Genomic DNA, 144,179 nt, shown 5'->3' on the forward strand with positions numbered 1-144,179 from the left:
CGAAGAAGGGATTTAATGTTTCTACTCCAAACAGGAGTGTGAATGTTTCGGATCCGATATGGTGTGAAGCCGTCACGGTTCTGAAGTGGAAGTCTCCATCTTTCTACTCAATTCCGAAACAGGAGTAGCAGTCTGTCTGTGGGCATGAGTCTTGGCCTTTTTCGGTGCCCAACCTGAGGGTCAGTAGATGATCTGTTGTTTTTGGGTCAAACCATGGTCATCGAGCAGTGGTCAACCCAAGGCCTTCTCTGATGTTTTATATTGTTTCGGATGAGAAGGGGCTGGTGTACTCACGTACTGCGCCACATGGAGTATGTGGCTGTCCTCATCTGAATCTCAGTCAGAGTCTCGGATGGAGACTGCAGTCTGTGCCTGTCCCTCACCAAAGTTGTTGGCCATTTGTTCAGTGGACTTCGATGCCATCTCTACCACCTTGCTCTTCGATCCTATAAGGTCTTCTTTGTTCAAAAAGACTGACATGCCTTGCAGGTCTCTTCTTTGTGGTCGGGAGAAAGGCAGAGGTTGTACACTGAATGCTGGTCGGTGTAGGGGAACTTGGAGTGGCACCAAAGACAGAATCTAAATGGAGTCCGATCCAGGAGCCTGTGATGCAGTAGGCCCGAGGAGAGCACGGGCGCTAGAAAGGGCATTTAATCAATCCAGGTGCTACAATCGGATCAAGTGTAGTCAGAAACACGTTTGAAAAAGATACAAACACTGAGGAAAAGGAAAGAAAAGTTTAGATAGTACCGAATCGAAAACTAACCAGAGCGAGAGGGAACTAGACAGCAGAAAGAAAACAATCGAACAAAGGACTCATGCGCACTATCACCGAGAGGAGTCACTCGACCTGGAGACTCGAAAAAAGCTTCTTCGAAGAAAAACAACTTGTAACACTTCGAGTCCAACACTAGATGGCGATATATGCACAGCATGTGTATCTGCAGCTACACATGCCATCTAACACACACACACACACACACACACACACACACACACACACACACATATATATATATATATATATATATATATTTTCCCTCAAAAACCTTGCTTTCCTCTTTTGATGGCATCTGTGTTCGAGCTGTTCTCGCCTGTTTCACTGGCATTGTTTATGACAGAAAAACATCTTTGTCTTACCCTCAGCTGGAGTGTGGACTTTCTTCAGAGTTGAAAGTGTTCTTTTAAGGTTTTTGATTTACTGATGCCAATGGGTATCTAGATTCCGAATGGCTTGATGAGGAGCTTTTCTTCAGACCAAATGACTTTTTCTCCCTTGAAGCCAGTTTGGTCTTTTTCTGCGTCAATGTATGTGTTGTTGCAAACTTGTGTTTTGGCATCGAAGTGGTGTTGGTGCCATTCCCAGATTTTGGACTTGTTGCCCGATTGAGATCATTCTCGTCTCTTCTCAGTTCCGGTGCACTTAACAGAGGAACTGCTGAAATAGCAAGGTTTAGGTTTCATTTTTTTTTTTTTTTTTTTTTTAAAGAGGACAGTAGGCAAAGAAATCTCTGACAAGGTTTTGAAGTGTGCTGGAAAATAGATTAGCAGTGAACTATTTAAACGAGGGTAAAAGCTAAGTGTATTTTCAGAGCTTGCTAGAAAAGACAGAGGCACAGATATGGATCTTGGAATGATCTTGAAGAAATAAGCTGAAATACTATCACCGGGTACAGTCAATGGCATCTTACCTGGGACAGTGACACGCCGTTTTGATACAACAAATGGCATTCCTGTACTGAACAGGGAACAATACGTAACATTTGTGCAGAGAAGCACCAACACTGGGGAAGTGGGGATCACAATAAGATACCATGAGACCTAGGGCAGACCTGGATAAACACATCAAGGATTGCAGGATGGGGAGAGGTGGGAAACATCAGATAGTAAAAGCTCACAACCTGAGTTTATCATTTGCAGTGACTTCCTTGGCATCTCACGTTTGACAGCGACACAAACAAAACACACCTAAAAATCTACACACAGATATCCAAGACCGTATAACTGGCCGACGTTACACAATTTAACATAATCTGCAGTCTCAGAGGTCTGCGTGTTTCTGACCCATGTCCAGCCCTGCTTTAAGATTACATTTCAGAGGCTGAAGGCGAATAAACCCAACTTGAAGGAAAACGTAAGAGAAAAAAAAAAGAGGACTATTATTTTATGAGACCTCAAAACAGCACTGAGCAGGTTAGGGAACTTTGAATGTTTGTAACGCTGATTGTTGACTGAAATATAAACAGGGAGGTCCAGTTGTACTTAACAGTTGTACCTTAAGATACGTAAATTGCAAACAAATGATTTTACACCGTGCATTTTTGCCCTGTGTGTGAAATTCTAAAAAAGAATGTACGCTCGCGTCGAAAAAAATAGACTAGCCACAAGGCGGCAGCAGGGACGCGTGAACTGCTAGGAAATAGGAACTTTGCCTTGCGGTGCTCCTATTTCATGCACACAAGCAAATACAAGTTTCTCCTCCCCCCAGAATCTTGTCCCCGAGGCACTGCCACTTTCTTGAGGCCCCGGAAACACTGCATAGTTTTCAAACAACCAAAGGACAGGCCAGGCTTCTTAACAGCCTCGCCCTTTTTACCCCACCTGAGCTGGTTTCACCAGTGTAACAGGAAAAACCGCAGCTGTCTCCCTCACTCTGACTCACCCCGGACAATGACAGCTGGCAATGTGATGTTTGCACATCAGCCATTCATCCGCCTCACCCATTTACAAACAAGCTCCGCCTTCCAAAGTCCTTAGCAATGCTGTCTTTACAATTCCAGCCTAACCCTGACAGGAAAACCAGCAACAAGAGCTGCGGATTTAAAATCAGCACCAGTTCTACCATATTAACCCCTCGACTACCATGCTGTCTGCGCAGGATACGCTCTCCAATGAGCCTCACATGGGCACTTTCCTCCAGTAACAAACACACACACACACACACGAGGTAATTTCACAAAATGCACCAATAAAAATGAAGATTTAAAACAAGCACAACAATGAGCGAATAGCAAGAGCGGGCATGGTCAAAAGCCCACAGAGAGATTACAACAGACCACAGCGCTTGCACGCTAGACCCTAAAGAAGTGGGGAGATTAAGTTAGGCAGCATGCAAGTGACATCATGGTTGTGGACATTATGGTACGTGGCATAGCATGTGGCATCATAGAAGTGGCACCGCAAACCATAACCTCAGAGGAAGTGACATCACAAGAAGTTACATCAGATCTTAAGACCTCACACATATGCTTAACAGAGCTGCCATGAGTATATCTGAGTGCGGTAGAAGATTTAACTAAATGATATTTTGCATCAGCCTTTTGCCAAAGAAGTGACACACCCGAACCCAAAATCTGGGCCTCAACTTATAAATGTTTATTTTATTTTTTTAAACTCTTATCACAAAGAAATTGTCTACAAGGAGAAATAAGGCAGTACATCTGTTGTAATTAATTGGTTGCAAAGTCTGCATTTTAAAATCTTATGGGATTAAGCTCCTGCTACACAGATCTTTGTGTGCCCAATAAATCTCAGGGAAAAGTAATAGTGGTAAGATAGTTCTGAAGGTTAACACATTTGCTGAAGAGATCTGGGTCGTGTCTAGTCTCAGTTTTGAACCAAAGTATCATACAGGGTTAATATGTCTCCCACAAAGAACATCATGCAAAAGACAGATCTTTATTTTACGTGGCTAGGTAAGTGGGTTACTGCTATAACCACAGAGATCCTTGTTACTTTCAGTTCATAAATTGTAATCCTAAAATAGCACAGTGAGCTAAAAAGGGCATGTGACTCCTTTAACTTGTAACCCTCACTGTCATTTGCATGTAACATATCCTGTACATAAATTTACACAAAAGATTTATTGTCAATGTATAGTGTATGTGCGTGTGATGTGAAGCGCTCTGAAACCCTGCACTGGGATGAGTAGCGCTATAAAAGAAATAACAAAATCGTGGTATTTAAGCTGTTATTTGTGTAAATACTCGGAATGCAAACAAATAACATGCAGGCGCTGATGACTGTCCTAATGTCTGAAAATTACACCGGGACGAGCTCAGCATATTTCAGTGGGGCCCAGCTTCTTGGCTGGGCAGACGGTGTCCACCCTGGGGGGGAAAAAAGCAGGTAGACACCCGTCCAACCACGTGCACCCAGGACATGCGTCCTACATACAGGGTATTTTTATTGTATATATTTTTTGTTAATATCAACATTTACATGGTCTGGTAGAGCCCGCAACTGGAATTCGCAGGAATACATACAGCGCTTTAGCATTTAGTAATGCCGGAAGGAGTAACGTGTTTACTCCGGATTTGTTAGAGGATTTCTCTTAAGGGGGAAAAAAAATCCAAAAACATGCACGTAACAAAGCTGTCCAAAAGAACAAACAAGCAAGACATCATTGAATAACAAGTGTTTGAAACTCTAATTTTATTATAATAGGAACATTACAGTTGTCTTTAGAAAACTATGGAGTGCCGAAGTGCTGCATACCAGTCTGCAAAAACTCAAGGCACATCTCAACCCCGTAAGGTGGAGTAGCGGGCGTGTGTGTGCTTAATCATCACAGTTCAAATGCACCAGTAATGAAAATGAGGTGTAGTGGTCTTTAAAGAGAGGCTGATGTGGAGGATGAAATGAGAGGAAGAAAAGGGTCGATAAGCCTCTATAACGCAGCAGCATTTTTCCTCCTATGCGCTACACGGTAAGCGTGGAGTATTTCAGAGAGTTTAACCAAAGCGGGAACGTGCGTTTTCTGACACGAATGTTGATACATAAACAAATGTCTGTATAAAAATATTCAGATATAGTCCTCTATCACTGGGAAATACAAAGAAAAGAAAAATAACTCAAAAGTAGTAAGCAGTGTGTAGGAGCAGAGGGGCACGTTCCCCTCGGAGAAAATGCGGAGCAGGAGTTACAAGCTGGCATCCGTCTCTAATCCGGGATCTGCGGGAACTCCGATATGTGAGGTCAGCTCCTTAGGAGTACATTGTCAGCTGCAGCCACTGTAATGACAGTGCAGAAAGTCAGTCATTTGTGCATACTAGGCCGGATGTGAACAAGATCACTCCCTCCCGACCCCCCTGCCCTCAATGAGCTGGAAGCTGAGAAAACCCATGTGTTAGATCTTAAAAATCACTTGTGTTCTTTTATTCACTGTTGATCACGTGCATGCGGCTGGGATGGAAGGTCCCATCCTCACAATTTATAGAACTCCAGATGCAATAAACAATATTGTACATCAAGTACCACCACCTACCTCTTGCATGGTGACCTTGATTTTACCATCCCCATCTTTATCCAAGGCTTTGAAGGCACCTACAGGGAGAGAGGACATTAGGTTATTAGGGGGCACATTGGTTATTTGAACTGTTCACTTGGACAGAAGTGCAGCTCAGAAACGAGGCTGCAATTGTCAGTTACATTCTAGTTTAAAATATGCCAACATGCTGCTTTGTGGCCACTTAGCTGCGCTAGATCCATCGAGGCTCTGGGAGATATGACCTTTTGTTGGGACTGGGAGGGGGAAAACCATCCATCTGGACAGCCATTAAAGACCATAAACCATCAAACTGGACATTAAAAAAGGGGCGGATTTGGTGCCACAACACATTCAACTGTTTATGTTCACGGTGCTCTCGTCTCCCTCTGCATGCAGCCAACTGGAACAGACCACCACAGGAACTGATACTTGCTGAAAGGGAGGGCAATCTGCAAAGTCCAAAAAGGAAGTTGTTTCGGCAATACTGACAGGAGGCCCTTCAACTGATCACAATAGGGCGCTATTTAGAACATACTGCTTCGAAAATTGTAGCTTTTTAGAACCACAACGGGCACTGCATGACTGACTTGGCGTTTACGCTGATAATCTTGGGGTGGTCTGTGGTTGGTGCTGGGTACTGCCTGCCGTTCCCGCATTCTTTTCCCTAGCTGCAGAAGCAGATCCCTGCAAAGGTAGATTCTCCATGGCATCCCCTTACCGCTTGGGTGTGCGGTGGTGTTCATGTGTCCTAGTCAAACTGCAGACAGCCTTCACTAGAGTGTATCACTTCTACAGAGGCTGTGGACCCAAGATAATGCAGTCAGGAACACATCAATGCTCTTGTGAATTCATCATGGTGCCAGTCTGCTGGAGTGTGAACACCACTTATCACAAGCTATTCTTTTTACAGTTATGAGCTATGGTAGTTAGAGAACAGAAGTGAAATGAACCATACACCATATTTGTTTTCATGAGTCTTCAGTGGTGTCCCCAGTTCCCATGGCAACACGAAAGGGTGGGGGCGCTGCTCAAACGTGGTTGGACTTATTAGTCTCTTGGGCTGGCAACATAGAGACAACTTAACTCTTCAGAGGAGAAAGGCTAGAAGTGTTGCTGCAAGTCTGCCATTCACATGCAAATGCCCACGTGTACGTGTCTGTGTAAAGCTACCCAGCCATTGGGAATGGTACAAAGACGTTGGCAAGTTAGTGGAGAACCAAGCCTCCACTGTCCTACAAGGTGGCTTTTCTCTTCTTCTAGGATTCTGTGTACCAGAAATGAGGGTTTAGCAGCAAACTGAGCATTGACCAGACTTGAAAACTGCACGGGACTCCTCTTCATGGACTTCCAGCCAAGGGGTAGTCTGATAGTAGGAGACTTTAATATTGAAGGGGACACTGAGGTGGCCTGTGATGCAATAGGCGACGGCTGGGTAAGTGAGCCCCATCACAATGCGTGTGCTGGTCCCAGAACAGACGTGAACTCCCCAATGACCTGAGGGCGGTACATTACTGAAAGATGGGCTAGCTACCCGAAGCCGCTCCACTATGTTAGCGGAAAACCGCCTGCACGTCAGCGGGCGCCAGTGAATAACTAACCACCTGCAGAGGGTTGTCCGCGGAGATTCATGGGATCTCCTTTTCTGCTTTTGAGAGGTCCCCTCCGAGGACACCACGACTGACTGCCGCCTCAACGTGGTGGACAATCAGTCTGTCCCCTGAAATCTCCCTTACCTCTGCACTAACATCTGTAGTAAGGCACGGGCAAAAAAGTAAACAATTCATCATTCGCATGTGGCCACAACCCATGCAAATCTGGGAAAAGCCCCTCGATATCACGTCACTGCAAATATAGAGTCGACCTCCTCTTTATTACACACGGGATTACCTAAGCATTCGCGGCCATATCTGTAACTAAGAGGCCAGATGTTGCAGAAAGTGGGCATACACGCCTGTTGCACCCCAAGGTAATGAAGGTAATACCGCTTTTGGTGTAATAGGTTGTGTTACTTGATCGAGAGATGGCGAAATGGTCATGGCAGTTCTGGGTGTTGTGCTATTTTGAAACCTTTCGGCTGACGGCCTCTGCTGGGTTAGAGGTTATTGTGCTGGAGTCACAGTGCAACCAGTCACTCACTCATGGCAGACGAGGGTATTGTGGTGCTTTCAGAAGGATGCTCGTTCTTCCCCACTATTGCTATTGTTTTGGAAGCTGAGCATTAGTGCCGATTACGTTGGTTGCTCTTTTGAGCACTCACTGCTGGCAACTGAATCTGCTGTGGGCGGCTCCAGCAAGCCTGTAAACTGGTGATGAAAAGTGGAACAGAAGGTGGTCAACGTATTTGAGGGCAGCTTGAAACGCAACCACATCGTTGTCCTAGGATCGTGGGAACTCTTGGCTGTGTTCTAACCTCCCCATGAATTTTGCTCTCACAGAATATGGACGCGGAGCGTATTTCTTTGAGGAGTTGAAAGCTCCTGTTCATGGCTATGGTGAACAGTAAGTTACTGTTGGTTTTCCTTACTCTATTAGTATGAGAATACTCAAGTTAGAGGGTTGGTGGATTTTCTATCGAACTGAGTTTTTGCTTTCCACTTCACATTTTGTGGTTTGAAAATACCATTTACAGACAGCCATACAGATCATAACCCATGGGCAAAGATTGCTGAGGAAGGACATAATGCTCTGGAGGTCAGTGCGCTGCAGCTACTCTAGCTGTCGTATTTAGACGATGAAAGAGTGCCTGGATTGCCACATCTGGCCCTTTGCATCATTTACTTCAGTTGTTGGTTTGCTGTGTAGTTTTCCATGTGTTGAAAATACACGCCAGAGTGGCAGGGTGGGTTGCTTCTCTGAGCTCAAAGTGTTGTGTATGGACTATGACAGAAGAACATTCATCTGGAATTGTGAGAGTAAATTTAGAGGTAAGGGGGGGTGGAGTGGTCTCCTGACTGCACCCGTATATTTTTCCGGTTCCACATTTGTCCTGGTTTTCTCAAAGTTCCTTTTGATAAGTGGTACCGTTTGCTTACCCAACCAGAAAGATGCATATTTATATTTTCTCAATCCTTAAGCTCAGCCCTCAGTTAGTGGTTGCTTCTTGTCCAACCACAGTGTAACTATATCCGCAGCGTCCACTGTAAGTCTTGGTGGTCCAGATCCATGCCAGATTATCACAATATTCACAGACGAGACACTTGCATACTGGGAATCTCAAGTAAGAGACTTAGTGAGTGTTTATCCTGATAATATGACATGGATTTGTCCGCCCTGGACCTACGATGTACATGCCCGATCTAGATCGCCTACTTCGCAATTTATCTTTCACCTTCCTTAACAGGATTGTGCATGTTTGATATTACTGTTATTACTCCTCCTTTTGCCTGTGGTGCTCCCTTCTGATCCTCACTTTTTTCCTCCAATAAGGGTCACTCCAATTTTACTGTCAATGTCTTTCTTTTCAATATAACCTACTTGGGACTGACTGTGTGGAGGTCTATCCTTCCTGCTGTGTGTTCAGCCTATCCAAGGCCGCAGCCCTGCAATACCCTGGGGTCAGGAACGTCAGAGCTAAAAATGCAAATGCTTCTACGAAGGTGTTCCGGAATGAAAATAGGCAATTTCCACGGAAGAAAATATATTACTTGAGCAGAGGACAGAGTCTGTCATCAGTTAAGGTGTGATAGAGTTTGAGCTCTAATGAAATAGACATTGCAAGAATACATACGGAACATGGCGTCCAGTCGCACGAGGCAGCTGATATAGTTGTCAAAGTCCATGTTTCCACTTTCATCAGAGTATCTACGAACAATCATATTGTAGAGCTGGTCATTCAGCCGAAACCCTGCAATTGAGACAGAAAAGGAGCCAGAAGAATTAGGGTTGGAAAATACAAACTAGTTTAGTTTAGAGAGTTGTGGTATAAACAAGAATGACAAGTGGTAGAGCAAAACACAAAAATAAAATAGGACAGACGGATAGCATTCAACCTGCCAGTTTCTGCCAGCTGCCTTTTCATGGAAGAAAAGCAAAAACTCCTTAAAAGAAAACGTGCAGACTTCCCAATGACTGCTAAGAGCTAACTTCACGACCAACGTTTTCTTTCACCATTTCAGACTCCCCCCCCCCCCCCCCCACCCCCGACCAAAAGGAGATTGAGCAATTGTATTGCCTGGCTAAGCAAATTCTACGTGTTATGGAACTTCCCCCAGACAGCAGTGACAATTGGAACAGCTTCACTTCTGTAAGTGTCCATCACACTGCCTGCCCATATTTTCAAACACCAAACCCTTTCTAGAGACTTTAATACATGTGATTCCTAAGCCCTACTCCTATAATCTAGTTTCCACACACAGCATTATGCAATACATTTATTCTAGCTCATTCGTTCCCAGTAAGTATTGTGCAATTTGATTTTTCCGACTGAAATGCAATGGTTGTAACTTACCTGCAGCTTCGAAGGCCCCCGGCAGCTCTGACCTGCCAATGGTCCCAGACCTGTCAGCATCATATCGTTTGTAAACAGCCTACAAGAGAAGGCGGAATTGAGCATTATAAACTAACAGAGAACCCACAAATGTGGATTCTATTTTCACAAGCGGAGCTCAAAATGAAGCTGGTCTCCTAGATCAAGGCATGCATCATAACTAGGAGAGAAACGCTGCTTCGTTCAGCCTCAGGAGAACAGGATAATAGAGGGTACAAAATGGCTGCCATAGAAACAGCAAGGGGGAAGGCAAAATGGAGTTTGCAGAATACAAGGAAGAACAGCTCAGGCTTGTTGTCGTGTAAATACATAGGTGTGCCCTGAAGGTGGGAACTTTGGTCCCAGAGAGTTCGGAGAAGCAGGTACACATGTTTTTGAGTGGTAAGCAGCAATGGGTTGGTAGACGTGTGTAACTTAGTTTAAGCTTAGGGAGTGTTTGATCAGGGTGGGTGGGTGGATTTACTCTTATATGAGCTGTTGAGTCAATTTAGATCAATATACCACAAGGGGCCTGTTTTGATGCACGCTTGTGCCAAAGCGTGCCTTATGGTGCAATAATGCCAATGTCTAAATACCTGCCACTTCTTGATATTGTCCCATAAATACTTGAATTCACCGAATCCCAGTTTTCCAGTGCTGTCGCTCTGTTAACGGCATGATTAAGGAAAAATAACTGTCGTCAAAATGCCGATACAGAAGGAAAATGTCACTTACCCAGTGTACATCTGTTCGTGGCATTAGTCGCTGCAGATTCACATGCTGTGCATAGTCCGCCGTCTGGTGTTGGGTCGGAGTGTTACAAGTTGTTTTTCTTCGAAGAAGTCTTTTCGAGTGACGAGACCGAGGGACTCCTCCCACTTCGGTTCCATTGCGCATGGGCGTCGACTCCATCTTAGATTGTTTTCCCCGCAGAGTGTGAGGTAGGAGTTGTGTATGCTAATAATAGTGCCCATGCAATGGAATAAATACGTATGTACAAAATGAAGGTTTAATGTAATATATTTACAAATGTACAAATGTTCAAGATCTACTTCTAAACGGCTATAGGCTCCCGGGGAGGAGGGTGGGCGCATGTGAATCTGCAGCGACTAATGCCACGAACAGATGTACACTGGGTAAGTGACATTTTCCGTTCGGTGGCATGTGTAGCTGCAGATACACATGCTGTGCATAGACTAGTAAGCAGTTATCTCCCAAAAAGCGGTGGTTCAGCCTGTAGGAGTGGAAGTAGTTTGAAATAAAGTTCTTAGTACGGCTTGACCTACTGTGGCCTGTTGTGCAGATAACACATCTACACAGTAGTGTTTAGTAAATGTATGAGGCGTAGACCATGTTGCTGCCTTACATATTTCGGTCATTGGAATATTTCCTAGAAAGGCCATAGTAGCACCTTTCTTTCTGGTTGAGTGTGCCTTTGGTGTAATAGGCAGTTCTCTCTTTGCTTTAAGATAGCAGGTTTGGATGCACTTTACTATCCATCTGGCGATACCTTGTTTTGAAATTGGATTTCCTGTATGAGGTTTTTGGAAGGCAATAAATAGTTGTTTTGTCTTCCTAATTTCTTTTGTCCTGTCAATGTAGTACATTAGCGCTCTCTTGATGTCTAATGTATGTAGTGCTCTTTCAGCTATTGAATCTGGCTGTGGGAAGAACACTGGTAATTCCACTGTTTGGTTTAAGTGGAACGGTGAGATAACCTTTGGTAAGAATTTTGGATTTGTTCTTAGAACGACCTTATTTTTGTGTATTTGAATAAATGGTTCTTGTATGGTAAACACCTGTATTTCACTTACTCTTCTTAGAGATGTGATGGCAATGAGAAATGTAACTTTCCACGTTAAGTATTGCATTTCACAAGAATGCATGGGTTCGAAAGGTGGACCCATGAGCCTTGTTAAGACAATGTTGAGGTTCCATGAAGGAACAGGTGGTGTCCTTGGTGGTATAATTCTCTTTAGGCCCTCCATAAACGCTTTAATGACAGGTATTCTAAATAGGGAAGTTGAATGGGTAATCTGCAGGTAAGCAGATATTGCTGCGAGATGTATTTTTATGGAAGAGAAAGCTAGATTTGATTTTTGTAAATGTAGTAAATATCCTACTACATCTTTTGGAGATGCATGCAATGGTTGGACTTGATTATTATGGCAGTACCAAACAAATCTTTTCCATTTACTTGCATAGCAGTGTCTAGTGGATGGTCTAGCTTGTTTTATGACCTCAATACACTCTTGTGTGAGGTTTAAGTGTCCAAATTCTAGGATTTCAGGAGCCAAATTGCTAGATTCAGCGATGCTGGGTTTGGATGCCTGATCTGTTTGTGTTGTGTTAACAGATCTGGCCTGTTGGGTAGTTTGACATGAGGTACTACTGACAGGTCTAGTAGTGTGGTATACCAAGGTTGTCTTGCCCATGTTGGTGCTATTAGTATGAGTTTGAGTTTGTTTTGACTCAATCTGTTTACTAGATATGGAAGGAGAGGGAGAGGGGGGGAAAAGCGTACGCAAATATCCCTGACCAATTCATCCATAGAGCATTGCCTTGAGATTGCCGGTGTGGGAACCTGGATGCGAAGTTTTGGCATTTTGCGTTTTCTTTTGTTGCAAATAGATCCATTTGAGGTGTTCCCTAAATTTGGAAGTAAGTGTTCAGGATTTGGGAGTGAATTTCCCATTGGTGGACCTGTTGATGATCCCGAGAGATTGTCTGCTAGCCGGTTCTGGATCCCTGGAATAAACTGTGCTATTAGGCGAATGTGGTTGTGAATTGCCCAATGCCATATTTTTTGTGTTAGGAGACAATTGTGTCGAGTGTGTTCCCCCCTGTTTGTTTAAATAATACATTGTCGTCATGTTGTCTGTTTTGACAAGAATGTATTTGTGGGTTATCATTGGTTGGAATGCTTTCAACGCTAGAAATACTGCTAACAATTCTAGGTGATTTATATGAAACTTTCTTTGATGTACGTCCCATTGTCCTTGGATGCTGTGTTGATTGAGGTGTGCTCCCCACCCTGTCATGGAAGCATCTGTTATCACGTATTGTGGCACTGGGTCTTGGAAAGGCTGCCCTTTGTTTAAATTTGTACTGTTCCACCATAGAAGCGAGATGTATGTTTGGCGGTCTATCAACACCAGATTTAGAAGTTGACCCTGTGCATGTGACCATTGTGATGCTAGGCACTGTTGTAAGGGCCGCATGTGCAATCTTGCGTTTTGGACAATGGCTATGAATGAGGATATCATGCCTAGGAGTTTTAATACCATCTTTGCGTGTATCTATTGTGTTGGATACATAGCTTGTATCACCTTGTGAACATTTTGAACCCTTTGTGGACTTGGAGTGGCTATTCCTTTTGTTGTGTTGATTGTCGCTCCTAAGTATTACTGTGTTTGACACGGCAAAAGGTGTGACTTTGCATAGTTGATGGAGAAACCCAGTTTGTAAAGGGTTTGTATAACATAATCTGTGTGGTGTGAACACTTTGTTAGCGAGTTGGTTTTGATTAACCAATCGTCTAGGTACGGGAACACTTGTATTTGCTGCCTCCTGATATGTGCAGCTACTACTGCTAGACATTTTGTAAAGACTCTTGGTGCTGATGTTATTCCGAATGGCAACACTTTGAATTGGTAATGTATTCCTTTGAATACGAACCTTAGGTATTTCCTGTGCGAGGGATGTATCGGTATATGGAAATACGCGCCTTTTAGATCTAACGTTGTCATGTAGTCTTGCTGTTTCAGTAGTGGTATTACGTCTTGTAACGTGACCATGTGAAAGTGGTCTGATTTGATGTAGGTGTTTAGTGTTCTGAGATGAAATATTGGTCTCAGACTTTTGTCCTTTTTCGGTATTAGAAAGTACAGTGAGTAAACTCCTGTGTTCTTTTGTGTTTTTGGTACTAATTCTATTGCGTCTTTTTGCAGTAATGCTTGAACTTCTAGTCCTAGAAGGTCTATATGCTGTTTTGACATATTGTGTGTTTTCGGTGGGACGTTTGGAGGGAGTTGGAGAAATTCTATGCAATAACCATGTTGGATAATTGCTAAGACCCAAGTGTCTGTTGTTATTTCCTCCCATGATTTGTGGAACTGGCTTAGTCTTCCCCCCACTGGTGTTGTGTGAAGGGGTTGTGTGACCTGTGAGTCACTGTTTATTTTGAGGGGTTTTGGGACCTTGAAACTTTCCCCGGTTTCTTGGGAATTGGCCCCCTCTGTATTGGCCTCGAAAGCCACCCCTTTGATATTGTCCCTGGTAGGTAGGTGGTCTTGTTTGTGAGGTGCTGGCTTCTGTGGCTTGACCTCGAAACCCTCCTCTGAAAGTTGTTTTGCGAAATGTGCCAAATGTGCCTCTGCCCTGCGGGGAATAGAGTGCGCCCATGGCTTTGGCTGTGTCAGTGTCCTTCTTTAATTTTTCAATTGCAGTGTCCACTTCTGGGCCAAACAATTGCTGTTCATTGAACGGCATATTGAGCACTGCCTGTTGTATCTCAGGTTTGAAGCCAGATGTGCGCAGCCATGCGTGCCTCCTTATTGTCACAGCAGTATTTATTGTTCTTGCAGCTGTATCTGCTGCATCCATAGAAGAACGTATTTGGTTGTTGGAGATATTTTGCCACTCTTCAACCACTTGTTTGGCTCGTTTCTGGAATTCTTTGGGGAGGTGCTCGATGAGATGCTGCATCTCGTCCCAATGGGCCCTGTCGTATCGCGCTAGGAGTGCTTGCGAGTTGGCGATGCGTCACTGATTTGCAGCTTGTGCTGCAACCCTTTTCCCAGCTGCATCAAACTTGCGGCTCTCCTTGTCCGGAGGTGGTGCGTCGCCTGATGTATGCGAGTTGGCTCTTTTACGAGCTGCTCCTACGACTACTGAATCTGGTGTCAGTTGTGATGTAATAAAAGCAGGGTCTGTGGGCGGTGCCTTGTATTTTTTCTCCACCCTTGGAGTTATTGCTCTGCTTTTAACAGGCTCCTTGAAAATCTGTTTAGAGTTCCTTAGCATTCCCGGGGCCATGGGAAGGCTTTGATAATGGCTGTGGGTGGAGGACAGGGTGTTAAAGAGGAAGTCATCCTCAATAGGCTCCGAATGTAGAGATACATTATGAAATTCGGCTGCCCTAGCTACCACCTGTGCATATGCTGTACTGTCCTCAGGTGGTGAGGGTTTAGTTGGGTACGACTCTGGACTATTGTCCGATACTGGAGCATCATAGAGGTCCCATGCTTCCTGATCATCCTGGCTCATGGTGGTATGAGCTGGTGATTGTGGTGGAGTCTGTGCCGGTGATACATGAGTTGACTGTGGTGGAGAGGGTGGTGGAGTTACCCTCTTTACCACCTTTGCTTGTGGTGGCTTGTCTTGTTGCTGGAAGTCAAGTATCCTTTTCCTTCTGATTGGGGGAAGAGTGCTGATTTTCCCTGTACCCCTTTGGATAAAGATCCGCTTTTGCGTGTGATCTACCTCTGTAGTTTGTAATTCCTCCTCAAATCTGTGTCTTTTTAGTTGGGAGGACAGTGATTGTTCCTCTGAGTAGGAACTGGTTTTTGGTTCGGTTGCCGGGTGTTTTGGCACCAAAACCGTGTCTTTAGTTGTTTTCGGCTCAGACGAGATCTTTCTCTTTTTCGGTGTCTTGGCCTCTCGGTGCCGACCATCTTCGGTGCCGCTATCTCTGTGCCGAGCAGCTTCGGTGCCGCTGTCTCTGTGTCGAGCCTTTTCTGCACCACTCTCTCGGTCCCGAGAGTGTTGCGTGCCTGTGTCTCGACCTGAGTCGGACGACTTCGGCACCAGCTCGCCCTTTTTCGGTGCCGATGGACGGTCACCTACTTTATGGGTTATGCCATGGCCTGTTGGCAATGGCGTCCCCTGGGCTTTGTTTTTTCGTGTGATCTTTCTTTCGACGTCTTACTCACGGTTGGTTGCTCGTCGACGTCGAATTCTTTGGAATCCGATTTGCGGATGGAGAAAGTTTCTTCTTCTTCCTCCTCCTCGAACCCTTGTTGTCCTGTCGGCGTGGAAGCCATCTGCAACCTCCTGGCTCTTCAGTCCCTGAGCGTTTTTCTCGACCGAAACGCGCGACAGGCCTCACACAACTCTTCCTTGTGCTCGGGGGACAGGCACAAGTTACAGACCAAATGTTGGTCTGTATAAGGATATTTACTGTGGCATTTAGGACAGAATCGGAACGGGGTCCGTTCCATCAGTCTCGATGTTGCACGCGGTCGGGCCGACCAGGCCCCGACAGGGGATCGAAAATATCCCGAAGGGCTACCGGAGCTCTTTAAGGCTCGGTGTCGATTTGCCCTAACTATCCCGATACCGAACGAAACAATACCGACAAATTTTCCGTTGATTCTGACTAACTTTCCGACCCGAAACACGGAGCGAAAAGGAACACGTCCGAACCCGATGGCGGAAAAAAAACAATCTAAGATGGAGTCGACGCCCATGCGCAATGGAACCGAAGTGGGAGGAGTCCCTCGGTCTCGTCACTCGAAAAGACTTCTTCGAAGAAAAACAACTTGTAACACTCCGACCCAACACCAGACGGCGGACCAAGCACAGCATGTGTATCTGCAGCTACACATGCCACCGAACAGTCAGAATCATCTACCCTTCTTACCCACTGCCTAAAGCAGAAAGCCACCCTGCATCGCTGCTTCACATACAACGGGACATTTGGGGAAACGCCTTTGCCAAAATAATTGTGCTGATGCTCCTCAAGAGGTTCTAGGCATTTAAACAGAACACATTTTGTTGGCATTTCCCTACTTTCTAGTTGTACAGTGCTCGAAGAAGGGTGCAAGTGCGGATAGTCTTCTAAGTGGAGAAAGGTTTTAAAAGCTTTTGTTGCCAATCGGAGGATTCATATTAAATTGTAGATGCTCCATATGCATTTTTTGTAGTGACCAGTGGCCATTAATCTACGTCCCAGTGAGGCCCTAAAAATGGGGAGATCTCCACACAACGAGACATATGAGGTCCAATTCAGCACTGGAAACGAGTGTAAAAGTTTATCAAGACCCGAGGGTAGAATTATTATTTTTTTTTTTTTAAAAGCAAAAGAGAAGAGAGAACGATTGACAGACTGGGGAGAAATAAGCCCCCAGTCTTTGCACTTAATTCCCATCTTTGGGCAATGATGAAACCATATAAATGTTTTCTTCCACTAAATCATAAAAATACTTATCAAACGCAGCAGTTTAATATAAAATAAATTAACTAAACGAAAACAAAGCAACGTGGATAGCTACAGAATAGCAGTTTTTCTGCAAAAACTCAAACTCAGGAACGAGTAAGGACCTTCATGCCAGGATTGAAAGTTTCAGTGTCAGATCAGAAGAGCCCAGAGTTCAGATCTGGACTCCTATACTCCAAACCAACAGGTAAGAGAAAGTGATGATTAACGGTTAAGGGGGAAGAGCTAAAATCAGAACTCATAGGCATGGGAGACATGAAGACAAGTCAAACCCCAAAGGGATTACATCTGTCGTAGTTTCCATTTCACTGACAATAAACTCACACCCAGAGTCACGTTTCAAAGCTTATTTTGTATTTAACAAAAGGATACATCCATGACAGCCACCATGCTACGACAAGAGTCAATGCTGAATCCATCCGTCTTGAGGTCTGCATCTACAATGTATGATGGGGTAGAAAAAGTTTAGGAAACATCTGCAACAGGAAGCCTTCAGATAAGTACCTTAAAAGCACTATGCCAAGTTTTACTAGAATCTACTTTCGGACAATTCAGTGTTGTAACCTTTCTAATTCCCAAAGTGTTCTACTGTTAGCCCAGAACTTCTATAATAGTAACACTAGCATTACTCATTTAGGATACCAAACTCAAATTGTTGCAGTACTTACGTCGAGTGACAACTTTGTTTAAAATTCCCATCAACTCTGTCGGACTCACTTCCATATCCTAGGAAATACAAACAGAAGACGGGATAGCGGAGCAAACACCAACACATATCAGATTTACATTCTCAGGGCAGATGCTAGGGCCATGCACCATGCAGTTTTAAGGACCTAAACCCAGATGGCTGCTGGAATTTGAGGGTGGTGGTAAGGCAAAGTATGGATACACTACTACAACAAGGTTGATTAGATCGAAACATTGGCAGCAACACTGCCGATGTGGTAGTTGCACAACTAACCTACGTTCACAGAGCAGTACCTGGAGTTTGAGAATGGTTGATATTTGTGCAGGAATAATGTGGTGAAATCGTATGTCCCCCCCCCCCCCCCCCCCTCGAGGTTTTTTTTTGTAAATAGTTATACTTTCCTTCAAGGAATACTGTTAGCCTTCTATGAACCAATATAGATGGCATACTGCCAGACCCAGATTCTTTTATTTCAGAGAAAAATGTCCGTTATGCATGTACAAAAGGTGCAAATAAGTCAATGTAGAGTCGACTTTAGATGTAAGATGAGCCTAAAAAAAAGACAATACTTCTTGTGCCATCCCCCACACTCTTATGGCCATTCTAGGAAAATGTACTTATTCCTGAGAAGAAGGTACCATCACCCCAAAGACTACAAAAATCTACTATCTAGAAAATACAAATACTGTTAAGTATTTCTGCTAAGAGTCAAGTCGTCTGTTTTTTCACAAAGAGATGGTAAAGATATACGTTTAACAGTCAATTGTTCAGGCATTTCCACCCTAAACCTAAAATTTCCTTATAAGATAACCCTGCATTAATTTTTTCCCGTCGAAATACTACATTTATTATTTTATTACAACCAAATCGTTCTGCCTATGTGCCTCAGAGGTTTGTGATCGGGTTCCACAACTGTATCCCTTTGTATCAGAAAAGGCAGAAGTTGAGTTTTCCATCCTTCGAGGCCGCAGAGAACAGCTTACGGTCTCACATGACAGGATGCTGCCGCCCACTGCTCGATGCAGATGGGCCAGATAGCTACAACAGCGGTGTCAGACCTACGAGAGAGGCCCAATCAGGAGGCGCGAGGCTTGCAAGACAACTTCAAGCTCCATTTCCAGCTGGGAAACCAAGCACAGCGACGATTCACAAGGAGAGAGCTACTCCAACTTAAACTTGAGGGCCGGGGGGACAGTAACATTAATATAATAAACAACTAGGATACAGCATGTTCAGCAATAATATTCACAGCATAAGGGGGAAACGGATATGAATCAAGGAGCAAAAGCGGAAAAGACGCAATACACTTATTTTTTAAAGAGGGTGACAAGAAACATTGAATTTGTTTAAAACTAGAAAAGCGGGTGTGTGTTGCAAATACACCAATGGAATATCCACAATTGTAAAGTGAAGAGTTTCAGATTTTCAAATACTCACGTCTCCAGCCAGCTGTGCAAACAGACGCCGAAACTGACGAACCTCTTCACTTTCACTGGCCTCGACAGTGGAAGCATGGCTGCGAGGGGGCTAGAAAAACAACAGCAGCATCACTCGAAAGAGCCACTGACGCATCACAACCACATCAAGACATAGCATTTCTAAAAGTTTATATTGGGGGAGTAGCGAGCGCAAGGACAATATTAAAGGTGAATCATCGGGATTCTTTTTTTCAGTGTCCGCAAGTAAATTTAGCTACACGCAGTTAGCTCAATCTTTCCCCGTCTCACAGTACAATATATCGAATGCAGAAACTATGATGCTGACTGCAGATTTCCCCAGGAAACAAAGGAAATGCTGAATCAATCCCACATGAGTACTTAAAATGTATATTCATTAATCCTTACTCTCCCTTTTCATAGTCCCAACAGTAGAAGTTTTGTGCCCAAACTGTTGGAGACGGGCACCTGGATCATTTTTTCTACCAGAAACCTCAATCCCCTCCACTTCTGGAAAAGGGAAAATAGTGCCAGCCCACTACACACACTTTTTTGGGTCTATCAAACAGAAACCTCAAGCATCAAACACACTCAAAGGCAATGCAGGATTGTGAAGCGATAAAAGACACAACATACTGAACACTGCACATAAACAACACTGGTATTCATTTGTCCGTCTTCCTTTTCCCAGTTCTAAAGTTGTGAGGCTTCAATGCAGTTCAAAATGACATGTTAGTTGAAGATAACCATAGTCTAAGTACTGTAACACCTGTATACTTCATGTTAGAAATGGGATCTCTAGTTGGCAATCAGTTTACTCCCTGTCAAAGTAGGGACCCTCACTCTTGTCAGGGTAAGGGCGACACACAGCTCAGATAACTCTTGCTCACCCCCTTCGTAGCTTGGCACAAGCAGTCACGCTTATCTCAGAGATAATGTGTAAAGTATTTGTACAACCCCACACAGTAAAAACATCACAAAAGGATTCCACACCAGTTTTAACAAATAGCCAATATTTATCTAAATCAAACAAGATCAAAACAACAAAAATCCAACATAAAAATTATATATTTTTACTTGTATAAGTAAAAAATTTTATCCATAAGAATCAATGGATGCATTGTTTTAGAACAAAGTACCTTGGTATGAGTCAAAATTAAAGCGGTAGATAGTACTAATTTTCTAGAGTTGGCCCCCAAAGTAAAACAAAATCTCTGTGGCAGAGGCTCTCAGACCACTAAAGGAAAATCAGTCACATGGCTTCTAATGATGGTCTTCCATTGAAATATTTCCTCCCCACTTGTCTAAAATCACTTCTTATTTGTGGAATCTGGTTTCAGCCAGATATACACATCACCACTCTACGTACATAAACTCAGGCAAGAGAGTATCCTAAGAAAATGATAATCAGAACCACCCACATGCATAGTATTCAAAGAATAAGTCATCACTACAATAGGAAACCTCACCTCCCGCATGTTGAGATATCATGGAGCTGAACAATGCGAGGCAACAGGCATAATGGAGGCCAAAAAACTAGGCAGGAGGAATCCACCTTACAATGGCACATTAAGGATGATTCTACTCTGCTACTGAAAAGATCTAGTTACTGATCTGAAGAAGACTGCTGTAATGAGCCCAAGTAAGCTAAACCTTCACCAGGCGAGACATCACTTTCTATAAGTTCTTCTTGACAACTAATTTAATTTCTTGATTCCTGTGCTCAGAGATCTTTCTTTCTCATCAACTCTGTTGGGAGGAGACTCCATGACACAGGCACCCGTGCATCAGCCTTAGACCTTCAGTACAAGCATCATACTAAAGGTTTATTTAGTCAGGTCCACATGAATGTTGTACATTACACTATTAAGCAAAGAATTGCCCACTAACCCCAACAGGATGGCTTCGTTTACAATTCTACTTGTAGTCATCATTAGGATTTCCGTTCCTTTCCTTATCAGAGGACGATGGGTGCTAATGCAGCTTCTTATTGCGTTTGGCCTAGAGTCGAACTCCACACTGTCCAAAGCTTCACACAACATACAGTGTCACATACAACATGAGAAAACTTAAATTGGCACCTTTTAAAAAAGATTCCCTGCTAGCTGTCAGTGTGTCTGTGCAACAGTCTCGGATAATAACTCTGTGTAGCGCTCAAACACAGACTGATACTGACTAGCTAGGGCGATTCCTGGACTTCCAACATGCCGAAAGCAAGTGAACATCAGGTCTCACAGAACAGTTCAGAATCTCAGGGACGGACAGCCAGCCATGGTGGAAAACATCCACATTGCTGTGCAACAGCTACCTCCTACTAGGAGATCTCTCCAGTCCTTTATAGAAGAGATCACACTACCATTAAGCCTGCTTCTCAGGACATTTTAAAGGTAAGTTGATAAGAAAGCGGGCCTCGCTGAAGGTCAACCTAATTTTTTCTGTTAAGACATAAGGTGCTGCTGCTTTGTCTTACTATAGTCGCAAAAAATTCAAAACTGGGAACAAACAAATGTATTAAGGTAATTGTTGAGGGAAAACAGTACAATGTGTCATGCCTCGCGAAAAGAGAAATACGGTGGATGTGTGACAAACATATGAAGATGGACAAAGGAATAAACAAGACTTCATTGTACAGGCTGCATAATCCACCATGCAACTGTGGTGCCGTCCAGAACGAAGTACAAAACTACAAGTATCTATAGGAAATAAATCTATGACAATCTACACACACATGCGCAAGGCATCATCCCACAACATGTTTTTGAGGCTTCCTGAATGAGTTAGGAAGAGGAATAAATGTAAAGAGGGTGCTGAATACTTACTGGTGGCTCTGGGGTATATTGGGCAGCAGCTTCACTGTAACATAAAGAAGAAAGTTACACATTCACAACGGTACATCACGAGGTGCAATATGAGCATTCCATGTGTGTATTTTGTTTTGTATGAAGTACCACAGTTAATTGGCAGTGTCACTGCTTTACGGTATGAGGTCTCAAGCAACAGGATAGTTTTCCTCTGCCATACAGCGTGCTAAATTGCTATATACTGCATACATTACAGTTGAGTCCTTTTAGGACTTGGAACAGAGTTCAGGGTCAAATACATTGTATTGTTGATGTACAAGAGATAAATAAACCTTACCTTTATTCACCAACCTCTTGGAAGAAGCTGTAGGGACGCACAGCAGGACCCCCCCTCTACCCCTGGCTCTGCACTCTATGAGGCTGGTCTGACCAAATATGCCAGGGCTGCTTTGGGTTCCCAGTCCCGCCCTGCCTCACTCGCCATAGTACATAAACTATAACTCACACCTTCTCAATGCCCTGGTTAATCTTCTCAATGCCTTGCATATGACATCATTTACACTATGCCAAATCATAGCTTTCATAACAAGTTACGACATCTCAAGTGAGATGATTTTTCAGAACACAGTGCATGGTAAAGTCGTTAGTTATAGTTAATATAATATCGCGAGCAAAGCGAGAACATGGTGTACGGAGGTGCACTTCTTATGGTAATTAGAAGGTGGTGTGCATTTCCAGATTTATATAACTTCACCTTTAGCATTTCTAATGTTTGTGTAGGCTAAGCATGGTTTGCATGAAGGAATAAAGTTTTCTTAACTTTAAGTTATCTCTAATCTTTGTTTTTCATAGAATGTCATTGTTCTTTATGCTTTTAATGAAAATGTGTTTCAAAACTTAGTATTGAGCGTTATTAAGGTCTCGTTAATTTGAGTGTCGTACAGTAAAACGAATGAGTCATACAGTGGTGTGTCACAGAGTGGAGTATTGTGTAGTGGTACTGAATGCAGTGCAGCACAATGTAGTGGGTTAAAGTGGGAAACCTTGTAGTAGAGTGTTGTAGTATAGAGTTCTAGTGTGTTGTATACTGGAGCTGTGTAAAGTGGATGACTGGACAATGACAGAGCAAGGTGAAGCCTCATACAGTGGAGTAGAGTTCAGTGGAGTTAAACAAAATTGACCTCACTGAAATGGTCACCAAACCCATGCACAAAGCTGGTCTCTCACACTACTGCATCTTCGCCGCCAGAATACAATTCAGCCACGTCACAGAACTCATCTGGACTGACCACGCCATTGTCAAGTTCCCGTTTTCTGATGCTCAGCGCTCCATCTCCAAGCATCACAGCTCCTACCACTACAGCTCATGCAAGGTAAGGAGACACAGTGGACACAGACCCTCAGCACCACCCACCCAGAAGCATCATCAGACCTTGACCAAGCCATATGAAACTTCTCTGCATGGATCACCAACTGCGCCAACAGAATCGCACCGCTGAAACCAGCATAACTTGAACAATCAAGCGCATCTGCTACTGCCTCGAGAAATGATCATGTGCCACAAGGAACCCCTCTGACAGAGCTGCCCTCAGCAACTACCACCTACACATCAAGGAAGACAAGAAAGCAGCCATTATAGCCCTCATCGACATGGCGACCAACCACACGAAGGAGCTCTTCAAAATAGTTGAGGAATTCTCCACCCAGACAGCCACAGAGAACACCATCCTCCCCTGTCAAGAACTCCGACTCCCTCGCTGAATACTTCAGCATCTATCACAATTTTGACCCCAACCTAAGTCTCTCAACCTCAACCAACCAACGCACACCAGTTGAATTATCACCACACCTGGTCTCCGCTCAATACTCAGGCTACCATGGCCATCATGTATTCCATCCACTCCGGTGCGCCCACTGAAAATTCTCGACTGATTTCCCTGCTCTCCTACCCGCCCAAAGTATTAGAGAAAACCATCAACCAACAACTCACTGAACACTTGTAACAAAACCACCTACATGATGCCTCACAATCAGGTTACCCCTACCAACCACAGCACTGATTGCTGCCACAGACTACATCAAATGTCACTTAGACTGTGGAGAAACTGTGGCCCTGATCCTCCTCAAGCTCTTTGCCACATTCTCCCACCACACCCACAGACAGACCTTACAACATCGGCGTACAGCAAAACACCGTCACGTGGATCACCTCTTTCCTTACAGTCTGCACACCGAGCATCTGGCTGCCTCCCTTCACCTCTCGAACCCAAGGACGTCATATGCGGAATACCCAAAGGATCTTCCCTCAGCTCCAACCTGTTCAACACCTACATGACCCCACCTCACAGACGTCATCAGATCTCATGGACTCAACATAATATCCTACGCTGACAACTCTGACCTACTCTTTTCGCTCAACGAAGGCACCTACAATGCCAAAACGAACTTCTAAGATGCCATGACCAAAGCAGCCAACTAGATGAGACATCTGGCTCAAACTGAACTCCGACTAGACGGAAGTACTAATCTTCGGGAAGAGCACCTCTGTGTTGAACCACAGCTGGCGGCCAGCCGAACTCTGACCAATACCCACAAACCATGCACGCAACCTACCTCGACAACAAACTGACCAGGAAACAGCAAGTCAGCGCAGTCAGCTCACCTGCTTCCACACCCTTCACATGCTCTGCAAAATCTTCATATGGAACCCAGCCTCAAGCAGAAAAATAGTCACCCAGGCTTCGTCACCAGGCACCTCTACTGTGGCAACGCTTTCTATGCATCCATCTCCTCCCAGCTCCTCAAGACTCCAGACCATAAAGAAAGCGGCAGCCAGACTCATTCTGGACCGCCCCAAAGTGACCTACATCACTTCACACCTCAGAAACCTACACTGGCTCCCCATTAAGAAGAGATGAAAGTACAAGATCCTCACACATGCCTAAAAAGCTGTACACAATCGGGGACCATCCTACATGAACCACTGACTGAACTTCCATCTACCCTCAAGACACCTCTCTTGCCCTTGTGCGCGGGCACACGTGTACACACACACACACACACACACACACACACACGTACGTGTTGCAGCAGGGGCAGCTCCTTCTCCCACCTCCGAACAGCACCCTCCCTAGCAGACTTCAGAAAAAAAACTCAAGACCTGGCTGTTCGACGGTGACCTGGCACCATCAGCTCCCAGATACCCCTAGGGATGACAGTGCTGCGCTTTACAAATGCAGACTGATTATAATTTAGTTGCGTATTACATAGAAATACTGGAGTTGTCTTGTAGAGTGGAGAGCTGTATTACAGAGTATTGAAAAGTGTTTAGTGGAATACAGGGCTGTACAATGTACTGTATGGGCATAGATTGGACTGTAGAGTTAGGCAGTAGAGTGTACATATATAGTGAAGTCGAGTCTCGCAAAGGTGACAAAGTGCAGTATACTTTTATAGAATACAGTTCTAGAAAGTGGAGCAGTATCTCATACAGTGGAGCTGTGTAGAGTGCAGTGGTATACACTGTAGGGGTGTGAAGTGGAATAGCGTACAGTGGAGTGTAAAAGAGTAGACTGATAAAGTGGAATAGCACAGACTGGAGCGTAGACAGTGTAGTGAAGTAGTGATGGAGTGTCATACAGTAGATTAGACTACAGTGAAATACTGTATAGTGAAGTAGGGCACAGTGGATTGTGATAAAATGGAATACTACATAGTGGAGTTGCATACTAACCAGTGGCATCCAATTGATTCACGTAGAATGGAGGGTCATACAATGGTCCGACATACATTTGAGTGAGTTACAGTAAAATACCATACAGTGGAATGGTGTAGATTGTTGTGGCATACACGAGAATAGCGTATAGTAGAGTGGGGTACAGTGGAGTAGCATCAACTGAATTGGGGTCCAGTGGAGTGTGTACAGTGGAGTTGCCAATTCTGCAGAGGCATACAGTGGAGTAGGGTAGAGTGGAGTGGAACAGCATATAGTGGAGTGCCACAGAGTGGCGCGTCGTCCAAGGGAATAGTGTAGAATGGCGTGCAATGGAGTGTCATACAGTGAAAGAGGTTAGAGCGGAATGCCACAGATTGAAGTGGCATATAGTGCAACAGAAGAGTGGAGTGGCGTAGAGTGGAATAGCGCATACTGGATTTGCATATATTGGAGTTGCATACTGTGGAGTGGTGTACAGTGTAATAGTGTAGAGTTGAGTGGTATATAGTGTATTACTGTACAGTATAGTGTACTCTAGATGTACTGGAAATTTTGGAGGATTGTAGATTATGGTGTGCAGAGTAACGCAAGTCAGCAACTTTGGTTCCATTGGGTTTCTGTACATGTACCAAGCAAAGCAGGATGACGCATGATGGGTTTGCACAGTTTGGTCAATGTTACATAAGTATTGTGTCCTTGCAACACTATGCATAATGCAAAGGTAAAGCAATAGAATCCCAAATTTGTTCCCCTAGTGATGTACTGTGCCATGGTAAGATAACTGTATACCGTAGTTCATAGTGTTAACACGGCAACGTATAATTGGCAAATATCTGCTGTTGAAAATTGAAAAGGCAGCCATAATCTTTTTATTAGACATTTGGACTGTTGTGGTGTAGGGCTTGAACATAGTTAAGTAGTAAGTTGTATTGCTGTTTTGAAACCATTACCAGTCTCTCAAATGAAATTAGATATGGACATTTAAAAAATAATTTTCTATATACTTATTTAGTTAGTAGATGCAGATCGCAGTAGTACATAGCGGTAATTTGGAGGTATTACCTCTGTAATGCACAGACGTATAAATTATGTAATTAATTGTAAAGACACTCAAGAACACTATTTGTGAAATATTGTGTATTACATTTTTTTTTAAAGGTACTGCAGGGCTACCTTTGTAGTACCTAGGTAGCACCTCAGTACTCCGTAATATTTTTATTTTAATTATATACAAACTTATAATAATATTTCCCTACCAATTACCACTGAAAGCAAGTGCTACTACATAGGGAAAACATATGACACCTAATACTTGCCAATATTTAAAGTAACTAAGCTACAACACTGGCAAAGTGGCCTTAAAAAACAACACAAGTGCCTGCAATAAGATAGTTATTATCCAATTAGATAATGACTTCTCATCTCTATGCACCGCAATAATACCTCGAACTACAGAGCTAACAGATATCATCAAGTTTAAAATGCTAATAACTCTAAAAAATACTTATTTATAGATGCAACCACAAAAAGAATAATCTGCACATCATAATCTTAAATTCTGCCAAATTTCATCAAAATCCGACTGACCGCATTTGCGCTACATGGAATACAAAAGTCTATGTAAATACATTGGAGTCCAAGTGTGTTTTGCACCCCCCCCCCCCCCGCTCAGTGTGTGGTTGTAGTAAGGACCTAATTTCCATAGGAAATACATTTTTTGGTTTGCTAGTAATGTTGGTGCATTTAACGAATCTTCAAGAGCTTTCCAAAAAATAGTTAATTTACCTCAGCTCCATAAGGAACATGTGAAAAAAAGAGAGGTAGGAGACAAATGAAGGCAGGGGAAGCAAAGGACAACTTCAGAAGGCACTAGAGGGATTTCATTCCGGAAGCAGTACAGAAAGGAGAGAGCAAGATAAAGCATGCACTCACAGAGAGTGCTGCAACAAAAAAAATGAAAAAAGTATTTCCCCAAATGCGAGCAGTGAAATGGCACAAGTCAGCCATTCCAAAGGATGGTAATGAAAATGTCACTTACCCAGTGTACATCTGTTCGTGGCATCAGTCGCAGTAGATTCGCATGTTCTGCAATAGCTCGCCATCTGGTGTTGGGCCGGAGTGTTACAAGTTGTTTTTCTTCGAAGAAGTCTTTCGAGTCACGGGACCGAGTGACTCCTCCTTTTGTCTCCATTGCGCATGGGCGTCGACTCCATCTTCAATTGTTTTTCCCCGCAGAGGGTGAGGTAGGAGTTGAATTGTAGTAATAGTGCCCATGCAATGGAGTGACTAAGTATGCACCTATTTAAGGTTGAGATGATACATATATAAATAATTGAAGGTAACTTCCAAACTGCTACAGGCTCCCGGGGAGGCGGGTGGGCACATGCGAATCTACTGCGACTGATGCCACGAACAGATGTACACTGGGTAAGTGACATTTTCAGTTCGATGGCATCTGTCGCTGTAGATACGCATGTTCTGCATAGACTAGTAAGCAGTTATTTCCCCAAAAGCGGTGGATCAGCCTGTAGGAGTGGAAGTAGTGTGAAATAATGTTCTTAATACGGCTTGACCTACTGTGGCTTGTTGTGCGGATAACACGTCTACACAGTAGTGCTTGGTGAATGTGTGAGGCGTAGACCATGTGGCTGCCTTACATATTTCTTGCATTGGGATGTTTCCTAGAAAGGCCATGGTAGCACCTTTCTTTCTGGTTGAGTGTGCCCTTGGTGTAATGGGCAGCTGTCGCTTAGCTTTAAGGTAGCAGATTTGGATGCATTTAACTATCCATCTGGCTATACCTTGTTTTGATATTGGGTTTCCTGCATGAGGTTTTTGAAATGCAATAAATAGTTGTTTAGTCTTTCTGATGTTTTTTGTTCTGTCAATGTAATACATCAATGCTCTTTTGACATCTAATGTATGTAGTGCCCTTTCAGCTACGGTATCTGGCTGTGGAAAAAACACTGGAAGTTCCACTGTTTGATTTAGATGGAACGGTGAAATAACCTTTGGCAAAAATTTAGGATTGGTCCTTAGGACGACTTTATTTTTGTGTAGTTGTATAAAAGGTTCCTGTATTGTAAACGCCTGAATCTCGCTTACTCTTCTTAGGGAAGTAATGGCGATGAGAAATGCCACCTTCCAGGTTAGGAACTGTATGTCGCAGGAGTGCATGGGTTCAAAAGGTGGACCCATAAGTCTAGTTAGGACAACATTTAGGTTCCATGAAGGAACAGGTGGTGTTCTTGGTGGTATAATTCTCCTAAGGCCCTCCATGAATGCTTTAATGACTGGTATCTTATAGAGTGAAGTTGAATAGGTAGTCTGCAGGTATGCAGATATTGCTGCAAGGTGTATTTTAATGGAAGAGAAAGCCAGGTTAGATTTTTGTAAGTGAAGCAAGTAACCCACTACATGTTCTGGAGTTGTGTGTAATGGTTGTATTTGATTAATATGGCAGTAGCAAACAAACCTCTTCCATTTACTTGCATAGCAGTGCCTGGTGGATGGCCTTCTAGCTTGTTTTATGACTTCCATACATTCTTGGGTAAGTTGTAAGTGCCCGAATTCTAGGATTTCAGGAGCCAGATTGCTAGATTCAGCGATGCTGGATCTGGGTGTCTGATCTTTTGGTTGTGCTGTGTCAACAGATCTGGCCTGTTGGGCAGTTTGATGCAGGGTACTACTGATAGGTCTAGCAGCGTTGTGTACCAGGGTTGCCTTGCCCAAGTTGGTGCTATCAATATGAGTTTGAGTTTGCTTTGACTGAGTTTGTTTATCAGGTAAGGAAGGAGAGGGAGAGGAGGAAAAGCGTAAGCAAATATCCCTGACCAGTTCATCCATAGGGCATTGCCTTGGGATTGTTCGTGTGGGTATCTGGATGCGAAGTTTTGGCATTTTGCGTTCTCCTTTGTCGCAAACAAGTCTATCTGAGGTGTTCCCCAGAGTTTGAAATAAGTCTTCAGAATTTGGGGGTGAATCTCCCATTCGTGGACCTGTTGGTGATCTCGAGAGAGATTGTCTGCGAGTTGATTTTGGATCCCTGGTATAAATTGTGCTATTAGGCGAATTTGGTTGTGAATTGCCCAACGCCAAATCTTTTGTGCTAGCAGGCTTAACTGCGTGGAGTGCGTCCCCCCCTGCTTGTTTAGATAATACATTGTTGTCATGTTGTCTGTTTTGACGAGAATGTATTTGTGAACTATTATTGGTTGGAAAGCTTTTAGTGCTTGAAAAACTGCTAGAAGTTCTAGGTGATTTATATGCAGTTTTGATTGATGTACGTTCCATTGTCCTTGTATGCTGTGTTGATCGAGGTGTGCTCCCCACCCTGTCATGGAAGCATCTGTTGTTATTACGTATTGTGGCACTGGGTCTTGGAAAGGCCGCCCCTTGTTTAAATTTATGTTGTTCCACCACAGAAGCGAGAGGTAAGTTTGGCGGTCTATTAACACCAGATCTAGAAGGTGACCCTGTGCTTGAGACCACTGTGATGCTAGGCATTGTTGTAAGGGCCTCATGTGCAGTCTTGCGTTTGGGACAATGGCTATGCATGAAGACATCATGCCTAGGAGTTGTAATACCATCTTTGCTTGTATCTTTTGTGTTGGATACATGCGTTGTATGATGGTGTTGAAATTTAGAATTCTTTGTGGACTTGGAGTGGCTACTCCCTTTGATGTGTCTATTATGGCTCCTAGGTATTGTTGTACCTTGCGCGGCAGAATGTTGGATTTTGTAAAGTTGACGGTGAACCCGAGTTTGAAGAGGGTTTGTATGATCTGATTTGTGTGATTTGAGCACTCTATGAACGAATGGGCCTTGATTAGCCAGTCGTCCAAATATGGGAACACATGTATTTGCTGCCTTCTTATGTGTGCAGCGACTACCGCTAGGCATTTGGTAAAGACTCTTGGTGCGGTTGTTAATCCGAAAGGCAGTACCTTGAATTGGTAATGTATTCCTTTGAATACAAACCTTAGGTATTTCCTGTGCGATGGGTGTATTGGTATATGGAAATAAGCGTCCTTGAGGTCTAAAGTTGCCATGTAGTCGTGTAGTTTTAGCAATGGCAATACTTCTTGTAGTGTGACCATGTGGAAGTGGTCCGATTTGATGAAAGTGTTCACTACTCTGAGGTCTAGGATTGGTCTCAGCGTTTTGTCCTTCTTTGGTATCAGAAAGTACAGTGAGTAAACTCCTGTGTTTAGTTGTGTGTTTGGCACTAATTCGATTGCATTCTTTTGCAATAGTGCCTGCACTTCTATCTCCAGGAGATTGGAATGGTGTGTTGTTAAATTTTGTGCTTTTGGTGGTATGTTTGGAGGGAATTGTAGAAATTCTATGCAATAACCATGCTGGATAATTGCTAGAACCCAAGTGTCTGTAGTGATTTCCTCCCATGCTTTGTAATAATGACCTATTCTTCCCCCCACTGGTGTTGTGTGGAGGGGGTGAGTGACATGTGAGTCACTGTTTAGTAGTAGGGGTTTTGGGGCTTTGAAATCTCCCTCTATTTCTAGGGAATTGCCCTCCTCTATATTGTCCCCGAAAACCTCCTCTATACTGTCCCTGGTAACTGGACGGTGGTGCTTGTGAGGTACTGGCTTGTGTGCTCCGACCCCGAAACCCCCCTCGAAAGGGCGTTTTACGGAATGTGCTGTAATTTCCTCTGCTCTGCGGGGAGTAGAGTGCGCCCATGGCTTTGGCAGTGTCCGTATCTTTTTTGAGTTTCTCAATCGCTGTGTCCACTTCTGGACCGAACAGTTCTTTTTCATTAAAAGGCATATTGAGAACTGCTTGTTGAATCTCTGGTTTAAATCCAGACGTTCGGAGCCATGCATGCCTTCTGATAGTTACAGATGTATTAATTGTCCGTGCAGCTGTATCTGCAGCGTCCATGGAGGAGCGGATCTGGTTGTTGGAAATGGCCTGTCCCTCCTCAACCACTTGTTTTGCCCTATTTTGTAAGTCCTTGGGCAGATGTTCAATGAGATGTTGCATCTCGTCCCAGTGGGCTCTGTCATAGCGCGCAAGTAGTGCCTGGGAGTTCGCGATGCGCCACTGGTTTGCAGCTTGTGCTGCGACTCTTTTACCAGCTGCATCAAACTTGCGGCTTTCTTTATCTGGGGGTGGTGCATCTCCAGATGTGTGAGAGTTGGCCCTCTTCCTAGCTGCTCCTACAACGACAGAGTCTGGTGGCAGCTGTGTAGTGATGAAAGCCAGGTCTGTGGGAGGCGCCTTATACTTTTTTTCCACCCTTGGTGCGATTGCCCTACTTTTGACCGGCTCCTTAAAGATGTCTTTTGCGTGCCGGAGCATACCAGGGAGCATAGGCAGGCTTTGGTACGAGCTGTGGGTGGAGGAGAGAGTGTTGAATAAAAAATCATCCTCGACCTGTTCTGAGTGGAGGCTTACGTTGTGAAATTGTGCTGCTCTAGCCACCACTTGAGAATACGCGGTGCTGTCCTCTGGTGGAGATGGCTTCGTAGGGTATGCCTCCGGACTATTATCTGACACTGGGGCGTCGTATAGGTCCCATGCGTCCTGATCTTGGTCACCCTGGCTCATGGTGGTGTGAGCTGGGGAGAGTGATGGAGTTTGTGCTGGTGAGACGTTAATCACGGGCTGAGGAGAGGGTGGTGGGGTAACTCTTTTCACCACTTTTGGTTGTGGTGTCTGTTCAGTCTGGAACTCCAACCTTCTCTTTCTCCTAATAGGGGGAAGGGTGCTTATTTTTCCTGTCCCCTGCTGTATGAAGATACGCTTTTGCGTATGGTCCACATCAGTTGCTTGTAGCTCTTCCTCAAACCTATGCTTTTGCATTTGGGAGGTTAGCGAGTGCTCTTCTGTATAAGAGCCTGGAGCTGGGTCGCTTGCAGTTTGTTTCGGCATCGAAACCTTGTCTGCGTGTTTTTTCGGCTCAGAGGTGACTTTTTTCTTTTTCGGGGCCGAAACCTCTCGGCGTCGATCTGCTTCGGTGCCGCTGTCTCGGCGTCGAGCCGTGTCCACACCGGCATCTCGGTGTCGAGGCTTGTCTCCAGCACTTTCTCGGTCCCGAGAAGGCTGCGTGCCGGTGTCTCGACCGGAGTCGGACGACCTCGGCACTGTTTGGGCCTTTTTCGGTGCCGACGGTCGGTCACCGAATTTATGGGTGGAGCCATGGCCGGATGGCAGTGGCGTCCCCTGGGCCTTGTAAATGTGTCTCTGTGTGGTTTTCGACGTCTTACTCACGGTTTGTGTATCGTCGAATCCTTCGGAGTCTGAGTCTTGGATCGAGAAGGTACCTTCCTCTTCCTGTTCCTCGAACTCCTGTTGGGCTGTCGGTGCGGACGCCATCTGAAGTCTTCTGGCTCGACGGTCTCGGAGTGTTTTTCGGGACCAGAACGCACGACAGGCCTCGCAGGTGTCTTCGCTGTGCTCAGGTGACAGGCACAGGTTGCAGACCAAGTGTTGGTCTGTGTAGGGGTATTTATTGTGGCATTTGGGGCAGAAACGGAACGGGGTCCGTTCCATCGGCGTTCTTCAGCACGCGGTCGGGCCGACCAGGCCCCGACGGGGGATCGAAAAACTACCCCGAAGGGCACCGGAGCTCTTCGATCTTCGATGCGGTGTGGAATCTAAGTACGCCGATCCCGAACGCAACAATACCGACGAAAATCTTCCGAAATTAGCTAATTTTCCGTTCCGAAACTCGGAGCGACAGGAACACGTCCGAACCCGATGGCGGAAAAAAAACAATCGAAGATGGAGTCGACGCCCATGCGCAATGGAGACAAAAGGAGGAGTCACTCGGTCCCGTGACTCGAAAGACTTCTTCGAAGAAAAACAACTTGTAACACTCCGGCCCAACACCAGATGGCGAGCTATTGCAGAACATGCGTATCTACAGCGACAGATGCCATCGAACATAAGCTTTACTCCAGGGACACTCCAACTAAAACATGGGGAAGGAAAGCAATCATAGAAGAAGTAAACAAATGACATTGACAAGAAGCCAATCAATGGTAAGCAATGACCTGACCCAAAGCCAACTGCAAGCATTGGTGTTGTCCACACAGGTCTTTGACAACTGTCAGCTAAACACGATCTGTAGACCAAATTCAACAAGCACTGGCAAAGCAAATAGGCCCCACCAATGCAAGAGCTATTAGCTTGCCAGCGTCTTATGTTTCAAGCTGGACAGCAGCACCATTGCTATGCAGCATGGTTAAAAATAAAAAAAAAGGGCTATGATGCAGACAGGGTATTATTTTTGTTCTTATGGTGCGTGAGGGTGGATAACAGAAGGGATGATGAGAAGGAACAGGGATCACGGACAACGGGAGGGAGGGAACAAGAAAATATGGGCAAAGGGAGGGTAAAAAAAGCACTGATGAAGCTAGTGCTGGCCTGTTATACCTCTATTTTTCTTCTTCCTGGGGGGTGGGGGTTTGCAATACAGACAACCGACAGTGGAAGAGAAGAAGCAATACAGACAAGGGGGCTGGATGGAAAAAGCAACAGGGACGAGGTGGTTGAAGGTAAGAAGCAACACAGCTGGGGGGGGGGGAAGCAACACAGATAACAATTAACAACAAGTGAAGAGGAAAGAAAAATAGTACCTCAATCAGTACTTAGTATATGCTTCATTGGAAAGAAGGGGAAGTGAAACTGGCACGCACTGGCCTATTAGCAGGCAGACAACATTTTTTAAAAAGTACAATGAAGCCAATAAATGGTAAGCAAATGGTGGGCTACAAGCCCCATGTAGTAAACAAAATATCTCACAAGCAAGAACTAAAAAGGAATGTTAAGTAGAGTTTAAAGGATGACAAGATAAACTGACTGGTTAACATGACCCATAGAAGTTAGACAAATTGCTTAAACCTGTCCCAAGAAGACAGTAAATGGATTTAGAGACTAGATGGCGACCTACGCCGCACTATATATGTGGTATGAATGTATGTGGTATTTGGATAGCAAGAACACAGCCGGGAGGGCTGTCTAATACCAATAACGAATGGAACATTCCTTAGCAGAACTAAGATCTGAAAGGGAACTCTTATACTTTATTCAATATACTAAGGGCAAGCACAGAAAGTGTTAGATGCTTCGCAGAAAAGTTGCTTTTTATTTCTAAGTGAATAAGGAAAAGGAGTGTAGAAATAGGAGTTTCAAACGTCGTAATCCGGAAGCACTTAACCCTCACCTGCTGCTGAGTTTTTTTTTTATGATCCCTCATATACATGCTACTTGGGTATGACAGACTGTGGATAATTCTGTTGAAAGAGTAAGGACTTCTTACATATAATCTTGCCTTTTTTAGAACCCTAAAAATCTTGCTAGGACAACCAGTACTGATCTCAGTATGAGGCTGGTCTGAAAATGATCAGCATTATCCTTCCTGTCCTAGCAAATTCAGTATGACCAGTCATTATTTTTTATAAAGAACAAGTTAGAGCTTAACACGGAGTTGTCTTACAGAAACCAGGTGGCACCTGGGTGTAAACATTTGAGACAAAACAATGAAGAAGCAAGGCATGCACTGCACTATTACATGGTTCAAGTTACTTTGTCCATTGTCTAATTACCAATTCAAATGAAATAGGAAAGTCTAGCTTGATATTGCTGAGATTGCCAAATGACTTGTTTTCTTCATAAAGGACCCTTTCTGAAGGAAAGCCTCACCAGGGTTAGATTTCAATTCTCTGGTGTCTGATAATTTTTTTCTGAAGATTTGGTGGATAAAAATGTACGATTCCCCCCCAGTTCCTTGGAGGAAATAAATGAATTAAGTGCTTCCTAGGAGCCATCTCCTCACTTGGGTGATAAAAATCTCGGACACATTTGTTTAGCATGGCTAAAAGTTAGTGGCATAGAGGGTCACAGAATGAAATGGCAAAGAGACGAGGACAGTGCCGTAGAGTGGGGTGACACAGTGTTGGGTATTGGAGTGGCAAAAATTGGAGTTGCATAAAATGGCGTAGAGTGGAGTAAAGGGGCCTGGTGTAGAGTGCATTGACATAGACTGCTGCGGAATATATTGGCACAGAGTGCAACAGTATAGAATTCTAGAGTGCACAAAGCAGCATTGTAGAATACAGTGATGCGCATTAGAGTGCTGCAGAGTAGAGTGCAGTGGCATAGGATGCAGAGTAGAGTGCAGTGGAGCAGGCGTGGATTGGCAATGAGTGCAGTGGCATGGAGTAGTGCAGAGTAGAGCGGCACAGTATGTGTAGAGTATAGTGGCGTAGAGTGCTGTGGAATGCAGTGACAGAGTGGAGTGATGCAGGGTAGAGTGATGTGCCGTAGAATGCAGTGGTGTAGAGAGTAGTGACAGAATGGCAGAGTGGTTGGGGCAGAGTGGAGTTGAGTGACGTAGAGTAGATTGTTTTAGAGAAGAGTGAAGTGGCGTGGAGTATTGCAGGGCAGAGTGCAGTGACGTAGAGTGTAATGGTATAGAGTACAGTGGTGCAGAGTAGAGTGGCGTACGGTGGATTAGCGTAGAGTGCAGGGGCATAGAGTGGTACAGAGTAGAGTAGCGTGGTGTGGAATGCAGTGTTGATGAGTGGCGTGGAGCGGAATAAAGGGGGGAGGAGCAAGGTACAGTGCAGTGGTGTGAAGTGGTGAAGAGTAGAGTGGAGTAGCACAGTAGAGTAGGCATAGCAGGGAGCACACTGCCATTACAAACACATTCTCAATTGAAATGACTATTACATTTACACAGGCATAGTTCTATTGATAAAACTATACAGACCACAAACAATGTGTGGAAATGGCAACACCTAGTGTATTGATTTGTTTTCATTGTATTAAAGTATTTGTTTCCAACACATTTCAGAATTAACTAAAATGAATGTACTTCATTTGTGCTTTTATAATTCTGATATATTCTGAAATACTTGCACCGTTTATTTTCGTGTGCTAGACAAGAAACCTCCCCCCCCCCAGTATCCAGCAAAACCGTCACATAAATCCCCTCACTTTGAAGTCAGAGAAAGAAAAGTAAACACCAAGTTCCCTCTGAAAACAGAGAAAGACATTTAACCTCGGTCCTTGAATTCACAGCAAATGAGAACAGATAAGAACAAGATTTACAGGCCAATTTACAAAGAAAGGAGTACTAATGGAAGAATACAAGGAGAGGTAGTATGATAAGGCATTGCTTTTTGGCATCGACAAACTCAGACTGGACGGCCTAAAACAAATAAGGCCAGTAAATAGAAAGTCAGAAAAGTTAAGCTACAAGCCACAAAGCCAAAGATAAGCAATGGGCAGAATGCATTTCCAGGGAAGCTTTTGAATGTTCCCAATATGCTGTTTGCAGGTAGGCTTCAACCTAAAATAAAAAAAGGACACCCCAGAAGGCAAAATTCCTCTTGGCAAAAAAATATTTTATTATTTTTCTTTGAGGTTTTAATCTTCTGACCATATGGGTTTTAACTTAGAAGCAGGCAGATAAAATACCAAGCCATGAAAATTGATTATGTATGTTTGTAATGGAACTGCATTTTGTGCAGCATCCTATAGGTGAATAACAGAAATGGAAATAAATGAGCACTGTAAAAAAAAAACTGAGAAATATAAAAAAGAAAAAAAAGGAAAATAGATTTATAAAAATCAAGCATTGGCAAAACCAATAGGTCGCGCCATTAAAAGGGAACTGCCCAAACGTTTGAGGAACTGTGCAAAAATACCCACAGCATCATCATGCTTACGCATGCATTCATCAACACGTGTGCATCATTATGAGGCAGCCATGTGTTTTCTACTTACCACTCCAAGGCGGCAGGCATTAACTGTGAAGAGAAAATAACTTACAAGTAGAAAAGAAGATTTAAGAAAAAGGAAAGAGGAGTGGCCCAGTAGCAAATTTCAGCTGCTGGGCCCTTCAAAAAATGAAAAACAGTTACAAAAAAATATGCACATAACATGGTGGGGAGAGACTGGGTACTACCGGAGGAGACGGTGGGGGCTACAAGTAAATACCATACTGAGGGCAACAACAAGTAGGGTGACTGGGAGGAAAGGGGCAGTTTGTGTGGGCAGGGAGAGGAGGGTGGCAAAAAGGAGGACATGGTGGATGGGGGAATGCAACAGATGAGCTGAATCGAGCAGCACAGAGAACTTGAATCACGACGACTCTCAGAGTGCTTAAAAAAAAATAAAAAATAAAGTTTCCCTGAAGGTAAGCAGTAGGTTCAATCAAAAGCATGCCAAAGAAGCTATGCACCAAGGGAGGGACAAACACAAGCAGACAAAGGAAAAACACTGCATAAGAAGCAATGGGCTGACCCAAAATCAACAAAGTACTGGTACATTACAACAAGCATTTGCAATGCAATGGGTCTCGCGTTTGCTCAAGTTAGAGCTATCAGCGTTGTAAAGTCCTAATTGGACTTTTAAAATCCCCTCGGGCTCTGTGAGGCTTTGTTCACAGCTGTTGCTGTGAACAAAGCGAACATTGGAATGTTGGCGCTGCGGGCTTTTACCGGCCAGTAAAAGCCCGCGGCACTCCATTGTTTTCAATGGAGCTGCCAACGTTTGAATGTTCTAATTCCCTTTAGCCCACACAAGGATTTGAAATTGCCACACACAATGTTGGCAGCAGTTGAACAACAAGTAACGTGGATGAGGGCCCGAGACAGGAGCACCAGACAAAAGGGAGTTTCAGGGGTTGAAAGTGGCGCAACACACAGAGCTGCCGACCTTGGGACTGGGAAACCAGGTTCGAGTCTTGGCATCAGCTCTCTCCGATCGTAACATATAAAAATAAACAATATTAAAACAAATTAGGGAAGGAAACAATGCCATACTACAGCAATGGTTGAACTTCTTTTATGAAGCGTAGGGGAATCGGGTGAACAACGAAGCCCTTTATGAATGCATTCAGGATCAGGTGAAACAAAGAGGGGGAAGGGGGGGAGGGGAAGTGCACCAATAAACCATAAATAAAGGAAAGAGTAGGGGGGCATGTAACAGGGGCAGTTGTCATGAAAGTGAAAAAACACCCAAAGGTGGGACAAATAGCAATGTTTTACGAATGAAAAGAAAGGAATTTAAAAAGACGCACGAAGGAACCAAGGAAAGGCGATGGGCATGGTGAAAACCCATGGAGTAGATACAGCATGTCTCAAAGAGAGTGCATGTGCTGCATAGACTCGACCTAAAAATAATAATAGACATTTAAAAGCAGTTGTAGGCATTATGTGGCCAACATAGTCCATAGATGTCCAGAGATTGCACACTCAGCCTCATCTGAGAAAGTGGAAAAGTAACAGTGGAGAACTGTGAATTAAGATGATACCAGGCATTGCCACAGTGTTTAGTCTACGTGGGTCAGGGCCTTATATTGGCTTCCACTGAGTAGACATCACTGGGTGATGGGAATTATCATTGTAAGTGACAATTTTGGATGGCAACCCTTCTTTGAAAGAACACTCGTAAAACCTGTATTGTGCAGTCAGTGGTATGTTGAGTAATCCATTTTCAGCCCATTAGGAAAAGTAATAAATTAGAACAAATGCATACAACCTTCCCTCTAGACAGATTGTCATATGGTCCTAAAATATCTAACGCTAATTTGTCCCAATGTCTATTGGGAAATTCTGAGGAAACGGAGACCACATTGGTAGTGGTCAGCGTTTTATCATAAGTGCAACAAATAGAACATTGTTTGACAAACCCAAATATTTGCCATTCCATATACGGCCACCAAAATATATATAAGAACGGAAGTGTGCGATTTGTGCTTGACCACTCGTGTTCTCAGCAGTCATCTAATGCTGCACAGGTGTGTCTTGCCAGACAGGCAAATAAAGTCCCTGACTGAGTTCACAAGCCCAATACATTTTGTTAGCACTAGAATACTGCCACAGTCTCCTAAAGCATCCCAAACCCCAGAGGATTAATAATCAATCTACCGTCATCACTCAGGCTGACAGAACTAAAAATACTTGTAGAAGAGAAAATGATTCAATTGAAAACTTTGTACATAAACCAGAAGGCTTCAAAACAAACAAAACCCATACTACCTAACCTTCCTCCTCACATCACCCCAAAGTAAAACCATGGATCGTTCATAGCCAAGTTTCATGTTAAGACCCTTATATATCAACAAGCATTGGCAAAGCCAATAACTTTAACCTATGCAAGATCCATTGGCTGTGTCAACATTCTGCACAGCAGCGCTTGCTGCTGTGCAACATGGCTTAAAGTAAAGGGGGGAAAAAGCAACATGATGTGGCCAGCATTGACTGAGTCACAGTGCAAAAAAAAAAAAGTAGGAGGGGGGCCCACACACGAGGGATGTGTGGGGAGGAGGGAGGGAGCAACAACAAAAAGGGAGGTGAGGGAAAGCAACACAAGGGAGAGGGAAGAAGTAGCAATAACAGAAAGCGGGAGGATGGGGTTAAAGGACAAGCAAAGAGAGGGAGATGCAGGGCAGGAAACATCAGTAATGGACAGTGGGAGGAGGGGGTGGGACAAGCAACATGAAGGAAGTGCAGGGAGGAAGCAGCAACAGAAAGAGAGCGGAATGAGTGTAGAGAGTGGGGGCAAGAGAAGGGAAAGTATGGGTGGAGGGGAGGGACTGGAGACGCACGAACTCCGAGAGCATGTAAAAAAATATAAACAAAAGTAACTACAGGAGCCTGTGGCCAGAGGAAGGGCACTGGCCTCTGACAGGAAACTGTACTTGGTTAATGCTCCATGGCAGGAACACACTGGAAGTGCATGGATGAAGCAGAAAGGAGCAGGAGGCCTGACCAATCAGAAGCAGGGAAATAAGTTGTGTGGAAGCCAACCAATGGTAAGTAAAAGGCAGCCTTTAAGCAAGTTTACATTTTTTTATTTATTATTAAACCTATTTCGCTGAGAGCACATGCGTGCTGTTCAGGTGAAACCTAAAAAGAAGATGGGGCATGAGACACCACAGCCTACACCTCAATATGATAACTTTAACTCTAAACTCATAGTTATTACTTCCTAATCATTGTTCTTACATCATACCTCTAGTACTACTCTTTACCTAGTCAAGGAATCGCACCTCTGGGACAATAATAAGGAACGCTCTTCCTGCTTTGGTGCCTAACTTTCCTTCCAGTAAGCTCATGTGGTTTCTTTCACAGCATGTGAAAAGTTGAGAGCATTACATGTTGCAAAAAATATTAATCTTAACCCAAAAGATGTGTTTTAGCCAGTGCAGAGACATTTTAGTTGCACCAAGGCTTTGCCCGCCTCTACAGCTGTGTTCTAGTCAGTGTTGGGGCGCCTATCAGTCGTGGAGGGGGTGCCTTTCAGTTGAGAAGTCTTACTACCTTGGCCTTTCCGTCTCCTACTACAACTAGCCACTTCTTCCCCCTATTGCTCTAGCTCCTGCAATTGCCGATCCACAGGCTTCAGTTATGGGGCTGCCAGTGGTATTGGTGGGGCTCTTTGAGTCATGCTTTGGTTCAAACACAGGATGTGGGGGCCTTGCTCTCTGGAGTGTAGGCAGGTCAGCTCTTCTCCCCAGATGCCGATTGTGCAGCAGAGGCATCAACAGATTTCACTGTTACACTATTCACGCCTTCTCTGCGGTTCCAGGTTTGCAGATTTCATACCAGCACCATTACTTAGGGGGCAGGTGTTGGTCTGGGATAATGTGGGCTGTTGGCACCTCTATGATCTAGCCCGCTGTAGATACTATCGTTGAACCATAGTAGACCTGCCAAACTAATCATATTTTTCACTGTGTACAGGTTTGCAGGCAGAAAGGGGCATGGCGTTGGGAAGAAAGACAGGCTAGGTTAAGTGCTTCTTTTTAACCCACTGCTGTGCCTGAACAGCCAAAGCTACCCTCCTTCAGAGCAGTGAGTGCCTAATTTGGCACAATTTTGTAGGTCGTTGGAGACTTTTAATTGTAGTCCACTTATGGAGAGCATTCGGAATTAAGCTGGATGCCCCTTCCATGCAGGGTTACCAACTCACCATTTGAGTGTGCTGCTTCACTTTGTGGCTGAGTGATGAGGCTTGCAACATGAAACTGTCACACATAGGCACGGTGTGAGTTGGCAGACCTGCCATTGAGAGGCAGGGTCGTGATAGGCATACATTTAAGTACACTGGCTGTTTTTACTGTACATACTATATAGTGCATTGTACTGTTTTTTTGTGATGTGTCTGACCTTAAACTAAGGTTAATTATACAGGACCAGGTCCTACCACAATCCTGTGATTGCTTAAAAGGTTTGTCTGATCAACTTCGCTTTTAATGATGCCCGTGTGTCTGCACTGGCTTCCAAACAGAAAATTTCCATTTGCTGCTCTATTCGCGTTCATTGGCTGGGATATGGCATGCCTAGGTTTTTCACACCTAAGCCTGTTTCTTCTGCTGCAATGCCTTTCATTGGATATTACCTACTCACCTCACAGCTATGGCTCACAAGTACAAAGCGAGTCTCCTTGAAACGCATTTTCTTTTTAAAACATTATGGTGGTGGACAAACCATTCACATCTCCCACATTTTCTCTGTTGTACAGTGGATGTGAACTTTTCATCCACCGCAGTCAGATTGAAAATCCTTCTGGAGGGAGCACCAGGAAACTAATGTTGGACAAGAGGAAGAGCTTCCCTCGCGCCCAGAGGTCATTTATTGGCTCTGTGTGATATGTAGCCTGCGGACCTTACTCTGACTGAAAGTGAAACTAGTTTGCCCAGTTAGACACCACTTCAAGAGACGTATCTCAGTCGCCCCTACCTCACCCCAGAACACCAGTTCCAGTGGGAGAGGAACTACTGGAAAAGAGAATGTCCTCTTTCCACTAGTACCTCGCAGTAGTGCAAGGCTCTGCCGGCTAGACACCAGGAATTCATCTGAGGGTTAAGCGGGGGTGGGTGTCTCCTCTGAGCAATGGGAAAGTGCTCTCATCCCCTCAAAACTAAAGTCTTTTTGACCCTAGGATACGTCAGTGTTTGACCCCAAATACTCAGTGTGACAATTGTTCATCAGTGGGAGTCTTGCTCAGGACAACAAATTGAGACACCAGGAATTCATGGAGTAGGGCGTTCAGTGGTCTAAACGGATTCATACAGGTCACCATGTAACTCTATTTTGAAACCAAAAGGGGTGAGTTAAATCACTTTTCAAAATTATTCACGTCCAAGTAAAAAAAAAAAAAGTTACTTTTCCCTGATTTTTACTAAAAATTACTCTTCACCATTGAACTGCATTTTTATTAGTTATTAAAATAATTTTCATTTTTTTTTCTAGTTGGTTCTAGTGCCTAGATACAGTATTAGTGTTTTAATTTGTACTCTGGTTTTCTATAAAGGGTAGCTAGCCAGCCACAGTAAGAATACCTTTTGGGTGCTAGTCACTGTTTGGACATGTTAACATTAAACTTCAACATATTGTACTTTTAAATATCATGCAGCCTGCCTTGTGAGCTGCAAGGCATACAAAGAAGTGACTCATTAATATTTAACAGGGAGGTTTGCACCTGTCTAAAGAGTTATTTTGAGAGGTCTGATTGCAGTTAGTTAGGGTACAATGGTAGGCCTGAATCCAAGTTTGCACTGCCATAGCAGCGGACGGCACAACAGGTGCTGCAGTCCACTTGTGGCATTTAACCTCAAGCCCTGGGCACACTTTGTACCATATACTGGGGACTTCTAGGCAAGTTAAATATGCAATTTGGAATATGCCAACTCAACCATATTAAAAGGGGGTAGCACAGGCAATTTACACCTGGTTAGCAGAGAATTATATGGCTCACCACCCACTAGGTAGGCTACCTTCATGTATGAACCCAGTTAGAGCCAAACGGTCAATAGTCATTGATGTGTACTACAACCGCACTTCATGCCAACAAAGGAGGACTCCTCCTAACCTCTTTCTTGCATAGTGCAGTTCTCAGAATCAACGTCCGTCACAACGTAATCAGCATCAGATGTGGGAAAATACATAGTCTGCATGGTTTTGTAAAGCTGACCCACTCAGTCTGATACATTTTGTCTGACATGCCTGATAGAACTCGACAATGTGTGAAAGTTAGAAATTAGAACACTGACTGGAAGCTGCAAATATAATTTGGCTGTTACTGGTGTCATGCTGCATGTGAATTGCTAAACCTTATCCTCCAGATTTAAACCTTCACTGCTCGATTTACTCCCTGCATACTTTCTAGTGGTAGTGATGTGCAATTGGTATGTGATGATACAGGTGGTTTTGGGACATCAGCGGTGAACATCCGACAACTTACAAGAAGAATCTTTTTTTTTTTTTTTAATCTATACACTGTTATAAAGAGTAATCGGTTTGGGGATACACACACAAAACCAGAAGGTGCCAGCATCAAAATATGATCGTAAACATATTTATAGAATTAATATGCTTGATTTGTAAATAACAGTGAACCCACTGGTGAATGTTATCTTATGTGGCAGTGTTTGTATGCAGTGAGTAATCTAGGGACCTGTTGCATTTAAGTCTAACAAACTGAACTGGTCAGTGGCACATAGGTGCCAAAGAGTGGCAAGAGTGTAGTGGCAAGATTGCTATAGGTACGGTCATCTGGTTCAGTATTGTTGACTCCATTTGAAAACTGGAAATCGTGTTCATTTGAGATAGAGTTGTAATCCCCATAACTCACTCTTCCCTCTCTTTTCCAAAGGCAGGGCCTCACAACAGACTTGTTTTAATTGGATCCGTGCTTGCCAGTTTTTTTTTAAGTTACACGGTGTTTTGTGACAAAATAGAGACCCCATTTTATTCCGGCAACTCATCTAAGGCGTACAATTCTCAAGCAGTGGAAAAATAAGTACATGAGTAAAGTGCACGTGTAAATTTCAATGTGTTTTATTAATACAAGATATATAAAAAAAAAAAAAAGCACCCTCAATATTAAAAAGTATCTGATGTTCCAATATGTGTGCATGAAAATGGTTGAAACAATTTCAGATCAGAATTGCACATCAAGTTGTAGGAAAGCATGCACCTCGCAAATCAGGGGAGTTGCTAGCCTGCAAAACATCACAGAAATAAATATGAACAAACCAAGGTGCTCCCGTCATGAGCTTGATTTAGAGCTATTGGAGTCGTAAATACATAACTGGACTTTTCTTGCCACATAAATTGGTCAACCTTGCTTCATAATTTGGTCTTCCTCCAGTTGCAGCCAAAAGTGAAAATGTTGCCATTTAGCATCCTAATTTAAATCTGCCATGCTAATACCAATAGAGTACCACTTTCACCGCCCCACCATCAGAGTTGCTGGGTGGCTAACACATTTCCCAAAAAAAGAGTCACGTAGGACTAACAAGAGAAATAAACTAGGAGGGTCACCCAAACATATCAAGTGTTCAAACAGTCAGTGTAATAAGGATGTTAAGTTGGCATGAATCATGGTCATAACAGCAATAAGGAGAGATTAATAAAACTAATAAAACATATACAATTATCATATAAACCCAATAAAAACCTTTATCAGAAATAAATGTTTGGCATTAGACTGTAATGCTCAGAACAGCCCAGTGTGGACACCACAACGAAAATAGCATTTGCAATAAACATGGTCATGTTACCATACACTTAGCCCCTAGAGAGCATAACCACATAAAAAGACAATGACTGAAAGTACTGCAGTGTAACCATATATTTGGCCCCTAGAGGGTGTAGTGCATTACACATTTTCAGGGCTAGCAAGCCCACTGCAATGATATTACAAACAAGACCCTTAAAACACAAACTACTCTCGGCTGTAAAACAAACGTTCCAGCCATGAGAGAGGTTAAAAAAATAAAATAATTTTAAATAAAAAAAACAAAAGACACTGAATGGAGGGAGGGGTTATTATTTTGGGTCCCCACTAACCTAGTGTGGGGACCCAGAGATGATCTAGACAGAAACAGCAGATTGTGGTGAATGTTTTGAAGGTGGTCCCCATGGTCCTAGGACCACCACAGGCTGAGATATGAGCAAAAATGTTTTGTAAAAGAATGCTCTGCAAAGCATTATGAGATGACCAAGTGCAGCACATAATGTAGTATGTTGACTATAATGCTCAGAACAGCTCCTAGAGAACACCACGATAAAAATATAATTTATAAGAAACATGGTTATGTAACCATATACGTAGCCCTTAGAGGGTATAACCGCATGAAAATAGAATAGCACAAAGTAATGTAGTGCAACCATATATTTAGCCCCTAGAGGGCGTATTGCCTTACACATTTTCAGGCCTAGCAAACCTACTGCAGTACTAAGGCTCTTCGAACACAAACTACTCCAAACTGTAAAACAAAAAAGTTCCAGACATAAGAGATTAAAAAGGGAATGAATGGTAGGAGTGGTTATTATTTTGTGGTCCTCACTAACCTAGACCCACAGATACCTAAACAGAAAGATGTGCCATGCTGAACGTTTTGGTGGTGGTCCCATTGTCTTAGGACCACCACAGGCTGAGTTGTGGGCAAACATGTTTTGAAAAAGAATGCTTGCAAAGCATCACGGGCAACTTTTCTTGAGTTTAGTGAATATTGTATCAGCTCTCCACTGTGCCGGAAGAGCAGCTTTGAAGATTTATGAGGTTTTAAGTAAAGCGTTCATATATTAATTATAAGTGTTTTTGGGGAAGCTATAGAGCGTGAAGGTGAGAGCCAAAAGAAACGATTGATTAGGTAACAGTGTGAACAATGTAACCAGCGCTCCAATACAGATGATGGAGTTTGCACTGTTGGAGCTGTGACCACTGAGGGCAATAGCTGCCAATGAGAACGGGTCTCGCGTTTGCTCATGTTAGAGCTGATTGCGTTGTAATCTCCTAACCTGACTTTTCACCTATCAGCACAAGTGCATTTATGTACGTAACCCGAAAAAGTGCAATTAACTGTGTAAAGCGCTCGACTTCTGCCAAGCGAAATCGCGCTAGGAAAATAGAGAAAAAGTAGTCCACGAGCCGGACAGAAAACCCCGAGCCTCACATGTTTTCTGTACTTGGTTGATGCGCTCGAGGAGGGCTAGCCACCGGAAAAGGCATGACGTATGCATGCCTTCAACTAATGAAAGCAAGCAGATTTTAATAGGCAAGATGACGAACCAATGAAAAACACTGACGTGACGTCAACAGGGCTCCGAGCCCTTTTCTAATACCTAAAGCGTCTTGCTGCGATATGCATGCGCGAGCGCATGCAATGCAGGCTCGACCCTAAAAAAGGGGAGAGAGAAATGAAAAAAAATAGTTCACCCATGCTGAATTATAGCGGCAGTCGTGCAACTATACATTTAACAGGGTCAGTCTAGAACGCGGTAACGCAACTGCCCCAAGGCGGGAAAAACGTAAATTAATTACCAATTACATCAAGGGATTTTTGAAAGGCAAGTCCACGAATGTGTGAAAGTGATGGGCGTGGTTAGCCTACAATACTTACAACAGGTCAAAGCGATTGCGCACTCAACCTAAAAAAATGGCCAGGAAGAGATTCAGGGCTAAGCAGAGCAACAACTAAAAATCCAGGAACCTGGCAGCAGGACCCAACTATATGTTTATGTTGCTTATCAAGCACATTCTGCAAAACTCAATTACTTCTAGGCTCATTGGCACACATGGCAACAAGGTGGGGATACATTGAACCGTTCCACGTGTTAAGGAGAACAAGGAAGGAAACATACACAGAGGAAAAATAACACATCTAGATTAGATACTTAGAGTTAGCTAGTTAGGAATTAATTGAATATAGATTCACAGTGGTTACCTACAATTGAGCTAAAGTTGGTGCCATGACGAGCAGCTGGGGATTGAAACAGGGTCCAGAGGGCATAAGCAAGACCATATAACATACGGGAGAGGCATAATTTGAATGGGGTGGAGACATTATACAGTATGAAATTGACAAACCTGGGGCAAACAAAAACGGGGTCGGAAAGTAAATATATAAATGAGGGGGAGACTTATAAAGAATGGCATGTGGCTTCAGGCAGACAGATCCATGAGCATTAGGAACAAGCAATGGCAAAGCCAGTACGTCTTACATTAGGGACCTTTAAGTTTTGCCAATGCCTTTTGGCCAAAAGACAGGGTGTCTATATGATGTGGCTGCATCATTTTGTAGGTGCTCACACTACTGTAGCAAGACCCTTTTGGACCCACTTTGTCTCCCTATTTTAGCTTTATTTTATACGTTTTATCCACATCACCTTTTAGCAGTGAGATTTTACACACTTCTCTTGCATGATATTATTCTAGGAATATATTGTACGAGTTGCTTGTTTTAGTTAGCCTTTCCTCTACATATAATCAGTATATTCTGTTCAAGGCTAGGAACACCGTACACGATATCCTAGTGCTTGCAATGCCCGTTCAGGAGACAGCTAACACCTGGACATAGAAGCACAGCTCTGATGCAATGCTAACACAGTGTGAATTGTATTACATAAATGGTGCACTGACCCGGAAAGAGCAGAGAAGCACTCTAGCTGCGAACATCCTGGGACGAATGCTGTGTTCGGCATGCAGCTCTGCTGGCGCTAACCTTCCAAACTCCTGAAAGGATTGTTATCCACAATACAGGCTGACTCCTGATGCAGTTTCCAGGTATGTGGCCAAGGCTAATCCCCTAGGTCGGGCAGAGGGTACACCCACTATTCCCTCACTATAGATTTAGGGTTAGGTAGAAACCTTAATCATTTGCCATGGTTGGATTGTTCATTATCTTTGCCATGTTTATGGTACTGGTAACTTTGCTCGGTTTCATCTGCCTAATTATCCCAGTTCATTCTCTCTATGCAAGACTACAATTGTTTCAAACAATGTATTGAAAACCTATCTTGTATCTCCTTTGTGTTTTTGCCTAGCCATGCCTGAGTAATAGGACGAAAGGGTCAGTTCTGTTTCAACAACTTCCTTGGGAGTCAGAGTGCCATGTTTAGGTTGCCAGAATCACCTTCCAACCCGGTAAGGGTAGGGGTTTGGTGAGGCACTATAAGCTAGCCACAAATTGGGCCAACATTCTCTGACGGTGTGTAAAGACCCAGCCTCCCTACATTCTGAAGTTATTTGGTCCTAATTTGCAGTCCTAGTATCTTAGTAGGAACAGTATAACAGTACCTGGTAGGCTCCAACTAATAAAGAACTTCTTGCACAGCAGACAGACAGGATAAAAAGAAGTAGCATAAGACGAAGTGAAGCTAACAGAGAATTGACAACTAGTAATAAGATTTAAAAAAAAAAAAAAAAAAAAAGAGGGAGCAAGCTAACTAATAAAAGAGATGGACAAACAGGAGTAAGGTCAGTGGAAGGTGAAGGAGGCACTTAACCTCTATAAGCACTGTGGATAAAGATCAGACAAAAAGTCAGGAAACATGGGAGAACTAGAAATACACACATATGATGGCTGAAGTGAACAAAAAGGGACGATGGGGAAAAAAAAAAAAAATAGAGGCAGGAAGCAGTGAGCTTGGGGAAAGATGAGGTAAGACCAAATGTTAAAAGTAAATAAAAAACATAAAAGAATCGTGAATGAGATGACAAGGGAGAAAAGTGGAGTAACAGTAAATCTGAGAAAGACAAAGAGGAAAGAGAAGAGGAAGGAAAAAACAAAAGGAGCTAGGAATGTGACCAACAGAGAAAATATTGTCCGAAGAACCCAGAATGGAGAAACAAAAATGGTAAAAGGTTTTAGGAAAATGGCAAAACAAGAAACACACATGTAGGAACCGAGCCACAGGAGAGTAAAACATCCAGGAATAAGCCAAACTAGCAGGATGGAAGAAAGTCTCACAGGCAGACTGGTCACCAGCGATACCTTACTATATTTGTTGGGGTTAATGACCTGCACGAAAAGACAAACCCGGGTCAGTTGATTGATCTGTCATTGGTTACTTCCTAAGCGACGCAATGTCATGGAAGAGCACAAGTGCACGAACACTAGGAGACTGGGTGACAGATTTATGGAAATGGACCCAAGCCGAGGTTGCCAGGATGTATGGCTCCATGGTTGAGGGAGGTGGAGGAGGTTTTAGAGGCGTTTGCTATGTGGAATAGGATACTTACACTGAAAAATAGGGACCTAGATCAGACGAGTGCCTACCCCCGAGCCTCAGGCCCATTGTGGTGGCAGATTAGGCATTGGCATGCGTGCGGGAAGGGGGTGGGGCCTTGAATGGGGACTGCTGTACGAGGAAGGATTCTTGCTTCTGTTAGATTTAATGGTTATTTCGCAGATGCCAATATTGTAAGCAGTATTGCCGCTGCTTTTATAGCTGTACTGCTGTTGTCACATGGAAGCGGAAAGGGACAGAATTGGTCACAGTTGTTAACGAGTGGTCTGAGTGAATTGTGTACTGCTGTCTTATGAAAATAAAGAACTATGGGGGGGGGGAAACAAGCAACAGCAATCGAGAGAGCAAACAGTTACAAAACCAAGGAACAAGAGCATAGAGGAACAGCAAACAAGAAGGAAGGCACATTAACACCACAACTGGAAGCTAGAGCTGCATACGGTAATGGACACTCACCTGATCATGTTCATGAAGGTTCCCATCATGTTTCCTGCTCCTCCACCACTACCGCCTCCCATGCCACCCTTCATAAAGCTATTTATTAGGAACATTATGGCGTCGTAGGAAGCAAGATACAAGAAAGATACAAGCAGGAGCTGAAACAAAGAAGGGGAGAGGAGGGTCATGTTAATTTGGATGTGTATTTGACAAACAACATCAATAAAAACTCGTCACCCACACCGCTAAACCCCACACAAGGAACTGGCATTTGCATTACTGAAGACTGTTTTCCACTTTTTGAGATTCATACTCAATACTGTATAGGTAATTTCTCCATTATATTCACTTAAAAAAATAATCATTTGGAATCATCTGCAGAAACTAAACATTACAGTTCTGCATTGGAAACACATTGTACAGTTTGTAGTGTTGAAATGAATCGTATTTGCCTTTGTAGCAATTGAATTTTCCATTAAACATTTATCGTGATTTTTGTTCGTATTTTAGGATAAATCAAGGGATTTTGTGTGCTCTACAAAGATAATCAGGTGTTAGAGCTGTAGCCTTATATCCAGTGTCTAGGGCAACAGCTACCTAAAGACTGAATCTATTCTGAAAAATAGGCTATTGTGCGAAGAATGGCCTATAATGTATTTGCCCTGATTTGTGTTTTATAGTTAATTTTATGTGAACACAATAACTTTGGTTTACTGTAGTGTAAAGTCCCCAAAGTTCTGTAGATCTGACCTGCTAGGGAATCTCCCACCTAAACGAAAAGCATCACCATGGAATTTATCAATAAAACAGTCCAGGCACCCAATCACGTTAAAGTCTCTTCAAGTAATACAATAAACAAAGCCAAAAAACAGACCACCTTTTTAAGCCTCGCTTACTGATTGTGTGTAATAAGTTGTTTACAATAAAATATTTATTATGGACCAAACCCAAGGGAGTAGCCAGAAAATGAAAATATCCCCACTTCAAATCAAAGCTCTTACTGCACCAATCAAACAAATTAAATCATCACGACCCTCCTCAGAAGAGCTTGCTTGTCTCTTTCATCCAAGCATCTATCCATTCATCCTTCCACCCACCTTCTGATATCTATCATTTCACCGTTACATTGTCATCCATTTACTCCTTCATCCATTATTCAGTCTCAATTTTGTCCATAGACCCATCCATATCCAAACCTATTCATTAAACCTATCCATCCATCCATCCATCTTTGCACTCAACCATCCACCCTAATACTCAGCCATCCATCCTTTTACCCTTTCAGTCATCCATCTATCCTTTCACTCTCATCCATCCACGCTTTCGCTCATCTGTCCATCCATCCATCTACCATCCCTTTTATTTAGCTAGCCAGTTTCACACATCCATCGTTTCACACATCCATCCTTTCACTCATCCATCCTTCCATCTACCAATCAATCTTTTCACTCACTCATGCATCCACCTTCCCTTTCACATTCTTTATGAGCCTTTGACGGAGCTGCAGACAGGAGAGGCCCATCAAGAACTCCACCCCCACTTTAGCTGCTGAAGCGGGTGGGGTTCACAACGTCCCTGATCATACCAGTATTTTGGACCAGCCCACTGTATGTCATCGATAGGCTTTCTTGTCAAACTCACTTGCTTGTCAATCTTAATTCCTTACTTCTTATTCTTTGTTTTTCTTCTTGTATTTGTCCCTACCCTGGAGCATAGTTTCTTACTATTCAGTCAATGGGAGGCTCACAGTAAAGAACCACTAATATCTAGTGTAGACTCAGCAATGCATCCCTGTGGGTGAATGTGACCAGCGCTACACTGTGAGCCACTGCATGCTGAGGCTTGTGGAACACAGGCTGCCAGCAGTCACCAGAGAATCTAACCGGGAGCAGGAAAAAGTTTGGATATTTACTGATCACTGGTTTCATACTGGAAAGCAAATAAATAAACCCAATTCAAGATAGCAGCTGCCATTCAGCTTCTTAACACCATCTCTGTGCACCACATGGGGCACTCAAGTCTTGCTTCTGTGTCGGTCATCAACCTAAATAAGACCGCTTTATGAATGTTCTGCGGCCACAAGAAACAGTCACTAACAGGGACAAAGGACTGTTTGACTAGCTTGCTTTGAATCCGCAGTACGAGCAAGACACCATCTTATAATAATGGGAATATTTCAATTTAACACAGTAGAAAGGTCCAGCAACTCAGTAAATTGCAGGTCTGTTTTTTACACGAGTTCCCAGTACAAGGCTGAAAATAAAGAAAAAAAATTTGCGGCGCAGTCCAGGGTTTTGCTACTGTTTGAATATGATCATCTCTATAACATTTGACAATATAGCAGGTTTTTTTAAAGGACTCTTTACTGAAAGAAAATAATGGAAATTTTGTGTTTCCAATGGGCGGGAGTGGAACAATTGGTAATACATAGTGCGAGGAGGAGTAACAGAGAAGCTGGGTGGCTGGGGTTTAATAAACAAAAACAGGGAGCAGAATGTGGGAAGCAATGGATGAAACAGGAAGAAAGGAGCAACATGAAGAGCACAAGGGGTTCCAATGGGAAGCAGCAGCACACCAGGGAGAGGGGGCAACGAAATGCATGCACTCGCATATAATACTGCAAGAAAAAGAAAAGTAGTTTCATGATGTAGAGCAGTAGAAGGATACAAGTCATCCGATCAGAGGAACGGTAAAGAAGCAAGGCTCGAGGAGCTGGACAATTAAGAAAAGGAAGAGAAGTCATCATGCAGGAAGCAAGCAAATGAGGGACAAGAAAGTCAACCAATCGTAAGCAATGTGCTGACACAAAACTCAAAGTACTGGTATTGTCAACAAAAGATCTTCAACAACAGATCGCTGAAAGAGGTCTTTAATCAAGAAGACCTAATAGTTTATGGCAAGAACATGAAAAGCGAATAAACATTTCATACAAAGTAACCTTGGTGCAGGCAAAACATTCCTCAAAAGTATTGGTAACTAAAACCAGTTTTCAAACAGGTCTACCCCTATCAACCGCATCACAAAAAACGCCCAAAGATAAAGGCAACTCTGTCCTCCATTTCTTTTTCTCCACAGAAGACTAATTATCACCAAATTGTTCACCCTACTAATCCCAACATCCATCGCCCTTCCATTACTCCTAGGTGCGCCCTATCCTTTTCCCATAGTTTACAAGTGAGATTAGCTATCTCACCCCAGAGAAAAAAAAAAAGGAATACTGGTAAACATTACCCCACACCCTTCCACTGGGAAATACTTGAGCACTACTTACCCAGCATGCCTCCTGTTGTTTTTTCTGTCTGCTGACAGAATTAAGGGTTGAGGATATGGGGATGCTCCTGCAGGGCTGGAGTAGCTATTGAATGCATCACGGGCAGACACGACAGGAAGATGTGTGTGTCAACTGGCAGAAGTGTGCATCTCCCTACCTGCTGTGTTTGCGGGGAGACATGCAGGATGGCAGCCTTTTTTCTTTGGGAGGGGGAGGGGGATTTCTGGTACGGTTGTATGACCAGTAGTTCGGACACTTCTCCCTGCTCTGAGTGCGGAGTCAGGTTCCTCCACGGAGGTCCAGTGGTCTTTGTTGGATGTTAGGAGGGCATTATTGTTGGTCTATCTAGAGAAGACTAAGGGCCTCATTACTAGTCTGGCGTCCATGGACCTCGGACTGACCGCCATACTATGACCGTGGCAGAGCCGCCACGGTCCAACCGCCGGCACCGCCAGCCAATGTCCTGGCAGTGCCGGCAGTCTCAATCCACCAGGGAGTGCTGCAAGTAGAGCTGCCCTCCAGATTACGACCCGCGTTTCCGCCAGCCTTTGCAAGGCAGTCACACCGCCGTGCAAAGGCTGGCAGAAAGGGGGTGCCGGGGGCCCCTGCACTTGGCATGGGCAGTGCAGGGGCCCCCATAGGCAGTCCTGTTGCACTTTTCACTGCCCAAATTACGGACAGTGAAAAGCTCAACAACGCACCGCAACATTGCTGCCGGCTCTATTACAAGCCGGTGTCAATGTTGTGGTGATTCCCGCTGAGCCGGCGGGCAAAAATGGTGTTTCCGCCCACCGGCGCAGCAGGAAACTTGCAATAGGCGTGCGGGGGGGCAGGGTAGCGGCCGCATATGTGGTCATCCCGACACAGGACTTTGGGGCCTAAGTCTTTTAGAAAGGCAGACAAGCTGTTTGTTTCGTTTGGTTCTTCTCCCAGCGTGGTGAGCGTTTCCTCTGTGGATCAAGAAGTTGGTTTCTCTAGATTACTCATTGGTGGGGCCTCCTCCTCTGGCGGGGGATCAGGGTAGGTCCTCTCCTGGGCTTGCTGCTACCTGGGCAGGAACTGAAGGGGGTGTCCATCTGTTAGAATTCATTTTGAATTGCTTCGTTTCTTTTACACGTGTAAGTTTGAGCTTTTGTTGTCTCTGAACGCACTGTCTATCACATATGTTATCTTATGTATATTTGTTTAGGTAAAATAAGCCTGGTTCCACGCCATAGGCTTGCAGCTGGTTTCTTTCCCTAACTGGGGCACTGTACTCATTATAATTGTGTGTTCAAATGACTAACTGACCTCGGCTGTGGTATTTTGGGGAGGGAAAGGCTGATATCTATACCTTTGAACCACGTAATCCTTTGAAGGGTCTCAAGAATGTGGGGAGTCAGGCAGCTGCAGAAGGGAGGCAAGGACAAAGCTGGGAATGGAACCAGTGTGTGGAAACTGATTAACTCCTTAAAATATCTGTATGACGTATATCATTATTTACACATTTTATGTATCCTTTGATGTATGAGTATAAATATCACTGTTAAACGCTTTATGCTAGCACACTTTACTTCGGGCCTGGGATGCCAGTGGTAAACCTGTCCTCTTTGCTGCAGCAAAAATAAACAGACCTTTGGTCATTGATTTTTCACTCCGGCTCTCCGTGTCAAAACTCCTTTGTAAATGCATTTGTAAGTATCTGCAAATATGTGCATTTGACAATTTGGCGCCCGAACAGGGACCTTCCAGTGGATATCTTCAGTAGCTCTGTCACGAGACGTGCTGCCAGTGGGGGGACGCCGTTCCGGAGGTGTAGATTCCAGGGGCCCCTGCACAAAGACTTAGTTTCAAAAGCAGCTGCATCTTATCCACCGGGCAGGCCTCTCCCCGCTTTCTCATGATGTCCCAGCGAAGTCCCTGAAACATCGGTGTTTATCTTGACTGATTAGTCTGACACGGGCGGCCGGAGAGAAATCCAGGAAAAAGCAGATAGTCAGGTAAGACTGTTCCTCGCTGGCTATTTGTCTGCTTTAACTTGCATTTGAGAGAATAATTGTTTTTGGATAACTTATCATTTTTGGGAATGATTAGTTCTTGGTAAATTTGCATTTGTACAAGGTACCATTTGACAATTTGTATTACACGTGTTTTTCTTGTTTGAGTAATTTGCCCAGGCCTGGAGCAATTTGTAAGTTGGTAAATATTTGAAAAAAGGTTTTTTTTTTTTTTTTTTTCTTCTTCGGTGCACATTTGAAAAAGGTTTTCTTTGGTGCACATTTGAACAAGGGTTTCTTTGGTACATGTTGCATTTTGAAATTTGGTGTGTGTTGTCTTTTGAAAATTTAAAGGGTTAGATATGGGAAATAAGAAATGTTGGCAAGGGTTATGTCTTTGTTTTCGCCGAAATCATGTGCCACGTTTAGATAAAAAGCAACCGATCCCAAAAGAGGGAACACCAGGGTGGGACATGTTAAAGGATTATGGTTTAGAGAACAATTTGTATAATAGTATATGGCGCAGATATACTAGACATTGTCCTGACCTCCAGTGGCCAGAGGATGGGTCTTTTGATTTAAAGAAACTAACCTACCTACAGGAATGTTTGTTTCATAAAAAGGCTAGACAACATATGTTTGAGGTGTACAGAAAATGGGAAATGGAAGCCAATAAAAGAAAAATTAAATCAGATAAACTGATAGAGAGGGAAAATAGGAGAACCATCATGCAAAAGGCCGCCCTTTATCACCAGTCCCAAACCCAGAAAGGGATTGAATCTGAAGATAGAGTCCATAGGGCTCAGGTGGAGGGAAGTTATGTATCAAAGCCAACAGAAACCAAACATGCATTAGAGGAAGATGAGGTAATGCTACAGCTATTAGATAATAGCCCTACTGCACCTCCACCTTACACACCCCCTGCAGTAGCCCAACCTATCATGGGGGCACAGCAACAGCAGCAAGGGCAAGGGCACAATTTGGGAAATCCAGGTGCACCACTACAGCAGCATGTGCCACAACTACCACAGCCTCTAGCCCAAGCTACCCCAATAGCCCAAGTCCTAATCCCTCCGCCACCTGCCCCACCACTACCAGCCAGCACTGCAAGGTTACCAATAATGTCCCCTGCCCCTAATACCCCAAATGGACAACGCCGACAGTGCAGAGCCACACACTCACTTTCACCCATATGGAGCACACCTATTAAGTCGATTTCGCCCCCTAGTACCCGTTCCACTATTGGGGATGGGGAAAAACAGGTTATCAAGAATCAGTCAGAGAACTGGATGTCACATCCTATTTACACCCACACCGATATTATGGACACAATACAACAGATGTCACATTTTGGACAGCAATTAGCACTACAGTATATGATTGAAAAATTGGAGAGGGATTGGAAGTCTTGTATTACAGATTCTACCCCTCTCCCTTATGAACAAGAATTATACCAATTATGGCGGGACAGTGTGGCTTGTATTCTTGATAGTAACGGCATAAATGAGGGAGTACGCATTTGTGTCATAGCCAGGGAAGATGTTCTCAATGTATATGACAAGGGGTACCCAATGAGGGAAGTGCACCCTGATATGCCCACTGCAGCTGCAGTCGCAGCAGCAGCTGCCGCCGGACGACCAGCTCCCGTGCCGGTGGCCCAATTTGTTCATATACCATGGAAAAGGGAGGAGGTAATGGCTATAAAGAAAGACTTGCCAGACCCTCGAAAGAATCCAGCTGGATTCTATCGGGACCTTAGAACTGCCATTTCCACCACAACCATGACACTCAAAGACATTGACTATTTTTTTGGTGTTTTATTGGGTCCTGAAGTTTGGCATAAAATTAGAAGAGTAGATGATGCACCTACTTTGGGAAATACATGGGGGGGTTTAGAAGCACGAGAAGCACAAAGGGCACCAGGAACCCTGCCGCATCAGGATATTTTAGATTTACCTAACCGGATATTGACTAAGTTAGAAACTGTTATACCTCTTCAGACTGTGGATTGGGGAAAACTTGCCACTTATAAACAGAAAATAGGTGAAGATGTCCCAGATTATTTTACTAGAATTGAACAAGCTTTCATAGATTTTAGCGGTCAAGACCTCGCCACCGTAACAGGTGTCACACTATTTGTAGAACGCTTTGTTAATGGCCTTCTACCTGAAATATCACAAAAATTAAAAGCAACAGAGAGTTCGTGGATGACGAAGGGACAGGCAGAGATTTTGCAGATGGCGCAATACTATGAGAGCAGGTACAAGGAAGAATTAGAAAAGAATGAGAAGTCAGTAAAAGAATTGAAGAAAAAGGTATTATTACAGCAGGCATACCCTCAGCGGGATACAACCCCTCAGCAAAGGGGTGGCCCACCAAGGGGACGGGGAAGGGGTCGAGGCCGAGGTGCATCTGCACCACCCCAAGACCGCCGATTAAATATCAACCAATGTGCCTACTGTAAGCAGGATGGACATTGGCGTGATACTTGCCCATTACTGGAAGGAAGACAAAGTATGTCACTTCATAGAGGGAACGCGGCAGGTAATGCACGAGGACGAGGAAGAGGTAGAACTGATCAGAATTCGCAGAATGAGAATCAGGTCCCGCGTAACACTAATATTTTTGACAATGCATTTGAACGACAATATTATGCTGATGATTTCTTTTCTGAATCCTACAATTATTAGGACAGCCACAGACAGGGCCAGGGGCGAGTAAGTATTCCTGTAGATCAAAATGGTCCCTACATTGATGTAAAAATCGAAGGAGAGGGCCATAAGTTTCTTCTAGATACTGGTGCCACCAGAACATCTATTGCACATTCTGCAGTCCCCGGGGCTCCCCTGTCTGGGCTTCATACCACATCAATTGGGATTTCTGGAATCCCCGTGGTGAGCCCCATCTCAACACCTATGAGAGTAACTGTAGGCCCATTTACAGTACACACGCCACTCTCTTTAACATCAGGTTGCAATGAAAACTTGTTTGCATTAGATTTGTTAAAGAAATTAAATGCAGTTATTCACTGTTCAATGGATGGTGTCTATGTAACTATGGATAGTGTTTCCCCAACTCGGTGCATGTTCTCACAGGAATACGACTTACCCCCAGAGCTAAAGGAAATAGACCCTCGCTTATGGGCCAAAGGCAAGAATGATGTAGGCATTATGGATATCGACCCTATTGTAATAAAAATCAAACCAGGTGCCCGGTTACCTCGTGTTCCTCAATACAAATTACCTAAATCAAGCGAAAAAGGGCTCAAGGCAGTCATATCTGATCTTGTGCATGCAGGTGTCATAAAGGAAATAGTGAGCAGCCCATGTAACAGTCCAATCCTTCCTGTTGTAAAGAAACGAAATGATGCTAATAGATTAGATGGTGAGCAATCATTTACTGATAACACAGTATATCGATTAGTTATTGATCTCCGAGAAATTAATAAAATAGTAATTCCCCAGTTTCCCGTGGTCCCAGACATGAATAGTCTTTTCACCATGATTCCACCCTCTGCGTGTTTTTTCACCGTAATCGATTTGAAGAATGCGTTCTTTAGCATTCCAATTGCCAAAGAATCTCAATATTTGTTTAGCTTCGCGATTTTTGGTAGATCATTCGCGATGACAAGAATTCCACAGGGATTTGTTGAGTCCCCGAGCATATATAGTCAATGTCTTAAACGTCAATTAGACCAATTCAATCCACCTTCAGGCTCTGCATTGTTGCAGTACATTGATGATATTTTAATTGCCTCAGATTCCATGACACAATGTAAGACTGATACTGTTGCATTATTACATCATTTAGCACCTCTGGGCCATAAGGTGTCCCTTCCAAAATTGCAGTATTGTAGAGAGGAGGTCACCTATCTAGGACACCTCCTCTCTAAGGAGGGAAGGAGATTACATCCAGACAGAATTAAACTGGTTCATACAATGACTGCACCACGCACCCCTTCTGAAGTCCGAGCATTTTTGGGATTTACATCCTTTTGTAGACAGTGGATTCCAAATTTTTCACTTATAGCAAAACCATTGACTGCTCTGACACTTTCAGATGTGCCCTCTCCTGTACCTTGGACTGACAAATGTGAGGAGGCTTTTCAAGATTTAAAAAAGGCGATGTGCTCTGCTCCTGTATTGGGTAATCCGGATTACAGCAAACCATTTGTTTTATTTGTGCATGAAAAGCATGGCTGTACATTGTCTGTTTTGACACAGGACCAAGGTGGGAGACAACGCCCTTGTGCATACTTCTCTTCCACCTTGGACACTGTGGCGCAAGCTTTGCCTACTTGTCTTAGAGGAGTGGCTTCTGCAGCAGCTGCGGTGAAACAAAGTGAAGGGTTTGTTGGTGGCAATCCGCTCACTGTGATGGTTCCTCATGCCGTTGATATTTTGTTAAACAAGACACAGACGCAGCACCTCACCAGTGCTCGTCTAACGGGTTACGAATTAACATTGTTCAGTCCAAATATTACTTTGAAGCGGTGCAATGTCTTGAACCCAGCTACGTTACTACCCCTCCCTCAGGACAATGTGGAATTTGATCATAATTGCATTTTTGCCACTGAGGAAGAAACCAAGGGACGGGTAGACTTAACAGACACTCCCCTATCTGACCCACAGGGAGAGCTGTTTGTAGATGGGTCTTGCTTCAAGTTACCAGATGGTACGACCACTGCAGCCTATGCCGTCACCACAGTCAAAACAGTGGTTGAATCTCATAGAATCCCGCAAAATTCGGCACAGGCTGCAGAATTAATTGCCCTCACCAGAGCTTGTGAAATAAGTGAACATTTTAGTGTTAACATCTACACTGATAGCCAATATGCGTTTGGAGTAGCTCATAATTTTGGGCGACTCTGGGCGAATAGAGGCTTTATCACGTCACATGGCACTACCATTCAGCATGGCAACTTGATTGTGACACTTTTGAATGCTCTCAGTCTGCCCCGTCAGGTCGCAATCATTAAGTGTAGTGCCCACAAAAAAATTACTGATGATATAGGACGAGGAAATGCTTTTGCAGATGCTACAGCGAAAGCAACAGCACGAGCACCAGTTGACAATGCATATGTTGAGAGTAGCATCAAGGGAGAGCCCCAGAACGAAGTACTAGAAAATACCATGCAGTGTGTGAGAGATATTCAAGCAGAAGCAACAGCAGAGGAAAGGGAACAGTGGGAGAAGAACGGTAGACTAGATAGTGAGGGTTGTTACACAGATGACACAGACAGAAGAAGATGGATGTTACCTAATTGTTATGTACACGCTATGGTTACTATGGCCCACAGTCCTGCACACATCAGTGCCCAAGGCATCAAGACAACTTTGGACCATGTTTGGAGTAATCCTCTGATATCCAAAGCTGCTAATAACCTGGTTAAAAGTTGTATGGTGTGTGCAGTGCACAATGCAGGAAAAGGGACCCCTACGCCCCCTGGCCACTTTGCCCCTCCTGATCTCCCCTTTGAAGCTATACAGATGGATTTTATCCACATGGAACCGTGTAACAAACTGAAATACGTGTTAGTGGTAGTATGCATGTTTTCAAAATGGATAGAGGCCTACCCATTAAAAGACAATGGTGCCCTCTCTACCGCCAAAATATTACTAAAAGAATATTTTCCTAGATACGCATTGCCACGATTAGTCTGGAGTGACAATGGCAGTCATTTTTCTAATGAGGTAATGGAGAAGGTCTGTACCGCCCTTAACATCAAACATCGATTTCATGCTGCAAATCACCCACAATCAGCGGGCCTTGTAGAAAGGTATAATTACACCTTGAAGAGCAAAATAGCTAAGATTTGTGCTGAGACCAACTTAAAATGGCCAGATGCTTTGCCCCTAGCATTAATGTCCATCAGGATGACTGCCAGTAGCAAGTCACGATTATCCCCCTATGAAGTTGTCATGGGGAGGCCAGCCAATATCTGGGGGGTACCACGACCAAAGAAGCTTTCTGAAGTGCAATATCCTTTGTTTGTAGATTACTGTAAACAATTGACTAAAGATTTGCGTTTGATCCACCAACAGGTCAAGGCCAGCCTACCGACTCCTCTTGAAGGCCCTGGTCACCCTTTTAAGCCAGGGGATTGGCTTATGACAAAGAATTTTCAAAGAACCAACAGTCTTCAGCCCAGGTGGCGGGGGCCAGCCCAGGTACTGCTTGCAACACAGACAGCGGTGAAAGTGGAAGGAAGGAAAAACTGGATACATGCTAGCCACTGTAAGCGTGCACCAATTCCACTACAAAGTACTCTAACAGCAGAATTACCATTGTCTCCTGGTTACAGAAAAGTAGGGAGACAGGAAACACCTCCACAGGTTTCAAGTGCTACTTCTGCTCCTGAGGTGACACAGCAGCCCAGTGACGAAGAGTTGCTGTTTGAAGATCAACAAACTCATCGATACAACCTGCGTCCTCGCCCATCCAAATGAACAGAATTTTGAAGGTGCGTAAGGTGGTGACCCCTACGAAAAGCTACATTTACATCACCCTGATAGCTCCTAGCTTGGAATTGCAAACTGAGGTCTCTTCTGAATGGCCAAGGAATCCTTTGCTCAGCAGAATACGGCACGCCTGCCTTCGTGAAATACAGTTCCCCGCTTTCACCGCCACCGGCATTTCCGATGCCATTGATGTACCAGCATTAAAACGAGCTATCCTCACTGTTGTTACGCACACTTTGGGCGACGAGGTTGTAAATGACTGTGATGACTAAATTTTCAGCATGAACAGGAACACGGGTGACTAGCCTGTGCAACGACACCAGAACATTGGTCAGAACAATTGTCTCAACGAGAACACAAGTATAGTGGGATGCAGCTTGTGCAACGCTATTCAAGCAGTGGGTAAATGGAGTTAACAGTTCTGTGACTGGCGAGAAAAAAACCAAGTACCAGTTCTACGGAAGCGGCCAGCCATTAGGGTTGGTGCGGTTTGTAGTCCCAGCGGTAAAAAAAAGGTGCCCTTTTTCTGTTTAATACCCAAGCACATCACTGATCTGGTTGAAAATTGCTGGCCTCCGCCCTCATTTTTGCTGAGACACTGAACGAAACTGACAAACTATACTGAAGACGAACTTTGAAGTATCGCGACTTACTCACTGGGAGTTGAGACTCACCAGGAGTTAAAACTCGAAAAGGAGAAGATAAGGGACCTAGGATCAAGCCAACATCTATTGTCCTGTATTTGAAAAAAAAAAAAAACTTGTTCATGGACCAACCAGTGCAGCCTAACTGCTAGAGTGGAAAGCACGGCGGTGCTGAACCCTAGTGGGTGTGAACATTGAAGGAAAATTTACTTATCTGTATCTATACGTATATGATTATTAGTATAGTGATATCAATATTTTGCATTTACATATTTGGTAATTGTGTGGGTATATTTTTGAACACGCGTAGGCGGTTGAGACGAGTAAAACGGTATCATAGAAAGGTTGTAGGACCAAGGAGGAGAGCACAATAAAATTATGAAAATATATCCATTTGGCAGGACAAATATCCCTCTAGAGAATAGGGAAAAGTGGCCTTATAACTATTTCTACAAAACAACAATGAAGTACCTAGTGACCCTTATGTTAATATGTATAATGTCCAGTGGTGTTGCATCATTGTTGCAAAATCCTACCTTACATCCATTGATAAAGGTTCATGGAAAATTAGCGGAGACATTAAGTCTCACTGACTGCTGGATTTGCCGGCACTTGTCTAGACACCCCGAGGATCCTATAGGCCTTTATGAAGTACCAGTATCACCAAGCGAATATGAAAGAGGGGAAGTGTGTCTTGTACCAAATACCACTTGGAGATGTGACCAACAAGAATATCAATGGTACCCTAGGTGTGCGGTGCTCCCTAATACCCAGGCAGAATACAAGCTCTCCCCGATGCCTGGAGAGAATGCCACACTTAAAATATTTCCCATATGTTTTGGTACCTATTTTTATGGGCAAAACCCAGAGGCAAAATACATGGGAAAGATCCCTCCTGAACAGTGTGTTTACACTTTGTTATTTGATATAAAAACAGGGAATTGGGATCTTGAAGGAGAGGAGAAAATAGACAGAAATTGGACAGCGTTAATTAATGGGACTCATCAAAATTACACTGTAAATTATTGGAACCTGACTGTGGGAGAAAATGAGATTCTAGTAGATCCAGAAGGATTGTTATATGATCCCTCCAGAGAACAAGATAGAAATGGGAAAAATTCACCTGTAATATTGTCCCGGGTTTTCCTTGGCCCCCTCTGGACGGCTAGATGTTCATATGTTGCACCCTGGGCAAATGTATCATTGCTAAATACAATCTGGGAAGATTACAAATATTGCAATAATTCTGAGCATGACACCCCAGAGGGTGTAGGATTGCCCCGAATAAAATACAGCATTATAAATTCACAAATCCAGGGAGGCATGTACTTCGTATGTGGAAGAAATGCATATAAAGTACTACCTCTAAACTGGGAAGGGATATGTTCACTGGCATATTTGGCACCCAACATTACTGTGATATCAAATATATCATCTTCCCAGCCCCTTAACATGGGGAGTTTTGCACATAGGTACAAACGAGGGACACCCATACTGGAGGAGCGAAAGAACTGGGTATTTCAAGTATTACATGTTCTTATTCCCGGATTTGGAATTTTCGATTTACAACTGGCAATGATGAATATGTCAGCTGAATTAGCCATTGCATTTAATGCCACCAGAGAGGCCATAGGAAGTATACAGATAGAGATAAACTCTGCAGCCCAATTGGCGATACAAAATCGGCTTGCCCTAGACTTGATTACAGTACAACAAGGAGGAGTATGTGTTTTAATCCAACATCAGTACCAGCAAAAGTGCTGTTATTTTGTCAACAAGTCATCAGAGATAGAATTGGATATTGGGAAAATTAAAGAAGCAGTACAGGTATTTGAAAAGGGGGGCCAATATGAAGGAGGCGATTGGAGTTTATCATGGTTATGGTCTTGGTTTGGGGGGTGGGGCTGGTTGTTTAAAGACATACTTTTTATAATAATAGCTATTGTATTAAGTTGTTTATTAGTACAGTGCTTACCTGCTCTCTGTTCCTGTTTAAAATTGTGTAAACTTCCGCCAGTGAAAATACTAGAAACCAATCGAGCTATGATGCAGAGAGAAGAGATAAATTCCCTAATGGCTATTGACCCCACTATCCTCACTACAGATACTGGTTGCTCATACCCATCGGTTGTTTATGTCCCCATGAATGCAAATTTCAATGAAGTAGGAGTAAAATTCAACATATATGAGGAAATTTAGAACTATTCAAAACGTTTATTATGTTCAGAAGAAAAAAAACTCAAAAAGGGTCGATTGTTAGAATTCATTTTGAATTGCTTCGTTTCTATTACACGTGTAAGTTTGAGCTTTTGTTGTCTCTGAACGCACTGTCTATCACATATGTTATCTTATGTATATTTGTTTAGGTAAAATAAGCCTGGTTCCACGCCATAGGCTTGCAGCTGGTTTCTTTCCCTAACTGGGGCACTGTACTCATTATAATTGTGTGTTCAAATGACTAACTGACCTCGGCTGTGGTATTTTGGGGAGGGAAAGGCTGATATCTATACCTTTGAACCACGTAATCCTTTGAAGGGTCTCAAGAATGTGGGGAGTCAGGCAGCTGCAGAAGGGAGGCAAGGACAAAGCTGGGAATGGAACCAGTGTGTGGAAACTGATTAACTCCTTAAAATATCTGTATGACGTATATCATTATTTACACATTTTATGTATCCTTTGATGTATGAGTATAAATATCACTGTTAAACGCTTTATGCTAGCACACTTTACTTCGGGCCTGGGATGCCAGTGGTAAACCTGTCCTCTTTGCTGCAGCAAAAATAAACAGACCTTTGGTCATTGATTTTTCACTCCGGCTCTCCGTGTCAAAACTCCTTTGTAAATGCATTTGTAAGTATCTGCAAATATGTGCATTTGACACATCTCTAAAATTTGCAAGGCAGCTACATGGGTCTCCTCCAATCCAACTGTGAAGCACTGCAGGTTGCAGAATGTTTTGTGTGATGAAAACAGTTTTGGTTTGAGAGTTTTACATTTGGTTGTTCCGTAATTTGCCCTATTGCCTGTATGAATAAGTCACTATGGGGTGCTGCATTAGTTGTGTTGGTATCCTTGTGTGGTTTCTTTGTCTCCTTACGAATGCCAGGTTGCTCAGCTTGGGTATTTTCACTTGTAATGAATGGGATGATGACCTGGGGGTTATGTCCCATTACTTAACGGTATTTCTCCCATTCATTACGCCCCTCCTTCCCGGACGCCGGGCCTTCATATGGTGTGGGCTTGCTAGTTCAGGAGGAACGCTGGATAAGTACTGATTAACATCCCCCAGTGGGAGGGGTGGGGCAGGATGTTCTTTTTTTCTGTGGGGTGAGAGAGCTAATCTCTTTTGTAATGAATGGGACGAGAACAACAGGACGAGGCATAATGAAGATTACTGGTAAGTAATAGGACATTACACCACAGACTAATGCACAAACTGCAGTAGTCTAACTGGCAAAACCACTAAGTGTGGCCTTGGAACACACACACACAAAAAAAAAAAAGTCTGGTAAACTACACAATATACAAAAAAAATGCTAAACACATAGAAGCAGCAGTAGCCCTGGCACTGAAGTAGAGTTAATTTTAGATAGCTGTGCATGTGTGCGCCGGCTAATTGCCACCACACAAAGTGCCTGCATGTCAATGGGTGAAGTGGACTGACCTACCGCCGCTTGCACTATGCTATGGTGTGCTGAAGCTAAGTGTAAATTACCTTGAACAGACAAATGAATGAAGAGGCTGTCCCAAAGTCCTTGTATTATTTATACCTGTGTATGTTTGCTTTAGTGTTTTTTGGAAAACATAAGGCTGGCTAAATTGGTTTATACGACTCACAAAAAACATCAGTTGAAATGGGCCCCCTTTTTCGTTTTTTTGTCAAGACTCACAGACACCATCTGCATGCCTGACACAGCAGAGGTGCAAAGCAACATCACTGAAAGTTCTCTTTGTGACACAGTGACAAGGAGCACAGTGGATACGAACGTTTAGTATTACTGTGCCAGGACCCAAGTTACTACTCAATTTCATCTGAATATCCACGCCAACACCAATTACTTTTGAATGTGCCTTCTCTAATTTTTACTGCATATGTATGGCCCAGGGTAATGAGGATATACACTGTTAAGTAAGTAGTTGCTGGATAGCTAACTTTATTCTATGTCCAGTTGAATTACATTTTTAAATCTGTCAAACACAGAATACTTTATCTCACATATATTAGACCGCGTCCATAATCAAATAGGCTCCCCCTCTTGTGGGGGGTTTATTAGGCCAAATCCCTCTCAATGGCTCCTAACTCAGCATTTTTCCTCCCATTTAAAGCAGTGGGTCGTTATTAAACAGTCATCCACTCAGGTAACTCATATGAAAACAGGTAACACAAAAGGCCATTACCCGCCCCACTAAGGAATGTCATCTGGCAAAGTTCTCACCTCTGACATAGCAGGTTGCCACGCCCCGATGCCTGAAGCACTTGTTTCCCTTTCATTAGATATTTTGCTGTATTCCAGCTAGAAAGCCCATTCATATCAAAGAACCCTCGTGCAGGACATAAAATGAACAGAATGCAAGCAACCGTGAGCGGGCGGAATGTTGAGAAAACGTCCTCTGGAAATTAGAATGAAGTACTATGGTTCAACGGGGGAGGTAGGGGCAGGGGTACCACACACAACACACACACACACAGGTTAGGTGTAACGCAGGATGCTTTACTGTAAGCATCATCCTCAAAGACATGTTCAGTAAGGAAAACAACAGTGCAAGCTTGACTGGCTAACAGTATGCACAATTAGCAAATGCATATTCACTTGCAGAGGACAGCTAAAGCAGTGGTAATCACAGTGCCAGTCTCCTTCAAAACAGAACGTGAGAAGTACAAAAATCACTAGTACAGGACACACAATGCAGAAGCAGCAGTGCAGGACTCCCATTCGATTCACAGAACAGGAACCAATGCAGAGCACACAACATAGAAAACTAACACTCACAAAGCCACCAGGTAAGCATCTTTGTAGGTGTTCCCCATTTGTCCTTGAAAGAAAACCCCACAATGAAACATCTCGATCTACAACATGGACACCTGAATGGGCCAGTTTGTTGAACAGAATGCATTAGCAGAATTAAATTAATATTGCACAGGAGATACTTAGGAAAAGTCCAGCAAACAAAAAAAAAAAAAAAAAAAATATTTATAAATAAAACACCTTTAAAAAAGGTGCAACTTTTTACTTTGCCAAATCAATATATAAAGGAACACATGCAAAAACATATTAACATTGTGGTCAGTAAAACTAGTGAACAAACGAGTAATTCATCGAAATCATTGTTTTTTTTTCTAACAGTTTAAGGCAGTGGTTCCCAACCTTTTGACATCTTTGAACCCCCACTTTGTCATTACTGGAAACCCGGGGACTCCCCACTGAATCGTTGTTTGAATCTGGGGCTCCCCTCGCCGAGTCATAACTGAAAGCTGGGGACCGAATCTGTTAATATTATTTAATTTTCTAAGCAGTTGCGGCCCCCTGAGGAGGCTTCACGGACCCCCAGGGGCCCCAGGACCTCAGGCTGGAAAGCACTGGTTTAAGGCATCCAATCAACAGGTACTTCCTAAACAATATACATAAATCAGTCATCAGAACATAGTTTTATCAGCAAAGTGAATACATCAAAGAACACACACGATCTCACAACACGTTAAGTCGCATCTGCAGTCGAGCAAAAGGACTACTCACAGTTCGTTCACCACAACCTAATGGGAAAACAAATGGGACAATGTAACAATAAACAGGACGCCATGGCTTCTAAGGACAGTCCAATCAAGTAACCGCAAATCCTGAAAAACACCAGCAAGCCAATGGCTGAGGGTTGCTGACCAAACCCCCCTCTGTACTAGATCTTATTGTACTTTTTTGAAGAACTGTGACATTAAGTCTCACTAATGGGCATCTTAACGTATACTGGTTTGGAGTTCAGCACTCTCCTTTGTATACAGCGTTTAATGAATTGCTTCTAGTCTTCTATGGATGAGTCTCAAAACCTGGAGTCTGTATGTAAACAAGTATATTAACACCCTCCGTTCTGCTATGAAGCGTTTCCAAGTGTATACATTCATGTTCATCCTTGCTTCCTCATTCATTGATCTCTAGGCTGAACACTAACTTGACAAGCAGTTGTTTTGGAATGCAGCAGGGATGTGGAATTCCTATGGACATCTTGTTTGGGGTCAAGGGCAACACGTTTTTATGTTTACTTTGTCCTTGGGACAAGTAGGCCCAACCCTCTGCAGCACAAACCCTTTGGCTGCCTGTTTACAGAGAGTGGAACTCTCTACAGTTGAGGTAATGTGTTTCCAAAAGATAATGCTGTTTGAACTTGTATTTATGGTTCATTATTTGAAAACCTTCATTATTAGGGTGAGTGCTGTAAATAAATGTTTTAAGGTCACACTTCACTACTGAAGTTGGTTCCAGTACAAATAAAAAAAACGTGTATACACATGTTTGAAAAGTTTAGGCTATGAGGCTAAGTATAATGCTCCCAGAACGCTCTCTGATTAGATGCAAATGAGGTGTCATTTAGTAAAATGTTTTGATGCATGCTAATATTTCCCAAAAATATTTCTAATGGAAAATCAGTGTAACCATTTTCAACACGATTATGGGAAGCATGAAAATAAACAAACACTGACAAAGCCAACTGATCTGACATATTTTTATAAGTCTTTTAGTTTCATCAATGCGTGTCTTGTTTTGACATGGCTTTTGTAACACTTTATTGTTGTGGGAGCTACCAGGCCCTCAACATTGTAACAAACACTGGCAAAAAAAACCAAAACGTTTTTGAACTCTAAAAGCACACGTTGCCACCAGTGGCATAACAAAGGCCCCGCAGCCGCCCTCCAGGGGGCCCCTTCAGCACAGCACCTGCCCTGAGTGAGTCTGGAGAGGGGGCTCCTCCATGTTCTTTGCAAAGGGGCACCCTCCAGTTTCGTTACGTCACTGATTGCCACTGTAGTTCCTGACACTGAACAAAACTACTTTGTGTGCCAATGTGCTCCTTGTGGAAGAGAAGAATGCGATCACTCACAGTAAAGCCAGCCGAAAGAGAGAGAAATAGAAGTTTAATAAAAACAAAATGTCTTTAACACCAGACCTAATTAGGGACCAAGACCCACATGTAGGTAGCTTTTTGCATGTCGCAAACAGCGACTTTCGCTGTTTGCGACGTGCAAAAAGCACATTGTGGTGCACAAACCCAGTTTTGCGATTCAGTAACCTGGTTACCGAATCGCAAAACGGGTTTGCGACTCGCAATTAGGAAGGGGTCTTCCCTTCCTAATTGCGACTCGCAGTGCAATGTAGGATTGTTTTGCGAACGCGGGCGCAAACCAATCGCAGTTTGCACCCATTTCAAATGGGTGCTAACACTTACACAAAAGGGAAGGGGTCCCCCTGGGACCCCTTCCCCATTGTGAATGTCACTGTAAACATTTTTTCAGAGCAGGCAGTGGTCCGCAGGACCACTGCCTGCTCTGAAAAAATGAAACAAAAACGTTTAATTTTTCGTAATGCATCTCGTTTTCCTTTAAGGAAAACGGGCTGCATTACAAAAAAAAAAAAAAAACTGCTTTATTGAAAAGCAGTCACAGACATGGTGGTCTGCTGTCTCCAGCAGGCTACCATCCCTGTGAGGCCGCCATTCGCAAGGGGGTCGCAAATTGCGACCCACCTCATGATTATTCATGAGGTGTGCATTTGCGAAGCCCTTGCGAATCACAGATTGTGTCAGGGACACCATCCTACATTCGGATTTGCGACTCGCAATTTGCGGGTCGCAAATCTGAACCTACCTACATGTGGCCCAAAATTCTTAAAGAAAGTCACAAAAGTGCATCCATGGTATATGTCGTACCCCTATAAAATATTTGTGAACTGTATTGTAGCATGGGTAAATACGCATGTGTAGATTTGCTCATGTGAAAATCTATTGAGCATTTGCAAGTTCATTTTCACTCCAGCCACTTTCTTCCCAACCCTGGAAGAAGTTCTAATTCTGCCATTGTCAGGAGTAAATGTCCAACCTTTCTTATTATGGGAAAATATTAGAGAGAAGGTGGTGAAGATCTTTAAAACATGCAGGTTGGTGGCTTCGGGCGTCAAGATGGCGGTCGCACTCAGAGTGCTCTGGACCCCTCCGTCATCCGCCCTCAGAAGCCGCCATCGAGAGGTCTACCATGCTGCCCTAGCCGCCCCTGTGAGCTCCCGGACCTCGGGGAGGCCTCCGGCGCTAGCGCTGGCTCAGTCCGAGCCGTGAGAGCTGTGAAGGCTGGATGCGACCGGGTCGGTGGGTCTCCTAAGATGGCGGCCGGGATGCGCCTCGGCGTTGGAGCCCGCCCGCTGACAGGGCCTCCTCCGGCGCCGGTGCCGTGAGCGGGGCTGGAGTGCCTGGGGCGAGCTGAAACCTGGTGTCCCCGGAGGACGGGAGAGCGACGAAGCCGGCGTTCTCCGTTGGTCCTCGGAGGGCCGGACTATGAGGTGCTGGACCCGTGGGCCCGGCGAGAGGCCCGGAGAGAGTGAGCCCCGGGAGAGGGGCTCCCCTGCCTGACTCGAGTGGACGTGGTCGGGCCCCTGGACAGGGGCTTGCCCGCTAAGAAGACCGCGCGGAGTGTCCTACGGAGGGCGTCTGGACCGGATTCTGCAGTCCGAAGCCCACGGGCCGGCTTGTGATACCCTGCCTATGCGAGGGGAGAGTAGCGAGGACGACGTGGAGGAGGTGAGCTGTGCGGCTACGGGGACGTGACTGTGCGGCACGGCCGCTGATCCTGGGCGACCGGGGTGAAGTGGACGCCCGCGGCCCCCCCTGGTCCGCCCGCGCAGGAGCGCAGTTGCCCCTCACGCCAGAGAGGAGAGGAAGAGGGGAGAAGAGAGATCGGGGCCCCCCTCCCCATAAGTAAGCAGCGTAATGGGAACTCAGTAGGGCGCAGCGGGCCTGAACACTAAGGCTGTGCCCTGCGATTCACAATCCCTAATTTTAAAGAGACTCCCCAAAGGCTTGCCCCTATTCCACAGCCGCAATTTTGATAAAGCACGCCAATAACCTCGGAGATGGGAATTTAATTGCGACGCGCTGGGGCTCGCGGATGGTCATCGAGCCCCCACGACTTCCCGTCTTTCCAAAACTGTCTGATAGGAGAAGAAACCGGCCATGGGGTAATCCAGCTACACATGACTGAGTGGAAGCCAACAAATTCAAAGGTCCTTGACATATTTCGCTGGCACACCCTGTTGGGGCCCGACCGCTGTGTCTTCCCTGTAGATGCGCTTAGGGTGCTGAATTTGGACGGAAGAGCTGCATAATTCGATCTGGGTTCTCCATCCCCTCCCTCCGAGATAACATGGGGAAAGACAGAGCAAGTAAACACCCTCCACCCTCTCAACCAAAGATTGATCAATTTGCAACGCCAACAGGTCCGAGAGGGGGCGGAGAGACAGCCGCGGGGGACCCAACACCAGACGGAGTGAATGCCATCCTCCTGGCAATCCAGTCTTCGCAATCAGCTGTAGAGACTAAAATCGGAGAGGTGCGTGAGGAGATGGGCCTTATCAGGCAGGACCTCAGAAATGCAGCAAATCGGATCACTAACGTGGAGGGCAGAGTCTCTTGCAACGAAGACGAACTAGCTGACCTTAGAACCAAGGTGGCCCAGTTACAAACTCGAACAGCAGAATTACATAGCCGGGCAGAAGATGCGGAAAATCGATCGAGACGAAACAACCTACGTTTTGTAGGATTCCCGGAAGGCGCGGAAGAGGATAAAGCCACAGAATTTTTAGAGCAATGGATCAAAAGCTGGATGCCAGACCAATCTCTTTCACCTTGGTTTGCAGTGGAACGTGCGCACAGGGCCCTTGGTCCTCGCCCCCCTCCGGGCGGTCCAAAACGGCCGATGATTGCCCGAATCCTCAACTTTAGAGATCGTGACAATATCTCAAAGAGGCGAGGCGCTCTGAAAATCTTCAGTGGGACAACTACAAAATCTTAGTATTTCCAGACTATACCCGGGAGGCCAGGTCCGCCGCCGCTCATATGAGCAAGTGAAACAAAAACTTAGGGCGATGCAGCTTTCGTACATGCTCCTTTTTCCTGCGAGACTCAAAGTTATTATGGCAGACAAGGCGTACTTCTTCGATTCCCCGGAAGAGGCATGGGACTGGCTGACTGAGGAGGGCGTCGGGGCTCGGAGGGGCCCGGCGGCGCGAAGAGGGGAGCCCTTCCGGGGGGATCCCCCCCCTGCTGGTGGGCCCTGGTGGGGTCGTAAACGTACTAGGTCTCGAAGAGGAAGACGAGGACACTTGGACACTTCTGTGAACGGAGAGGCGGTGGGAGAGGCTGGCCCACAAATGGGAGGGTTGCCCGTTGAGTCTCCGACGGGACAGATTCAGGCGCAGGCCGAGGAGGAGGGCCGTCTGAGTCAATCCCCAGCGCTTGGCTGACGTGTTCCATGGAGCCCCGAATGGAGCGCATGGGGAAGTTTGGAGAGTCTGGTCCACCTTGAAGAAACCCGTGATGGGCTACAGCGGGGATACAGGCTCCCCTCAAGTACTGCAAAATATGGCTTGACTTCTAGTGAATAATTGTAAATGATCCGTCTTAATGGAGGGGTCCATCACTCCACTCCTATGGCAGTCCTTATGGCTGTCTTGTTTTGGTTGACGGTTAGGGCGACAGATGCTTCCTGGGTGGGAGTATGGGGTGGGGGGCGGTTTTGGGGGAGGAAGGTTAAGTTAGGGTTAGTTAGATGTATTTTGAGTATTGCGTTATTAAGTTTTAATTGGTCATTCCTTAGCCCACTGACTGGCATCCAAAGCTGTAAGACTCCTACGCAACCCACGTCTGGTCCACATTGACACAAATCATTTCTTGGAATGTGAACGGGCTGCTAGATAAGATCAAGAGATCTGCAGTAATTAACACTCTCCGTAGATATTCCCCATTGGTAGCCCTATTGCAGGAAACACACCTCATGGGAACTAAATGCCCTATGTTGGCTCGAGGGGGATTTGATAGGGTCTATCACGCAGGCTTCTCTAGGGGATCAAGAGGGGTAGGTATCCTGCTTCATCGCTCACTGCCCATGGTGGTAACATCTACGAGATCCGATCCACAAGGCAGATTCATAGTAGTCTCAGGACTACTTCGTGGCGTGACATTGAATCTTGTATGCGTATATGCCCCCCCCAACGGGATTTGACACCTTCTTATGTTCACTTCGACATGTGGTGGCGGGACTCCCCCAAGGAATCACAATAGTAGGAGGAGACTTTAATGCGGTTCTAGACCCTAGATTAGATGTGTCAGGAGATGTCACAGCGGGCAGGTCGGCCCGAGCCACAGGCCTTAAGAGTTGGGCAGACAGCCTAGGCCTATGTGAAGTGTGGAGAACTTGGCACCCTATGGAGCGTCAATATACGCACACGTCTGCTGCCCATGAGACACACTCTAGAATTGATCTAATATTTATGCCGGCCATGGACTTCTCCGGTGTCACGGGAGCAGAGATACTGTCCCGTGGGGTGTCGGATCACGCACCGGTGCGAGTCCGACTGGGCGGGGTAGACCTCACCAGGCGCCCGGTATGGCGCCTAAATGCTTGGCTCTTGCAAGATGAAGATTGTGTCCTCGAGATTAGAGATCGTCTCACGCAGTACTTTGAACTGAATGTGGGAACAGTCCAGTCGTCAGGCACGCTATGGGCTGCCTACAAGGCTACCTTGAGAGGGCAGGCTAAGTGCCTCTTGCGAGCACGTGAGCGCATTCGTGAGTCACGTGTGTCCGAGTTAGAAGCGGTAGCGTTAAAACTGGAACGCCAGCAAGCAGTCTTATCCGACATCCCCACATTGAGGCAGCTCACCAGGGTCCGAGAGGAAATTAAACACCTAACACTTGAGTCAGCGAAGCATATGTGGAGGGCATTGTCCGCCCGAATTTATGGCTGGGGGGACAAAAATGGGAAGCTCTTACATTGGTTGGCCACTCGACCCTTAGCTAACAGAATCATTTCCGAAATTAGAGATAACACAGGTACCCTTCACAAGACACCCATCGAGATTGCACAGAGTTTTGCTTCCTATTATGCATGCCTATACGCAGAACACCCCCGGCCTACGGTTGAAAAAGCTTCCCCCCTCCTGAACGACATAACACTCGCCAGAGTGTCTCAGGCGACTAGGGACAGGCTGGACGAAGCACTTGACCTAGCGGAAGTAACGAGTGCGATTGCCAGTCTGGCTTCAAGCAAGACACCAGGTCCGGATGGGTTTCCTGCGGAACTGTACAAGAAATGTAGTGACATTCTGGCCCCACACTTACTTGAGATGTATAGAGAAGCCGAGCAGAAAGGTCACTTCCCCTCAGGGATTGACCTTGCTACAATAGTAGTAATCCCGAAGACCCAGCCCCCATCGCCAAATTGCTCGGCTTATCGGCCTATCTCCCTCCTCAACACTGAGATCAAGGTGCTAGCCTTGATCCTTGCCAATAGATTAAAAGAGGCAATGCCCGTCTTGGTGCACCCTGACCAATGCAGCTTCATGCCTACGCGGAGCACCAGGCACTGTATTAGGCGTCTACATTTAGCCTTAGCACACCGTAAAATCCTGTCACACACCCCTCTAGCGCTGCTCCTACTTGATTTCGAGAAGGCCTTTGATACAGTGGATTGGTCCTATCTTGAACAAGTACTTATTAAAAACGGCCTTGGACCCAAGTTCCGAGGTCTTGTGGGACTGCTCTACTCTAATCCGACGGCTCAGGTCCAAGTAAACGGAGTGGTCTCAGGGATGTTCCCGATCGGGCGTGGTACCAGACAAGGATGTCCACTATCCCCCTTACTCTTTGCATTAATAATAGAACCCCTGGCGAAGTTATTTCGAGAGGATCCTCTGATGGAAGGCTGGTCTTGGCCAGTGTGTCCAGAAGACCGTGTGGCACTTTATGCGGACGATGTCCTAATATACATAGCCAATCCGGCCAGGAGCGGTCCCCGTATCATGCAAATTCTGGATGTCTTCTCGGAGGCATCGGGTCTCGCCCTAAACCCCCAAAAATCCCTGTTGGTTCCGCTCCATCAATCTAGAGATTGTATGGACTGGCAACAAAGTATTCCAGTGCGAAGAAATAGCTTCAAATACCTGGGGGTGCATGTCGCAATGCTCCCTGAATTAGCATGGGAGCTCAATGTCACACCTTTAACCAGAAGAATCAAAGACGATCTTCAACGTTGGAAGGACCTTCCTCTTAATTTGCTGGGAAGAATCGCACTCTATAAGATGATGGCCCTTCCCAGACTTCTCTACCTCCTTCAAAACTATCCTAACCCTATCCCCATGAAATGGTTTAGAGACATGGACTCGCTAGCACGCCAATTTCTATGGAGTGGTACCCGTCCCCGGCTAGCGCTTAAAACCTGTCAGAGAGATGTTAATGAAGGGGGCTTGGGAATGTCTAATGTCCATTACTACCACCTGGCGACGCAACTACTAGTGATCAACGACTGGTTGGGGGGGGGGTTGGACAGATCCGGCGTACCGTCTGGAACTCCAGACATTGACCTACCCCAAGATCTTTGACGCCCTATATGGTGGTAAGATCACTCGTGAGACCCCTGGGGTGACAGGGGTGGTGCTGCAGGGATGGCGGACGGCTCAAAAGATCTCGGGATGGTGGGGACGCCTTACTCAGCAGACCCCACTGTGGCAGGGGACCTGCTTGGGCGAAGTTGTGGGTCTTGAGGGATTCCAGAAATGGGATATTATAGGCATCTCTACTCTGGGTGATGTATGGGAGGGCACGAGCATGCGTTCCTTTGAGGATCTCCAAGAAATCTTTGCACTAAATAAGACACAGTTCCACAAGTACCTCCAAGTACGACATGCCCTTCTGGCGCAGGTCCAGCCAGGGAATAGCATACCCGTAAGCAGTCCTATGGAGAGGAGGGCTCTGATGGGGAATCTGGGCAGGGGTGGTGTCTCCCAGGTGTATCGCACATTAATCTCTACTACGGCCTGCTCCCTGGAGGAACTTCGTCAGAAATGGGAGGGATGGGTGGGTCCTCTTGAGGAGGAGGACTGGACTGAAGCTTTGGCAGCTCCCCACTCCCTGACTATGACGACACGTCTCCGACTAGTACAGACATATCTTCATACTGCTTACCTTGCACCCTCCAGATTGCACAGAGCAGGACTCCGGCCTACGGCTGATTGTCCCCGCTGTATGAGCCCTAAAGCTGATTTTTTCCATATGGTGTGGTCATGCTCGGTTATCAGTACATATTGGAAGATGATCTCGCGTGAGGTCTCGTTGATTCTGCAAGTTGACGTGGCGCTGACACCATTGACATCCCTATTAGGGGTTATGGGAGAATCGGGACTACGTAGAGCAGAACGTACCTGGCTGGGGGTGGCATGCCTAGTGGCCAAAAGAGACATCGTGGCGGACTGGAAAGCCACTATGGCTCCGGCCCTGACCAAATGGAGGAGGGGAATGGACTGGTGTGCCCAATGTGAAAAGCTCGTATATGAGGTTAGAGGGTGTCCGAGTAAGTATAACAAGATCTGGGAGAAGTGGGACGGAATGACATTTTAACCCCCTGGGATGCGGACCGACACAGTGGAAAGAAGAACCCTTACACACTCCACCAACTCCTTTGGAGGGAAATGAGACACATACGTGGCACGTTGGTATTGACATGTACCGTCTATCTACTCAAGGTGCTGTCTGGGGCTTTGGAGCTGACCACTGTTTGGTGCCCATTGGCGCCTTGTTACTTTATTTTTAGTATATAATTGTATTGTTTGTTTTGTATTACTTTATTTTATTGCAAAATCAATAAAAATTCGTTATAAAACATTTTTTAAAAAAAAAAAACATGCAGGTTAGTAGGTTTGCAGACTCAAAGGCATTCCAGCCCTGGAACTATTGCTTACTGCTTCCTCCAGCCCCAGTATGCAGATCTGCAGAAAGGTGGAAAAATAAGGAAATTGCTACAGTAGGAATTGAAACTGCAAGTATTCAAGCCCTACTATGGTAGTAGCCCTGGCATAATCAGAGAGGCTATTATCAGAGCTCTTACATAATGAGATTGCTGCCATAATTTGGCGCCACACTACATGGCACCAAAGGGACAAGTAGATCTTTTTACAGGACAAGTAGATTTGAGAAGCAACCTGTCCTGTGGACAAGTAGATATTTTAATAAATTCCACACCCCTGCATAATGCAATTAATTAAATAATTGTATTCACAACATCCACCATCCACATGTTGTGCAGGGCAAGTCAGGGTAAAACGTTTGATTTATTCAATGCCCAAATGCATATCAAGAGAAATTCCTTCATCAGGATTTTGTGGTCATAAGTTTAGAAATAATCATCTTTGAACAAAGAAGAAAAAACATACATTTTAATATGAATTGCAATTATACCAAAATTAAGCAAATCAATGTTAATACACATCCAGTTGCCCAAGAGGCAACATCTACGCCATCAGGGGTCTATAACTTATAGATCAGCCTGTCTCCCACAACAGCCATAACAGCTGGAACAATATTTACTCCTTTGTTTGGCAATCACTCAAAAAGCAAATGTGTGTGCTGGAAGTACAAAGGGCCTAATAGGACCAAACCAACAGAAACACAATTTGTCTGACATTGGCTTTTCATTATCAGCAGTTTGGAAGTTTGTAAAATAAAGGTCATATAAAATTACTCCAAAACGCGTTCTCATTATGCCCCTTCAAATTCGTGCAGAATTAAGAATCAGAAAAAAAAAAAAAAAAAAAAAAAAAAAAAAAACACACAATGGGCACCATTATGAGTTTGGCGTTCAGAAAACTCCGTCCGCCAAACTCGCAACAGGTGGCTGACTGCACGGCGACCTCCAACCGGAGCTATTATGGGTTTCCGGTTAGGTCAGCAGGCGGAACCCTAAGTTTCTGCCCGCTGGCCTAGCAGGAAACAGGCTACAGCATTGTTTAGTGCTCGTAATCGAACAACAGCAATGCAGTCACCTGCAGGGTGCACCAACACCCTTGCAATGTTCATTGCGATGGTGCCGGCTGGGGGGCTCCTACACTGCCCATGCTAAGTGCATAGGCATTGGGCGGCGCCCCTGCACCTGTTCTCCATCAGCTTTTTTATGCTGGTACTACCGCCATGAAACTGCTGGCGGAGAACGAGGACGTAATCCACAGGGCGGATTAGGATCTCCGCCATCGCCAGACTGGTGGGATCCAAGATCCTGCTGCACCTGGCGGTCCGACGGCCAGGGTTTTAATGTGGCGGCCAGACCGCTGCATCGGTGGTGGTCCAGAATGCCACACTCGTTATAAGGCCCTCTGTTTTGTCACCTATAGGCCTGTTGGTGGATCTAGACTAGGTATTTAACTTTTGTCTTTCAGAGAGCCTCAGCGATGCTTGGTCCAATGAATGACTTAGTTATGCAATGCCACTTTAACTAACAGACGTCAGGCTTTTACCTGATGAATAGTTACATTGTGACTATGTCCAATGATGGCAAATGCCTCAGGGATGTGGAATTTACAAAACAAAGTGTTTACTAGTCAATGGGTCGGGATGCATCATAAATCTACTTGTCTTGTAAAAAGAAATCTATTTGTCCCTTTGATGCAATGCAATGAGGTGACAAATTATGGCAGCTTTCTCATTACATCAGATAAGACTCATATCGTGGTTTGAATTTAGTAATGCCCAGATTTTACTACCTCTCCACAAATCTACATACTGGGACTGGAAGTGGTGGAAGTACCAGGGTAGGAATGCCATTTGAAACCGTGCACACCTGCAAACTTGCATGTTTAAGAAGTTTCACCAACACTTCTGTAATTTATTTTTACACTGAAAAAGGGAAATTTAATCCAGAGGTAAAACGATTCCAAGGTTTGGAAAAACATGGACTATATGTAAAGTGAACTTGCAAACGCTCATAAGATGTTTTCATGAGCAAATCTGTGTGCATATTTTTAACATTTGAAAATGCAGTCAACAGTAAGTATTATAGTTAGGACCTAGTTTCCATAGGAAAAGCATTTATTTTTTCACATACCTGTAACTTTGAGACAGTTTGACAAATCTTAACCCCTCCCCCCCCCCCCAACCCCCCCCCTAAAAAAATCTCGTGTTGGGTTTGGACTGACTGCAAACACTTCAACCAGGAAGTGTTGGCAGCCATTTTGGGACTCAGCTTAAGCAGAGTCCCAAAAATACCAAATAAAGTGAAAAGTGAAAAAGGTACAAAGTAAAATAAATAAATATATACATATATACACACATTATATATATATATATATATATATATATATATATATATATATATATATATATATATATATATATATATATATATATATATAAAAATAATACATTTTTGAATTTGAGAATGGGGCAGTGTAGAAATACCCTAAACCCCTAGCCTGGGACCCCGCCAGGGCAAAAGCATTTTTTTAAAAATGTTTATTATTTCAGCATAATTTGCAGAAGAAACTGTAACGCACTCCCTCGCAATGCACTGCTAATTACCCCAAACATTACTACACTCATGATATCTTTGAGAACATCATTGATAATATCAATGTAATATTTGCAGTAAAATTATTGAGGAGAACACTGTGCATTGCGGGGGCGCAAGTTAAAAGTTATCTTAGGGCAGGAGTTAGAGTTACTTGAGCTATGGGTTATGTGTGTAAATTCAGAAGCTAACTATAATGTCCTTGTAACCTTTTTTGTTATATATTCACTGAAAAAAACAAACACAAAGATTAAAGTGATGTTTTATTATAGTGAAGTCTTGTAATAATATAAAAACTATTGTTAAAAAAAGAAAAAAAAAAAAACAAAGGAAGAACCATTGAAATTTACCTCTTAGTTTACTGAACTAACTATAACTCAGCCCCCATCATGCAGTGTTTATGACCTCACAAATTGCATCCCTTATGACATATTAAATGACACAACTTAGCCAACTTTTTTTGTGGAGGGTGTGGCAGCTTACCAAACAAAATAAAATTACAAAAAAAAAATGTGAAAACCAAAACACACATTAACAAAGTCAAAAGTCTGGCAATCTATACCAGACTTATTGATGTTGCCAATGAGTGTTTATTTGCATGTTTCTCATAATCTTGCTTTAAATTACTTTTACACTACTTCTCCATTATTAATCTTTCCTAGAAATAGTGGTATTTGACAAGTAGGATTTAAAAATAAAGCATCAAAGAAATGGTACCTTTAATTGCACAATAGTTCCGCAAAGCATGTTTTTTCCAGTCTAATTGTTTTGTTTATTTTTCTTAAAGCATACAATCACAAATCTTGCTTTCAAGCTTCTGAACCTATTTACATTTAATCAGGAAGCATTCAAGGAGCTTTATAAGTAGCCTCAAATTGTTCAACTTTGAAAACACATTTTACTACTGGGTCGAATGCCAGTAACGTAAGCCAATCTCACCCTATTCCCTACAACACTCACAATCATAATAAGTTAATTGCATTAATGATCCATATACATACACGTTTTAATAGCTTATATATGGGTACAACCATCTTAGTTACAGACAGAGCTCTTTCACAATCCCATAATGTGGTACTGTACACTGACAGCCAAAGGGTTTGTGCTGCAGGGTGTTGGGCCTACTTGTCTAGCGGACAAGATAAAAATGAAAAGTTGTTGTCCTCCAACCCAAGCAATATGTTCCACACCCTTGAATTGCCTATTTGGGCAGGGATGAGGCAACACTCTGCACTGCATGAAAAAAGATGGAGAGGCTGCAATCATGTTTAAGTGCTGTAACAAATGGGAATAAGTTACAGGAGTGTGCCCACATCGTGCAGGACAAGAAAGGCACGGGACATATTCACCAAAATACAGTAGCCAGGAGCCACCAACAAGATGCCATTAAAACACATTCACAGCAACAATCCTTCTGAGGCATAGGGCGAGGCTGTACTTCAAGCTCATAGGAGTCAAGTCCCTCCTCCAACTTCCATCAACCACTGCCATAATAGTCAAGGCTGGTGAAGTCTACAGTTATTATATCAAGAGTTGAACAAGATAACATCAGACCTGGGTATCACAAGCTATTAGTTATGGATAATGCGTAGCACACATAGCAAACACCTAAAAACTACACACAACCCGAAACTTCTATGAAGCTAGACAACATCTCTGTTGAAACGCACCTTAAAACAGGTTACAACATACAAGAGATGTTGACCCAATCCGGAATCTTGGTTGCTAAATCCATGTCTGAAGAAAGTGGTTCAAAATAATGGCAATGGATGTCATTCCTGAACTACATATATAAGTGCTACTTAGAAGTGCCTGCAGATGATCTGAACAATTTGCAATCACTCTGGACACCATTCCAACCTATTGTTTTTTTGTCTACAGTTTGATTGAAGCAGGACAATTTTCTTCTGGCTGTATATTTCTGCATTACAATGCGCATGGAGCAAAAGAAACAGGATCAATCTGCACAGTTGAAAGGGAACAGATAATGGACGGAATGCTGAACAAATCCAACATTTACCCCCAGTCACAGACCCGAGTTTAATCCATCGTTTTATTTTGCTCACCACACCATCCCAGTTTGGACATAGCTAAACGCCAATCAGTCTTGACCCTGCTCCCCATGGGAACAGTCCAGCCCGAACGGCCAGGCCAGGACAGTACAGGTCAGGTCAGGTCAAATTCTCCCTGGACCTGAAACAACCATCCTTTGACTGGTTACGTGGTGTCACCCCTCATCAGCCAGGCTAGCTTGAATCCAGTCGCACAGTGAGGACAGGACCCACGTCTGAGCATACCCTTCCCACTTAGGGCAACAAAAGCAAGAAAAACAGATGACCGGAAAGCTGAACAAATCAAATATTCACCCCCAGTCACAGATCTGGGTTTTATCCACTGTTTTTTTCTGCATAGTTGACAAACATTCGGCTGCTTAGAATCAAAAGCACACCAAGAGCTATTTTGATTTACCAAATCCCTGACAGTGGTGGCAGCACATCTACATCCATACATGTGCATCCATAACTGGTTGACAGATTAATGAAAAGGAACTCTTTGCAACTATGACAGGGCAATCACTACCTCTTGGACATCACAGTGAACTATCCATTATGAGGCGCACACTACACTCAACAAAATAAACCACTGGGATATTACAACAAGCAGTGACAGGTCAGACTGTGGAGCAGCTTCAGCAATTTCGCAACACGATTCGTTTGGGACATCACTCATACCAGGGGTACCCAGGGCCTGTAAATTAAGTGTCACTCTGAGTCTGCAGCACTTATTCTCCCACCACAATTGTGACAAAACAAATCATGACTCCCAGTCTGCCATTGTAGTCTGGCAGAGCAGTTTTGTTTTTTAACTGCTACCCCAACTTTGCCATTTAGGCTAATGGCAAAGCCCAAACCTTCCTTTTTAATATTTATAGATCACCCCGTAAGGAAGGCCTGCTGAACACTAAATCCAGGGTGCATCATAATAAGGACATTTTTAAAAGATTTTACTTTGCATGTCCTGACAGAAAAAAAACATGCATTGTCATTTTAACTGTAGCAAGGCTGGTAACCCCATTTGCTAGTATAGTGTAATATGCATTAAAAGCATAAACAACAACAGAGCGAGTACCATACCACCAACCTAGGTGATTCAGTCACCTACCTATTCACCTTCTAGTGGTGTGTGTACCTTGTACTTATTAAGAGACCCCTCACCCACCAACCTAGTTGGTGGTTTTGTTTATGTTTATAATTCATAGGGAAAGTGATCATGTTCCTTTCTCGCTCTCTGTTGTGAGAAACACCAATAAGTCAGCAGTGCTAACTTCTAAACATGACCACTAAATATGGTATTTCAAAGTATCAAAAGAATCACCGCATTTAAGCCAACTTGTCGCTCAGGTCGAACTTAATGTGACTACTGTACAAAGTTGTCACTTTGATGCCCATAGTTTCCAGTAGCCATTTACAGTTGCACACAAGCTGCTGTCCGCGGGACAGCCTGCTGCCCTCATGGGGAGAAGTCAGAAAGACCCTCAGAAAGAGGCACAAACTACCTGTCAAGTGAAGCAGCATGACATCCTGGCAAGGTGGCCAGAGTAGGATTGAGACCAAAAGGTAAGCTTCAAAGAGGAAGCCGCCTTTGAAGATCACATGGTAGTCACATTTGAAAGGCGCTGCTCTTTTGTCTTAGCACACAGGCTGGCATGTCGGTCAGAGAAGGAGAAGCAGTTCTCACACTGTTTTTTTCAAGGGGTGTAGCCTCAGGTAGCCAACCTCTGGGTTTGGCTAGGGAGTTTCACACACTGAGAGAAGGGTACTGCCATGTTGAGAGTAGTAAGAATAGTGGATTCTGGGAAAGTCAGATGCCAGTTATCAGGCAGGGTGGATCTAGTGGCCCATTGGCTAATTGGAAGCCACATCGCCCCTAGGCTTGCAGTGGGCATGAAAGTGCCACCAAACCTCAAATCACATCTGTATTAGAGAGGGGATAGAAGAACTGCCCTGCTGTTTCGTGGACCCAGAAAAAGAGGACAGAGCCTCGCTTGTGGAAAAATTTCCCACAAGCCCTAGACAGATGAAGTGACCCTAAATGCCAGTTGGCCTATTCCCTCTTACAGCCACAGAGCCACACAAGCGGAGAAGCCAGCACCCTTGAGAGCCCAGCGCCAATAAGCCGGACCATCACTGGATGCCGAGATGCAACCTAGGAGACACAGTACTGACCCTCAGTAGTTGCCCCCAAGCAGTGTTTAATTTGAGCCGGCGGTTGCCAGTGAGGTAGCAGTGGCACTTTTTTTTTGTGGACCAGCAGTTATTTTTCCTCATTTCAGATATTTACTGAGTGCAAGAGGCAAAACCACAGATCAGAAAGGAAGAAAAGACACAAAACTATCACAAACACAAAGCAGGAATCTGTAAGTGTAAGGAAAAGGGGCTAAGTGGTGTCTGGTAGTGGGTGAAAGACTACCGGCAGAGCTCTGGGCACCGGCACTTTTTCTTTCACAAATTAAACACTGCACCCGAGTCTGCTGGACCCAGGAAAGTCTCTGCAAGTTAAAGGGAAGCAATCATTGTTTCTGAACCACAGACCAGTAGCAACATGTTTTAAGATAGAGTTCATCCAGACTTCGAGGGAAATAAACCCCTGCTGCCAAGGTTACCCCTTTTGCTCAAAGAACAATGGATGGCCACAGGAAGATGACCTACCTTCCCCCGACACCGGCTCAGCAACCTGTATCCCTTTCATCAGGACCACTTCATCGATTTCAGTCCAGTTTTGAGTCCTACGGCCGAACAGCTATAGGAGACTAAATAAACCAACAGGCCACGGTCGACCGGCTCCTGTGACTGCCTCCCTATCGTAGCTGTCACCCCTATGAGTACCCATATAGCTGTTTACCAGTTGCTTGCCGTGGGTAACCCTGAACCGCGACCCCAGTAGATTACAAAGATTTTTCATTCAGTGATTTTTTTTTCTTTCCAAATTCTTATCTCCAGAACCCTCCAGTAGATTTTTATTGTGGAGGTGTCCATTTAAAGAGAAAAAAAAACTTATTTTTTAAAAATTGGTGTCAGATTTCTTTGTGTTGCGTTTTCTTCTTATTCAATAGTTTCAGTATTTCTTAATGCTTAACACATTTCCCTTTGATAAAGCCCGATAGCTCTGAGCCTAAGACTGAGCTTAAGGTTTCCCAAACAAACCTGAATGGACCTTATACAGCTTTGCATCATTATTACACAAGAGGTCGCATAACCGTACCATATAAGAATCCTCTTTTCCTCACACCTCCTAACAATACTGATCATGAGTCTGCCCACAAAGACTTGTAGTTCAGGCATTCTGGGTGAGAGACTTGAGTACTTGCTGGAGGGTTGTAGTCAATTGTTTAATGAAGAATGTAGTTCAACTGGTTGTCTTTGTGTTTAATTTCACTTTCTGAACCCAATATAGGTATTAGTTATATACTTAGTTGTTTTTACATTTGTGAACAAACAAAATATATCAGGTGTTCTCCTTTCTTTTGCAAGTGCCCAATGGTCATTTCTTCTCCATTAATTAATCTCTTTCTATACAGGGGCACTGTCCAAGGTTTTGAAGCACACTTAGGTGGGGAGCTCTGTGTAGGCTCTTTATTTCTTACTTATTCACTCTACAACTAATGACATGACCTGTTGACAGAGCAGCAAAAATCTAGGGAACAAATCTGATGCAATGCAGTAATAATTATTCTGTACTCTAATATTCTCTGCACTTCCATTTTATCCGATGTGCTTCTTCAATCCAGCCCCAAAAGTATTTGTGTTTTCTATATTTGAGCCACTCTGCACCACTCTAGGCCGCTGCACTCAAATCCACTCTGCACCACTGCACTTTGAGCACTACCATTGTGCTCTATTCTACACCACTGCACTGTACGCTACAACACTGAACCACTTTACACCACTGCACCTTATGCTAAGCCACACCATACGCTACTGCACCCTACTCTGCGCCACTGCACTAGGCTACTTCACCACTTTGCTCTACACCACTGCACTCTAAGCTACTGTGCCACTTCACTATGCCACTGCACCACTTTACAGCACTGTAATCTATGCCACTCTACTATGTGCCACTGCACCATGAACCACTAATCTATGACACTGATCGGTGCAAGTGGACAGTACATCACTACACTCTATGCCACTCTACTGTACACCATCCTACTCCATTGCACATTGGCCGTTGTACAATGTGACAAAAAGACATTGGCAAAGCCAATAGTTCTTGCTTAGGCGAACACTATAGGCTTTGCCAATGCTTGATTTTTTTCTATTCCCTTGGCTACTTGTGAGGTACAAAGTAGCTATCCCTCAAGCATGTTGCTATTGCTTGGGCCCAATTTTCTAAAATGCTCTTATTTTGAGGTTGAGATGGGACTTTTTCCCCTCAAGGTGGTCTCATGTGGGATCACTTCCATTTTATAGATTTACTGGGTTTCTTAATAAATATAAATTAGTTAGGAAAAAAAGAGAAATAGTAACATGTTTTCATGGAATTTCACTATCTTCTTGAAATAAAAGCTGTTTTACAATATTTCTGGTTTTGCAAAAATAATTAAATAAAACATTTTCATTGAAAAAGCGATTATTTTTCTCCATTTTAGTGACGCAGACAAAAGTCTTTCCCCAGTCCATCAACCAAGAACATTAACTGTCTGGGTAGCACTGTATCTCATTAGCACCAACTCACCAACTGAATAACAGTGTCACTACATTAGTGCTAGTTCAACTTATAATTACTCAACAGGTGACCAGTTAACTTTTCCCAAAGTGCAGTACACTAATAATCTGTTCATATTTAATTTTCTAAGCAGCTGGGGACCCCCTGGTAGGCTTCACTGAACAGGAGGGGTCCTCGGACCACAAGTTAAGCACCACTGCTTTACAGTATGAAAATAAATGATGGGTTTATGCGCTATCCAATACCTCAAGCTGTGCAATATTTTCTACTTGAATCAAGAGTAGGTAGGAATCCAGGCAGAGGATACATCACAGGTACAAAAAAACCAGCAGTATGTGTAGAACACTCTAAAGCTTGCAAAAAGACAGGGGTGTTTAACTTTTGTCTACATGGTCTAGAATCATTCCAGATAACCACAGAGTTTAGAGGTAATCTCTACTCCAGATTCAGTGCAGGCAAATAGGTAAAAAAAATAGGTTAAAAAAAAAAAAAAATTAAAAAAAAAGGCATGGATCCAACTCTAGTGCACCAACACTAGACATCTGTGCTGCAGGGCCTGCAAGTGCCTGTTTTAGAGGGAGGAGATTCCTAAAGAAATGCACATGAGATAAAAGGCATTCATTATCTTACAAGTGTGCCAGAGCCTGGATGGCAAGCACTGGATCCTGGAGTAATTTTAAACTTCAAGTACAGACTGAAAGGTATCAAGACAGTAACCAGCATTCAGCCAAGTCTGTTATTCCTTTCTCAAACTCCTCAGCAATACACTTCTCTACAGATGCTCTCAATGGCCTGCCTATAAGAGGAGAGCAGCACTCCATACTGCAGTATCAACTTATAAGCACAAAGGGGAGTGCTGAAGACTACCCACTGAAACAGACTCCACAAAGATTTTGGAAACCTGTTCAGTTTCACTATGTGTTTTGCATGGTGCCGTCCGCGGCTTTCAAACCACTTTGGAGTGATGCAATGGTGGATCCCTTGGCAGTGAAGACTGAGAATCACACTTTCCATATACCCAAGAGGAACAGGCGTAGACTAGGGCTTTGGAAAGTTGAACTGCTGGCTTTGCAGTTAGTTTGATGAGAGGGGTGCAATAGTGCGATATGGTAATGGGCTAAGCAGTGTGAAGTAATGTCACGTTAGCATGTTTAGTTATGTTTCAAAGGACACTCGCGTGTGTGTCGAACAGTTGAACATACTGGAGCCAATGGTCAGTTTCTGTGGGTTTCCAGACTGGATGGCCGAGGCACGTCATCGGTGAACATTTGTTACAGAATAAATTGTCTAAACCAACCAGACTGGTGAACTCCATTGGTGAGATGTGGTTTCTTTTCTTTAATCGCCCACCGACATATACGATTCTTTTCAAGGTGGGGGGTCACACATCTCCATTGTCCATCTTGGGAAAGGAGGAGATGTGCTCTGTCCTAACACTAGAAGGTCAACATGTTTCGCGCCTGTGAGGTCAGAAATTGATCCAATGGCGCTTCATCAGGACCGTAAATTGTAACTTCTCCTAGAAAACCAAAACAGTAAGTGCTAAAAGGTCACTTACAATATGTAGACTAATTGTAGGACAGAGCACATCTCCTCGTTTCCCTTTTTTAGGAGTACAGGGGACATTACTCCCTTTAAGTACTCCTTCATTTATTTTTAATCTTGGCCTGATCCTCATTTTGAACAATTAAATTGACACACTGGGTGTTCAGAGCCAATTTTAACACATATTTCACTCTCCTTTTCTTTCCTTGTCAGCACATACTGCAGACTCCACTGGATCTGCGATACTACCTTCGGTCTAGTGCCACCACCACTTGTGTGGTGGCCCGTCAGATGTTGCAGTGCCGGTCTGACGAGGAGTTAGCCCAATGATGATGCTTAGCGTCTTATTTGATGCTTGAGGGCACTCCTACTACATCACTGACACTTTTTCATCCTCATTGACAGATATCTCTGGAACAGTGTACTCTTTTCATTTATAGGTTCAAGTTCTGATGTACCAGCCATTTTGATCTGGGGAACAAATCGGTCTTAGCTGTGCAACAATGTTGCACATTGTGTGAAGGTATTTGCTTTACCCTGGGCGCTTTAAAAAAAGGCTCAGATTGAAAAAAGGTACTGTCTTCAGCATTTAAGTACAAAATTAATAAATACAAAAAAAAAAATATATAACTGTAAAGAAATGGCTCCCTGTTGCAGTTACCCCCCACTTTTTGCCTGATACTGATGCTGACTTGACTGAGAAGAGTGCTGGGACCCTGATAACCAGGCCCCAGCACCAGTGTTCCTTCACCTAAAATGTACCATTGTATCCACAATTGGCACACCCTGGCATTCAGATAAGTCCCTTGTAACTGGTACTTCTAGTACCAAGGGCCCTGATGCCAAGGAAGGTCTCTAAGGGCTGCAGCATGTCTTATGCCACCCTAGAGACCCCTCACTCAGCACAGACACACTGCTTACAAGCCTGTGTGTGCTAGTGAGAACAAAATGAGTAAGTCGACATGGCACTCCCCTCAGGGTGCCATGCCAGCCTCTCACTGCCTATGCAGTATAGGTAAGACACCCCTCTAGCAGGCCTTACAGCCCTAAGGCAGGGTGCACTATACCATAGGTGAGGGTACCAGTGCTTGAGCACTGTGCCCCTACAGTGTCTAAGCAAAACCTTAGACATTGTAAGTGCAGGGTAGCCATAAGAGTATATGGTCTGGGAGTCTGTTTTACACGAACTCCACAGCACCATAATGGCTACACTGAAAACTGGGAAGTTTGGTATCAAACTTCTCAGCACAATAAATGCACACTGATGCCAGTGTACATTTTATTGTAAAATACACCACAGAGGGCACCTTAGAGGTGCCCCCTGAAACTTAACCGACTGTCTGTGTAGGCTGACTAGTTCCAGCAGCCTGCCACACCAGAGACATGTTGCTGGCCCCATGGGGAGAGTGCCTTTGTCACTCTGAGGCCAGTAACAAAGCCTGCACTGGGTGGAGATGCTAACACCTCCCCCAGGCAGGAGCTGTGACACCTGGCGGTGAGCCTCAAAGGCTCACCCCTTTGTCACAGCCCAGCAGGGCACTCCAGCTTAGTGGAGTTGCCCGCCCCCTCCGGCCACGGCCCCCACTTTTGGCGGCAAGGCTGGAGGGAACAAAGAAAGCAATAAGGAGGAGTCACTGGCCAGTCAGGACAGCCCCTAAGGTGTCCTGAGCTGAGGTGACTCTGACTTTTAGAAATCCTCCATCTTGCAGATGGAGGATTCCCCCAATAGGGTTAGGATTGTGACCCCCTCCCCTTGGGAGGAGGCACAAAGAGGGTGTACCCACCCTCAGGGCTAGTAGCCATTGGCTACTGACCCCCCAGACCTAAACACGCCCTTAAAATTAGTATTTAAGGGCTACCCTGAACCCTAGAAAATTAGATTCCTGCAACTACAAGAAGAAGGACTGCCCAGCTGAAAACCCCTGCAGCGGAAGACCAGAAGACGACAACTGCCTTGGCTCCAGAAACTCACCGGCCTGTCTCCTGCCTTCCAAAGATCCTGCTCCAGCGACGCCTTCCAAAGGGACCAGCGACCTCGACATCCTCTGAGGACTGCCCCTGCTTCGAAAAGACAAGAAACTCCCGAGGACAGCGGACCTGCTCCAAGAAAAGCTGCAACTTTGTTTCCAGCAACTTTAAAGAACCCTGCAAGCTCCCCGCAAGAAGCGTGAGACTTGCAACACTGCACCCGGCGACCCCGACTCGGCTGGTGGCGATCCAACACCTCAGGAGGGACCCCAGGACTACTCTGATACTGTGAGTACCAAAACCTGTCCCCCCTGAGCCCCCACAGCGCCGCCTGCAGAGGGAATCCCGAGGCTTCCCCTGACCGCGACTCTTTGAACCTAAAGTCCCGACGCCTGGGAGAGACCCTGCACCCGCAGCCCCCAGGACCGGACTTTCACTGGAGAAGTGACCCCCAGGAGTCCCTCTCCCTTGCCCAAGTGGAGGTTTCCCCGAGGAATCCCCCCCTTGCCTGCCTGCAGCGCTGAAGAGATCCCGAGATCTCTCATAGACTAACATTGCGAACCCGACGCTTGTTTCTACACTGCACCCGGCCGCCCCCGCGCCGCTGAGGGTGAAATTTCTGTGTGGACTTGTGTCCCCCCCGGTGCCCTACAAAACCCCCCTGGTCTGCCCTCCGAAGACGCGGGTACTTACCTGCAAGCAGACCGGAACCGGGGCACCCCCTTCTCTCCATTCTAGCCTATGCGTTTTGGGCACCACTTTGAACTCTGCACCTGACCGGCCCTGAGCTGCTGGTGTGGTGACTTTGGGGTTGCTCTGAACCCCCAACGGTGGGCTACCTTGGACCAAGAACTAAGCCCTGTAAGTGTCTTACTTACCTGGTTAACCTAACAAATACTTACCTCCCCTAGGAACTGTGAAAATTGCACTAAGTGTCCACTTTTAAAACAGCTATTTGTGAATAACTTGAAAAGTATACATGCAATTTTGATGATTTGAAGTTCCTAAAGTACTTACCTGCAATACCTTTCGAATGAGATATTACATGTAGAATTTGAACCTGTGGTTCTTAAAATAAACTAAGAAAAGATATTTTTCTATAACAAAACCTATTGGCTGGATTTGTCTCTGAGTGTGTGTACCTCATTTATTGTCTATGTGTAGGTACAACAAATGCTTAACACTACTCCTTGGATAAGCCTACTGCTCGACCACACTACCACAAAATAGAGCATTAGTATTATCTATTTTTACCACTATTTTACCTCTAAGGGGAACCCTTGGACTCTGTGCATGCTATTCCTTACTTTGAAATAGCACATACAGAGCCAACTTCCTACATTGGTGGATCAGCGGTGGGGTACAAGACTTTGCATTTGCTGGACTACTCAGCCAATACCTGATCACACGACAAATTCCAAAATTGTCATTAGAAATTGATTTTTGCAATTTGAAATTTTTCTAAATTCTTAAAAGTCCTGCTAGGGCCTTGTGTGTTAAGTCCCTGTTTAGCATTGTCTTTTAGAGTTTAAAAGTTTGTTAAAAGTTTAAAATTAGATTCGAGAAACAGTTTTAGATTCTTTAAAAAGTCTTCCAACTCTTAGCAAAATAATGTCTGATACAGAGATGAATGTGGTGGAACTCGACACCACACCTTACCTCCATCTTAAGATGAGGGAGCTAAGGGCTCTCTGTAATATCAAAAAAATAACCATTGGCTCCAGACCTACCAAAATTCAGCTCCAGGAGCTGTTGGCAGAGTTTGAAAAAGCCAACCCCTCTGATGATGACCTCACAGAGGAAGAGATTAGTGACTTGGAGGCCAATGTCCCTCCTCCAGTCCTAAATAGGGAGAACAGGACCCCTCAAGTCCTGTCTCCAACTGTGTTAGTCAGAAATAGTGAGTCCCTCACAGGAGGGTCCCACATTTCTGAAATCACTGAGGATGCTCTCAGTGAAGATGACCTCCTGTTAGCCAGGATGGCCAAAAGATTGGCTTTGGAAAAGCAGCTCCTAGCCATAGAAAGGGAAAGAAAAGAGATGGGCCTAGGTCCCATCGATGGTGGCAGCAACTTAAATAGGGTCAGAGATTCTCCTGACATCCTAAAAATCCCCAAAGGGATTGTAACAAAATATGAAGATGGTGATGACATCACCAAATGGTTCACAGCTTTTGAGAGGGCTTGTGTAACCAGAAAAGTAAACAGATCTCACTGGGGTGCTCTCCTTTGGGAAATGTTCACTGGAAAGTGTAGGGATAGACTCCTCACACTCTCTGGAAAAGATGCAGAATCTTATGACCTCATGAAGGGTACCCTGATTGAGGGCTTTGGATTCTCCACTGAGGAGTATAGAATTAGATTCAGGGGGGCTCAAAAATCCTCGAGCCAGACCTGGGTTGATTTTGTAGACTACTCAGTAAAAACACTAGATGGTTGGTTAACTGGAAATGAAGTGTGTGACTATGTTGGGCTTTATAATTTGTTTATGAAAGAACACATTTTAAGTAACTGCTTCAATGAAAAGTTGCATCAGTATCTGGTAGACCTAGGTCCAATTTCTCCCCAAGAATTGGGAAAGAAGGCAGACCACTGGGTCAAGACTAGGGTAACCAAAACTTCCACTGGGGGTGACCAAAAGAAAGGGGTTACAAAAACTCCCCAGGAGAAAGTGGGTGACACTAGAAACAAAGAAAAAGAGTCCTCTGTAGGCCCCCAAAAACCAGAACAGGTGGGTGGGCCCCAAGACACAACCCAAAACAAAGGTGGGTACCAGGGTAAGAACTGGGATGCCACTAAGGCATGGTGCCACAACTGTAAACAGTCTGGGCACCACACCAAGGACACTTCTTGTCCCAAAAACAAACCCCAGAACAAGATTCCAGGGGTAACCAGTGTAGCCATGGGAGATGACTCCTCAGATGAGGAGGTCTTCATAGCCTTCAACTGGAAACAGGGCCCAACAGGTGAGTTGGAGATTCCAGAGGGAAGTAGACACTTCCACCACCTACTGGTGAATGGAATCCCAACCACTGCCCTGAGAGACACTTGTGCCAGTCACACTATTGTGCATGACAGGCTGGTGCTCTCAAACCAGTACATCCCAGGTGAGACTGCCAGGGTAAGAGTTAGCCTAGACAGGGTCACTAAGAGGCCTGTGGCCTTAGTACCCATAGAAGTGGGTGGCACTCTTAGCTGGAGAAGGGTAGTAGTCAGTACAGACCTCCCCCTTGATTGTCTCCTTGGAAATGACTACCCAGAGGTTAGTCAGAGCCCAAGAGAGGAACTGGTCCAGTGCCAGTCCTCTCCCAAGGATTCTGGAAGTCCTGCCTCTGCAGTAAATGCAAGCAGGCCCCAGAAGAAGAAGAAAAGAAAACAGAGTAGGAAGGGTGGACAACCTTTAGCCAAGGTTACAGCAAGCCAAGGAGATTCTGCTCCAGTAGGGGAGAACTCCAAAAATGGCCCTGATAAAGTCCAACCTGACCCACAAGAAGTCCTGGCTAGTCAGGCAACTGTTAAACCTGAGTGGGTGGCTCCTCAGCTAACAGAAGAAAGAGTGGAAGAAGGGTGTTTACTACAAGATGTGGTAACCCCCCACTCTAATACAGCAGACAGGCAACCTGAACCCAAAGAGGCCTGTAACTTAGCCCCTTCCCTTTTAGGTGAAGAGCTAAAGGTGTGGTTCTGGGCACTGACAGCTGTCAGTGGCCTCTGCTGGGTGTTAGCCTTTATGGCTGCACTATCCTTAGCATGGTGGTCTGACCCCATGCCAAATAGCAAGTTAGGCCCCCTGACCCTATTGGTCATGGTGGGGTTACTCCAGCTCTGGGTAACCTCTCTAGGTAAGCTAGGGGTAACCCTGGCCAAGATAAAGTTAGCAGAGGTGGATACCTCTAAGACCAAAATAGAAAGAATGGGTGGAGACATTGAAGAGGCAGACAAGAGGCAATTCAGACTAGGTCCTATCACTGTGGAAGTAGGTCAGTTCCCCAAAGGGAATGACCTGAACAAAAGGATGTAAGGCAGAGTAGGCCCTGCAACTAACCAGCCTATTTCTCCTACTCTTCCTCGCCTGACAGACTAGGAAGACTCTCCCAGCTTGGGCTGAGTCTCCTGGCCTGTGGGCTGGGGGGGGCTTGTGTAAAGAAATGGCTCCCTGTTGCAGTTACCCCCCACTTTTTGCCTGATACTGATGCTGACTTGACTGAGAAGAGTGCTGGGACCCTGATAACCAGGCCCCAGCACCAGTGTTCCTTCACCTAAAATGTACCATTGTATCCACAATTGGCACACCCTGGCATTCAGATAAGTCCCTTGTAACTGGTACTTCTAGTACCAAGGGCCCTGATGCCAAGGAAGGTCTCTAAGGGCTGCAGCATGTCTTATGCCACCCTAGAGACCCCTCACTCAGCACAGACACACTGCTTACAAGCCTGTGTGTGCTAGTGAGAACAAAATGAGTAAGTCGACATGGCACTCCCCTCAGGGTGCCATGCCAGCCTCTCACTGCCTATGCAGTATAGGTAAGACACCCCTCTAGCAGGCCTTACAGCCCTAAGGCAGGGTGCACTATACCATAGGTGAGGGTACCAGTGTTTGAGCACTGTGCCCCTACAGTGTCTAAGCAAAACCTTAGACATTGTAAGTGCAGGGTAGCCATAAGAGTATATGGTCTGGGAGTCTGTCAAACACGAACTCCACAGCACCATAATGGCTACACTGAAAACTGGGAAGTTTGGTATCAAACTTCTCAGCACAATAAATGCACACTGATGCCAGTGTACATTTTATTGTAAAATACACCACAGAGGGCACCTTAGAGGTGCCCCCTGAAACTTAACCGACTGTCTGTGTAGGCTGACTAGTTCCAGCAGCCTGCCACACCAGAGACATGTTGCTGGCCCCATGGGGAGAGTGCCTTTGTCACTCTGAGGCCAGTAACAAAGCCTGCACTGGGTGGAGATGCTAACACCTCCCCCAGGCAGGAGCTGTGACACCTGGCGGTGAGCCTCAAAGGCTCACCCCTTTGTCACAGCCCAGCAGGGCACTCCAGCTTAGTGGAGTTGCCCGCCCCCTCCGGCCACGGCCCCCACTTTTGGCGGCAAGGCTGGAGGGAACAAAGAAAGCAATAAGGAGGAGTCACTGGCCAGTCAGGACAGCCCCTAAGGTGTCCTGAGCTGAGGTGACTGACTTTTAGAAATCCTCCATCTTGCAGATGGAGGATTCCCCCAATAGGGTTAGGATTGTGACCCCCTCCCCTTGGGAGGAGGCACAAAGAGGGTGTACCCACCCTCAGGGCTAGTAGCCATTGGCTACTGACCCCCCAGACCTAAACACGCCCTTAAAATTAGTATTTAAGGGCTACCCTGAACCCTAGAAAATTAGATTCCTGCAACTACAAGAAGAAGGACTGCCCAGCTGAAAACCCCTGCAGCGGAAGACCAGAAGACGACAACTGCCTTGGCTCCAGAAACTCACCGGCCTGTCTCCTGCCTTCCAAAGATCCTGCTCCAGCGACGCCTTCCAAAGGGACCAGCGACCTCGACATCCTCTGAGGACTGCCCCTGCTTCGAAAAGACAAGAAACTCCCGAGGACAGCGGACCTGCTCCAAGAAAAGCTGCAACTTTGTTTCCAGCAACTTTAAAGAACCCTGCAAGCTCCCCGCAAGAAGCGTGAGACTTGCAACACTGCACCCGGCGACCCCGACTCGGCTGGTGGCGATCCAACACCTCAGGAGGGACCCCAGGACTACTCTGATACTGTGAGTACCAAAACCTGTCCCCCCTGAGCCCCCACAGCGCCGCCTGCAGAGGGAATCCCGAGGCTTCCCCTGACCGCGACTCTTTGAACCTAAAGTCCCGACGCCTGGGAGAGACCCTGCACCCGCAGCCCCCAGGACCGGACTTTCACTGGAGAAGTGACCCCCAGGAGTCCCTCTCCCTTGCCCAAGTGGAGGTTTCCCCGAGGAATCCCCCCCTTGCCTGCCTGCAGCGCTGAAGAGATCCCGAGATCTCTCATAGACTAACATTGCGAACCCGACGCTTGTTTCTACACTGCACCCGGCCGCCCCCGCGCCGCTGAGGGTGAAATTTCTGTGTGGACTTGTGTCCCCCCCGGTGCCCTACAAAACCCCCCTGGTCTGCCCTCCGAAGACGCGGGTACTTACCTGCAAGCAGACCGGAACCGGGGCACCCCCTTCTCTCCATTCTAGCCTATGCGTTTTGGGCACCACTTTGAACTCTGCACCTGACCGGCCCTGAGCTGCTGGTGTGGTGACTTTGGGGTTGCTCTGAACCCCCAACGGTGGGCTACCTTGGACCAAGAACTAAGCCCTGTAAGTGTCTTACTTACCTGGTTAACCTAACAAATACTTACCTCCCCTAGGAACTGTGAAAATTGCACTAAGTGTCCACTTTTAAAACAGCTATTTGTGAATAACTTGAAAAGTATACATGCAATTTTGATGATTTGAAGTTCCTAAAGTACTTACCTGCAATACCTTTCGAATGAGATATTACATGTAGAATTTGAACCTGTGGTTCTTAAAATAAACTAAGAAAAGATATTTTTCTATAACAAAACCTATTGGCTGGATTTGTCTCTGAGTGTGTGTACCTCATTTATTGTCTATGTGTAGGTACAACAAATGCTTAACACTACTCCTTGGATAAGCCTACTGCTCGACCACACTACCACAAAATAGAGCATTAGTATTATCTATTTTTACCACTATTTTACCTCTAAGGGGAACCCTTGGACTCTGTGCATGCTATTCCTTACTTTGAAATAGCACATACAGAGCCAACTTCCTACATTGGTGGATCAGCGGTGGGGTACAAGACTTTGCATTTGCTGGACTACTCAGCCAATACCTGATCACACGACAAATTCCAAAATTGTCATTAGAAATTGATTTTTGCAATTTGAAATTTTTCTAAATTCTTAAAAGTCCTGCTAGGGCCTTGTGTGTTAAGTCCCTGTTTAGCATTGTCTTTTAGAGTTTAAAAGTTTGTTAAAAGTTTAAAATTAGATTCGAGAAACAGTTTTAGATTCTTTAAAAAGTCTTCCAACTCTTAGCAAAATAATGTCTGATACAGAGATGAATGTGGTGGAACTCGACACCACACCTTACCTCCATCTTAAGATGAGGGAGCTAAGGGCTCTCTGTAATATCAAAAAAATAACCATTGGCTCCAGACCTACCAAAATTCAGCTCCAGGAGCTGTTGGCAGAGTTTGAAAAAGCCAACCCCTCTGATGATGACCTCACAGAGGAAGAGATTAGTGACTTGGAGGCCAATGTCCCTCCTCCAGTCCTAAATAGGGAGAACAGGACCCCTCAAGTCCTGTCTCCAACTGTGTTAGTCAGAAATAGTGAGTCCCTCACAGGAGGGTCCCACATTTCTGAAATCACTGAGGATGCTCTCAGTGAAGATGACCTCCTGTTAGCCAGGATGGCCAAAAGATTGGCTTTGGAAAAGCAGCTCCTAGCCATAGAAAGGGAAAGAAAAGAGATGGGCCTAGGTCCCATCGATGGTGGCAGCAACTTAAATAGGGTCAGAGATTCTCCTGACATCCTAAAAATCCCCAAAGGGATTGTAACAAAATATGAAGATGGTGATGACATCACCAAATGGTTCACAGCTTTTGAGAGGGCTTGTGTAACCAGAAAAGTAAACAGATCTCACTGGGGTGCTCTCCTTTGGGAAATGTTCACTGGAAAGTGTAGGGATAGACTCCTCACACTCTCTGGAAAAGATGCAGAATCTTATGACCTCATGAAGGGTACCCTGATTGAGGGCTTTGGATTCTCCACTGAGGAGTATAGAATTAGATTCAGGGGGGCTCAAAAATCCTCGAGCCAGACCTGGGTTGATTTTGTAGACTACTCAGTAAAAACACTAGATGGTTGGTTAACTGGAAATGAAGTGTGTGACTATGTTGGGCTTTATAATTTGTTTATGAAAGAACACATTTTAAGTAACTGCTTCAATGAAAAGTTGCATCAGTATCTGGTAGACCTAGGTCCAATTTCTCCCCAAGAATTGGGAAAGAAGGCAGACCACTGGGTCAAGACTAGGGTAACCAAAACTTCCACTGGGGGTGACCAAAAGAAAGGGGTTACAAAAACTCCCCAGGAGAAAGTGGGTGACACTAGAAACAAAGAAAAAGAGTCCTCTGTAGGCCCCCAAAAACCAGAACAGGTGGGTGGGCCCCAAGACACAACCCAAAACAAAGGTGGGTACCAGGGTAAGAACTGGGATGCCACTAAGGCATGGTGCCACAACTGTAAACAGTCTGGGCACCACACCAAGGACACTTCTTGTCCCAAAAACAAACCCCAGAACAAGATTCCAGGGGTAACCAGTGTAGCCATGGGAGATGACTCCTCAGATGAGGAGGTCTTCATAGCCTTCAACTGGAAACAGGGCCCAACAGGTGAGTTGGAGATTCCAGAGGGAAGTAGACACTTCCACCACCTACTGGTGAATGGAATCCCAACCACTGCCCTGAGAGACACTTGTGCCAGTCACACTATTGTGCATGACAGGCTGGTGCTCTCAAACCAGTACATCCCAGGTGAGACTGCCAGGGTAAGAGTTAGCCTAGACAGGGTCACTAAGAGGCCTGTGGCCTTAGTACCCATAGAAGTGGGTGGCACTCTTAGCTGGAGAAGGGTAGTAGTCAGTACAGACCTCCCCCTTGATTGTCTCCTTGGAAATGACTACCCAGAGGTTAGTCAGAGCCCAAGAGAGGAACTGGTCCAGTGCCAGTCCTCTCCCAAGGATTCTGGAAGTCCTGCCTCTGCAGTAAATGCAAGCAGGCCCCAGAAGAAGAAGAAAAGAAAACAGAGTAGGAAGGGTGGACAACCTTTAGCCAAGGTTACAGCAAGCCAAGGAGATTCTGCTCCAGTAGGGGAGAACTCCAAAAATGGCCCTGATAAAGTCCAACCTGACCCACAAGAAGTCCTGGCTAGTCAGGCAACTGTTAAACCTGAGTGGGTGGCTCCTCAGCTAACAGAAGAAAGAGTGGAAGAAGGGTGTTTACTACAAGATGTGGTAACCCCCCACTCTAATACAGCAGACAGGCAACCTGAACCCAAAGAGGCCTGTAACTTAGCCCCTTCCCTTTTAGGTGAAGAGCTAAAGGTGTGGTTCTGGGCACTGACAGCTGTCAGTGGCCTCTGCTGGGTGTTAGCCTTTATGGCTGCACTATCCTTAGCATGGTGGTCTGACCCCATGCCAAATAGCAAGTTAGGCCCCCTGACCCTATTGGTCATGGTGGGGTTACTCCAGCTCTGGGTAACCTCTCTAGGTAAGCTAGGGGTAACCCTGGCCAAGATAAAGTTAGCAGAGGTGGATACCTCTAAGACCAAAATAGAAAGAATGGGTGGAGACATTGAAGAGGCAGACAAGAGGCAATTCAGACTAGGTCCTATCACTGTGGAAGTAGGTCAGTTCCCCAAAGGGAATGACCTGAACAAAAGGATGTAAGGCAGAGTAGGCCCTGCAACTAACCAGCCTATTTCTCCTACTCTTCCTCGCCTGACAGACTAGGAAGACTCTCCCAGCTTGGGCTGAGTCTCCTGGCCTGTGGGCTGGGGGGGGCTTGTGTAAAGAAATGGCTCCCTGTTGCAGTTACCCCCCACTTTTTGCCTGATACTGATGCTGACTTGACTGAGAAGAGTGCTGGGACCCTGATAACCAGGCCCCAGCACCAGTGTTCCTTCACCTAAAATGTACCATTGTATCCACAATTGGCACACCCTGGCATTCAGATAAGTCCCTTGTAACTGGTACTTCTAGTACCAAGGGCCCTGATGCCAAGGAAGGTCTCTAAGGGCTGCAGCATGTCTTATGCCACCCTAGAGACCCCTCACTCAGCACAGACACACTGCTTACAAGCCTGTGTGTGCTAGTGAGAACAAAATGAGTAAGTCGACATGGCACTCCCCTCAGGGTGCCATGCCAGCCTCTCACTGCCTATGCAGTATAGGTAAGACACCCCTCTAGCAGGCCTTACAGCCCTAAGGCAGGGTGCACTATACCATAGGTGAGGGTACCAGTGTTTGAGCACTGTGCCCCTACAGTGTCTAAGCAAAACCTTAGACATTGTAAGTGCAGGGTAGCCATAAGAGTATATGGTCTGGGAGTCTGTCAAACACGAACTCCACAGCACCATAATGGCTACACTGAAAACTGGGAAGTTTGGTATCAAACTTCTCAGCACAATAAATGCACACTGATGCCAGTGTACATTTTATTGTAAAATACACCACAGAGGGCACCTTAGAGGTGCCCCCTGAAACTTAACCGACTGTCTGTGTAGGCTGACTAGTTCCAGCAGCCTGCCACACCAGAGACATGTTGCTGGCCCCATGGGGAGAGTGCCTTTGTCACTCTGAGGCCAGTAACAAAGCCTGCACTGGGTGGAGATGCTAACACCTCCCCCAGGCAGGAGCTGTGACACCTGGCGGTGAGCCTCAAAGGCTCACCCCTTTGTCACAGCCCAGCAGGGCACTCCAGCTTAGTGGAGTTGCCCGCCCCCTCCGGCCACGGCCCCCACTTTTGGCGGCAAGGCTGGAGGGAACAAAGAAAGCAATAAGGAGGAGTCACTGGCCAGTCAGGACAGCCCCTAAGGTGTCCTGAGCTGAGGTGACTCTGACTTTTAGAAATCCTCCATCTTGCAGATGGAGGATTCCCCCAATAGGGTTAGGATTGTGACCCCCTCCCCTTGGGAGGAGGCACAAAGAGGGTGTACCCACCCTCAGGGCTAGTAGCCATTGGCTACTGACCCCCCAGACCTAAACACGCCCTTAAAATTAGTATTTAAGGGCTACCCTGAACCCTAGAAAATTAGATTCCTGCAACTACAAGAAGAAGGACTGCCCAGCTGAAAACCCCTGCAGCGGAAGACCAGAAGACGACAACTGCCTTGGCTCCAGAAACTCACCGGCCTGTCTCCTGCCTTCCAAAGATCCTGCTCCAGCGACGCCTTCCAAAGGGACCAGCGACCTCGACATCCTCTGAGGACTGCCCCTGCTTCGAAAAGACAAGAAACTCCCGAGGACAGCGGACCTGCTCCAAGAAAAGCTGCAACTTTGTTTCCAGCAACTTTAAAGAACCCTGCAAGCTCCCCGCAAGAAGCGTGAGACTTGCAACACTGCACCCGGCGACCCCGACTCGGCTGGTGGCGATCCAACACCTCAGGAGGGACCCCAGGACTACTCTGATACTGTGAGTACCAAAACCTGTCCCCCCTGAGCCCCCACAGCGCCGCCTGCAGAGGGAATCCCGAGGCTTCCCCTGACCGCGACTCTTTGAACCTAAAGTCCCGACGCCTGGGAGAGACCCTGCACCCGCAGCCCCCAGGACCTGAAGGACCGGACTTTCACTGGAGAAGTGACCCCCAGGAGTCCCTCTCCCTTGCCCAAGTGGAGGTTTCCCCGAGGAATCCCCCCCTTGCCTGCCTGCAGCGCTGAAGAGATCCCGAGATCTCTCATAGACTAACATTGCGAACCCGACGCTTGTTTCTACACTGCACCCGGCCGCCCCCGCGCCGCTGAGGGTGAAATTTCTGTGTGGACTTGTGTCCCCCCCGGTGCCCTACAAAACCCCCCTGGTCTGCCCTCCGAAGACGCGGGTACTTACCTGCAAGCAGACCGGAACCGGGGCACCCCCTTCTCTCCATTCTAGCCTATGCGTTTTGGGCACCACTTTGAACTCTGCACCTGACCGGCCCTGAGCTGCTGGTGTGGTGACTTTGGGGTTGCTCTGAACCCCCAACGGTGGGCTACCTTGGACCAAGAACTAAGCCCTGTAAGTGTCTTACTTACCTGGTTAACCTAACAAATACTTACCTCCCCTAGGAACTGTGAAAATTGCACTAAGTGTCCACTTTTAAAACAGCTATTTGTGAATAACTTGAAAAGTATACATGCAATTTTGATGATTTGAAGTTCCTAAAGTACTTACCTGCAATACCTTTCGAATGAGATATTACATGTAGAATTTGAACCTGTGGTTCTTAAAATAAACTAAGAAAAGATATTTTTCTATAACAAAACCTATTGGCTGGATTTGTCTCTGAGTGTGTGTACCTCATTTATTGTCTATGTGTAGGTACAACAAATGCTTAACACTACTCCTTGGATAAGCCTACTGCTCGACCACACTACCACAAAATAGAGCATTAGTATTATCTATTTTTACCACTATTTTACCTCTAAGGGGAACCCTTGGACTCTGTGCATGCTATTCCTTACTTTGAAATAGCACATACAGAGCCAACTTCCTACAATAACACACACACCTTCTCAACCATTAACATTTTCAAAGGTCTTACCAAGTAACTTTTGTGCTTTAGGATTCATAAGAGCAAATTTTTAGCCCCAAAGCTATTTGTTAAGATAATCTTTGGAATTTACATTTTCTTGAGGGCATTCATCTAAAATCATGGCCACTTCTCATCAAAATACTCAGCCACCTCTGTTTCTAAGTCACTCTGGCAAACCAACAATAAAGTGGATTCAATTGTTTAGACTATTTGAAAAACATCCAAAAACTATAGATGCCAATGGATATAGTCCTGCATAGAAATGTGCCCTATTGTTTGGCAGTCTCTGGCTGACAGCCTAACAAATTTACGATAGTCTACCACCAGTACCTGCACTGCAAGCTCAATCAGGAGATGGTCAATGGAACGTATACTTGGAAGCTATTGCAAGGCTACAAAAACAATTCTCAGATGAGTATAATATGCTTGAGCTCTATAATTGTTTTAAGTGTAAACAACAAGCAGAAGAAAATGTGCAGTAATATTTATTGGCTCTAAGAGTGTTGGCAGCAACTTGTGAATTTGGTCCAAACGTAATATATCTGAAACCAATTTGTATTTAACTGTTCGTAGAGAACAGGAGAGACTCCTAAATTTTAGGAATCCTACGTTAATAGGTCATTGACATTGTCAAAAGCATTGAAAGGTCTGTAATCTCATCTAAAATTCTCCATGCTGTGTCTGCTGTCAACCCAGTTTCATCTTCCGATGAGGAAGATTTGGAGTCGGTTTGTGCAGTTAACACTAGAAAGGAAAGTAACAAAGAACAATATTAATAAACAATTTAGTTTATGCTATAGGTGATTATAAAAAACACCCGTGTTATTTTGCAGGTTGTCCAGCCTTAGGCAAACAGTGTTTAATATGCAAAAAGCTTGGCCATTTTCAGAATGTATGCAAGAGTGCAAAAAACCCAATGAAAGTCAGAACCGGAGATGTCAATTTAGATTCATGTGCAGAGTTGCTCAATGTTATCCTTACATTAGAATGTAAATCTGAGTGTACGTTGGTCAAAGAACCTATATGCGAGGCGTTCACTGACAAAGTTCCGCTCCAAGTTATGGCAGACTCAGTTCACCTATAACTATCTTACAATACAACTTTCCTTGAAACTGGGGCATGATTATTGCTTTGTTACCCACAGAGATAACCCCTAAGTCATTCGAGTAAATGACACTGAGATGTTAGGATGCTTTACTGCCAAGGTGTCTTGCCTTAACAGAGAACTCTACAGGAACGTTTTTGTAGTCAAAGGTAAAAACATCGTAGGTTAGCAAGATCTGGACAGAATGGGTTCTTATTTGGTTCCTGGTTGAGAAAATCCTGTAAGGGTTGGAGAAATCCCAGTAGCCTATGTGGACAGCATAAAGGAAACTGTTGAGAATATTCTGTCGGAGTTAAAACTACTATTTAGTGGGCAAGTTGGCTTGGTGAAAGGGTTTGGACCTCGTTTTACAAAATAAGGGAAATTTAGAGACTAGCAGGGGTTGCCTCCCCCAAATTAAATCACTATCTACCACTCTAACCTCCTCTGGTCTATAACAGGGACAATCCAAAACAGAGAAAGAAGAAACGAGGGAGGGGAAAGAACAAGTAAGGTGACCTAGCAACAGTGGAAACATCCTTTTTGAAGGACGAATTCCCTCACCTGCCAAAGGCGGCAAGCTTCATCATAGGGAACTTCCTTGCGCCGTAATAACGCTGTGGGCAACAACCCCCTCTTTTTAAGAAGGAGAAGGCCTGCAGAAGTTTTAGAGGTGAGGTCGGCCTACACCAGTGAGTAGGGTGTGGTGAGAGGGCAGAGTGTGAACCAAAATAAAAGGAGGGGGTGAGGGGGCGAGGGATCAGAGCCAATTCTGACTCCAGAGTATGCTTTTGGTTTTATTGGTGCAGCTCTGGGCCAGGATTAAAAAAAATAGGACAGGACAGAACAGGAGTAATCTAGGCCTGTCAAAGAAGGTTGACACATTTCTGCCTAAAAGTCTGGCGAAATTAGATTATGGGCTGATTTACGTGCCCTCAATAGGAACAGTGTAGTGGATTGCCACCCACTCCCCAAAATCCATGAATTATAGGCCAATCTGGGGGTGCAAAGTGGTTTTCTGTAATCGATCTAAAGTCCGATTACCACCGCAAACTGTTGAATCGCAGGAGTTAACAACTTTTGTGTCGCCACATAATGTGTATAAGTACCTTTACACTACCCTTTGGATTAGCATCCGAAGAGAGTGTCTTTCAGAAAACGATGGACAGTCTGTTCAGGGACGTCAAAGGGGAGCAAGCATACCAGGATGACATTTTGGTTTATGCGAAAGAATGGGAGGAACATAACAAAATTTTGTAGAAAGTGTTGTTTATTCTCTTACATAAAGGCATGACAATTCGATTTGATAAATGCAAGTTTTCGACCAATGAACTTGAATATTTGGGAAACACTATCTACAGGGAGTGCAGAATTATTAGGCAAGTTGTATTTTTGAGGATTAATTTTATTATTGAACAACAACCATGTTCTCAATGAACCCAAAAAACTCATTAATATCAAAGCTGAATATTTTTGGAAGTAGTTTTTAGTTTGTTTTTAGTTTTAGCTATGTTAGGGGGATATCTGTGTGTGCAGGTGACTATTACTGTGCATAATTATTAGGCAACTTAACAAAAAAAAAAAAATACCCATTTCAATTATTTATTATTACCAGTGAAACCAATATAACATCTCAACATTCACAAATATACATTTCTGACATACAAAAACAAATCAGTGACCAATATAGCCACCTTTCTTTGCAAGGACACTCAAAAGCCTGCCATCCATGGATTCTGTCAGTGTTATGATCTGTTCACCATCAACATTGCGTGCAGCAGCAACCACAGCCTCCCAGACACTGTTCAGAGAGGTGTACTGTTTTCCCTCCTTGTAAATCTCACATTTGATGATGGACCACAGGTTCTCAATGGGGTTCAGATCAGGTGAACAAGGAGGCCATGTCATTAGATTTCCTTCTTTTATACCCTTTCTTGCCAGCCACGCTGTGGAGTACTTGGACGCGTGTGATGGAGCATTGTCCTGCATGAAAATCATGTTTTTCTTGAAGGATGCAGACTTCTTCCTGTACCACTGCTTGAAGACGGTGTCTTCCAGGAACTGGCAGTAGGACTGGGAGTTGAGCTTGACTCCATCCTCAACCCGAAAAGGCCCCACAAGCTCATCTTTGATGATACCAGCCCAAACCAGTACTCCACCTCCACCTTGCTGGCATCTGAGTCGGACTGGAGCTCTCTGCCCTTTACCAATCCAGCCACGGGCCCATCCATCTGGCCCATCAAGACTCACTCTCATTTCATCAGTCCATAAAACCTTAGAAAAATCAGTCTTGAGATATTTCTTGGCCCAGTCTTGACGTTTCAGCTTGTGTGTCTTGTTCAGTGGTGGTCGTCTTTCAGCCTTTCTTACCTTGGCCATGTCTCTGAGTATTGCACACCTTGTGCTTTTGGGCACTCCAGTGATGTTGCAGCTCTGAAATATGGCCAAACTGGTGGCAAGTGGCATCGTGGCAGCTGCACGCTTGACTTTTCTCAGTTCATGGGCAGTTATTTTGCGCCTTGGTTTTTCCACACGCTTCTTGCGACCCTGTTGACTATTTTGAATGAAACGCTTGATTGTTCGATGATCACGCTTCAGAAGCTTTGCAATTTTAAGAGTGCTGCATCCCTCTGCAAGATATCTCACTATTTTTGACTTTTCGGAGCCTGTCAAGTCCTTCTTTTGACCCATTTTGCCAAAGGAAAGGAAGTTGCCTAATAATTATGCACACCTGATATAGGGTGTTGATGTCATTAGACCACACCCCTTCTCATTACAGAGATGCACATCACCTAATATGCTTAATTGGTAGTAGGCTTTCGAGCCTATACAGCTTGGAGTAAGACAACATGCATAAAGAGGATGATGTGGTCAAAATACTCATTTGCCTAATAATTCTGCACTCCCTGTAGTTCTGAAATAAAACCCAAAGGTTTCCTTATTAAGGCAATTAAAGATGCAAAAGTGCCTGTGGATAGGGATGAATTGCATTCGTTCTGGGTCTAGCTGAATACTATGCATGTTTTGTGCCAGGTTATGCGCAGGCTGTTGAACCCATGAGATTACTGCTCAGAAAGGCCAAAAGTTTGAAAGGACAGGAGATTTTGAGGCCTTTGAACACATTAAAAGGTTTGATCATAGAAGCGCCAGCATTAAGTGCATTCTGTGAAAGCTGCTCTTTGATCATAACAGTGGATGCCAGCATCCGAGGTGTGGGAGTAGTGTTAGAGAGTTGCAGGTACAGAAAAAAACATATAATTTGCATCGAGAACTCAGAAGCCGTATGATTCCAGTACAGCACTATAGAGCGGGAGGCTCTACAATTTGTATGGGCTGTACAAAAGTTCAGGATTAATATTTGGGAGACAAAGTTGAAAGTGAATACAGTTCATAAACCGTTTGTAACTTGTGGAAATGTGTACTATCAGAACAATATGTCTGCAAGGCTTACCAGACTTGTTTCTAAACTGCAGGAGAACAATCTCTTAAATCAGACATTCCAGGTGGGAGAAACATCCAGGCAGACTGCTTACCGTGCATGCCGCTGAACAACAATAAAGACAGTATGCTAGTAGATTATGTGGAGTATGTGGCGCTGGTGGATGCACTATGTGACTACAAATCTACAATAAAAGAACAGCATTGGGCAAACGCCTACATAGAGGATCAAAAACTGGTGAAGGTTATTGATCACATTGTTGAGCATTTATCCGTGATAAATGGTCTGATTCTCTGAGGTGATTGTTTTGCTCCACCTACAGAACTGCGCAGTTCTATTATATCCAAAGCACACCAGGGACACCTAGGTGCCAATAATATGTGTATAAAGATCGAACAACACTACTGGTGGCCACCAATAGAAAATCAACTCCAGATCATGATTGACAGGTGCCCCGAGTGCTTATTGTCAGATTCAAGCAATGGTTCTGAAGATATACATTTACCATTTGGTGATAACTCTTCAACAACTGTGCATAGCGGAGTTACAAGTGAGAACAACGTAAAGAGATCTGCAGGACCTCGCATTAGAAAAGTCCCAAGAAATTTGATGATTTCATTAGGCACTAACATTTTAAGATATAGCAGTTTATTCGTATTTTTCTTTGTGATGTTAGGTAACTTACAGTATACTTTTCTAATGCATTTAAAGATATATTGTTGATGTAATCATTTAATTATATGAAGAGGGAGGTGATGTGATGTGATATGGTAATAGGCTAAGCACTGCGAAGTAATGTCAAGTAATGTGTCTAACTGTGCAACATTCTGGGTTGGATGGTCAGTTTCAGTGGGCTTTCAGACTGGAAGGTGGAAGCACGTCGTGGGCGAACACCTCTGACTGAACAATTAGTCTAAATCTTCATGTTGTCTAGAGTCTTCATCATACCTCAAAGAGGAATGGAGTTTAGCTTTCTCACTAATATGACATATACTCTTTATTAATGGAGCACTGGTTTTGTGACAAGACAACTGAACTGATAAAATCCAGATTGATGAACTAAGACCAGCGAAGAGTAGTAAACTCAAAGTGACAAAGAAGTAGTCCACAGTTTGTTTGTATTTTTTCTAATCTATAAAAGTATGCTTAACTACAGCGCCCGAGTGTATATTAAAACATTCATTTTTAAAAGAAACACAAAAAAATTATTAAAAAGTAATGCTAGCTGCACCACTAACTGAATCGTCATTTGATAGTATTACCCTTTTCAACAGCGTGTGATTTCTGAAACTCTCATGGATAAAATGCTTATCCGGACAGTCTTCTGTCTTACTGACATCCAGTGACCTGACTTTAGTCTGCGAGTTGCCCTGAAACAAATGGGATGCCCTTAAAATAGAGCACAGAAAAGCTCACTGGCTTCCGCTTTCCGTGAGCGGAAGGGTGGTGCTGAACAAAAAATATCTTCTTTGCTTTCCTTTTAGAACGGAGTGACTCTTTTTTAGCAAATACATTAGATAACAAGTGATTGAGTAAAGTAATAAAGGTGGTCCTCGGGAACTGAACCGCTGCAGTTCAGTGTAAATTATGTTAATACGTGTCCTTACTCAACGACGTTGCCGATTTTACAACTATTTCCTAACACTACATATGTGATTTGTATAGTCCCAAGTGTAGGTACAGATATTATGCTCGGATTAACTTTATTATTAAGTTACTTCACAGTAATGTCAGTAATTACAGCGCATACACTGGACTGACATACCCTCCCAGTTTTTTGATTAACGTACCCCAGAACCACTTAGGTTTGAGTAAACGTTAGGAAAATGCATTGCAAATTGTCCAAGAATATGCATAACGTTATGGCTGGGCCTTTCCCTGGTCATTCATTCATCTGAGACACACTTTCCCTGTAAACTGGTTTAAATGACACTCAAATCTAAGTGTGTGTGGTGGATGTATGAGTGAAAGCACTATCCCTCACAGATCCTATTTACAGACACACCTCCATGAATCTATCATATTTTGACAGAGGATGTGGCATACTGGTCTGAGCTGCTGACTTCAGAGCTGGGGAAACCAGGTTCACATCTGGTCAACATCCTGTGATTCTGACTAAATCACTTCGGGCCTGATTTAGATCTTGATGGTGTTACCACCAAGCTGCATCTGTGGCGGACCCGAAAAGGCCATCAAGTCAACAGTAATCCACCTGCCGTATTTCGATGTTACTGCTCTGCAAGCGGTGGAATGGTAATGGACTTGCTGACGGAGGTAGACTGCAGCAGGACCCAATGGACTGCATACAATGGCAGGGGCTATGGCATAAAGCTAAGTGATACACATACACAGTTGTTATTTCTCCGTGGGTAGGTGGCAGCAGTGACTGCAGGTTTTGTCCGGCAGGATCCAATGGAGAACATAAGTGGAATCTGGAAAACAAAGGCAAACTTGTACCCCTCCCCCCCCCCCAATCCACCAACTCAGAAGCAAAGGTCGGACCGCCACTTGTTTTATTGCCAGTATGACACATCCAAATCTGCACAACGGTAATGGTGTCTGGGTTCCCGCTAGCATCCACTTTTACCTCTCCCGCTGTAGACGCGGGCGCTGTTTCCTGGCAGAGGCGGCAGTTCAAATGCGGGCTTTCGGCTATGGCACCTCCAACACCTAAATACGTCAGGTGAACCATCATGGCAGCAGGCAGGTTTTCAGTCAAAAAGGCGACAACAGGACAGCATGGGACGACTCCTGGTGGCCCACCACCCTCGGACCACCCCCAACACCCACGCACACAACCTTGGCATCGTCCTAGACTCATCTCTCTCCATGGCCCAGCAAATCAACACCATATCGTCCTCCTGCTTCCACACCCTTTGCATGCTACGCAAGACTTTCAAATGGATTCCTTTAGAAACAAGAAAAATGGTCACCCATGCCCTCATCAGCAGCAGACTGGATTACGTCAATGCCCTCTACACTGGGAGTACAGCCAAGCTCCAGAAAAAAACTCCAGTGAATCCAGAACGCAGCCGCACGTCAAATACTCAACCTCCCCTGCCACAAATACCTCTCTGCTCACCTCAGATCCCTTCACTGGCTGCCCATCAGCAAAAGGATCATCTTCAAAGTTCTCATCCATGCTCACAAATCCCTCCACGACACTGGACTGGCCTACCTCAACGAACGAGTAAACTTCCACATACCAATGACATCTCTGCTCACCTCACCCTCGCCACAGTCCCCCGCATCCAACGCACCACCTCCGGCGGCAGATCCTTCTCCCACCTCGCTGCCAAAACCTGGAACTCCCTCCCACCAACCTACACAAGACCCAGGACCTCCTAACTTTCAGAAAGCACCCCAAGACATGGCTTTTAGAGCAGTAAACGGCAACCCCTCTCCTCCGCCTCCCCACAGTGCCTTGAGACCATAACAGGTGAGTAGGGCGCTTAAGAAATGTTTTGATTGATTGACTGAACTCTTGATACTGGAAACAGATCTGCAAATTGATCCTTTGGTTTTGGGCCAGCTGCACTAAGTGCGTCCACACAGCAGAGGTAGAGAGCATGCCTCACTTATGCTGCAATATATTTAGCTAACACTTGCATATGAGGAATCTGGGTCTGTCATGGGATTACAAACTATGGTAACCAGTTAGAGCAGCGGTTCCCAATCTGTGTGCCGTGGCACCCTGGGGCGCCTCTAAAACAAGCCAGGGGCGCCGTGAACCAAGCACACAGATTGCTGCACTCTCCCTCGTGTGCAGGTCGGACAGCATTCTCCTTGTGTTACATCACAAATAGCATTCTCGGAAATATAACACAGAACTTCCCAAAAAAAGACAGGTGAAATTGGAAAGAGTCAAGGCCCTGGCTCCACCTTCAGATCTTTTGAAGAAAACTATACCTGAAAAGTGCAGAGTTCGTTAAAATGATTTTCCTTTCATTTCTGTCATATGAATGAACACCGTGAAGACGTCTCTAATGCAACTAATGCAAAACCTCAGACAGAGAAAGGGTGGCTACAGTGAAACTCAGCAATGAAATTGCAAAGTATTTATGTTTTGACCTTTTCACCCATGCATTATTATCAAATGCACAATAACTGGAAATGGCTGCTCACTTCTTACTTAGTTATGCATAGAATCTGGCTTGGCTTTCTAAATATTTAAAGTCCTTCAGGCTGTACCTTGAGTGTTTACAGCTAGTGCGCCAGTACCAAAATATTACACTTTGTAAAGTCAGACACCACACAACACATGTCTAAAAGAGAGCACTTACAGGGTCAAACTAGCAGACCAAAGGATGTCAGTGATAGCTTAGGCTGTGAGTTCATCCAACAATGCAGAATTTTTGGTACAAACTTCAACTTAATTTTTGCCAGGCAAACTTGACTGTATATAAAAAAATACATTTAAAAACATACTGAGAAGTTTGCCACAGGTTTCAATTATAAATATAGACTTTGAAATCAGGAATCACTGAGGTAACATTTTCATGGATCAACTACGGTATATATCACACTGCCAGTGTTAGCTGACAATTCTTCAGCCAGCCTGTCAAAACCAACTGCAATTCTACATATCTTATAAGAAACACTAAAAATCTGCTTACTCCATGTAATGCTTTCTTCTCCTAATCCCTCATGACACATTTATTAAATGTATGTATCATTACTTGTGAAATTGTTGATAAGGTCCATTTGTGGCCTTTGCATTTTAATTAGAAAACTATATCTATCACTGTATTATTTCTCACAGGCTTCTAAGAACATGAAAAGTAATCTTAAACAGCATGTTCTTTTCGAACAGCATGATCTTTTGAGGGAAGCTATACCTGAAAAGTGCATGACTTGTTAAAATTATTTTGCTTTCATTTCGGTCTTATAAATGAACACTGAGCAGATGTCTCTAATGTAAAACCTCAGATGATGTTAGACGATGCATGCTTCCCAAGGAGTCACTCATGATGCCCCCTTTGGAGGAAATGCGCCAGCTCTTGTCTTAGTATGGAGGTCTGGTGATTCTTGTTGGTTTAAGTCTGCTTGTCAACATCAACACGGAGCCTGCTAACCAGGTCCCTGTACTGACTCTGGTAGAGACTGCAGCATACTCCGGGGAACACGTGCAGTCATCTGGTAAAGGCTCGAAGTCCGTCAGTGAACAGATGGCAGGCATGAGGCAGGTAAATTGTATGGCACATGTGAGGTATATACAGTACCACTGTCAGTATGGGAGATATCAGGTGTCTTAACTAGGAACCTTACTGGCTTCTTTCACCGTCAACCAGGCTGAGCCGTGCAGGACATTGTGGGAAGCTGAAGAACTTCGGTATAATTGCAAGGGTACGCTACGAATCCGTGGTGCTTTTCAGCTTGACTGTCCGTAAGCCAAAAGATAAGTGGAGAGAATGTAGGGTTACAGCCAACACTGCTGACTTTGAAACAAGGGAAACAAGTTTGAGTTTTGGCCTAGGCTCAATGTCCTGTGATTCTCATGACCTGCCCATACTTTAATTTTAGAAAAACAGTTACCCTACTTTTTGTGGAAACACAACCATCCCAGATCGTTAATTCTGACAGTTAAAATGCTTCAGCTGAAGTGTAAGGCAATGAGTCTCCTGTGCTGTGAAACCGAGGGAGGTGCATATGGTTAAACAAGCCACCAGCTATGATTATAATATCTTCATCTCAATTAATTTTCAGGGAGAAAAGTGGAAGTACTCCCTGGGTCGGGCTTTTTTTTTTTTTGCTTTTAGTGTGGCAGAGCCGGTTCTTCAGGACGGTGTGCTTTGATCCGGTTCTTAAGGACTGTGTTTTTTGATTCTTTACAAAAATTAGAACTATTTACCAACTCTTCTTAATTCTCCAGTATCGTTACTTCAATCAAGGAAAAGTATACGAAGGTTCTGTGATTTATAAAGCAGCGCTATAAAATTGGTCCCTTCGCACCCTCTAGCTGACAGTGTGTGTGTGGCACCGCTGCCCGGCACTCTAGTGAGGCACGATACAGGACAATTACAGGGAAGCACTAGCGGACACTTTAACAGACTACTGACGCCTGCTCTCCAAAGAAACAAAATATGGCGGCACAGCCAGTCCCACCAAATGGACCACTGATCGCACCTTGGGACGACATGTTAGAACAGATTTACACTGAGCAACCAACTTCCGTTGTTACATGCGATGTGAAGGGCCTGATGCAAACATTCGAAAGGCATTCTGGAAATAGCATTAATAGTTATTGTTAAATTGCTTTAGTCATCAACTCTGATAATAACCGAGGCCTCTCAGCTCGAAGCAGATTTTGAGTATTTCCATCCTCACTTCAGAAAAGTATAAAGGCCGAGGTGTCCCAAAGAAAGAGAGTCTATTTAACAATCTCTTGGTTTTAATAAGTTTGCTCAAATTTGACCTCATACAGCACAAACACGCACATTTCTAATGCACATCCAAAAATACCGAATTTCAATTTGCAAAACATTTGCTGACATTTTGTCTGTAAGCATATTCTCTTTACACGGATTCATGTGAACTCTTGAAATAGTATCTCTATTTTAAAAAACAGAGCTCTCTAAAGTAACCGAACGGCTAGAACTCCAGTACACAACTAAATAAATTAAATATATACATGAATAAATGAATTCACAGAAATACACGCATAGCGATTTACCAGTGTTATTCTGGGACTGAGAGCGTTGTTTGCACGCCTTCAATAATGTTACGTAATACCTACCCACTGATAGTCCTCTAAACTAACGCCCAACCTCTCTAGAATTACTTTACTCTGTGCTATCCCAATTTTGTTTATGGCTTTTTAGCCTGCAACTCCGCGCCTCCTTCTGTACACCACTCAGTTGCTTTGTAGCCCGGCAATTGTTCTGTAAATACCATACATACCAAGCCCCCCCCCCAAAAAAAAAAAAACACACACTACTTTGACGTGCTAAAACAAGGCACATTTTAGCCCATACTCGTTAATCTCAAAATTTACGACTGTAGTGCGAGTTTACGTTTTACTGCAGTACATATAATCCTTCACACACATGCCGAACTCTTTAAGACTAGCACTCTGGTTTTTGATACTTAAATATTCCACAAAGTTTAAAAATAAAACTAGGGAAAGCACTCGAAATAATTTATATAGCACGCGATACGCAAAACACAATAATCTGTTCTTGTGGAACTTTACAAAAAAAAAAAAAAAAAAAACGATATACAAATACATTCAATGCACAAGACTTGTTAAGACTCCTCTGGTTAAATCCCAACCTGTAAGACCCATGACCTGCACAAGCCTTACTTCAATATGCCTGCGGCTACGTTCGAACAGTATAGCCTTTGCTTTAACTTCACTTATTTAACTCTTTAGAGTTTAATCAGACGTTATTATTTAATAACCCCAAAAAAGCACTAAGAGGCATTACCAATGAAAAACCTTCTATAATTAAGCCAGAAGTCGAGAGCTCAAGCCAAGTCTGCCCAGTAACATATTTACCTCTGCAAGTATCCCGAGGACCAAAAGTACTGCTGTCCGCAAGACAGTCTAGTTTCACACAGCTCCGGGTTATCGCTTCGCGTTCTTAAAGCACACACAAAACCCGTCCCACTCCCGAGACTCAAAGGACCCCGCCCACCCGAAAGAGTTACCCGCACAGGACCACTCTCATGTTTTACACCACGATGATCCTCGCAGAAATGCCCACTGAAATTACTCCCTGCAGGCAGACCCCACAGTTCCCGTAAAGGCCGCGCAGCACAGGAGCCGCTAACAGCCTCCACGGCGCCCTTACACTACCACCATCACAGTCTCCAGCTTCACTTCCTGCTGCAGTTACCTCCTTCCTACCGCAGAGCCGCACTGCGCCCTCCCTGGCCCCCACCACAGTGACTCTCCCGTAGCCCACCCTGCTTGTCCAGCTCCTTCGAGCCACGCAGTCTCGGCCGTTTCCCCTGGTCTACCCCCTCACCTGCGGGGTCGGCGAAGACAGCTCGGGCGATCAGCTGCTCGCGCGCCGCTCTGAGGGACACTGGCTGCCAGGAATGTGAGGCCACACCCGGACCGACCCCTCCCCACCCTGCGCAGCGAAACTGAGAACGGACTGCGCAGCGCCCATGAGTCATACATTGTAAAAATATGTCACAGAAATGGGAGGGAAAAAGAGGCCCGTCAGCGATATCTTTACACCGCGCGCTGACATGTTGCTCTGGTGTTCTCTCCGTCCTGTCCAAAATCCGCCATCTGTGCTGCTCGGAAGTGCATATGTTTGTGTACTTACTCTGAAACTCATCGGAGCGGCACAGGCCCCGCAAATAGCCGAGGCACTGATTTGCTAATCTTAACTCTAATGCACGAATATTTGGAGTAAGTGTTTGTGAAAATTTTCGGCAAACGGGTGGCAACTACCCTGTCAGTGCGCGTGCATGAAATACATTAGCATCTGCATTCGAAGCTGTGGGGTAAAACGGGCGGGGCCGGGGAAGTTGGGGAATGCGATAAATCAAAAATTTTCTAGCTTTCGCATCAAGAATTTTCAATTCTATTAAGGACACGGAGGCGAGGATTATGCTTCTCTCTCAATGCTTTATTTTTACAGCAGCCAATCACAAGAGAGTAACTAAAAAACAAAACATATCCCATCATTCAATGGAAGGCGTCATAACCATAGAGACCAGTACTGTATATAAGCTCACGAGGATAAAGCACTTCCTCTTTCTTTGCGGATGCTGAACAAAATTCAACAAAAGAGTCAATAACAGTCAATAACTGGATCCAAATGAAATCCAAGAACCACGTTGAAAAAGAGGGACCAGGAATCCAACGGAAAACAGACCGAGAATCCCACGAACGTCCAGATCCTCATTGTTTCTGTTCAAAACCTAGAGGACACAAACAAAAACTAGTTATAGACCACGGAAAAGAGATCATAAACTCTTATACAAAGGGAGGGCATACAATTCAATCACAGTGAAAAGTAAAACATAAAAAATACTTAACTCTTAAGTATGTTAATCTCTGTAATCCGGGTGGGATAATCCTCGCCTCCGTGTCCTTAATAGAATTGAAAATTCTTGACGCGAAAGCTAGAACATTTTTGATTCTATGTCAGGACCGGAGGCTTCGTATTATGCTAGTTCAAAGCTGACTAACCACAATTGACGCGATATCCACAATAGGTTTATAATAGAAAGTCTTAAAAGTAGACTCAGCGGACCAGTCTGCCGCTCTCATAATGTCTTCTAGTCTGGCTCCAAGAGAAAAAGCCTTCGAAGCCATAGCTCCACGGACCGAATGGGCTCCAAAAACGGAGACGTCAATGCCCGCTTCAGACAAAATCCACCTAATCCATCTCGCTAGAGTAGCAGAGGAAACGGGATTAAAAGGTTTATTAAGAGCAATCAAAAGTTGACCCCCGGGGTCTCTCCGGAATCCCTCTGTAGACGCTTCATAAGCCTTCAGACACTGAACTAAACAAAGTTTAGTATTGTGAGGAAAAGAGGGATAGGAGATCGAAGAAGTACCTGTCTTAGTACGACGGGAAATCGAAAAGGAAACTCCAGAAGGAGTAAAACTCCTTCCCGATAGATCCAGAGCTTTAATGTCAGATACTCTTTTACATGAAACAAGACATAGAAGTAGAGTAAGTTTGGCCGACAATTGTTTACGAGATAAGAATTCATTGTCAGGCCAAGAAGAAATAAAAGACAGGACCGCGTTAACATCCCAAAGGGAGGAGTAACGCGGGAGGGGAGGATTAGTAAGCCGGATACCTCTCATCAGTTTACAAACCACAAAGTGTTCTCCTATAGGTTTACCTGACACCGGAACATGGCCCGCCGATATGGCAGATCGATAATTGTTAATAGATCTGTACGCGAGGCCTGCAGCTGCCAAAGAGGCCAGAAAGTTGACTACTAGATTGACATCTGCTTTAATGGGATCGGAATCCCGTTCCGAACACCAAGTAACCCAACGCTTCCATGCAGAGGCATAGCGTTTGTGTGTACCAGAGGACCATGCCTGGAGGATAAGCTTTGAAGCTTGTTCTGAAATACCTGGCAAAAGCCATTGTCTCCGGAAAGTTTCCATGCCACTAGTTGTAGCTGGCCTGACAACATCAGAGGATGAGGATTCCCCAGAGGGTCCAGCAACAGGTTGAGCTGGTGCGGAATCAAAAGCGGAAAGTCGCACAACAGCTCGAGAGCTAGAGGAAACCATGCCTGAGCTCTCCAAAGGGGGGTCACCAGAGCAATCCCTACACGCTGGCGTCGAACCTGGGATAGAACTCGAGGAATCATGTTGAAAGGAGGAAACGCATATCCCAGATGGAGAGACCAGTCCTGAAGGAAGGCATCCGTGGCTGTCGCCTCCGGATCCGGCCTCCAACTGAAGAACAACGGAAGTTGTCGGTTCAGGCGTGAGGCAAAGAGGTCGATGGAAAAGGGACCCCACAACTGGTGGAGGTGACAAAACACCTGAGGAAGGAGCCTCCAGTCGCTGCCATCCCGCAGAAACCTGGAGTTCCAATCCGCCACTGTGTTGTCCACTCCTGGGAGATGTTCCGCAATCACTGAAATGCGGTGCTGAAGACAGAACTGCCAAAACTCTTTGGCAATCTGAGCAAGAATCGGAGATCTCGTACCACCCAGTTTGTTCACATATCTGACCGCAGATATGTTGTCCATCCTCAAAAGGATGCAACAGTCTGATTTCAGGGGAGACAGACTCCGAATTGCAAAAGAACCGGCCAGAAGTTCCAGACAATTGATGTGGAGGCGGAGTTCCTCCTGGGACCAACGACCGCCCGTGGACAGAGCACCGAAGCATGCTCCCCAGCCCCACCTGCTGGCGTCCGCCTCTAGTATCACATCTGGCGAAGAGCCGAATATCGCCCGACCATTCCAAGCGTCCATGTGGTCCAGCCACCATTGGATCTCCGATCGGGCTTCCTCCGACAGAGGAATCTTGTCTGAGTACGATAGACCCTTCTGAAGGTGGGAAATTTTGAGACGTTGAAGGGCCCGGTAATGAAGAGGGCCCGGGAAGATGGCCTGAATCGAGGATGACAAAAGACCTACCATCCGGGCTAAGCTCCTCAAAGACACATACTGTTTCGACAACAGAAGACGCAACTCCTTCTTGATGTTGCGGATCTTCTGGGCCGGAAGGATCAGAAGGGAACGAATAGAGTCTATTTGGAACCCCAAGAATTCCATCTGCTGGGATGGGACAAGGCAAGATTTGGGCTGATTGATGAGAAATCCCAGACTCTGAAGAAGATTGATTGCCCAGGACAAGTGTTCCCGGAGAATCAACAGGTCTTGAGCCATAATGATTAGATCGTCGAGATAGACGATCAGGCGAACTCCTTTGGCCCGAAGGGATTCGACTACTGGGCGCATCATCTTGGTAAAGCACCAAGGTGCGGAGGAAAGCCCAAAGGGGAGAACCTGAAACTCGAAACATTGGTTCATCCAGAAGAACTGGAGAAAGCGTCGATGAGGAGGAAAGATTGGTATGCTTAGATAAGCGTCTTTTAAATCTAAACGAACCATCCAATCTGATTCCTGAAGAACATCTCTCAGGAGGTGGATTCCCTCCATCTTGAAATGCCTGTAAACTATCCAGGCGTTGAAATCTTTGGGGTTTAGGACTAATCTTGAACCGCCGCCCTTCTTTTCCACCAGAAAAATGGGGCTGATGAACCCTCGAGGATGAGGGTCTGCCCGACAAATAGCTCCTTTTTTGAGAAGAGCAAGAATTTCCGAATTCATGATTTCTTGGTCGGGACGGGAAAAACGGTGAAGGGGAGGGATAAAACGTTGCACAGGGGAGCGATAGAACTCCAGTTTGAAACCTCGAGCGGTTTCCAACACCCAAGGGTCCTTGGTTATTCTCTGCCATTCCCCCAGACATGTTTGGACCCTGCCCCCCAGCAGTACCTCCGAAAAAGGAATAAGTCTCACCTGCAGAGGAGGCATCCTGGGAGTTTCCTTGCTGACCCTTGTAGGCGTTTCTACGGAAACGAGATCTCCCTGCGCGGGGGCGTGTGGGGTAAAAGGTGTTGTCTGCCTGCTGATCCCTGTAGAAACCCCTGCCACGGGAGAACGAGTCTCTTCTGGGGCCTTGATAGAAGGAACGGCCTGACGAGCGGCCCCGACCGCGTCCGGCCCTACGAAAAAGAGTCTCCCTGAATACCTTCTTAAGGGAAAGCTGCGCCTTATCCATGGAGCTAAATGTAGCCGCAAATCTGGATAAATCCTTGAGGAAGGGAGCTCCAAAAAGGAGGCCTTGTGCGGCTTGCCCCGCTTCCGAAGAAGCTAGTTCGTTGAGTTGGGGATCGACACGCATAAGAATAGAACGGCGTCGTTCAGATGAAATCGCCACATTGGCATTCCCCAAAAGGCAGATGGAGCGTTGTGCCCAACCCATGAGAATGTCAGGATCAATAGGGGCATTCGATTCTTTAGAGACATAAGCCAACTCCAGGATTTTTGCTAGTGGGCCGGTGAGGTCTAGAAGTTTATCCTGGCATGATCTCCATGCCCGATCCAAGCCCTTCTTAGGGTCTTTAGCCCACTTCTTTAGGAAAGTCACCATAGTGGGGTCTACATCTGGGGTATCGGTGACTTTGCCTTCCAGCTCTGGTCTGGGGCATTCTGCCTTTAATCTCGCTCGAACTTCCTTATCGAAGCCGGCTCTAACATGCTCCTGCATGTACAACGCTACTTCTGGAGGGGGAGTCCAGCTGGAGGAACGAGGATGAACAATGTCCTCAGGCTTAAAATTAAGAAGACGAGGCGCCTTGGGGGCCTGATGTTTGGTCTTAGAACGCTTCTTGCGCTTAGTAGATGCTGAGTGGACGCTAGAATCGGAGTCAGAATCTGACGAGGCATTTGGAGAATTATTAGAAGAGGAGTCTGAATCCTGAACCTCTTGTAAATTGAGTGAGCTATAACCATGCTCAGAATGAATAGTGGCGGCCAGCTTGTCAAACAGCTCAGAATGCGCCCATTTTTGCCTTTTTGACTTGCCCTTGGAGGTGGAAGGGAGATTCTCAGGGGCGTCTTTATGGGCATCTTGATTCGGAGGGATGGAGGGAACCCAACCCTTCTGGCGCGCAAAATTTTCAAAATGGTGAGTCAGGGGTCCCAAAGCCTTGGCCAAGGCTTTGTTAACGGATAGCTGAATGCTATTATCAAGGGCACCCACAAGGGACTCTTCTAAAGAAGGGGCGTCTTCGCCATAATAATCCTCCTCGTCATATGCGAAGGATTGCGCCATGTTCAGGGCAGTATGGGTAACTGCAATCAGAGTAGCCCAGGACTACAATCAGGGGGAGTGCGGAACCCCAGCAGGCTATAAGGCACCAAAATACAATTGAGCGTGGAGGGAGCAGCCTGCTGCACTCTAGGCAAAGCCTATGCAAAATTGTTTCAACCCTGGGCCGACCAGATGGTCCCAGGGCGTCAGGGAGTATCACCAAGCCAGAAATCAGAGCAAGGTGGGAGTCACCGGCCAGGTATTGAGCGCAGCATTGGTTAAATGGATGCAAAAAACGGGTGAAATCTGCCCGCGAGCACCCCGCCGAAATTTGCTGTCAGGCTCCTAAATGCAGTACGAGCCGATCGGCAATTCAAACGGGATGAATCACGCGCCAAAGCGTGCGTGCGTGTGTGTGCGCGCGCGCGCGCGCGAGCGTGCGTGTGAGTGAAATAATAAATGAAATACTTGCTGCCGGTACTCCGATCGGATTCCCGATCCTCGCTAGGGGAGAGCCCCTCTAGCGAAACTCCCGCTCCCGCTCCACAGTGCCAAAACGAAGAGCGCGCGCAAGCTAACAATAACACCAAATAAGATCGAATATGAAAAACACTTAACTGGCTGCGGCAGCAGCAAAGAAAGAGGAAGTGCTTTATCCTCGTGAGCTTATATACAGTACTGGTCTCTATGGTTATGACGCCTTCCATTGAATGAACGGATATGTTTTGTTTTTTAGTTACTCTCTTGTGATTGGCTGCTGTAAAAATAAAGCATTGAGAGAGAAGCATAATACGAAGCCTCCGGTCCTGACATAGAATCATGTGCTCTCAAAAAAGCCAAGCATTTGCAATGCGATGGGTCTCGCATTTGCTTGAGTTAGAGCTATTGGCGTTGTAAATTCCTTAACTGGACTTTTCTTGTTACACAAGTTGGTCAACAGTACCTCATAATTTGGTCTTTTCCTGCTACACAATTCCTGGGGCCCTGCATATAACTAATGCACTTCCATTTACCTTCTACCTCTATCTGCTGCAAAAATAGAAAATGTTGCCATTTAGCATCCTAATTTAAATCTGCCATGCTAATTCCAATAGAATACCACTTTCACCACCACACATCAGAGTTGCTGGCTGGCTAACAATTCCCAAAACAAGACAGCCACTTAGCAGTAACCTGAGAAATATACTAGAAGGGTCACCCAAACATTTCAGTCATAGTGTAATAAGGATGTTAAGTTGGCCTGAATCATTGTCATAACTACAATAAGGAGCGATTAATTAAACATATATAATTATCATATAAACCCAATAAAAACCCTTATCAGAAATAAACATGTGCCATGAGACTGTAAAACTCAGAACAGCCCCTAGAGCACACCACAATGGAAATAGCACTTGTAAGGAACATGATCATGTTTCCATATAATTAGCCCCTAGAGGACATAACCACACAAAAGGAAAATGACTGAAAATATTGCAGTGTAACCATATATTTAGTCCCTTGAGAACATAGTGCATTACACATTTTCAGGGCTAGTAGTCCTACTGCAATGATATTACAAACAAGACCCTTAACCCCTTCGCTGCCAGGCCTTTTCCCCCTCCTGTGCCAAACCTTTTTTTGGCTATTAGGGGCAGTTCGCGCTTAGGCCTTCATAACTTTTTGTTCACATAAGCTACCCACGCCAAATTTGCGTCCTTTTTTGCCAATCTCCTAGGGAGTCTAGAGGTACCCAGACTTTGTGGGTTCCCCAGAAGGAGGCTAAGAAATTAGCCAAAATACAGTGAAAATTTCGTTTTTTTTAAAACAAATGGGAAAAAGGGGCTGCAGAAGAAGGCTTGTGTTTTTTTCCCTAAAAATGGCATCAACAAAGGGTTTGCGGTGCTAAAATCACCAGCTTCACAGCTTTCAGGAACAGGCAGACTTAAATCAGAAAACCCAATTTTTCAACACAATTTTGCCATTTTACTGGGACATACCCCATTTTTAAGATTTTTTGTGCTTTCAGCCTCCTTCCAGTCAGTGACAGAAATGGGCATGAAACCAATGCTGGATCCCAGAAACCGAAACATTTCTGAAAAGTAGGCAAAATTCTGAATTCAGCAAGGGGTAATTTGTGTAGATCCTACAAGGGTTTCCTACAGAAAATAACAACTGAAAACAAAAATATTGAAATTGAGGTGAAAAAATCTGCAATTTTTCTCTTCGTTTTACTCTGTAACTTTTTCCTGCAATGTCAGATTTTTTAAAGCAATATACCGTTACGTCTGCTGGACTCTTCTGGTTGCGGGGATATATAGGGCTTGTAGGTTCATCAAGAACTCTAGGTACCCAGAGCCAATAAATGACCTGCAGCCTGCCTTGGGTTTTCATTCTATACCGGGTATACAGCAATTCATTTGCTGAAATATAAAGAGTAAAAAATAGCTATCAAGAAAACCTTTGTATTTCCAAAATGGGCACAAGATAAGGTGTTGAGGAGCAGTGGTTATTTGCACATCTCTGAAATCCGGGGTGCCCATACTAGCATGTGAATTGCAGGGCATTTCTCAAATAGACATCTTTTTTACACACTCTTTTATATTTGGAAGGAAAAAAAGTAGAGAAAGACAAGGGGCAATAACACTTGTTTTGCTATTCCATGTTCCCCCAAGTCTCCCGATAAGAATGATACCTCACTTGTGTGGGTAGGCCTAGCGCCAGCGACAGGAAATGCCCCAAAACACAACATGGACACATCCCATTTTTTGACAGAAAACAGAGGTGTCTTTTGCAAAGTGCCTACCTGTTGATTTTGGCCCCTAGCTCAGCCGGCACCTAGGGAAACCTACCAAACCTGTGCATTTATGAAAACTAGAGACCTAGGGGAATCCAAGATGGGGTGACTTGTGGGGCTCTGACCAGGTTCTGTTACCCAGAATCCTTTGCAAACCTCAAAATTTGGCTAAAAAAAACATTTTCCTCACATTTCGGTGAGAGAAAGTTCTGGAATCTGAGAGGAGCCACAAATTTCCTTCCACCCAGCGTTCCCTCAAGTCTCCCGATAAAAATTGTACCTTACTTGTGTGGGTAGGCCTAGCGCCCACGAAAGGAAATGGCACAAAACACAACGTGGACACATCCCAATTTTTTTTGACAGAAAACAGAGGTGTTTTTTGCAAAGTGCCTATCTGTGGATTTTGGCCCCTAGCTCAGCCGCCACCTAGGGAAACCTACCAAACCTGTGCATTTTTAAAAACTGGAGACCTAGGGGAATCCAAGATGGGGTGACTTGTGGGGCTCTGACCAGGTTCTGTTACCCAGAATCCTTTGCAAACCTCAATTTGGCTAAAAAAACACATTTTCCTCACATTTCGGTGACAGAAAGTTCTGGAATCTGAGAGGAGCCACAAATTTCCTTCCACCCAGCGTTCCCCCAAGTCTCCCGATAAAAATGATACCTCACTTGTGTGGGTAGGCCTAGCGCCCACGACAGGAAATGCCCCAAAACACAACGTGGACACATCCCATTTTTTGTCAGAAAACAGAGGTGTTTTTTGCAAAGTGCTTACCTGTAGATTTAGGCCTCTAGCTCAGCCGGCACCTGGGGAAACCTACCAAACCTGTGCATTTTTGAAAACTAGAGACCTAGGGGAATACAAGATGGGGTGACTTGTGGGGCTCTGACCAGGTTCTGTTACCCAGAATCCTTTGCAAACCTCAATTTGGCTAAAAAAACACATTTTCCTCACACTTTGGTGACAGAAAGTTCTGGAATCTGAGAGGAGCCCCAAATTTCATTCCACCCAGCGTTCCCCCAAGTCTCCCGATAAAAGTGGTACCTCACTTGTGTAGGTAGGCCTAGCGCCCACGAAAGGAAATGGCCCAAAACACAACATGGACACATCACATTTTTTCACAGAAAACAGTGCCTACCTGTGGATTTTGGCCTCTAGCTCAGCCGGCACTTGGGGAAACCTAGCAAACCAGCACATTTCTGAAAACTAGACACCTAGGGGAATCCAAGATGGGGTGACTTGTGGGGCTCTGACCAGGTTCTTTTACCCAGAATCCTTTGCAAACCTCAAAATTTGGCCAAAAAAACACATTTTCCTCTCATTTCGGTGACAGAAAGTTCTGGAATCTGAGAGGAGCCACAAATGTCCTTCCACCCAGCGTTCCCCCAAGTCTCCTGATAAAAATGGTACCTCACGTGTGTGGGTGGGCCTAGTGCCCACAAAAGGAAATGGCCCAAAACACAACGTTAACACATCACATTTTTTCACAGAAAACAGAGGTGTTTTTTGCAAAGTGCCTACCTGTGGATTTTGGCCTTTAGCTCAGCCGGCCCTGGCGGGGGGGGGCAGAAATGGCCTAAAATAAATTTGCCCCCCCCCCTCCACCCCCTGGGGAGCGACCCTTGCCTACGGGGTCGCTCCCCTTGCGTGACGGCGCAAAAAAAAAATCCTCAGTGCCTAGTGGTTTCTGCCCCCCTTGGGGGCAGATTGACCTAAAATCGGCCGATCTGCCCCCAAAGCGGGCAGAAATGGCCTAAATACAATTTGCCCCTCCAGGGGAGCGACCCTTGCCTAAGGGGTCGCTCCCCATCTCTAAAAAAACAAACAAAAAAAAACACAAAAAAATTAGCCCTGGTGCCTAGAGGTTTCTGCCCCCCGGGGGCAGATCGCCTAATAACAATAGGCTGATCTGCCCCCAGGGGGGGCAGAAATGGCATAAAATAAATTTGCGCCCCTCACCCCCCCCCGGGGAGCGACTCTTGCCTACGGGGTCGCTCCCCTTGCGTGACGGCGCAAAAAAAAAGATCCCTGGTGCCTAGTGGTTTCTGCCCCCTTTGGGGGCAGATTGACCTAAAATCGGCCGCTCTGCCCCCAAAGCGGGCAGAAATGGCCTAAATACAATTTGCCCCTCCAGGGGAGCGACCCTTGCCTAAGGGGTCGCTCCCCATCTCTAAAAAAAAAAAAAAAAAAAAAATGCCCTGGCGCATAGAGGTTTCTGCCCCCCCTGGGGGCAGATCGGCCTAATACCAATAGGCCGATCTGCCCCCAGGGGGGGCAGAAATGGCCTAAAATAAATTTGCCCCCCCATTCCCCCCGGGGAGCGATCCTTGCCTACAAGGTCGCTCCCCTTACGTGAAATTCACAAACAAAAAAAATCTCCCTGGTGTCTAGTGGTTTCTGCCCCCCTTGGGGGCAGATTGGCCTCATAAAAATATGCCAATCTGCCCCCAAGGGGGGCAGAAATGGCCTAAAATATATGTGCCCCCCAACCCCCCCCCCCCCCAGGGAGCGACCCTTGCCTACGGGGTCGTTCCCCTTGCCTGATGGCGCAAAAAAAAAGATCCCTGGTGCCTAGTGGTTTCAAATCGTCCGATCTGCCCCCAAAATGGGCAGAAATGGCCTAAATACAATTTGCCCCTCCAGGGGAGCGACCCTTGCCTAAGGGGTTGCTCCCCATCTGTAAAACAACAACAACAAAAAAAATCCCGGTGCCTAGTGGTTTCTGCCCCCCTTGGGGGCATATCGGCCTAATTAAAATAGGCTGATCTGCCCCCCAGGGGAACGACCCTTACCTAAGGGGTGGCTTCCCTTACGTGAAATTCACGAACAAAAAAAAAACTCCCTGGTGTCTAGTGGTTTCTGCCCCCTTGGGGGCAGATTGGCCTCATAAAAATAGGCCAATCTGCCCCCAAGGGGGGCAGAAATGGCCTAAATATAATTTCCCCCCATGGGAGTGACCCTTGCCTAAGGGGTCGCTCCCCACAACTAAAACAAAACAATAAACAAAAACAAAACAAACAAACATTTTTTATCCCTGGTGCCTAGAGGTTTCTGCCCCCCCTGGGGGCAGATCGGCCTAATAATAGGCCGATCTGCTCCGAGGGGGCAGAAAAGGCCTTAAAAAAAATGCCCCCCCTGGGAGCGACCCTTGCCCAAGGGGTCGCTCCCTTATGTCAGTTTCCTTTCCCAAAAAGACATCCCTGGTGTCTAGTGGGCGTTTTGACAGCCGGATTGCTTTCAATCTGGCTGCCAAAACGCAGAGAGAGACTTCAAAGGGAAGGAAATACATTTCCTTCCCTTTGAAGCCTCTCTCGGCCTCCCCCATGTGATCGGAAGAGAAATGCAAAGCATTTCCGATTGGGGGAGGCTCTGTGATTGTCAGCGCGCGCTGACATCACAGGGGGGGGTCGGGGGTGGAAGGGGAAGGGCTTCCCCTTCCATCCCTGACTTGTGGGGGTGGGGGGGAACCACACAGAGGGAGCGCTCCCTCTGGGCTGGGTGCCCAGGACGTAATGGTTACATTCTGGGCACAGCAGCACTGTGCAGCAGGACGTAACCATTACATCCGCGGCACAGAACTGGTTAAACCACAAAGTACTCACAACTGTGAAACAAAAGTTCCAGCCATGAGAGAAGTTAAAAAGACACTGAATGGAGGGAGGGGTTATTATTTTAGGGTCCCCACTAACCTAGTATGGGACTCCAGAAACATCTAGACAGAAAGAACAGGTTGTGGTGAACATTTTGGTGGTGGTCCCATTGTCTTAGGAACATCATAGGCTGAGTTATGAGCAAAAATGATTTGTAAAAGAATGACATATAAATCATTATGGGACAGCCGAGTGCAGCAAATATTGTAGTATGTTGACCGTAATGCTCAGAACAGCAGCTAGAGGACACCACGATAAAAATATAATTCTTAAGAAAAATGATCATGTAACCATATAATTAGCACCTAGAGGGTATAGCCACTTGAAACTAGAATGGTGCAAATGAATGTAGTGCAATAATATATTTAGCCCCCTAAAGGCCATAGTGTCTTTAACATGTTCAGGCCTAGCAGGCCTACTGCAATACTAAAAACCTCAGAACACAAATTAATACAAGCTGTAAAACAAAAGCTCCAGCTATAAGAGAGCTAAAAAAGGGACTGGATGGTGGGAGGGGTTATTATTTTGGGGTCCCCACTAACCTAGTGTGGAGGCCCCCAGATGACATAAACAGAAAGAGTGTGTCATGTTGAACGTTTTGGTGGTGATCCCATAGTCCTAGGACCACCACAGGCTGAGTTATAAGCAACACTGTTTTGAAAAAGAATGCCTGCAAAGCATTATGAGGTGACTTCCCCAGAGTTTACTGAATATTGTAGTATTGGCTTGCCTGCTGTGCTAGGAGATCCGCATTGCAGATTTCTGTATTTTTTAGTAAAGCATTTATCAATTATAAGTGTTTTTGGGAAAGCTGTGGACCATGTAGGGGCGAGACAAAAGAAATTACTCTGATTAGGTAACAGTGTGAACAATGTGACCAGCGCCCCAATACTACAGATGGAGTTTGTGCTGTTAGCACTGTGAGCACTGTGAGGACCATAGCTGCCAATGAGCACAAAGGGGAAAGAGAAAAGAAAAACATAGTTCACCCATGCTGAAGAATATAGTAAATCGTGCAATTATCCATGAAACAGGACCAGTTGGCAAGGCGGTAACAAAACCGCCTCAAGGTGGGACAAACATAGAGCAATTACCAATGACATCAAGAGATTTATGAAAGGCAAGCCCACCAATGAGTGAAAGTGATGGGCTTGAGGTGGGCGTGATTAAAAGCCCATATACTTACAATAGGTCAAAGCGCTTGCACATTTTACTAAAAACAAAACAAAAAGTACAAGCAAATCAGCCAAGTCCTTTCAGTAGAGAGCGGTAAGGGTATTGTGTGTAGCTGGTATTGCATTTAGAAGCACAGGGTCACAAGTATATTACTAAACGCATCATGTGGTAGCACACTGTAATTTACAGACAGGACACATTCCCTATTGAAATGAACACTAATTTTGTATAGACGTGCAGTTTTACTGATACAAATTGTGTAGCACACAAACAGTAATCTTTGGAAATCAGGTTTCATTTAATATATGTCATTTGCCCATCACCAAGTAAAGTGTCGATTTGTTTTGATACTATTAATTAAAATATATGTTTCTGTCATACTTCAGCATTACAAAATGCACTTTGCTTTCCTAGCTGCTAATATATTTTGAAATACTTGTACAGTTCATTTCTAGGTTTTCAAATTTTGTTGTGCGTTAGAAAAAAATAGCACCCTACAGCCTTTCCTTTCACACCAGCAAGGTTATCATAGAGTTTCACTTTACAAAATCCTCTCACTTTGCAGTCAGAGAAAGAAAGGTAAATGTCTCCATGTTAAACAAATAAGCAGCAATTTGTCAGAACACATAGGCCCTCATTCTGACCCTGGCGGTCGGTGATAAAGCGGCGGCCAAACCGCCAACAGGCCGGCGGTCCAAAATATGCAATTCTGACCCTGGCGGGAACCGCCAACACAGCCCGTCGCATTAACACTCCGACCGCCACGGCGGAACAAACAAACAGCGCGGCGGTCCCCGCCAACAGCCAGGCGGCAGACAATGTACCGCCCACCCTATCACGACCCACCAATCCGCCACCTTTTCAGGGGCGGGAGCACCGCCGATAAAAACACGGCGGAAACAGACTACGAACGGGAAAACGCTCACCTCCACATACTCCACGCGAGATTCCGGCAGTATGGAACCCGAGTTGCAGGTCATCCCCGCACTCCTATACCTGCTCCTGTACCAGGAGCACGCCCAGCGGCGCGGAAGACATCGGTGAGTACTGCACCTACGACACAGGGGAGGGAAAAGATTACCGGCACACACCCACCCACCCACACCCACTACAACACACACATCAATGCATTCCCACAGATCACTCTCACAACCCACAAACCCCCCCTCCTAAATAATGCAAAGACCAAAAGAAGAGATCTTAAACGGGCAGATATATTGAAAAATGGACAGCAGTAATCCCAATAAATAAATAAACTATGTACAAAATATATACATCTACTAAATGTAGTCCAACCACTGTCCGTGGACCACAGGGGTCCTGAGCAAAGGGGCAAGGCCCAGTCCCACGACAAGAACTCCACGGAGAGAACACTGCAGGGGCATCAGAAAGAAAAAAGGACAGGCACCTCAGGGGGAAGGGAAGGGGGGGCACCTCAGCCACTTGAGTACACGATGCCAGATCCACATGACCACTGGCCCATCCTGGGGAGAGCAAAGCCACAGTCCATACAGTGGGTGGCCTGCCCACTGGGCCATCCTGGGGAGAGCAAAGCCACAGTCCATACAGTCCATACAGTGGGTGGCCTGGCTGCCCACTGGGCCATCCTGGGGAGAGCAAAGCCACAGTCAAAACAGTCCATAACAGACTCCACTGCCACTGGAGGAGGCATGTTGGCCAGAGGACATCCTGCAGCCCTGCCCGAGACAGATCCTGCCCTGCCACGTCTGCCAAAGGGCCAGCGGTTCCTGCCTGGAAGGGACCAGTTCAGCGGTTCTTGCCTTGAAGGGCCCAGTTCAGCGGTTCTTGAGACGGCGGTCCCCAGCGGAGCGGTGCTGGAGACGGCGGGGCCCAGTTCAGCGGTTCTTGCCTTGAAGGGCCCAGTTCAGCGGTCCTTGCCTTGAAGGGCCCAGTTCAGCGGTCCTTGCCTTGAAGGGCCCAGTTCAGCGGTTCTTGAGACGGCGGTCCCCAGCGGAGCGGTGCTGGAGACGGCGGGGCCCAGTTCAGCGGTTCTTGCCTTGAAGGGCCCAGTTCAGCGGTTCTTGCCTTGAAGGGCCCAGTTCAGCGGTCCTTGCCTTGAAGGGCCCAGTTCAGCGGTTCTTGAGACGGCGGTCCCCAGCGGAGCGGTGCTGGAGACGGCGGACATTCAATGGCCAACTGCTCATTGCCTGGTGGTGCCCTCCTGGGCAGCGGGGATGGTGCTCCTTCAATGCCCACCTGGGCTGTGGGTGGTGGGGCCCTCCTGGCCAGCTGGGCTGGGTCCTCCCTGGGCAGCGGCTATGGGGGTGGTGGGCTCTCCCGGGGCAGCTGTGCCGGTTCCTCCCGGGGCAGCGGCTATGGGGGTTGCGGGCTCCTCCTGGGCAGCTGTGACGGGTCCTCCATGGGCAGCAGGCCTGCTGCCTGACTTCTCCGCCTTGCTGCCCTTGCCCTCCTTAGTCGGGAGTCTGTGGCCCTTTCCTCCCTTTGGAGCTGTGGCTGTTGACGGTGGCTGGCTAGTGTCCTGGGGGGATATAGAATCCGGGCTCCGGCGGCGGCCCTTCCGCCTTCTGCTCCTCTTCCAAGGGGGTGGGCTGGCTGTCCCCTTGCTGCTGGGCGAAGATCCAGACCTGCGGGCTGGTGGGCTCCAATACCCCTGCACCCTTGTCAAGGGGGCTGCAGGGCTGGTGGTGGCTGAGGTGCTCTTCTTACCCCGACGAGAAGGAGGGGGGGGCTCAGGGTCAGGAAAGAAGGTAGCAGTAGAGAGATAGATTTTCTTGGGACAATGGATAGTGGTAGGTACAGTGGGTATGGGAGTGGAGGGAGAGGATGTGGTTGTAGGCGAGACAAGTTTGCTGTCTTTGGGTGCAGGTGCAGGAGCGGGAGGCTGTCGTGAGGTGGATGGCTGTTGGGTGGGTGGGTGGCTGCGTTTGTGTGGTGTGGAAGAGGGGGTGACAGACACAGTGGGAGAGGACACAGGGGACGTGTAAATGGCAGTGGGGGTGGTGACTGCACGTGTGCGGACTGTACTGGAGGGTGTGCTGGTGATGGAAACACTGGCTGATGGTGAGGTGAATGAAGGTGTGAGTGTAGACATCACAGGGAGGGAGGAGGGAGACGAGGAGGTGGGGGTCACAGAGGTGGTAGTGACTGTTGGCATGTCTGCATCGGAATGTTGCTTGTGTGAATGTCTGCGTGATCTGTGGTGCTTATGTTTGGATGAGCTGCTCTTGGGTGTTGAGGTGTGTGCAGGCTGGTCTGATGGTGTGGGTGGGACAGGCAGAGGAACAGGAGACTGGGAGGAGGGAGTTAGTAGAGGGAGGCAGGAGACAGGGACAATGGCTGCCGTCAGTGCTGAGGCCAGAGCCTGGAACGATCGCTGATGGGCAGCCTGACCCGAATGAATGCCCTCCAGGTACGCATTGCTGCGATGAACCTCCCTCTCCACCCCCTGGATGGCATTCAAAAGGGTAGTCTGCCCAACAATGAGCGTTCGAAGGAGGTCAATGACCTCCTCACTGAGGGCAGCGGGGGTAACAGGGGCAGGGCCTGAGGTGCCTGGGGCGAAGGAGATGCCCGGCTTCCTGGCAGAGCGGGCACGGGGCGAACGCTGAGGGGCTGCTGGGAGGGCGGAGATGGTGCGCTGGGTGGCGGCTGTACCTGTAATGGCGGGGGGCACGGATGGTGCCACCCCCGCAAGGGAGCTCCCTTCCGAGGACGTGTCCGTGTCGCTGCAGGGTCCAGTCGTCCCCGTTGTGGAGCTCCCCTCGCCCTCCGTCTCACTGGTCCAGTCAGACTCTGTGGCATGGCCCTCCTGGGCCATGTGAGATGCAGCTCCCTCCTGCCCCGATGCCACTTCTCCTCCGCCTGATGATGCTGATGCACACAAGCACAGAAAGAGAAACAAAAAGGGGGGGGAGAGAGAAATAAAGAGATTTTGAGTACATGGATCACCGGTACAGTTAGCGGACATGACAGACACAGATGCCCCCTGCACTAAGTTGCGCACTTGGGGTCCGCTACGCATTCCGTGGAACATGCCCTACACGCCTAGAGTTGACAACTGCACCCATGGATGACACGGCCCAGGGATGGCTGTACTGACACACTACTGAGGGTGGTGGCTGGGGACACAGGGGCTTACGGGGGTGCCCAGCCTACAGATATCGCCCTGGCCTAGGGGGACCCCCAGCCCTCCTCCCCCACCCAGACACCTCCACTGCGCGACAACAGAGTAGATAATGCTTGTACTCACCCCCTTGTGTCTGCTGTGCTGCCCTCACGCGCCCATCCAAATCAGGGTAGGCCACCGCCAGGATCCGGAACATCAGGGGGGTCAGTTGACGGCAGGCACCCCGCCTACGTTGGGAGGCCATCCCCAGCAGAGACTCAGCGGTCTTCTTGGTCCCGCAGCGGATGTCCTCCCACCTCTTGCGGCAGTGGGTGCCCCGTCGATGGTGGACCCCCAGGGTCCGGACTTCCTTGGCGATGGCACGCCAAATCCCGATCTTCTCATGGGCGCGGACCTATGTGACACGTACAGGGAGGGAGAAATACCACGTTCAAGTTTGTCTGCATTTTCGTTGCCAGTGGCCCAACGCCCCCCATCCCCGCCAGGCCCCCCGCCAGGCCCAACATGCCCCCCATCCCCGCCAGGCCCCCCGCCAGGCCCCCCGCCAGGCCCAACATGCCCCCCATCCCCGCCAGGCCCCCCGGCAGGCCCCCGCCAGGCCCAACATGCCCCCCATCCCCGCCAGGCCCCCCGCCAGGCCCAACATGCCCCCCATCCCCGCCCCAGTGGCCCCAAATCCATATTGAATTAAACTCACTTGTTGGTCTGGAGGACCGTAGAGTAGCGCATACTGGGGGAGGACCCCATCCACAAGTTTCTCCAACTCTTCTCCAGTGAAGGCAGGGGCCCTTTCCCCAGGCGCAGCAGCCATTGTCCCTTCCAGACCGAGGTCACAGCAACACTTGCAGTATAGGTCCTCTCCTGTGAAAGTTCAAGTTGCAAGTGAATAAGTAGATAGAAAATGGCGGTCACGTCCGCGGCGGTGCGTACCGCGGCGGTGCGTACCGCCACCGCCAGCGCCCTTCGCCATTGGCTCCTGAAACCCATAGGCTTCAATGTTAACCAATGCGGCTTCGCGCCGCGGTCTTCGACCGCCGACCGCCGCGGTGTGCCCCGCCAGCGCAGTGACCTCACATCCCATTGTCACACTTCACAGGTCAGGCAGCCGCCATTTCAAGGGTCCACATGGCTCAATTTCAACTGCGTCACACAGGCCTAGGCCTTGCATAGTCACTCAGACACGCCATTCACTGCATAGAGAATTGTTTACTGTGCAAGCTGTGAGTACGTACCTGTGGGTTGCTTGACTGTGTGCTCCATGTTGTCCTTCCTAGGCACCGTCCGCTGGGTTTGGCAAGGAGACGGATGAATCCTCCCGTGTACAGGCTGCTGGTGGACCTGTCGACAATGGAAGCACGCCACATTATCCTGACCTACCGGCTTGACCGTGCCACTATACAAGAACTGTGTGCCCAGCTGGAGCCCGACCTGATGTCCCCCATCCGCCAACCCACAGGGATTCCCCCTCTGGTGCAGGTCCTGTCAGTACTCCATTTCTTGGCAAGTGGGTCATTTCAGACAACAGTGGGAATTGCTTCTGGGATGTCTCAGCCCATGTTTTCGAAGGTGTTATCCAGAGTGTTGTCTGCCCTGATGAAATACGTGAGGAGCTACATCATTTTCCCTGAGGTGGGCGAATTGGCTACAGTGAAGGGTGATTTCTACGCCCTTGGACATATTCCCAACGTCATTGGTGCCATTGATGGGACCCATGTGGCTTTGGTTCCCCCAAGAGACAGGGAGCAGGTGTACAGGAATAGAAAAAGTTACCATTCCATGAACATCCAGGTGGTGTGTTTGGCTGACCAGTACATCTCGCATGTAAATGCCAAATTCCCAGGGTCAGTGCATGACGCCTACATCCTAAGGAATAGCAGCATCCCTTACGTGATGGAACAGCTAGAGAGACACCGTGTATGGCTATTGGGGGACTCTGGGTACCCCAACCTGTCGTGGCTACTGACCCCAGTAAGGAATCCCCGGACCAGGGCAGAGGAACGGTACAATGAGGCCCATGGGCGTACTAGGAGGGTGATCGAACGCACCTTCGGCCTCCTAAAGGCCAGGTTTCGGTGCCTGCATATGACAGGTGGATCCCTAATGTACTCACCTAAGAAGGTGTGTCACATCATCGTGGCCTGCTGCATGCTTCACAACCTGGCTTTGCGCCGCCAGGTGCCTTTCCTGCAGGAGGATGGTCGAGACGGTGGTGTTGTGGCAGCTGTGGAACCTGTGGAGAGTGACGAGGAGGAAGACGACAGGGCTGAAACAGACAACAGGGACAGAATCATTGAACAGTACTTCCAATAGGACACAGGTAACAATTCAAACATAATTTAGTAAATGTGAACTACTCTCCTGCATCTCTGCTGCCTGTCTATTTGCCCCAGTGTATGATGACTGAGTTGTGGCTTTTCCCTCCCTATTTCAGATCTGGGGTCCCCACTATGAGTCCTGTGCTTCGTTTCCCCATGGACTACAGCTTTGTGGCAGCTGTTTGTTGACTTCACTATGTACAAGGACATATTTGCACTGTCATGTCAATTACATTATTTTGAAATCACAGCCAGACTCCAGATAGTTTTGTGCAAAATAGGTGTTTATTTCAGTGCTCAAAATGGGATGGGTGGTTTCAAGTGGGTGGGGGCTATGGTGAAGGAATGTCCATGGCAGAGTCCAGAGTAACAGTCACACAGGTGCATTGTCCATAGGCCTGTGGAGAGATGGAGCATGGGCAGTTCAAGGATGGACAGGGTGACAATGTGGGACAGTGGGATGACATCAGGTGGTATCCTTTGCTGGCGGGGGTCTTGACATCCTACTCTGTCTTCTTGCGAGATCTCAGGGCCCTCTTGCGGGGTGGTTCTTCTCCTGCAGGAGGTGGGGGTCTGGTGGGCTGCTGTTGTGCGGGGGCCTCCTGTCCACTAGCGCCGGCGGAGGTGGTTGGCTGTTCTTGGTCCAGGCTAGTGGCAGGGGCCCTTTGTTGTTGTTGAGTGTCCGTCCTGGTGTTGATGAGGTCCTGCAGCAGCCCTACCATGGTAACCAGGGTGGAGGTGAGGGCTCTGATGTCCTCCCTGTACCCCCGATAGTGTTCCTCCTGCAGTACCTGGATCTCCTGGAACCGGGCCAGTACCGTCGCCATCGTCTCCTGGGAGCGGTTGTATGCTCCCATGATGGTGGTGAGGGCCTCGTGGAGAGTGGGTTCCCTGGGCCCGTCCCCCCCCTGTCGCACAGCTGCCCTCCGAGTTGCCCTGTTTCCCTGGGCCTCTGCCCCCTGGCCGGTGTGCCCACTACCACTGCACCCAGGTCCCTGTTGTTGTTGGGCTGGTGGGTTATCCTGGGTGCCCTGTAGTGGTAGACACACCGCAGATTGACGCGCCCTGGAGACAGAGGCATGGGCCCGCTGGGTGGGAGCTGTGCTGGTGTTCCCAGAGGGGTTTGGGTCTGTAGTGGCCTGTGCCTGTGTGAGGGGAACCGACTGTCCAGAGGTCCCCGATGGTCCGGGCTGGTCATCAGTGTCCAGGTCGACAGAGCTGCTGTCATCGCTGACGGCCTCTTGGGTGGGGGGTGTGGAGAATTCTGGGCCCTCCGTGGCGGTGTGTTGACGGTCGGGTCCTGCAGGGGTATAGAGGTATGGTTATAGTTTCAATGTGTGGCATATGGGTGTATCTGTGGGTTCCCGTGTCCCCAAGTGCTGGCATTCGTGTGTGGGTGCTTTGGTGAGGGTGGCTTGTGGGGGGGATGTGTATATGCATTGGGCATGCTTTGGTGATGGGTGTCCATGCTTAGTGGACGCATGCAGGCCTAGGTTTTGGGATGTGTGGGTTGTGATGGTGAGACATTGGCAGGGAATAGGTGTGCTGGGGGTGGGGGTGAGGATGGTGGTGGGGGTGAGGGTGGGGGTGAGGATGGTGGTGGGGGTGAGGGTGGGGGTGAGGATGGGGGTGGGGGTGAGGGTGGGGTTCGAGGATGGGGGTGAGGGTTGGGGTATGATTTGGCATGCAGGTGGGGGGGAAGCAGTATTGAAGCTTCAACTTACCAGAATCCATTCCTCCGCCGACTCCTGCGAGGCCGTCAGGATGCAGGATGTTCAAGACTTCCTCCTCCCATGTTGTAAATTGTGGGGGTTGAGGTTGGGGTCCTCCGCCAGTCTTCTGCACGGCGATGTTGTGCCTGGATACCATGGAACGCACCTTCCCCCGTAGGTTGTTCCATCGCTTCCTGATGTCTTTCCGATTTCTGGGGTGCTGTCCCACAGCATTGACCCTGTCGACAATCCTCTGCCATAGCTCCGTCCTCCGGGCAATGCTGGTGTATTGGACCTGTGTGCCGAAGAGCTGGGGCTCTACCCGAACGATTTCCTCCACCATGACCCTGAGTTCTTCGTCTGAGAAGCGGGGGTGTCTTTGGGGTGCCATGGAGTGGTGTGTATGATGTGTGGGGTGAAGTATGTGTAGTTAAGTGTGTTGAGTGTGGTGGTGTGTGTTGTTTTTGTGTGGATATTGTGTGGGTGATGGTGTAGTGTGCCTCTGTGTGATGGTATTCTGTGATCGCTGATGTGTCTCTCAGTGCTTCTTTCTGAATTTTTGGTCGTAGGGGTTTGTGGGTGATGTGGGTGTGTGTTTTATATTGTATTGTGTGTGTGGGAGTGGTGTGTGTATGTGTATCAGGTGTGTGGAATTCAAATCGTCCAATGTGGCTGAGTTTTGTTCGTTTGTGTGTATTCTGACCGCGGCGGTGTGTACCGCCAATGGAAAACCGCGTTTGAAAGACCGCCACGTGGATTCGTGGGTCGTAATGGCATGAGCGTATTTCTGTTGGCGTGACGGTGGAGGTTTGGTCACCTCCACTTTTCCACCGACCGCTGGTCTGGCGGTCTGTTGTGGCTGTCGGATTTTCGGAGGTTTGGCTGCTGCGGGTCAGAATGACCGTGGCGGGTTACCGCGACCGCAGCGGAATTATGGAGGATTTCTGACCGGCGGTAGGTGCCTTTTACCGCCGAGGTCAGAATGACCACCATGGTCTGACATTTGACCTCTGTCTTTGAATGTACAGCAAGTACGACAAGATAAAAACAAACTTTAAAGGCATCTTTATTGCTCATTCACCTTCAGAACTCCAGCATGGTTATATTGGGGGTATCACAACACCTTCTGCACCCATACATCTGGCTCTTATGCATCCTTTCCTCAAGCAAACAGACAAACAGAAATTGAAATCATACAGATTGGGGTATATCATCAAGGTACTCAGTTTCTTCAGTTTCTTTGTCGGGATCAGAGGCTTCGACTTACACATTCTCTTTCTTGCTTTATTTCCAATAGCAGCCATATTGAAAATTCAATAAAGAAACAAAAAGAACAATTACACCTGGAGTTATTAAAAAAAAAAATACTGTTTCCAAGATGCATGAATTCAACCAGTCCCAGACTCACATATGATGTAAACACACTTGCTATCTGTGACACCTCCTCTTTTTTGCTACTCCGAGTAGCCATGATAAGTGAGATTTTTCCTTTTATGTTTAATTCACTATATTTATTGTTGAGCACATTAATTTTATTGTATTTGAGAAAGGAGTCACTCAGATTCAGGTCTGTGACACCAATCTCTTTATTTGTTGCCCCCAAAGCTCAGGTGAAGGAAAATGCTTTGCAATCGTTTGCTGTCCCCAATCGCATTTACCTTACACTGACTACAAGCACCATTTTGAGTCTTATCTCATTCACGCTCTGGTCAGACGGCTTGTTCTTCTCGCTCCTCTTCTGCTCAGAAGAGCCCTGCTGCAGCGGCATCACCGTCTTACAATCAAGCACTGCTTTTCAGCCTGCTGTGGTTCCACCCAATGACTATTGTGGAAGATGTTTCCTTTCTCCCAACCCCAGCCCATAAGGTGTTACAAAGTTGGCACTTTCCCACCTGAGCTGGAATGAACCTCTTTCCAAGTACAAGTTGACACCTTGCTCTATTGAGAGCCTAGTTTTGAAGCAATAATTGAGCAGGTGGTGAGGATTTAAATTATGGTCATATCATCTGGTACGTTGGTTATGGTTCATCAGTGACCTCTTTATGATATGGAATGGCCCAATAGAGACTCCGGAAGAATTTGTACAATTAATCATCATCAATGATTTGAGTCTCCAGGTCACAAGTAACATTACTAGACAGGAAGTGGAGTTTTTGTATGTGAAAGTCACAACAGAGAACAACAGAATATGCACATACATGCACAGGAAGTTGACAACAGGAAACAGCTTACTACATGCCAGTAGCTTTCAACCCAGACCTCTAAAAAAGAGTCTTCCATATGGTGAGCTCTTAGATAATTTCCAATACAGAGAAAGCATATGAAAAGGCTAGGATAGACACCATCCAGAGATTTAGAGAGAAAGCATACAGAGAAGAAACACCAAACAAGAGACAACAACAAAAAGGGGGAAAGTTATCCTATTCCCTAGCAACACAAGAACAGAGAAGAAAAGGATGCCCCATAGATTTGTTGCAACATACAAGTTACAACAGAAACAGGTGATAGGCATACTTAACGAGCATTAGTCTGTAATGAAAAATGATCCAATAATAGGCAAGGATCTAGGAAGGAGACTCACATTGCCATCGGGGCACCTAAACCCATGCAAGATCAGTTGGTTAAAAGTGATTTGGATAATTAAAAAATGACGTGGTTGAAGGTAGAGACAAGCTTCTACACATTTATGAAGTGCAAGGCTTGCAAACATGAAGTTAACATGACAAGTTTGGACACACATTTCACAAAATCAGCAAAACCACTGAAGGTTACATATACTTGCAAAAACAATTTTGTAGTGTATATGTTATGGTGCCCATGTCAGAAAAGATGAATTATGAGCACTAAGCTACCAGTTTACAAGAGGATATTGAAACATGTAAGAGCAATTGAGAACCCTGATGATACATATTCAGTAGCTAGGCACTTTTTGGGAGCATCATGGGGGGGGGCAATTGTTAAAATGCTGTGTAATATGCAGGGGCCCCTAAGAGATTAAGAAGTGGTGACAGAGAAAAACAACTGTGAAGATTAGAATCACAGCACATATTGGAGCAGGATAGCAAGGAACACTTTGGGCTTAATATGGATGAGGAATTATATATGTATTTATGAAACCTAGATGTAGTAATATTATGCCACACACCATGTATGAACTAGAGCATCATGTTGGAGAAATATGATTTGTTTTATTTTATTTCCTCGCAGATGATTTAATTGGTAAAATAATTAATTGAATGACTAAAAAAACCAGATTTGAAACAAGACAAAAAAGAAAGGACCAGACTTGCAGAGTAAATAAAACCTAACACTAGAAAAAAGACAAACTCTTCTTTGGCAATGAAAAGACAGTTATTTTATTGTCACGACAGGGAAGTCGACTCTCTTCACACAGGCAGGCAACCAATTTCAAATTACTGTAGCACACACAGCCTCTTATATACGAAATCACACACTACTTTATTACAAAACAGTAAATAATTATTGTCTGGCCAGTCATAGAATAAAACAGAAAAACTCTTGAACACCTGTGACCCCATAATCCCTTAACTCGAAACTAATCTTTCACACATTCTTTACTTGTGGCTTTAACAATGTTGACAACAACCCATTCTTCACTCTAGAATGCATATGTTTCTACAGCAAATACAATTTTAAAATCATGTGTGCCTTATCATTGTAACCCTAAAACCTCCATGTAGTCTGAGCTGATTAGATTTCCTGCACTCATTGTCTAATCAGGTTTACAGCCTGTTTGGAAACAAAAAATATGTGCAGGTTAACCTATGTGCTTTTGGATTGTACTTTCCTTTATGTTTGCTGAACATGAGTGCTTTTAACTACAATTTTGTCCTCAAGTGAACTCTTCACCTTATTTTGGACAGCATTGGATCTGGGCCTGCAAGGTTCTTTTATTTAATTTTTTTATCCCTTTCTGCCAATGTCTATTGATGTGCTTTATTTTCACATACACTTTCTACATTTCCTGTAACATTCTGACCTCTAGTTTACTTGCCAACTACTGAATCTAAGCCTTGGTCTTCATTTGGCACTAAGTGATACACATTACCCTGAGAATCTACTGCACGTGTTGGTGTCCTAACTAAAAACTATCCCTCTCACCTTAGCACCTGCTCTTCTACAACATGCTAAAATTAATTGCAGGAAACAATATATTAATAATAAGGCTACAATAAATGGAATCAAAGCTCCCAAAAGTCCCGACATCCAGGATGACAGTAATGTCAACCACCCACTAAACTAATTATCTGGGGCACCTCCCTCATCTACTATTTTATTTTGCAAATTATGCAGTGTCTGTATAGCTTCTGATAAAGTTCCATTGTCTGCATCATTTTCTGGAATGAAACTACAACACGCTGTCCCAATTAATTTGTAAATGCCTCCTTGCATGGCTGTCATAAAGTCAAATACATAGCGGTGTTGCATCACCATTATTCTCATTGCACGCAGCTTCTCCTTAACTGCGCTGAACCCATCCTTGGTAGCGTTGATAATTTTAAGAAGTTCCAGTTTAGTTATATGAAACCATTGCGCTGTTGCTTTGGCCTGAACAAACAGCAAAATACTTTAAAAAAAAAAAAAAAACTCAGAGGAATGTAACTCGAAGTACTTGTACCATAGTAGTCTGCAGTTCTTTTCCTTAAATTATGATGCATCACGGTCATTGGATGGCTCATGGGGTGTTCATGCAAAAATGTCAGATTAATTCCAGGGATTATCAAAACCGAAGCATGAAAAGTCGCAAAGGAACAGAGTCCACTGCGCCTCCTTCCACACCCCCGCCAGATCCCTCCGCTCTGCCCAGATGGCACTAGCCACCATCCCTCACATCTGCAAAACCATCGCCGGAGGACGATCCTTCACCTACACTGCAGCAAAGAGCTGGAACAACCTCGCCCTGCACCTCAGACAAAGCCTGTCGCTCACCATCTTCAGGAAGAACCTCAAGACGTGGCTCTTCAGGTGAGGCCCCTCCCTTCCCCCGTAACACCTTGAGACCCTCACGGGTGAGTAGCTGCACTTTACAAAAATTTATTGATTACACATTGATTGAGTGTAGTGGCAACTGGACATATAATTGTTCTCCACACTGCCAATAATAGTCCTTGAGGTTGGAGGTGCCCCCCTGCATGTCCGCATTATCTATTGTAGTCTTACAGCCAATATTTTGGCTCACATTAACAGTGCCATTTCCTCTGAAACATAAAGAAACAGAAATTAATCTCATGACAATCTGAGGATTTACTGTGCTGTCTATCCAAGTGTAACTTGAAATGTTCTCATCCCAGCTCTATGTCCACTTCCCTATCCCATCCTAACTAACATCAATACCTTCTCACAGAGATATAGCCCTAAAAGAAAATTTGATATCACAATGCCATTAATCATGGGCAAAGACTGACAGTAACTCTATATCCTGGTCTACGGACACAATCTAGGGGTCAGGAATTTACTAAGTAACTTACATTCAGTGGGCGGGAGTGTTACTTCTAGAAAACCTAAATCTAGGGCCATTTGAATCCAATCTGCAGTAGTAGGACAACGTGATTTCTTCATGCAAGATGTCTCTTTTTCAATGTCCTGTCTTTCTGTAAGAATGCACAGTTCTTCTGATAAGAAATCATATTTTGTGGCGTTGACTAAAAAACGTGCTACTTTAACATGTGTTGACTGCATTTGGGCTTTAATCCTGCATAAGTAAAGATGTAATAAACATAAGGCTGTACTTGGGGGCACTTCTCTTATATATAACCTCTCTGCTCCAGTGGCATGAGGAATTAGGGAACATACTAAACAAGACTCATTAGTATTCTCCAAACCTATGTCTAACATATGCCGATACTACATATTTTCTAACTAATGAGTATTGGCATTATGAGTCACATTAATATAATAAGAATGTCCCCTTCGTACATATAAAATATTATGACTAAATAGCTAATTTTTGTAGAAAAATGGAAAAGAGAGAATCCTGAGAGAAAAGAGAAACAAAAATACATATCTTTTGTGTTCTTTCACATGTGAATTGTCCAAAAGCAGAGGTGGAGGGGAGCTATTTTCACAATGGCAATTTTCTTCCCCACTCTTGTACCATTGACATTGTTCATAAATCATAAGGTGATGCTGGACTTAGATGAACATGAGTGTGGTGAATCCAGGGATTTCTGCCATCCATCTTGAGGGCCGTAGGGGTCACCATGGTCACTGTGTATGGTCCATCTAAGCGTGGCTCCTTCCATTTCCTGAAGAAGTTCCTCACAAAGACTTTGTCTCCTATGTGCACAACTGGGAGGTCGACCCCAGCATTGGCGCGCTTCTCCTTTTCCTTAGTCACCTGTTTACTACAACTTTCATTAATTCAGAAAAATACACATGCATTTCATCATTTAGGATTTCTGCAGCGCTTTCCTCCTGTACACTACTTCTGGTGGCAGGGACTTGTGTATTCATAAATCTCCCTGTCACTATCTCATGGGGCATTAAGTGATGATCAGAACTAGGTGTATTCCTAAGGGAAAAGAGCGCCATTGGCATGCGAAACAATAATTCCTTATGCAGTGTAGCACATAGCTTACTGATCTTGCTCTTCAAAAGCCCATTTAGGTGCTCTACAATGCCATTACTTTGATGGTGGTATGCAGAGTATAACTTATGCTTTATCTCTAACTGTAGTGTAATATGCATAAATATTGCATTAACAAAATGAGTGTCATTATAAGATCTTATTCCCTCTGGAATTCCCCATCGTGGAATTACTTCATGAATTTGAAAGGTAGCTGCTGATTTAGAATCACAATGAACACATGGCCCCACTTTAGTTCATTGAGAGAAAGGACAGATCACAACTATAAGATACCTATAGTTGTTGCACCTATCAATCATATCCACGAAATTCATGTGAAGGGCCTTAAAGGGACCTTGTAGTAGTGAAATGGTGGAATTTATTATTTTCAATGTGGGATTAGGGGAAAACTGCCAGCAGACAATCCAGTTGTGAAGATACTTAGTAAGTATGTTGTACAGATTAGGAACAAGCCAATCTTGTTGTATTTGCATCGACAACTGATCTTTTGAAGTTTGAGCTGATAAATACAAATGATCAAGAGCGATCATGAGGAAAGCCTGTGGGAACACTGGTTTTCCTGTAGATAGTTGTCTCTATATTAAGTTATTCCCTGACTGGGTATGTCCTCTATCCTCCCATAACTGTGTTTCATGTTGAGGAGCAGCTTCCTGTAATTAGCGAAGGTGTAAACGCACTGTTTCAGTAAAATGTGGCGTATCATTGCCTATAATGGAATTAGATTTAGTCTGAGCTACCAAGACAATGACATATTGTGATGCTGCTGGCACAAACAAGGGCGTGCATCTAGGTACATCTTTAGCTGCCCAATCAGCTAGTACATTACCCCAAGACACAAAGGGCCTCATTATGAGTCTGGCGGTCTTCAGACATTATGACTGTGGCAGAGCCACCACGGTCTGACCGCCGACATCGCCAGGCTGCCGGCAGCCTTACGGTCCTGGCGGATGTAATCTGCCAAGGCAGCGCTGGAGGCAGTACTGCCCTGGGGATTAAGAGTCCCCATACCACCAGCCTTTCCATGATTTACACCGCCATGGAAAGGCTGGCAGAGTGGGGGTGTCGTGGGGTCCCTGGGGGCACCTGCTCATGCACTTGGCATGGGCAGTGCAGGGGCTCCCATGCACAGCTCCGTCGCACATTCCACTGCCTGAATTACGGGCAGTGGAATGTGCGACGGGTGCTGCTGCACCTGCCACACCGCCACATTGGCGCCAGCTCCATTAGTAGCCAGTGTCAATGTTAAGGCCCTGTTCACCACAGGGCCGGCAGGCAGAAACGCTGTTTTCGCCCGCCGGCCTTGCGGTGAACTCTTAATAGGGCTGGCGGTGTTCAGGCCGAACAAGTTTGGCGGGCGGCCTCCATTGCCCGCCAAACTCGTAATGAGGCCCAAAATTTTGTTTAGTAATATGTGTTGCGCACTTCACAACTGCCACCACCTGTGGTAGTGTAAGTGCCTCTGTTAGAGCTTCTAAGAGTTTTC

The 144,179-nt window shown here is 45.4% G+C and overlaps 1 protein-coding gene across 2 annotated transcripts; it reads right to left on the reverse strand.

Moving 5' to 3' along the window:
* Positions 1-4,405: 4,405 nt before the first annotated feature.
* On the reverse strand, positions 4,406-115,186 carry CAPNS1 (calpain small subunit 1). 2 transcript variants are annotated; one of them, XM_069206963.1, is made up of 11 exons: positions 115,058-115,186; positions 50,073-50,212; positions 21,897-21,930; positions 19,079-19,168; positions 17,622-17,679; positions 17,326-17,390; positions 10,331-10,399; positions 9,717-9,795; positions 8,997-9,113; positions 5,267-5,325; positions 4,406-5,012 (listed from the first exon to the last, which is right to left on the reverse strand). In XM_069206963.1, exons 2-11 carry the CDS (start codon positions 50,165-50,167, stop codon positions 4,986-4,988), a joined length of 693 nt encoding a protein of 230 aa, XP_069063064.1. In that variant the 5' UTR covers positions 50,168-50,212; positions 115,058-115,186; the 3' UTR covers positions 4,406-4,985. The 2 variants fall into 2 exon arrangements, with proteins under 2 accessions (XP_069063064.1, XP_069063065.1); XM_069206964.1 differs by lacking the exon at positions 115,058-115,186 and adding an exon at positions 114,586-114,899.
* Positions 115,187-144,179: the final 28,993 nt, after the last annotated feature.

Source organism: Pleurodeles waltl, chromosome 9 (genome assembly GCF_031143425.1).
Source record: "Pleurodeles waltl isolate 20211129_DDA chromosome 9, aPleWal1.hap1.20221129, whole genome shotgun sequence".
NCBI lineage: Eukaryota > Metazoa > Chordata > Amphibia > Caudata > Salamandridae > Pleurodeles > Pleurodeles waltl.

What these genes read in the sequence shown, in the direction of transcription:
- CAPNS1 (XM_069206963.1), bottom strand. Translation starts at nt 50,167, where the DNA reads ATGTTCCTAATAAATAGCTTTATGAAGGGTGGCATGGGAGGCGGTAGT. An exon ending in ACCTTCATGAACATGATCAG is followed by an intron (nt 21,931 to 50,072) that starts GTGAGTGTCCAT and finishes TTTATGTTACAG; the next exon opens with TGAAGCTGCTGCCCAATATA. An exon ending in TCAAGGTCACCATGCAAGAG is followed by an intron (nt 5,013 to 5,266) that starts GTAGGTGGTGGT and finishes CTGTCATTACAG; the next exon opens with TGGCTGCAGCTGACAATGTA.